Source organism: Drosophila miranda, chromosome XL (assembly GCF_003369915.1).
Source record: "Drosophila miranda strain MSH22 chromosome XL, D.miranda_PacBio2.1, whole genome shotgun sequence".
Lineage (NCBI taxonomy): Eukaryota > Metazoa > Arthropoda > Insecta > Diptera > Drosophilidae > Drosophila > Drosophila miranda.
Genome location: NC_046673.1, coordinates 16,137,284 through 16,279,402, shown reverse-complemented (window position 1 = coordinate 16,279,402; position 142,119 = coordinate 16,137,284). Strand labels below are relative to the sequence as shown.

The window sequence follows — 142,119 nt, the reverse complement described above, 5'->3', positions numbered from 1 at the left end:
TTTTTTCTATTTGTATCTACTCGTAAATATCTTATGCAGCTAGGGCTTTCATTTGGATTTGATGTATTTGCTTTGACACGTTGACATCCCTCTTTGCGGATTGAATAGTATCTGTATCTGTAGCTGTTTCTGTATCTGTGATATCTCGATTCTCTCTCTTTCGAGAGAGACAGAGAGAAAGAAGTACTCCAGCAACTAGTTGCTTTTCTCATACCATGTCTTGCTGGCCTGCTCTGCTCTGCTTTGCTTTGCTTTGCTTGAACCTAAAAATTGTATTACAGGTGTTTAACAGCAAACAATAAAAATGCTTCAAAGCATAAACAAGGTGGCTGTGGGGCTGCTGCCTGATGCCTCGGTGTGTGTGCGAGTGGAAGGGGCGTGGCGGGCATGTCAGCAGCAGCTGCAAATGGCGGGCCATAAAAATGTTTGCCGAGCCAAGGCCACGGCGCTCAAGGCACCCAAGAAGCACAGATGAGAGGCACAAGGTTTTGAAGGGGCCAGGGCAGGGACCAAAGAAACATATTTAAATAAATTCCAATCTCCACACACATTCTAACACATGGGAGAGAGAAAGAGAGATAGAGAGAGAGAGAGAGGGAGAAAGAACGAGGGACCTAACACCCATAAGCGGAGCCAATAAATAATGTTTGCCTGAGAAAAACGTGCAGATACAATTCCCTCAGCCTCTCCTCTCTCTTTTTCTATGCCCTTATGCCACCTGGCCCCACCTGACTATCTGCATTTGTATACATTTTTATTGCCAACAATTTCGTTTTGATAGTTTCAGCAGCAAAAAGCTCACAGTAGACAGAGGGCAGAGGGCAGATGGCAGATGGAGCCCGCAAGAAGCAAGAGGCAGCGCAACGATCCCGCACAAAACTCAAACAAAATGGCGTTGAAAAAACAAATGGCGTCATTTACAGTTGTCGGAGCGAAGGAGGGAAAAGAAAGCAGAGCAAAGCGAGTGCATCTGTGTGTGTCTGTGTGTGTATGCGTGCTTGGTTGGGTGTGAAGCATGAAAACTGCAACAGCGCGTGTTTCCTCATAATTCGGTTATATGCCACACACGCAAACTCGCACACACTCCTACTCGAACTCGTATTCGAGCTCGTAGAAGGAGTCCCGTCGCGGGGTAGCATATTGAGTTTGCTGAATAACGAATGCAATTTGTTTGATTGACTGTTTGATTGAATGCAATTGAATGCAAAGAGCAGCAGCAGCAGGGGCAAACCAACAAGCATCCACAATCCGGCACAAACAGCGACCAGGGCAACGGCATCCGGATGCCGAAGATCATGTATGATCCAAGGATGCTCACATAAGAGAAACGATTAATATGAGAATCGGTATGGCAGGGCACAAGTCCACACAAAATAATTGGTAATTTATCCAAATATCCATTAGCCATCCAATGTCAATAATCTGACTATGGGATATGCTTTTGCTGAAACACGAGTATTTGGAGAGGACTCAAATTAGAAGCCTCCAATATACCAGCAGGTTTTCTTGGAATCCTTTTGCCTGGAAACAATGTATACCTATGTCTATGGTGGATACAGGGTAAAATGCAATTTCAAGCATAAATCAAAAGTTGATCCCGAGGCCTGAGCTACCGAAACTTTGAAGACCTTCCTTCCGATGTGGCCATTTGCAATCAATATCCATAAGGTCCCAGCCCAAACCCAAACCCAGCCCCAATCCCCATCCGTCGCATCCATCCTATGCATCCAATCCGACCATACACCATTCACAACTCACCCTTAGGCCCTTCCAACTTTTCGATAATCGCTCATTTGATTACCGAAGTAGTTCGCTTGAAGTTCGTAATTGAGGTATTTTTCTTTCAAGTTATTTATCTTCATTATCGCTTAATACTTGACCAAACTTGACTCCGAGCAGGGGAGTCAGCCGTGCCGCACGGCGACAAATCCCAAATCCGTGGACAGTAATTAGAGCGGGTCCCAGCTCCGGTCTCGTGGATTCCGTGCAGTGTATTTTGGGGCGAAAGTTGTAAGTGCTGCCATGTCCACTAGTCGACGGACGGTCTTTGTTTTTGTTCCGTTCGCTTTCTTTCACTTTGGCGAACAAGTTTTGCACGGTTTTTTATGTGCTGTGTGCTACTCGTATTCTTTTTTTGGGGTTGGGGCACACAAATCATGGCCAGGACAGTTAGACACAGAGGACACAGTGGAATGGCCATCAACGTCACAGGCGACAATCAAACAACACACGCCACTAAAACCCTCAGTCCAGTGTGTGACAGAGACAGGGGCTGCAAGAAGAGAGCAAGAGAGAAAGAGAGCTACAGAGAGAGAGACACGGCGAAAGGTTCTCCATCACTCGCATTCTCTGCTTGTAAGTAGTAATCAAGGCATGTCGCTGGCCGAGTAGACAAAAGAAAGTCCAAAAGAAAGTTAAAAAGTTATTAAAGTTCAGCCAAACACGATTGGAATATAAACTAGAAATTTGGTAGAGAAGATAGAGACAGAGACAGTTACTGAGGTAGGGAGAGACAGCGAAAGGGAGAGAGAGCGAATTAATGAAATTTTCAACTTTCCACTGGCGCAACATTGATGAATTGCCGTTCAAGTTGATTGGCCAGCGCAGTGTTGGAAAATGCAACGAGAAGAAAAAGGAGAAGCGCCGTGTAAACTATTGGCAACTGTACCTGACCCCCTCCCCCCCCCCAAGCAGAATCAGAAAAAGAGGAAGATGGTTGCCCATCCATGTCTAATGAAGAGCTGGCTAAACTTTAAAGTGTTCTCTGCTATAATTCAATATCCAATCCCCATTGAAAACATACGATTACGAAGTAGAAATGACCCAATGGATTGTTGACCCTGTCCGCATAGAAGACTGGCATAATTGGCTGAACATTTGGGCCATTTAGACCATTCTGATGCGGATTCAGAATCGGACTTGGGCTTGGATTCGTACTCAATTTCAGTTGATTACATTACGTATACACCATATTAATTTCGGATAATGAAATCAGCCCGAATACATCTGGACAACTTTCAAGCAGAGCAAGTGTGGTCGGTTTGTCTTTCGCTGGGAAACGATAGGAAAAATAAAACAAAAACAAAAACTGTTCACATTTGCCAAGCAGAGGGTCTCGGCCACACACTTTTGGGCATTGTCTCTGCGAAAACTTTTCCACATATGCAAATCCTTTACGCAAAGTCCTTGCTTTCTTTGTGTGTCTGTGCTTGGATATAGTTTACTGCTTGTAGAATTTAATTAACAAATGCCACAAATTTATTTGCTTTACCGAACAAGCTTGTCCTGGGCCCCCACCCCTCTCCGCACCCCAGTCTCCGTGCGACGGCAAGCCAGTCAACTGAAAGCCAGCTCTTTATTCTGGGGATAATTTGTGGCAGGCACACTTGTTGAAAGCCCTCTGTGGAGAGAAACTTCAGATTGGGGCCTGCATTTGGAAGGCAGAATTTTCAAGCTGTCAGCGCTGACCGAGATTGCTTCCAAAATATTCCAGAAATGCATTTCCAAAACATTTAACGACACTTGAGCGGGAACCCATGAAGTAAAGACATTCGGACCAATGTATGCCAATGCTGGAACTGATTTCCCATTCGAAGCTTTTTAAGTTGTTATTTTTCCAGACACAGACTCTAATCGATGGATTCTTGAAAAAGTCTATCTTCTGCCATATGTCAAGTGTCCAGTCCCAATATAATGTCTTCTGCAAAACAATATCTTCCATTTCCCCTCAGAGCACACGTTTTCATATTCTTGGCTCCCATCCAATTTCCCATAAGCCTGGGGACTCCTCTCTCTCTCCCTCTCTTCCTGTCATTCTCTCGGTTTATCTCTCTTCTTGTCTCTTTCTCAGTGTCGGAGTACGCAGCTTGGCCGGTACTTCTTAGCAACAATTTGATCCCATCTCCACTGTTCCTTTTTTGGCTGGGCTCAAATTTTTATCGCGCTGCAACGGCCACAAATAAGTACAGTCTCAGAAAGGAACTAGAAGCCACCCCAAATGGGCCGAGAAGTGGTCTGGCTGGGGATAGTGGGGGCAAATGTCCATGCCTGGACAACTACTGACAAAAATTGTGGCCAACCAACGAATAATTTGTTGTTTTCTTTTGTTTAGTTCGATTCGGTTCTTATACACTTCCAGATGGTTGTATGAATTAATTTTACGGCCTTTTCGTAGTAGCAATGCATGGTACTTCTTCACCAAAAGTTGGGCTGAGTGAATCGAAGCATTCGTACAAAGTAATGACATGGAAATGATCATGTGTTAGATCCATTTTTCTCCAAAGATACATATTTCCATGTAGCCCTCTTATATATTTGTATGTACATGAATGATCAGCATATAGTGAAAATCTTGCGTCTGAAGATAATTTATTACTCAGCCAGAAAGGATATTACCGAATTCAAGCAGACTTCAGTTTCATGAATTTTGGTCATTGGATGTATCGCATTTCTAGGGTAGATAAAGATTCGGATAATTTTTTCATAATTTTTTGCGTAACTCTTCGGTTATTGGATTTTTTGTTTGTTTGTGGAGTTGTTGTTTTCGAAGGAAACTGTCCAAGTTTGTTGCAATTGGAGCGGCGAAACAAAGTTGAACCTCACCAGAGCCGCTGGCTCGGCGCCCCTTCAACAAGAGTCTGAGGTCAACAAATGTAATATTGTCTAGGGCTTAGCATGACATGCTCTTGTCGCTGCTGTTCCAGTTGTTGCTGTAGCAATTTTTGTTGCTGTTTTTGTTTGTGTAGTTGTTGCGTTGCTTACAATTTTCGTTGACGTTGCGCTAAACAGCGGAAAAAAGTTACTTTTCGACTTTGGCGCCTCAAAGTTGAAAGTTTTCCCTCATCTTTCGCATTGCATTCGCATTCGCAGTACGGAGCCCACAAAAGTATGCTACAAATACGAATATACATGAAACGAGAGAAGAGAGCAACATGGGACCAACGCTGCAACGTGTTGAAGAGAAGGAACGAGCAGAAAGGCTCGGAAGAATGCTGTTGCCGCAGAGAGAAGGAGCGAAAGAGAGGGACAATGTACGGGTTGGCTGGCATTGAATTGACGCTCATGATTATTCACGCAAAGTGGATTAGAAAATTTTTATGGTTTCGATAAGCCGCAAATTAATTTTTCACCCAGACAGCATCCAACACACTGGCACAGACAGAACGAGACGAAAACCAAGACAGAGAGGGTGAGCGAGGGCGAGAGAAATAAAGATTAAGCTGCAGAATGAGAGTGAGTGTTGGCCTTGGGCGTGGCAGTTATTCAAAGTTACTCCCACTGACAGCATTGGAGCTATGTACAATTACATTCAGCTTGTGTCGGGGCGGGGGGTGGGGGTGAGAAAGAAGGGAAACCCACTAAGAGACAGTGTCTGTGCCTGTGTCTGTGTCTGAAACTCCGAGAGAAAGTTAAATGGGGAAGGCACGGAGGCAGGGCCAAAAGATTTGAACTTATTTCTTGATAAAATTCTAAAGGTAAATACGATCAGATACAAGTAGTAAATATGGGTCTTCTTTACCTTCCTTCCTTCTTTCTTTCTGTAAAAGAAGAGTCTTGTAACCTGGAACCTGGACCTGGATGAGGCTTATTGCATTATGTAGGCCAAAGGAGAAGAGATTTAATGATCTTTGACCGAGAAAACCACAGAAGATTGAAGTATCCAGGTATTCCAAAAGATATAGACTCGTACCAGTAAGAGATCAAATTGGCTGAGCAATCAGTAAATCAAATGATTTTATAATGAACTAGTTTCAGATAAGCATAGCATGGAGAATGCTTCATTTTCGTAGGGAAGCAAAACAAATTGAAGGATCTATGGCAGACAAACAAAATTAGATCATGACTTTGCCCGAAATCCCTACCAAACTTTCCCGGAAAACTGACAGATATGAGAATAGCCAAACTTGAGTCCGCTCGTCCGTATGTCTATCTGGCAGGGAGAATCGAAAGTTTTCAACCGCTCAACTTGCAGTGCTTCCACCGCGATGCCTGCTCAAAGTTGGCCAGGAAGGCGTATGGAGACCTAGAGGCAGTGGAGCCAAAAGCCCTAGGAACATTCACATGTCGAACCAGCAAACAAACAACAAGCTTGTAACCACACTTTTCCAGCAACAGCAAAGGCAACAGCAACAACAACATAGCGTTTCCTTACAACACCTAAACGTTCCATTAAATTTACGTTTTACAGTTTTAAAACACACAAATTACCAGCTACATAAAACCGAAAGAGTTACAAGCCATCGACCCAGGTGTGCTTCAGCATGTTGGTTGGAGTCCAGAGAGTGGGAGGACGGGCTGGCGAGTGGATCGGAGGCTTCGTGTGGCATGGTGGGTGTGGCACAAACAACTTTATTGCAGCAAACTTGCCAAAGTTTTGTATTTGAAAATGATTTGTGCGGCAGTCGGGGGCGGCCTTCTGCGACGGGGACTGGGACTGAGACTGGGTTTGGTAGGTGAAAAGGGATGCGGCACAGGAACGGAAGGGAAAGCACACAGGGGAAGGGTGGAAAAGAGAGGAGGGATGCGTGCGACATGCCGTAAAACTTTTTTTTGCCAGACCTACCAACAACCAAAAACCAGGAACAACAAGAACGAGAACATCAAGAACGAGAATAACAGCAACGAGAACAACAACGAGACAACAGCAACGAGAACAACAACAGCGAGAACAACGCCAGTAACAAATTAAACAAATTGAAACTTTTCTTTTGAGGGTCGAGCATCGGGCGGAATAAAGTATGTGTGGTAGATAGATGGTGGGTCCCGAGATTTTTTAAGCACGACCAGTTCGATGGAGGTGTGGAAGAGGGCGATACATGAGTAAGGCTTAGGGATACCAGCAGGAGCATCAGAAGAAGGCAAGAGTAAGCACAATATCAAAGTGCTAACTGGACGTGGATGTTCCAGTCAATCCTTAATTATCCCAAAGCAACTTTGAAAAGCTTAGTTACTATGACCAAAAATCGCAAACACAAACTGTATGACTGACCAATTCAATGGAGGGCCTCCATAAACAAGATGAGAAGCTAAAAACAGAGGAGCCCCGACAAAGTAGCTCAAATAAATAAAGACAAGGTGAGGAACCATCCGAAAGCACACCCAACCTCGACACACACACACATAGATACCCTCTCAAACAACACACAAGGCGGTGGCAAAGCGATACGGATTCCGGCTGCATTGGTGACCCGCATTAATCACATATGTAAGTCGACCCAAAGCGCAAAGCCCGAAAACCCGACAATAACCAAAATGGCCCCCCAAAGCAGACTCCAAACACACACACACACACACACACACACACAAACACTCACACAGATACGGTTGCAGAGGGCGAGCTCAGATGTCGCACCATTACATCCAATAACAAATCGCAACGAATCGAATTTAAAAGCGAATTACAATCAAATGTATTTAAGCATTAAGCCTACCCCGAAAAAGGGGCAACAAGCAAAAAAAAAAAAAATAAAAAAAATGCGAATCGGTTGAGAGAGTGGCAAAAACTTTAACCTTTCTCCTCCCACAGCACCCAGCCCATAGCCCTCTGTCGCTGCCCATAGTAAACCTCCCTTACCCACACCTATCCTTTCGACACTCAGAGACACCCAATTGACTTTGACAGCAGTGTATCTGTATCTTTCACTGTGTCTGTATCTGTATTTGTATCTTTCTCTGTGTGTGTGTGTGTGGATATTTCTGTGTGTGCGTGTGGCTGTGTTTGTGCCAATTGTTGACTGACTCGATTGAACTTTATAGCGCTGACTGGCGGCTGATGACGGGGCTAAGCGGGAGTCCTTCCCAGAAGAGGAGCGACAGAAGGGGTACAGAAGGGGGGTGTTTGTGTGGGGACGTTTTTATATTGTCCGATGTCGCCGGAAGCCGTAAAATCGCACCAGAGAGGCAGAAAGAGAGACAGAGGGAGTGGGAGAGGTGCCCACCATAGGCCGTTACATGAAAATTGCCCAAAAAAGAAGCGTGGCAGAGAGGTAGGAGGATTTGCAGCCGCAAATCCGACATTGCATTGCCACCAATACGAGTACATACATACACATAAATGTACATATGTACCATGTGCTCGAAAATGAATCCCCTTTCGATGTTTATTGTGGGTTCGTAGTGCAGGCTGGCGTAATCATTACTGAAAGCGAATAAGCCAGAAGCAGGACCTCAAATGAGGCCCCCAACGCACACACACGCATACATTCATACGCACTTTGATTCCGTTCTCAATAGCCATAACCAGCTAATTCCATAATTCCAACATACTTTTGGGGGCTTTAGGGCGTGCTCTTAGAAGTAGGCAATACTTTTTATGGAATTTCACGGAGCATCACTTCACTCCCTCGGGCAATGGCCGGCACCAGCATAGAGTCCGAGATACAGTTCCATTCACCTCTCACTCGGCTCGGGCAAGCCGGAAGCTTGGACACACTCACACACACACACGCACACACCCGACCACTCAGAGAGAGAGAGAGGAAGAGGAAGAGGAACCGCCAGACACATACACAGATACAAACTCTCACTGATATAGGCGACCCACATGAAAACCAATAAATATTGTTCATCCACTCGAATGCTTTTTAACTGAAAATCGTTGAACCCTTTGCCGCAGCCTACAAACACACACAAAAAAAAATATACAGCGCCACACACTCAGCGAAGGAGGAAAAGAACGCTCTATGAGTGGGAGAGGTGAGGGGTCTAGGCCCAGTCAGGACCCCAGATCGATGGATGGCAGCCACAGTCACACCAACAGCAGTAGCCACAGAGGCTTGGGCTGTGGACAGGAGCAAGTTCTGGGTTCTGGCTGCCTGCCTGCCTGCCTGCCAGGCTGCCAGCCAGTCCGGCAAATGCATGAATGAACATTTCAATTTAATGCATTTCTCGCCCATGAAGGATAATTGATACTCGTCGCAGGAGCCCGACAGGCAACCATTGGCGGAACAAATTTGCCAGCAGGTCTGCAGGTCGCGAAACGGTTATGGCAACCGGTACAAAACGGCATCCGACCAACGATTGAGGGAAACTGTTTATGGCAAAAGGTAACGTACCCCAACTAAAGGTACCGAAAATCACTGTAAAATGAATTGCGAATATTTGAAGCCGATGAAACGGTTAGGGTTATACACAACCGGATAGCGGCCACCGTTCAAAACTTTCATATAAATTCTCAAAAACAATCTCAGATCGTTCGCAATCTGGTTGACTCTTTTTCTCTCTCTCTCTCTCTCTGTCTATCTCTCTCTTGCTTTCACGATGTGTCCGAGCTGACACGTTTCTCACATTAGCTGTGTCCCTTGTCCCTTGAATCGGGTGCACGTCCACCACACCCCACTCGCCGTTCAGTTGCCTCCACTTCCTTTGGGAACATAATTAATCACGTGACGAGCACGCCGAAATATTTTCAACTAACATAAAAATGTCGCTGCCAGAAAGAGAGCGATGAGTGAGAAAAAATGATTTTAAAATGCCCTTGATGACAATTTAGCCTGATGCCTGGCAAATAAATTATTGCTGACAGGAGACAGGAGCAGATCGGGGGAATGTCCATAGCCGTGATTTGGACAGAGCTCTGAGGAGTTGAATTGAGTTGAGTGAGTGGAGTGGAGTGGAGTAAAGATAGCTCTCCCTTTCCATGAGAGGTGTTCCGTGTCCCATGTCCCATACCCCCGTTGCCGTTCTGGAGTTTAGTGTGGAGTGCAGCGGCAATTGCATAATAAATGAGCCGCTTCAAAGGGTTCTTCCCCCAGCAGTGGCAAGCAGCAAATAGTTGTAAAATTTATAACCTTATTGTGAATTCCCACTCCCACCCAAAGGAGGTAACCGAGGAGCAGGACGAGAAGAAGGTGAGCCAGCAACGGCAATAATAAATTTTATAAAAGTCATTAATCTTATTGCAGTTGAGTGTTCTGCCCTCTTCTTGCTGGGCCCTGCTCCCTGCTCACTGCTCCCCGCTTCTGATTTCCAAGTTGGCAATAAAACAACGTAATAAGATGTCCCCTGGCCCTGGCCAGCTGTCCCTATGCACAAGGCCCCCAATCCCAATCCCAGCCACAGCCCCAGCCCACAGCCCGTTCCTGGACTGCTTCTGTATCTTGGAAAATCTTTGCCATTGCAATTTGATATATATGTACTATACATATATGCGAGAATGCATGCATCTGGGTCTGGATCTGGATCTGGATCTCTCTGTTTGCACTCAAAGCGTTTTTAATATGGCTTGTTAGTCGAGAATTTTCCGGCATGTGGACTTAGCAGGGCTGGATGTGGATGTGGATATGGGAATGGGTGGTGGGTGGTGGGAGATCTAGGAGGGAGGTGCTCTTGGGACTGGGCCCGGATGTAGGATACAAGTGAGCCGTCAACATGTTTTTGCCTTCCATAAAGTGCAGACGATTCATCAACGTTCAACATTCAACGTTCAACGTTGAGTTCCTGCGTGTCGGCTACTTCTAGAGTACTAGTGGTAGGTGATGGCGATGGCGATGGCATGGAGAAGTTTGCACCAGGAGCAGGAGGAGGACTGCAGGAGGAAGGATTGCATACTTTAGAGCTTATACTTGCATAGAAGGGGACTAAAGTTCGCATAAGTTTGCTGACTGCTGCCGGGGGAATAGTTGTTAGCGAATGCCCTCAACCAGCATTGATTAATTGACTATCAGATTGCGCAGCCATCGATCAAATGGCATTACTTTGATTTTCCTACCGAGCGGTACAACAGTTAGGCACATCTTTCCTCTTGCTGATAGATCACAGCGCTTAGGAATAATAAGGATAATCTTCAAATGTCAAAGCTGTACCCAAAGTTATCAATAGTTGCTACTTTGGATCTGCAGAAACAACATTAAGCAAATGATCGTCATCACAGCTCAGCCCCAAATTCAATAAACGAACTCAATTATAACGATTTAAGCGATTTAAGTGATTTTTGCGATTTAATAGGCGTTAAACTAATCGCCAAATTATCGAATCATTTCGACACAACAACAAATGGTGCAGCCCCAGGTGCACCTGCCCGCCGCCGGGGCCTGCCTGCTGATACGAGTAATAGTTAATTACATACGAATAAATATTACGTGGACAGGTGTGCCACTCCATCTCCAAAATTAGCCACAAATTGTGATAATTTTAGAACGGTCCATTGACATTGCTGATTCACATTTAATTGCCTTTTCTAGCCAACAAAAACCACAAAATGTGTGTAATGCAATCAGGCTGATTAACAAAATTAACAATGTCCTCTTGCCGGGCCCAATGTAGCATTAATTATTTATCGAAATGGTTTTGAATCTGCGACAAATGTTACGAGCATTGCTATATGCTATAAATTCCCATTTTGAGAGAATCACACACAGTCTTACACAGAGTGAGAGGCAGTGGAAGGCAATATAGAGCAAAATCAAAAGCAAAAGCGAGACCGAGAGCAACCCCTGCTCTAATTAACACTTCATTTGCTTGATTTAGCGTGGAAATCCCCCTTATAACCGCCAGACCCCACACCCACCCATGCCCCAACCGTTACCACTCCTCGACCACAACAAGACCAGACCCAAAGATGCCAACTGAAAGAGCTTATCTAATGGATCGAGTGAGACTGAGGGCAGATGTTTAGATGGTTAGATGCTCAGATGGAGAATAGGGGAAATTGGGGAGGACTAGGACCCAGCCAAAGTTGGCAATTGTTTTGCTTTGCCATACACTTTCCCTCGCACCCTTCAGCAACGAATTGAGTTTATGTTTGACTGGAGCGAAATATTTTTGGAACATTTTGCAAGTTTTTATACCCGATAATCAAAATTAGTATAGGGGTATATTAGATTTGTGGTGAAAATGGATGTGTGTAACGTTCAAAAGGAAGCGTTTCCGACTCCATTAAGGATATATATTCTTAATCAACATCAATAGCCGAGTCCATTGAGCCCTGTCTGTCTGTCCGTCCCTATCAGCGCCTAGTGCTCAAAGACTATAAGAGCTAGAGCAACGAAATTTTGTATCCAAACTTCTGTAATATGTCACTATTACACGTATATTTCAAAATTTCGTCCTACCCCCTTCCGCCCCCGCAAAGGACGAAAATCTCTGGCAACAATATTGAAGATACGAGAAAATTGAAAACTCACAATCATAGAAAATTACCATATCTCTCAGATTGGCGATTCTGGACTGGATCGGATTATTATTATAGCCAAAAGTAAGAATTCAGTCGCTACGCAGCGCCTGACGACACGCTCAGACTGATTTTCGGTCTCTCTCGCACGCACTCTTTGTCGTGTCGTGCAATGTTAGCGCCGTCTGGTGGAGGAGAGCCATACTGACTAAGTATCGGGTATAAATGTAGAGTTGCGGTCGCCGCAGCAACTCACAACTTTCCCCCTCGTTAAAGTTTGAATTTAAGAAAAGGAACAAACAAAACAATTCTAGTCATCTCATCACCCCGTTATGGGAGAGTATTTCGGCCACTGTCACATGGCTGCAAACTTTGAATCTTTAACCTTTTTCACGCATTTTATTCGCCTTTTGTGGGACCAGAGCCGGAGGTCCTGGCACCCCTCTCTTAGCATAGTCGAGTTATCAGGACTCATCTCGGCGAACGACGACCGTCAACAGGCCCCAGTTTGGGCCACGCCTGACACTTGAGTGTGAAAATGGTAATCCTTCTTCATTCTTTTCTCATTCTTCTTTTTTTTTCATTTTTCCCCCGAAATGAGGGGGCTGGTATTTCTGTCGCTGGCTAATTGAAAAGCCACAAATCCATTGAATCCATCCATTGAGGAAATCTTTCTTTAGTCTTGGCTCACGGTTTTGCTACAAGTGATTGGTTCAGGGGTAGATACTCGGCTCAGCTATGAGCCAAGAGTTTCGTCATACAATTCTTGTACAATCGACCTTTATTTCTTTGGATGATCAAACACAATGGTCACAGATTACAATTGTGGCCTCAATTATGGCATATCCTACTTATTCTGTGGAGCCCTAGAGACGTGTGCCATTAGAGTGTAAATTCTAGTCTGAGATAGGCTATCACTCCATTAACCTCAATCGTGAGCGACGTGAGTCACGCGATCATCAGCCATAAATCTATGCCATCAGCAGATTATAGCCAATTGAAGACCGAAAGCCGCTTTCCTAATCGAAAATGCACTGCATTCAATTCAATTCAGGCTAAGCCACTCAGGGCGAGCAAATTAAAATGTTGTGGGTCCGTTGGCCTGCAATTGAAATGCATTGAATGCAATTGCCGGGCGAAAGGTGAAAGGTGGCCAGAGGTGGCCAGCTCCGGGAACAAGAGCAGAAGCAGAAGCACAAGCAGCCGCATAGCCAGAAGCCCAACCAACTCAGAAGAAGGACATGCTCCAGGAGCTTAGGCTTTGACTTGGCTTTACTTTACTTTTCCCAGCCCTTGCTGACCTGCTCAGGCCACGCTCCACAGTCTACACTCCCTGCTGAGGTCCCGAGTCCCTCGCTTATAATAAATTGTATGGCGTTTTAGTTGGCCGCACAACTAACTCATAATGCAGCAGGCAATGAAGTGACTTCCAAATGGCCCCGTGGGCAGCCAACAGAACAGCAAAAGGAGCAAAATGAGCATAAGGAGCAGTAGGAGCAGTAAGAGCAGCAGGAGCTTGAGCAACAGCAGCAGGAAGGATAAGGTTTAGACAAAGGCCAGTCGCCAGCAGGAAAATCAGCTTACAAAAGCTCCTTTCAGCCAGCCACGGCCTCCGTCTCCTCCGGCATGGGCATGGGCAATGGGCAATGGGCATTCCCATTCCCCATGCTCCTTTCCGGCGGTAATCTCTGTAAATCACTTGAAGCTGTTGGCCAAATATTAAGTGAGCCAACCTATCGCTGGTCTAACTTGGTCTTCGCTCTGATTTCCACTTGCTCTCTGCCTATTTGGGCATTAGGAATTTGAATTTTAATCTGATTGATGGGATGGCCGGGATGCCAGGGAGATGTATCATCTCCGGGGGGAGGCTCTCGAATGATTTATATTTGAACTATCGCTGCAAAGCTTAGATGGAAACTGATACGAGTACGAGTAACAGTACGAGTCTGTATATATGTATATATGTACGATCTGATGACTTTGGTTGGTTGTTAGATGAGCATTCGGAACCTTTTTTCCGTTCCGTTCAGCGTTATTATTTTGTTGAAGCTGTTGAAATAAGGTTCGTATTGTTTGTGTTTAAGCTTCTATAAATTCAATTTTAAAGATATGGATTTTGTCAAAAACTAAAGGGAAATTGCCCAAAACAATTAAACAAAAATTAATTACCCGTATTCCCAACTTATTGATTTCCTTAATATATTAATGATTGACTGATTGAATTCATATCAGCTCGAAGTAATAGGAAATTAATAGGCACACACGAGTATGTATACATTTTCTGTGGACTTCATTGTACATTCATAGATTTCTCACAATATGGAGGAGATCTCAACGTAAATGCGACAATCGTAGCTTCCAGTCGAAAGAAAATTGAATCGAATCGAAAGAGCCATGCCATGGTAATTGTCTTTGTTCTTCCTCGTTGCTGTTGCTGTTCTCCATACGATTATATGTAGTCTTGAAGAGAGAGTATAACACTTTTAATTGGATGTTTTGTAACATTTGTGTTTTTAATCCCAGTAAAAATACAGTAACATTCGGCATCTCATGGTAATACATTATAGTTTTCAAAAATACCATCCAGCTGCCAGCTTTATTTGCCTAATTCTCACTTATATTTTTGTTCTGCCTCGTGGCCAAACATTTAACCGGTGTATAGAAATGCATATAATTAAAGTTGGGAATGATGCCACTACCTGTTGGCTGTGTCTACTATTCATTTCCCACACATTGTGTTTTTCCTATGTACATTTTGTGCTGCTCTAAAGCGCAGGATATCACCAATGGAATTTAAATGTGGAGTTGATTAATTTGCCACCTTGTGTTATAATAATATTTTAGCCTCCTAAAAGAAGGGAGAGAACTACCCACAGCTCACCTGGGGATCCTCTTAAAGGATCTCCTTCCTTGCTGCCGAATGTTTGACAGCTAAAAGAAACAGGATTCCAAATAATGTATAAAAAGATTGTTAGTCCGGCATGAAATCGGCTTTATCCAAGTGCAACTCGTATATTTCTTCAGCACTCGCTTTCCCTTTTGGGTACTCTCTTTTAATATGCATTAATATGCTTTCTGTTCCCACAATTTATGGACTTGGAAACAAGTAAACCTTTCTGCACTGCCTTCCACAAATACTCGTACGTATATGTAAGTCTATCCAGTGGTTACCCAACCCACAGAGAAGTGCCTTTGAAGCTATCCCCAATGGTATAATGTGCCCCCATCTGACCCACAGTCATCCCGGTGTTATGCTTTATTGCATTAAAATATGTTTGGTATTTTACACTCTTTGCCAGCCGATGTTTGCATAATGATGAAATTTGCCAGGACACTTTATGCCGATTTTTTTGTCTCATGTTCAGCTTTTTGAGCTTCTCGAGAATGTGGAAACTTTTTGGCTGGCTGGCTGGCTGGCTGGCTGGTTCACTGGTGTGTGTTTCTTTCTTTTACGACTGTCGAATGGTTTGTTTATAATAATTTTACGTTTGTGTCGCTCTCGGCAGCCCTGGCAATTACTTAGTTATGTAAAGTAACTCATTTTTGGGGCCGTGGAGTGGCTTGATGGGGACGCCAGCGATGGGGTGCAAACTTGATGGGTTCTTGGGGCTCGACTGCTTTTGCCAGGACTCCTTCTGGCTCTCCATCTGGGCTCTTAAATTATTCACTGGGCGCGTGAAAGTATTTTACATACGCTTTCACTTTACTCTCTCGCTGTCTCTATCTCTGTCTCTCTCTCTGTTAGCCCTGTCTCTGCTGTCTTTCGGTGTGCTTGGGTGTGCTTAAGTGTTGAGTGCACATCGCTTGATGTCACACCGAAAAGTCATTCAATATTTATGTATGTATATTACGCATACGCCAGGGCAACGCCAACACAATCGCCAGCGCCAACGCTTACCATAGTTTCCTCTAGCATTCCCCTGGTTTGTTGCTTTTTTTGTATTTTTTTCTATTTACGATATAGTGCAAATATATGTAGCATTAGGCGGGGATTACCAAACTGGTTGGGAACTTAATTGAAACTGTCCAACGCTCTGGAGTCCTCTGCTCCACTCCCATCTCTGGGGCACATTTAACACTTGCCAAAGCTCCAAAGTCGGCAACACAATTTGTACATTTGCTGATGCAATAAATATTTGAATTTATTACTCAATTATGGCCAGAGCTAGGCCACTCTCACTCTCTAGTCAGTCCCAGTCCCAGTTACAGTCCCAGTCCAGGGCCCTTCCATCCCCTTTTGCCACTTTCAAAAAACAATTTTATAGGCAATTTGCTTCAATTAAACGATTTAATTTATTTTATTAATTTGTTCCAGCACAAACCAAAGAAGCTGAGCAACTTTTCCCAATGCAAACCGAATGCTGCAAATGCGCCAATGCCTCCAAGGACTACTCATCATCGGTGCATGAGCCAAAGGAAGAGAGGGCGCAGGAGCAGGCGCAGGTAGTGGTGTGGTGTGGCAGTAGTGCTTGGAGTGTACTGAAAGAGGGAGACTGGGTAAGCCAAATATTTTAATGGCCAGATTCCCCTTTATTTCAATACCCTTACAAGACAAGATGCCTTTCCATTAATTCGATCCTGAATTCAACTTAAACCAAGATCGAAAGATTGATGAAGCTTTCAGAGGAATGCTTAAGAATATATTTAAATACATATGTAGTTTTTATCTAAGTAATAAATATTACAAATCGAATATACTTTTACATAATCGATATATGCTATCTTTTTGGTCAAGAATCTACAACCTAATCGAAATCATTGCTTAAAGTCGATAGTTACAATATATTTGTAATTAATCTGTATATTTGTAAATAATCTGTACATACAAATTATTACAAGGCCTTACTGCCCTTCGACCATATTTATATATTTTATGCCAATCGATAGTCTATCGTCTTCGGAATTCAGTCCATTCTAATTTTGGCAGCAGGGTATTCAACAGTTCGGTGCAATGGATACCGACTGTCTCCCTAGTTTTCCTTTGTTTGGCCCACTCCCTGGGCTTTGGCTCCCCATCGCTCCAACTGCGACCACGGCTTGCGTTGATTGTTATTTTATTGCCCGCACAGAGAACATCCCTGGGAGCCGAAAGCCAAAATTGTGCTTGCTGCTGTTTTGCGGTTGAAATCTCATTTCGCTGGGTGGACCCCAGCGCCCAGGCTCCCCTGCTCCACTCTGCTCGAAGGCCACAAAATTTTTGCAATTAATGTCTACACAAAAAGTTGCGTTAAATACAATTTCCGATGGCCGAAACAATAATTTGAGGCAATAAAAAAGAGCAAAGAAACTGAGAAACAGAAATCGAGGCAAAAGTTGGTGGAATTCCTCGGTGGTCTGTTGCCTTGGGGCCACAATTGAAGCCATTTTCAGGCATTGTGATTGTGGCATGCAACAATAAAATCAGGAGCAAATTTTCAACATAATAAGCCATGTTTGTAGCAAAGTCAATCAATCATAGGCCGAACAGCCGACTGGGCGTCTGGAAGTGCTACTTGAACCACAGCCGCAGCCACAGTCTTAATCGAAGGTGAAAAGTCAAGACCCGAAGGTGGCATAAATTATGTTTGGCAGCGTGTCATCAAGTTATTAGCCAGCCTAACAGACTGGCTGACTGACGGACCAACTGGATGGCTGAGTACAGGAGGACTGGATGACTGTCTGTTCTGCCAGCCCATATTTGGCATGCTCAGCCCTGGCTTTGCGGCAATTCATTTAAATATGCAAATGAAGGGGCAAGTAATTAAATAAATTAAATGTTTTCGAGCCACAAAACTCATCTCCGCCCAGGCCAACACATCTACATTCCCTCCCCCTCCCAGTCACCCTACCCACCCACGCACCCACGTGCGCATTGCCATTTCCCATTCCCCATTCACTCCGTGTCATGTGCTAATTTTTGCATGTTGATTTAAATTAACATAAATAAACGAACGAGCAAATGAATGCCTGAGTGAGGCACTCGCCTGTGAGGAGGATGTGTTGTGGGAGTAGTTGGAGGAGGTGTGTCCACACCGGACATATGCATATTTAAGCAGACACACACACAGGACATGGTACAGGCCCGGCCATAACCATAACTTGGCTGCATAATAAACAACAAATAATAATAATAATTGCAATTACACTCAAACCCAACAAGTGGGGGCTGGCCTTCAAAGTGCTGTTTTGCTGTTTTGCTGTTTTGTTTGAACTGCCCATTAATCATGTTAATCGCCCAGGAATGCGCACTTCTGACACACAATTGAAGCTTTATGCTCTGGCTTGATTTGATCATTTAAAACCATTTCAGACCATTTCAATTCATTTTCCCATCATCAATGCAAAGAATGTTTCCGTAAATGGATGACTGGTGGACGGAGGAGTATTCAGTCACTTTAAATGATTTCTGTAAATAAGCTTTGTGGCTCGTTTTCCTCCAGGTAACCCCGATTATTGTTAGTATTTGCTGCTGAATTCAGAACTCTCTCGAAGTGGGGGAGTTCAAGTGGCTTTCATTAAGTATTTGGATTCGTTACAGATAACTAGTGACTCTCTCTTGGTCTGTTAACAAAAATTGGGGGCTATTACAGCTCTTGAAAGAATATTCGTGACAACCTGGTGACCCCGACTAAAAACCATAATTGCTGTTAATTATGGATTTTTACTAATAGAGCAAAGATGATAGCCATAAATCTATAATACTGTGGTTCGCAATGACTGATTTTGAAGCATTAAGGAGGCTGCTGTTCATTGCATATGATTGGTGACCCCGTTTTAGCTTGGTGAACCCCAATGGCAAGCATAATTGCTAAGTGCGACCATTGTTTGCATTGTTTTGTGAGCCTGCAAATGTATATTTCTTGTTTGCCGAGCGAGATGGTATTAATTTGTCTCAAACACTCTGATGACATCATCTGGTGGCAGGCAGCAACCGCAATAACAGCTAAACGAAGCTGTCAGTAAGTGTTCCCCCACCTAATTGCCATTTAAGCAGCCCATCTTCCCCAGCTGCCTCTGCCTCTGATTCCGTCGGTCTGTCTCTCTCTCTCTTTCTGTCTCTCTGTCGCTGTCGCTGTCTCTGTCTGTCTGAACCCGCTGTTCGATTAGGGAATGCGATAAGCAGGCAGCAGGTCGAGGACATCCATGGCTATGGCCATGCCACAAGCAGGATTTATGAGTCGACATCGCTCCCACTAAGCAGATTAAATGCTTTGGCGCACAGGCAAGTTGCCAGGGCAACCCTGGATCAGCCGCAATGATAAAAATAGGCAAATCTGCCAGAGCACAAGGACTGATTGCCCATACTACTCGTACCACAACTTACACCCCAAATCCAAGCCCAGGCACACCCAACCTCTTCATCCCAACCAGGTAACGGTCACTGCCTGCTCCAGCTCCAGCTCCAGCTCGAGTTCCAGTTCCATCGTCTGTCGAATCTCTGCGGACTGCGGACTGTGGGCTGTGGGCTGTTGACTGCTGTTGGCTGCTGGCTGTGGGCACAAAAATGTCTGGCTAAAACTTGCGCCTGACATGCGAACAAACAAGTGCCATAAATAAATTTAAATTGCGCCAAAAATCGCACGCTATTATTATTATTTATTATGTAAGCAATTTGCTGGCATTTCTCCACAGGTATACGTATACGCATGTGTGTACGAATGTGTGCTGGCGGGTGAATGTGGGAACAGTAAAAGTTTATCAGAACTTTGTCATAAAGTCAAAGTTCGACAACTTTAAGACCGAGGAATTGGCCAACAATTCCGGCATTTATTTTCAGCAATTTAAAATGGGAGCAGTACCGAAAGTACAAAAATTCAATGGAATAAAGTACTGCCGAAACAGTATTAAATAATTTTGCCCCAGAGCTCTCTGGAATACGAGTATCAGAAAAATTTATACCGCAACATGAAAGAAATTTCGAAAGAAAATGCAAAATACTCACAAATTTCTTGGGAAAACTTCGTTTTTCAGCCCGTATTAAGTCTGGCCGGGATGATGATGACGATGTAAAAAACAAACCACATTAAAGGACTCTAAGCGGTTGGTATCGTATTGATTTTTGTTACTTGGAAATCTGTCGGCTTGCAGTGTGCACGGAAAACATAGCCACAAGAGGTACTTACTTATACGAGAATTAGTAAGAACTTATAATTCAAAACTTACTTGGGTATGTCACAACTGATTTTATTCAGAAATATAGGTTAAGGTTAGGTATACAGAGAACACGCACGCATCAGCATAAGTGGTCGACACACAAGCTGACAAAAAAGAAGATGAGTTTCAGAAGTTGCTGAACGTCACAATGGAAAATGCTAATCAATATCCATTGAACACTACAAATTCCCCAATTTAATTTTGATTTAGCTGCCATAGAACCATAGGAAATATCTTATTTTTCAATTTTGGGCTCAGGTCTGAATTGGGCTATAACTTTCGGGCTATAAAAGCGCTACCCTTGCATATGTATATGTAGGCGGAATCACGATCACGAGTGGGTGATCACGGGTGGGATGCTGACATACTGCAGAGTCTGCAGTTTATTCGGTCTAATAGTTATGTTGCTGTATACAGTGTGTTATATAAACGTCTGTACTTATATATTCTGTTACCTTAAACCTCTACTTTAAACCTTAAACATTACGTTGTTCAGAAAAATGGATAAATTACACAGCGATGATTGGAGATGATCAATGCAATAAAAACGGAATTTCTGTCCTTTCAAGCACAATTTTAACACATCATGTGGTTTCTCTTTTTAAAAATATTTTGTGATACGTTTAGTAATGCAAGTATTCCTCGATTCAGTTGTATTCCTAGGACTGGTATTGTGTTCAAGTCGTGCATTGAATATTCCGTCAGCATTAGTGCAGGTTGGTCTCGAATTTTTTGCACAGAATGTTTAACAGACATGATTCAGTGTCAAAATAAAACACCTCTCAAAGGACTGCATTCAAGAGATACATTTTTAAGACGAAGTTTAAGACAGCATCTTCCCGCTATAAATATCCATTCCGAATCGAGAAAATTGCTTCTTGAAATATGCAATTCTTTGATGAAAAGCAGCTGCTGAACCTCTCGAATCACCAGATATAAGAAAAATCACACAAAATTATAGATAGAGAGTTTTGAAGTCAAGTTTATGGTTGAATTTTATTTCCGTTTTATCATACATACTCGTATGTGTGTGTGTGTATGTATATTGTAGATGCATGGATGCATCACTGTATTCGTACTATTTATAGACAATAAAAATAAGTTTTCTTTAAACATTCAGTAAATGTATATCGGTATGTATAGTATGTATGTCGGTTGTATAATATTACGTTATCATAATTATTTAAATTGTTTTTGTATGATTTCTTTCAACTATCATATAGTACATATACATACATACATGTATAGAATATAAAACTTCTTTAGCTTGATATCTGTAGTTTGTTGTTGGTTTCCATCTGTTCAGAACTGAGCGATCAACGGAAATAAAGTAAATGAGAGTTACGTAAATGCATTAGTCGTATGTACGATACTCGTATATGTACCCGTAAATGTACCAAAACCAAAGCGGCACTCTGCTCGCCCTTGAGAGTTGAGTCCAGGCCTCCAGGAACCATATTTCTTTGGCCATATACTCTGACCCGTACCCGTATGCTAAGTATGGCGATTTGTGCGTTTATTGTTTGATTGATTCGGATTACTTATGGCTAAGCTATTTGGCCCAATTGAGCCCAATTTGGTGTTCGATTAAGTTCCACTTGGGTTGTTTCACTTGATTTGGTTTGGTTTGTTTTGGTTTGGTTTGGTGTTTATTCTTTTTTGTACAGCTAACGATATGTTTTTCGTTTGTACAAAAGAAAACGCTTTCAGATGTCTTTGTTAGGTGAATTGCTATATAATTTCGATATCTGGTTATCCATAGTATATTTGGTGTTTATTCTTCTCTGTAGGTAGTACACGCCATCAAATCTTCTTGATCATCCATAGTATATTTGGTGTTTTTGTTCTTCTCTAGAGTATATTTGGTGTTTTGTTCTTTTACCTATTCTCTCTTTTCTCTTCCATGTCTCAATCACGCCCGCAAGAGAGAGAAATCTCTTTCTGTCTGGCACAGCGAGAAAATAATAACAAATTATTGTTTCAATTCGATATTTAGGACTCAACGAAATGTACCAATTGAAACAGGTTTGAAATAACCAATTGGCATTTTAATTTTGTTTAGTTTATACTCGTATGAAATAAATTATATTCAAATTCGTTCCGATTTCTGTTTCATATTTGGCAACTCAAAAGCTTAAGACTCTCTCTCTCTTTCGCTATCGCTATCTCTGTCGCTTTCACACACACATCACTAGCTATCTCGCTTTCACATTTCGAGAACTCAAGTCATTCCAATAGATTTTTCTAGCTGAATATATCGTGTTATTAATCCACTTTCTAGACTTGAGTTGTCCCGATTCGTGTCCTTCGATATTTCGGTATCTCTATAATACATACAATATACATTCATAGTTCTACAAATAGCTAAGTTTATCGTTTATCATATATCATTTATCGTTATCTATATATATATATATGTATATATCAGCCAGACTCTGGCTCTGACTTTGACCTTTGTTGTGTTACCCCAAAGAGCACACACTCAGCCAAATTATGTATGTAGTTTTTAGGATGTCCCATTTGATGGAGGTTCGCTGCTCGAGAGCACTGCCAGTCGCAGCAGTTCCCCCGGTGCGGAATCGCCAAAGTAAAAATATGAATTTATCGTCAGTTTCAATCATTTCTATCATAGGCACAATGACTGACGGTCTTTCGACAAAAGGTTAAGACAAATGTTAAGAATGGTATACAACTATAAAATTAAAACACAGGAAACGGAAATAGCACAGCGAAGACGCTTCTCTTAGTCTGCGTTTAGTTATCCATATATCATATATCATATATCCATAGTTATCATATAGCATGGCTTTACGAGTAGCCATCGCTTGCTCTGAGATCGCTCTCTCTCTCTCCCTCCATCTGTCTATGGAAGTGCCCAGTGCTCTCTTACCACACCTCGCACTTGCTGGTCGGATTCATGCGCTTGCCGGGCTTGCACTGGAAGACCTCGGCGAACTCCTTCATGTTCGACAGGGTCCCGATCACCCGGAACTGTGAAGGCGAGTGCGGATCCTTCTCCACCTGCAACAGATTCGTCTCCTCTGTAGTGCTCGAGCACCAGACCTAGTCGAAATCGAAATCCAAAGCATTAACAATCATTTTCAGAGATGTGATTATCACAAGGCATTAGGCACCTGGGCAAAGGACACGAAGAAGAGTTGCGAATGCGTCAGATTTAGACCGGGTAGTTTTAGGATGTCCGCCTCCTTTTCGCTCTTAGTCCGCTGGTAGGCGTGGTAGGCTGCCTTGAGGCCACCGTTATCGGCAATGTTTTCACCTGTTTTCATTGGAGGGAATGAACTTTGAAATGATTCCCAAACAAACGGAAATAAAAGAGCTCACCCAGCGTCTGTTTGCCATTCAGGTTGCGTCCGTTTATCTTGTAGCCACTGTACTGGCGGGCAATGCACTCGGATTTCTCGGTGAAGCGCTCGATGCTCTTGGCGTCCCACCAGCGATTGATGTTACCAAACTTATCATACTCTCGGCCCTGGTCGTCGAAGGCGTGTGTCAGCTCGTGGCCCATGACCACGCCCATGGCCCCAAAGTTCAGGCTTTTGGGGTTGTTGATGTCGAAGAAGGGCGTCTGGAGGATACCGGCGGGGAATACGATCTGGTTCTTGGTGGGCGTATAGTAGGCGTTCACCGTCTGCGGGGTCATGCCCCAGTTGGTCTTGTTCACGGGCTGGTCGAGGCGCTTCAGGTTGCTCCTCAGGTTGTAGATGGCCACCTGGAGGTTGTTATCGAAATATGCATTCGCAGTTATGTTCAAGTCGGCGTACTTTCTGTCCAGATCGGCCGGATCGAGGATGTAGTCGGGGAAGCCGATCATGTCGGAGATCTGATCGGCCTTCTCGATGGCCCGCTCGCGGGTCTGCTTATCCACCCATGTGAGGTTCTGCATATTGTGCTTGAAGGCCTCCCGTATCTCGACAATCATCTGCTCGGCCGCCGGCTTCGACTCCCCATGGAAGGCCTGACGCACGAAGATCGCCCCCACAGCAAAGCCGACCACGTTGTTGGTGTCGGAGACGCAGTAGCGCCAGATCTCCTCCCCACCGTCGGATCCCATCAGTGCCTTGCGCACCCCCTTGTAGGCATCCCTAAACGGCTTCGAGAGGCAGCTGGTCAGGGTGCGGACCGCCTGCCAGATGAGATAGTTGTTCAAGGTGCTGCAAATAATGGGGATAATCGGGATTATAGCCAGAATTAATAACATATAAGCCATGTTTGCTCTCACATCTTTCCGTCATCGGTCTGCTGCATTTTCATGATAATATCGGAAAGATTCTTGAGAAACTCGGGGGCATAGACAACGACGACCTCGTCGTCGGTGACCCGTCGATTGACCATCTGCAGGGCATTGTCAAAATGATCCGTCCAGTTGAGGAAGGGGGCCAGCTTGGCCAGCTTCCGTAGCTTCATCGGATGGTACATAGCCTCCTCGTTGCGGCGATCCTCCAGCGGTATGGTGATATTCGCCAGCTTTTTCTCAAAGTTAATGATGCCCAGCATCTGGGCGCGAGCATCGGTCTCGTTGGCCCCCAGAAGGACGCACACCTTGGTCATGTACTCGATATACTCATTCAGAACCTTCCGATGGTTGTCCGTCTTGTTGTTGTAGTAATCGGCTGTGGGCAGGGTCAGGCCGCCCTGATCGATCTGGATGACGTGACGCGAGGAGTTCTTGTCATCCTCCCCGATCGCCCAGCCAAACAAGCAATTGAAGTTGTATCTGTCCGAGAGAGAAAGACATTAAAGGGATAGTCTTCGAGTTTGGTAGTGACTGGAATTAGTTAAACCCACTTGTTGTGCAGTATTTTGAGGGTGTTTCCCATGGTCCAGTTGGACACATTGTAGCCACTCTGGGTTACGTTCCAGCCACCGATCTTAAGGAGGAGATCGTTCATGGGCTTGGAGCCCAGCTTCTCCATGTGCTCATCGGCATCCAGGCAGGACTCATAGTACACTTTGGCTTTCTTCTCGGCCTCCGATTTGAAGGTCGCGGCGGGTTTCTCGAGCACATTGCGGATGATCAACTGATTCATTTGCTCCAGCTTACCGAATGTGCCCCATGTCGACTTACCCTCTGGAATGGGGTTGTTCTTGATCCATTGGTTGCTGGTTGGAGAAAGATCAGGAGCATCAGGGTCTGGGTCTTAAAGGAGAATGCTCTTGTTACCATGCATATCCGTAGAAGTCGTCGCATGGATCTACTGTTACATCGATTGACTTCAGGATCTCGCTCGACGCAAATATGCAGTGCTTGTTCAGGCACGGCACCTCGCTCCCTGATGGGCAATCTGCCAAAGAATGTTTACCATTAGATTCATGATCTCAGGGGACTCGGGGCGATCAGGGGAAACTGTTACCTTTCTTGTGCGGCTGCACGTGTAGAATGTGCTTCGTTTTGTCGCTGTTGCTGTCCGCAAACAGCACGATCAGCAGCGTGAAGATTGTCATCGTCATCGCAAACGTCGTGATGAGCAGCCATTTTTCGGTCTTACTCCTTGAGCGCCAGTTCCAAGTAGCCTGAGAGATCGCGAGAATCATTATCACATGCCTCTACACAGCACATAGAACACAGTACATCCGTCTTGTGTGCTACCCTACACTCTCCCCAATCCAATCTGTCTGTGCGTGTCTGTGTATAGAAGCTGTTTTGTAAACAGAATCCAACAACAACAACAACAACAACAGCACGACGACAGTTCAGATGAGTTCAAACTTGTGTATCCACAGAAGAAATCTCGCGTACTTAAGCCACTTGCGGCTAAATTTTTCCACACACATTGCCGCACGTCCAGTGGTACGACGGGAGAAATGGATGTCGGAATGGATAAGCATTGGATGGGAACCACAACGACGGGAAAATACGCTAACAAGCCGATAGAAATGCCTTGAATGGCTCTCATTTTTTGTTGGACATTCCACCATTATGAGACTTTAGTGTTTTAGTATTTTAGCTAATTTATATTTCAGTTTCAGAAGGAAATTCAAGCCCCTTTTATGTTGCCATTCAAATGCAGAGCAAACCCATTGACAATCCCATATAACCCTGTCAACCCATATGTTAGGGCAAACCAACCCGACAGACCCATACACACAGGGACAGGGACAGGGACAGAGCAGAGCAGAGCGACTTTTCACTGTCAAATGGTAACCTTCAAATGAATGAGAAAAGCGCTCACGTTGGCCTCATTTGCTTCCAGTTTTTTTTAGGTCATTGTCATAAAGAAACAGATAAAGCTAACCGACTTAGTGTCTTGTCTGTGTGTGGGGGGGGAGAAGGAGGGGGTGGTGGTGGAGGGAGTGTGAATTAGGGGTAGGGCAAAAGATACAGATACACAGAGAGTGTGAGGTGAAGGAAGGCAAAACTCACCCGCGCTGTGTGATAGCGTATTTGCATGCCAGTGTGGCCTGTGCCTTCGTTCAGTTGAATGCCGCCAATTGAACTTGAATCATCTTCTGTAAATTCTGTCTGTTTGTAGCGTGTCATCTGGAATGAGATTCGCATTATATTTAGCAATTTGTCCATCCAAATATATGTACAAGTACGTCCATATGGATATATTCCTGGGGATCTATACGAGGAGATACTCGTACCATATGTTGGGCTTGGAGTGGCCCAAAACGTGTGATTCTTTTGTTTTGTTCCGTTCTATCACATGTTTACCCTCGAATATCGGATAAGCTACAGCTAGAGGAAGCAATATGTATCTGTGGATACCAATATATACCTACGTATAAATTCATAAACATTCGCAGAGCTTTTTCGCATGTTCGCTTTTCAGTGTTTTGGCATTCCCAACCCAACGCCGGGTGCTCCCCCATTCATACCTCGGAGATGTTCTGCTCGAGATATTCTTGAGTGTTCTCTGCTTAACCCTTGTGTCATTTGCAATGCAGAACGGCCAACAGATCATTGATAATAGATTATAGATTATTCTCTTTACGATTTGCATACGATTTGATCTAGCTGTTTGGATATCTGGAATATTACTAATTGTTGATCAACGGACCTGAAAAACTGTATTTACAACCTGAAGACGACTTTAAAGATTAAGAAAGTGTTCTTTATATACCATTCCCCAAGCAATTTTTACATGGGTCCTCTTTGTGGTCCGCCATTTAACGATCACCTCTAACTGTAGAAGACTAACTTCGAGTCCTGTTTAACCCCAGTGGCACTTCATGGTATTTGGCTTATGGGAAAGTGGGGGCACGACCTACCGTTCGGCAATCGGTTAGCCACATTTTCAAAAACCAGCAATGTCGGCCCGAACAAACTGAAGAAGCGTTAAGTGTATTTGTTTTGGCTGGATGTCGTTTTATGCGTATCGGGGTTGTATTGTGTGTATTATTGTGTCTTCAATGGGATAATGATAACAGAACGCGGCGCCGATATACGTGGTGTGTTCGTGTTCAGCCCATGACCGTTGGATGCGCACTGAAAGCGCCGAGCGCCGAGCACCGAGCGAACTGCCTGCCGCCTGCCGCACAGGAATGGAACGAACGGAACCACTTTGCTGACGCCACCGCCCCGCCCCGCCCCGGCCCGCCGATGTTTCGGCACTCAAAAGGCCCTGCCCGGCCATCCACCCTTGCCCCCTGCCCCCTGCCACTTGCCACCCCGCCTCGCCCATACTCGTACTCATATATCCAATAGTTTTGCATTGTATACAAATTAATTGACTCGATTGCGGCTGTATGTGTGGCTCCGGCTCTGGCTGTTTGCGCTCATTGGCACCGGAGATGGGGCCAACGTAAAGGCAAAGAGAACCAGGGAAAGAACGCACTCTTAATAATAATATTGTATAGGCACAAGTACGAGGATAAGAAGTGATATGGCTATTGGCGACTTTAAGATACCCGCTGCTCGAGACCAAAGTAGAAAACTACAAGTAGAAAAGATATTATTTATCGTAAAGTATAGATACAAATGGGCCAAAGCAGTGGACTCCTTGTTTCCCTTGGAGAGAGTACACTCTGAGGGTGTCGGCTATAGATACATTTATTCAATTAATGCCAAGAAATACCCAACGAATGTTCGAGTGAGTATTCATTATAAATTATTATTTATGTGCATTTTGGGTCTCTGTTGTTGTCTTCGCAATTGTTTATTTACACACATCAATTGTAACTTTTGGCGGGTAGGCATTCCTAAGCAATTTTCAAAATGAGGGAGCCCGATACGGGTGATAAAAACCCCGATTTGTTGGCCCATAAATGTCGTGGACACATTTATCGCGCTTGTCCCGTCCCATTTAATTGCATTTTGCTGGTCTATCGTCCAGCAGGCGGGCATCTATTATCTATCCTCTATATCTACATATTTGCGATATCTATGTAAATCTGTATCATGACCCCACACTCACACTGAGGCAGATTAAGGACTGCGCATCATATAAACAGGGTGAAACAGGTACGGGGATCACTGGGCCAAAAGGAGCCACAGCAAATGGAATTTTTTTTGGCTCAGATTTCAAATACCATATCAGATGAGTATTCTTTTAACAGAGTGTCTTCTAGCTATCAAATGAAAGCATTTTTTTTTAAGAGTTACTAAACTATTTATTTTATCTATGACAGCTATCGAGGGTAGTCTATTCTAGTAATTGATTATAGCTTTCAATTAAACCATATAGCTGATTAAATTTTTGAATTTGAAGCTGAATTACAGCCCTTTCACATCCAGCATGGCCAGTGAACACTGTGCGCTATGTACACTGTATTGGCTTACAATATAAGGGCAGGGAATTCAATTTATTACCATCAACGCCAGCGCCAACGCCATCACCAGAGCGGACCAGGGCGGAGCGGGGCGGCCTGAAGGAGGTTGCTCCGGGGTGAAGTGAAAACTGTTGCGCAGTTTATTCCTCGTATTTTTTTCACAATTTTCTTTTATTTTCCCTTTTGTTGTACACTCCACCTCCGCACCTCCGCACCACCGCACCACCTCCTGGTGCATGGATTATGGATGCCAGCTATGGCTTTGCCAGCCGTTGCGCTTCCAACGAAATGTAAACACAAAATACATGCATACATACAGACAATGTAGACACACAGATACACAGCTAGACAGCTAAACACATTCATGCAGTGACGGGCATTTGGTGGACAGCGGAATGTAAACAGGCATTAAACGGCATATGCCTAACAAGGACTTCTCGTTGCTCTCGGCCAAAAGTCAAATGGCACTCTCCATAAGCCAGAAATCGAATCTCCACAAACATTCAGATTAAGAGCAAGAGAGAAAGAGAGAGATGGGGGAATTCGGCGAGAGAAATCAACAGGAGCTCTGTGTGGTTTGTAAAAATGTTCGATCACTTAACAGAAATATTTTCTGTTTTCCAGGACAGATTTATTGTAAAGAATAGAATCAACACGAGCTCCATCAGACAAATGTTACACTTTTGTGGATTTCCATTGCTGCTTGAAAGGCCTTATAGCACAGGGAGGGGGCTCTCCTCCGTCAGAGGGCGTACACTCCACGATGAAGAGTGTGTAAGAGAAAGAATATTCCTTCTTCTTCTATTCCTTCTGGCTATGATATTGATTTGATCTGATCCAGATTCGGCAATCTGCTAGATATGGCCAGTTTCTATGCGAAAGGAGCTGTGTGTGATAGTGTGATATCACAGGAGTCTGGATAGTCTCTTATAGTCTCTGAAAACTAGGCGTCAAACAAGACGGACAGACTGTCATGACTGTATCGACTCGACTATTTATCCTGATCAAGAATATACTGTATCCACTTTCGCCACAAACCTAATATGCCATTAGACTCTTCGAGAACCGGGTATAAAAAGCTGTATTTGAAGTGGCCAAAAATGAAGAGTCAGAAGAGGAAAAATGTGCCACTTCTGCCTTCAAAGAAATATTGAATTTCCTAGAAACATTTTCAGCAAAAACTCTTTGGGGTGTCCATTAATACTTGGAAAAAGTTTATCTCTGCAGTTCTTTCGCTGGAAATGGCCGAATCAAGGCAAAATAAATAAATTCTTCTGAAAACGGACCCTTAACCATCGGCCGCACATTTCGGGAAAGCGATAAAGCATCTTTGATGGCGCTCCTAAATGGAATTCGTCGCTATATATAGCACTCAAATGTGTCAAAGGGAGTGGGGCGCCACAGGGAGGCTTCCATTGTGTTGCATGCAGCAGATTCATTAAGCCAAACAGAGCTCGACTCTCGGGTTGCCACGCAACTTGTAAATGTGAAACCAGAGCACCCTTTATCACAATCATCTCTTTCTCTCCATCTCTGCGGCCATCCATCTATCTCCTTCTCTCTCTCGCACTGCACTGCGTCTCCGCCTCTCTCTCTCTCTCTCTCTTTCTCTCTGCCTCTTCTGCACGGGTGTCGCAGCATATGTTAGAAATCAGTCTTGGTTGCGGGTCTTAACTCAATTTATGGTGCAGTGCTTGCAATTTATGTATACCATATACCATTTACCAGGGACCATAACCATAACAACCGTTTCTCTGACTCCTACCGAAGGGGGATGGTGGGGGGGAGGTATGTGTCACTAAGGGTGCAATCTCTGGGGGCGCCTCAAAAGGGGGAGGCGTGGCTTAATCACATTTATTCAACAGCAAAGGCAATTACAGCTTTGAATTGGAGTTCGCGGATGCATTGAAATGGTGAGATTGAGAGACAGAGAGGGACACAGAAATGATGGCCTGCAGCATTGTTGATATCACACAGATACACACACTTAAAGCACTGTAACACACACACACACACACACACACACACACACGCGCACACATACACAAAAAGGGAAACAAAAATACACGAAGAGGCGCACTCTTGGCCTACCTTAGCGCTCATTTTCTTTGTGCGCCTGAAAGAATGCAAGGAAATTGTATCCTGCTTCTTCTTGGACTCGCTTTTCCCTTGCTCCTGCTGCTGCTCCACCTCCACCTCCACCTGCTCTCTTCTCGTTCCGCTTTTGCTGCTGTCCTGCTGTCCTGCTATCCTTCTGGCTCTTCCCGCTTATTTATCGGCTTTTATTTGTCGGAATTCGTCACACTTTGAACGGTGCACAAGAGTTCACTCCAAACTGGCTCGATTTGTGGTCATTTTCTGCTGCATTTTGTTGATTACAGCCAGCACTCGGACGAGCTGGAATCGACAAGCCAAGCCACCAGCAAGCAAACAAACACCCGCAAACACGAAACCAGTCCGCTCCCAACGCTGCGATGGGAAAGAGTATCCACCAACAGAGCAAAAGACCGAAAAAGTACCACAGAAAGCCAGTCCAGGTGGCGCTCGCGCTCGCGTTCGCAATTTGCACCCGAGCTCGAAATCGTAATCGCACTCTCGGCACCACGTCCTGCACCCCCACCCAACACGCGTCCAATGTCAGACAGTGACCCGAGAGGGGAGAGAACGATTCGAAAATACGTCAAAAGGGAAAAACAATAACACAAACGTAGTAAAAACCCAAATCACACACAAACAGAGAGTAGCACGGAGAGAAAAGTATAGAGAGAGAGAGAGAGTTACACATACCCTTAGCTGGATTACAACCCTGGGGGTTGTGTTGCATCAATGCGCAGAGGCTGTGCGCCTGGTGGCAACTCTGTGGCAGCCCAGCGTTGCCACCAAATTGGTTAAGAATACCGTTCGACAAACGCTTCGATCTGTGAGATCTTTTTCTTGGATATTTCATATGAAAGAACTAAGGAGCATGAAGACCAAACTATCCTAACTATTATATTTTTGATTTACCCAAGTTTACTGGTGTTTACTTACTGGTGTTCAAAACCCTATCGTATTAGCCTTAGTCATTCGCTGGCAGTAACTCCCTGGCATTCAGTTCAAACTATTACTATTGCTATTGCTATTGCATTGCTGAATCGTATGTAAATCGTAGGTACAGGCTAGAGAACTGTAATCGAGGCTTAAACCCCATTTGCCTCAATGGAATATAATGAATAAATAAACTTACTCAGTCTGATATTGTCTGATAGTTTCGGATAGCACTAAATGGATAGGCACATATGTATGTATATATTACAATATCGCCCCGACCTAGATACTCGTATGCTCTGGGCCCACAAAAGGCCCAAGTTTACGTCACAAACAGCACCGAGAAAGCAAATAATTTGCACTTGCCCCACGATTGTGCTGGCACTTTTCCCTTTCTTTCTGCCGGCCTAGGTCTAGGCCTTATACCAACAACGCGAATGCATTGTTTGGCTTTTGACTACCGTTTAGCCACTGCTCTTTCCTTGGAATGTGTGAAACATATCTATAGACTACTACTGCATACCTATATGTAAAATGTGGAACCAAGGAGAGACAGTCGAGTTGAATGCGATTCGGGGGATCTTCAAAGGCGTAGTAGCACGTACATATATCGGTTGAGACATTTGCTATTTGTCGTACGACGATCAACATTTTGACAACCCTTTGGCCCTGGCCCCGGGCCCGTGTCGTGCACATCATTCCATTAATGAGCCAACAAATTAACGTGTTCTATACCGGAAAAAAACTCACGCTCAGCCCCAGCCTGCGATTCTCACGTCGCGTTCGACCGCATCAACATTACATTGCATCAATTTGCGTGTTCTGTATTTGAAAATAAATTATATAGCCATTTACATACAAATGTACATATGTATATGTTTGTTTGTATGACTGCTTTGTCGCGTTACCATATTGAACGCAAGAAAGAAGGGATTGAATGAGAATGTTTATTGATATTGTTATTAATGCGAGAGTTCTCCCAGGCATATTATGAAGAGAGTACCACTGCATCAGTATTAGTGCTGGCGATCTATGCCTGAGTCTATGGAAAAGCAAGATCAGCATTAATACCCACAGAATCAGTAAGAGCGGCTCGCTCAAAAGGCGAAGAGGCTAAAGAATGTTTACCATAAACAATAGTTGTTTATGTCACTGAATGTATTAATATATAGTATATAACAGAGTATTACATATGTGCTCTATGGTTTCAATCGTTTAATACCATCTAAATCTTGGAAAATCTTGATTTCAAAAGTGAACTTTTCTTGGATTTGGGCTTAAGGCAAAGTGAATAAGAAATTTAAATACAAAATGTTTAAGCAAACTATCTGGAAACTAGGAAATATTTAGATTTCGCCTCCTATAATACTAATTACTAATATTTATATTGGTGCTTTCGTTTCAAACATTTTAGTCACAAAAACCACAGAATACTACAAAAAAATATTGTACAAATTAAAGCATATTAGATTTACATGCAAAACTATTTACAAATTATTATAATTCCCATTTTGTGGCTGGCTTAATCTTACTTTTTTAAAGGTGATTCCCAAATAGATTTCCGTTCGCTTCCCCTTTGAGTTCATCGTGAACCAGCCGCACCTCGTACACCCTTCCCGTGCTACAGCGCCAAAAAGGGTAATTGAATAAACAATTAAAACAAACAGCAACAACCAGCGATGACTCGCTGTTAAAGCCACAAATACAAAAACATCGCTAACAGTGATCAAGTTATTGTTGCTGTCTGAGAGCCCGGCCTGGGCCTGGGCCTGGGCTCGAAACGAGTTTAAAACCACTGGCAACACTCTGGACGCGATTTAGTTGCAGCCGAGCGCTCAAGCGGTGAACATGTCTGAAACGCGTCTCAATCTTAAGCGGTACATAAGCGGTAGCATTGTGTTCTATCTGGCGCTGGCCGGGCTCCTCGTAGCGGGTGAGTGGGTCGGTGTGGGGTCGATCACCTGATGAGCGGCAGAGCATCATGCACGACAACACGTCAGAGTGCAGGGAAAACAATGGAAAAGTGCACAAAAATAAGCTGCTGGCATGCGATAGATAAACATCTAAATCGCTTGAAAGACTTACAAAAAAAAACATAACCTGTGAAAAGCACGGTGCAAAACGCTAATTTAAAAAATAAACAAAAAGTTCTATATAGATCGCGGTGATATAGCACATAAAACGCACCAAAATTCAATAAAAACAAACAAAAAATACATCAACTATATAATATAGAACAAATATAGATAAAAACAACAAATAAAAAATAATTAAAAAACCAGACAACACTTTCGAAAATGAATAGTTTCTCCGTTTGAATACCCCTCTTCCAGATCGTAACTAAGTGTTTTCTTCTCTTGATTTTTGTTGCAGTGAATGGTCAGACGGGAACATGGAACAATGGAAATGGCGGTGTTGGCGCCTGGTCGAATGCCCAAACGGGCGGAGGCATGCATCCGCCGGGGAGCTTGAGCAGCCAGGACCCGCAGTATAGCTACGGCTATGCGGGCGTCGACTCCCGTGGCACGTATGGCGGAGCGGGTGGCAACGGTGGCTACTATGTGAGCGGCACGGATGAGCACGGACGGCCCTTCTCCTACAACGGGCAGGGACAGCCCGGACAGCCGGGCTACAATATGGGGGGCCGACTCGATCCGGGATATCCCGGCAGCTATGGCTATCGGGGCGGAGCAGCAACGATCACCCATGGCCGTGGTCTCATCTCGCTGGGCGTGGCCGTGACCCTGGCCCTTGGCGCGGCACTGCTGGGCAGGAGATCTTGAGGGGGAGTCTTTGTTGGTTTTATATATTTTTTTTTTGCTTAGCTTCTAAGTTTAATTTATACAAAATTATCGAAACGTGTGAATTGTTCATTAAAAGAGAAAAGTTCAGATCGAGAGACAATAGTGGTTTTTTGTTGTTTTGTTGTTGGTAATTGGGGAAATCAGGCTCCCACAATTAGGTGGAGCCGCCACTTCAGCCCTCCAGCAACAGCAGAGAGGCACACTATAAGCTGTTATGCACCTGAGTTTATCTGTCTATCTGCGAAATACTCATTAGTTACGAGCACCTAAGATTGATCGTTCAAGTTTAGGGCTTGAGAATAAAAATGATGCAATCGAATCAGTTTAAAAATAGTTTTACTTATCAGCATATGGTTCTGACTTTCTTTAAAACGAAAACCAGCAAGAACTGCTTCGAATACGCGTATGTGTTCCATAATAAGATGGATTACGAGTGCCCGGGAGGGGAATCATACAATCATACACCCACTTAAGCCATTCAGCAACTGATGAAAAAAAAACATACTTAAGTTCTTAAGTCATGAAATATGTCAATTAAAAGTAAATTTCATTAATTATTTAACCATTATCACCCTTACAAATTGGTTTCCCCATTTTGCATGCCTTTCCACAGTCCACAAAAAAGAACTATCACTGAAAATCTTTTGCTTTTAGATTTTTGTGTAAATTAACAGCCATACTCGTATGATTATTTTTAGACAGATCTCACAGACACATCTGCGTAGTTTAAGTGACTAACGAGCCCGTTCACGTTCCCGATTCCGATCCCAGTCCGGCCCCCACAAGCTCATCATCGTCATTTGGCACTCCCACATAATTGATATGTTTAGATATGAGAAACGCCCATGTAATTAGCCGCCCCACCCCCCGAATCGTGCCGCCCTCTCGAAAATTAAAATCGAAACAAAGGCAAAAACAAATAACTATATACACATCCACATATGTATATGGAATCGGACGAGAAGACACCTGTTGATAATGCTTTTGGGACAACAACTGAGTGACTGACTCACAGCTGAGAACCCCCAGTGAGCTCATCGACACCCCAAAAGATGATACATATTTACACTCAAAAAACATAGCAAAAAAAACTGAGATCCATTTCATACACTTTTCGAATTTGTATTTGCAAGTGGCGGGTGATCGGTGTACAAGCCCCGTTCAGACTACCAGATACATTCATTTGTCAGCATATACTAATTGGCAGATCTAATATGCAGTGTGTACGACTCGCTGACTGACTTTCTTCCAAATGGGAGGCGGGTGGCGGACGGGGGGCCTGAGATCTGAGCCAGCAATTTGTTCGGCGATTAACTTAATTGTTCTGACGCTTGTCAATGTCAATGTTGGATCACTCTTGATTTCAGTTTCTGTTGTCAGTCCTACGTGCATTCGATGTTTATCAAGCCCACGGGCACTTGGCTGAGACACTACATTGTGTGCAGAAAGCGCCAGCTAATGTTGATCTCATCGAAGAGTGTAATACGTTACGATACAATAAAGGAGTAGGTACATCAAAGTATTCCTTAAACAGGAACAGGGATGGATATTCAAATGTTTTGTTGCCCTCATGTGCGTAGAGCAGCGCAGGTGGAGAGCCCTTTCCTTTGGCCACGAACACTGCTTTGGTCCATCTAGAGTAGCGTACAATTTATTAGTTATAAATATAGAACAATCATCCACATATTTGTAACTCTTTTTAAACTTCCCTCAACTAAAAAAGAATTCCTTTTTTTACTTCTTTACTCCTAAAACTGTCCATTACTCTTGGAATATGCGCAAAAGCATACACTATGCACACATTAGTGGGACCATGATTCGATTGTCGGTAAAAACATATACCTAATCTTTTTACAACTTAAAGCTTTTTTGGAACCACAACCTATAGATAGCGTATCTATCCAACCTGCCCACTTACTCATATGGAACATATGTACATGCCTCATCGTATTTGTATTCAAGTTCCCCTTGGAGTTCAGCCCTGATCTTGGATGACAAATCTCAGAACGCAACTCAAGTTCCTCAAAGGAAGAGTATACATATCATTGAACATGCAACCAAAAACCTTAGTCAAAGCTGAAACTGTATGTGGTTCCATACATAAACTTCACCAATCAGCAAACATGTAAATATATAAATAAATACGTACTCTCCTAGCAGCTAAATATTCAACATTTCAGACCTATGTGATTCGTCTTTCAAAGAATCATTTACATAGAACTATATTCTCTAAAATTAAGTTCTAAAGTTTGTAATTGTTTAAACTATTACCACGTATAATTTTAAAGAAATGGGACTAAAATTGGATGGAAACGGATCTACTTATCTGTCCATTTCGTTTTCTTCTTACGGATTGAACAATATCATAATTGCACACAATTATAGAGCATATTGTAGTCGAAATATTTCCATAAAGATTACTATAATCGTATATCTATTGCTTGGCCGTGTGAAATTGGTTTGGTCTGAATCGAGGACGACAGTGGGCGGCACTGGGAAATGGGGGCTTTAGGGGTATCAGAGACTATCAGAGAGTTAAGAGACCTCGGGTAATTTGCCAAAAAATAAATTTATTTCTCTAGTAATAAACAATAGTTATATTGGTTTTGATTTATTGATCTTGTTTGTTTGTTGTTGCTGTTGTTCTTCTTGTTGTATTTGTTGTTGTTGTTCCACTTATTATGCATTACTTTTGTTCATCTAGCTCTTTTTTTAAAATTAATCTTATTACTGTTAATCTTGTTGCTGTTTTGTTTCCTTTCTTTTTTTTGTCTTTTTTTTTTTGTTGTTTGATCTCCAGTGTTATTTCATAATATAAATGTAAATGGAAATGATGGAAATATGTAGTAGTTTTGCTTAAAGGCAACACATACGAGTACTTACAGACATAAAACTATTAACTAAATACATACATACACATATGGGAAATCATTCGTTAAATGGAAATGTTCAATTTTAAACCATTGATCTAAATAAAGATACATATATTTAATACGATTGATTTCTGACTTTTCTACGAGCTATAATAAATGGCTAACATTTTTCTCCGACAATGAGCAAAAAAAAAATTGTGGTTTTTTTTCGTATTTTTCTTGTTTTTAGAGGCATTTTCTGTGTGAGTGTAACTTTGTTTTGTGCGTGTGGTTGACTGTACTTGGCCTTGAAGAACGCCGCCTCGACACTTCATTCGACAGACACTGCCACTGCCCTCTCGCTACTTATAATACATTCAAATCGGTACTCGTTCGGTTCTCGTTCGGTTGGTTTCCGCTGCTGCTGCCGCTGTTGCTGTTGCTGCTGCTTCTGCTGTTCCTGTCAGCTTCCTGTGGGCTTCCTTCCTATAGAAATATATATATTTTTGTCCCGCAGGAACAAGGCTATATAGCTATCTATATATATATATATGTATATATATGTATAGGTGTGTGTGTATATGTACTGTGTGTGTATATACTATATATGGCATACAAATATAATGTTTGTCTGTTTCTGGTTTCTTTTTTATTGATAATTTAGGCTACAATTTCTTGTTTGGTGTCTGTTTGCTTTTCACTAATTGAATCCCTTCTTCGTCGCTCCCTCGTTCCACTCCTCTGGGTAAATACGTATACGTACGGTATCTAATGGATCAGTTTGTGCTTCTGTTTTGTGTATTCTGTGTATTCGTATTTCGTATCATATGTATGTATGTCTGGCTATGCTCCCTATAATGTGTAGGTGTAGGTCTATATGCGATTCCTATCGGCTGCTCATTCTATTCTCAAGCGTCGCGTCAGCGTCCTTTCGTTCTACTTATTTTCTCCACGCCTCTCTCAATCTCTCTCTTTCTCTCTACATACTGCCACGCCTACTAGCGCCTACAGTTGACTGACTATTAAAAATAGTCCCCGTCAAAAGTCTCTGGGACTTTCTCGTTACCAACGAAATTTAAAAAATAAAAAAACAGAATTGGTTTAAAAAAATAATACATATAATTTATATATATATACATATATCCATAAGATTATACACGTGTGCATAGATATATGGGTGTGTGTGTGTTTGTGCATAAATAAATTTCTTACATTTCGTTAAAAGAATTTTGTGTATTTGGTATAAAACAAATCATATTTAAATATCAACTTAACAACTAAAAACGCTAGGCTTTACAAACTACAATTTTATTAAATTATACTAAATATTACAAGAAAAAAAAGAGTTCTTTATTTTTAAATACAAGTATTTAGTTTATTATTTTTTATATTTATTATGAATAAAATATAAAAATGTGACTTGTTGTTGTTTCTGTTCTTCTTTTTAAGGACTCTTCTTTTCCGAACGAACGAAAAAGAAGGGGAAAATCATTTCATTGAAATCAAATTTCTTTTCAAAATATAATAAACGAAAACAGATATAAAATACATAATCAAAATCTTATTTTTGGGTGTGTGTGTGTGTGTTTTTCATTCGCTTACAAAAACTAACAACAACGAAAAAAAAAATATAGTAAAAAATGGGTGTCAAGTCTTCCACTTTTTCCATAGTCGGGAATCTCATGTCGAAAGGATCTCGGTTGCTTAGTTTATCTGTCTGTGCGCAAAATGTTTTTGCCTGAGCATTGGCTGTACATGGTTCCTATAGATAGGGGGACGTAGTACATGGGGATTGGGCGTAAGAATTTAAATTTTTTGAGTACAAAGTTTGTTCAACGAGAATGTGGGAGAATGTGGGGCACCAAGCGTTTCGATTTTGTGCGAAATCTTTGGCCGTCATATAATGAGAGAGAGTCTAATACGCCTGTTTCACCAGCAGCACATTCCCATAAGCGAACGGCACTGCCATGATACTGTTATTGAGAATTGAAGCTACTCCTTGCTAAAATATCATCATCATCAGAAAGAAGGACACAGTGTTCAAGAAATGTGAACTAAATCACCGAAAAATAAAATAAATACATTTATAAAACTTAATAACAAAAGTATCTGTGCGCGTGTGCGTCTATATGTGAGGGTTGGGGTTGGGGTTGGGCGGGAAGTAAAATAAATAGTTTATGCAATAAAATGTAAGATATTTTTGTTAATGCTCGCTCTAACGCTCTAACGTTCTAAAGTTCATTCCTATACCTCATTCTATAACGCGCGTTTCCTTCCTGCCTTCCTTCCTTTCTTTCTTCCTCTTACATCTTTCACATCCGTTTTTCACATCGTAATTCAAAAGCTTTCGCCTACATTTTGGTCATGTGTGTGTGTGTGTGTGTATATGTCCTGCCCCGACAGAGGTATACATAGTGTATATATATATATATATCTATATACGTGTGTGTGTGTGTGTGGCGTGTGTAATTGGGGCAACATCGGACAGCAATTTCCATATCCGCGATCCGAAACGCACAAACGACAGTTGGATAGGAACAACGAATACAGTCGCAAATGCGGTACGATAATTGCTGCTTAAGCCGATCTTTTCCCCACAGATAGTAGATATCTTTCAACAATGGAGACCCAAAAAAATATCTTTAACAATACTGTAAACTGTAGACTGATCAAAACAATTTCTATCTCTCATCGTTCAATTCTTATGCCTCCTCTGATGCATCATCGTCTGTCTTGGGCCTCTGTCAGGGGCACTCGTCTTCCTCCCAAACACTTCGTTCAAATTTATGCTAATTTTTATTATACCAAAAAACATTTGGTATCCTCGTATCCTGCCATCTCTACTCGTTTCATCGCATCATTGGCTTAGAATGAGGCCTAAGTGTATGCTAAGGATCGATTAGCTAGTGCCAGCCTTGCGCTAGCTGTGGCTAAACGCGGCGAGCGCACTCTTTTGGGGCAGCTTAAGCAGGCGGCGTGTCCGAAACTCGTAGGCACGGCGACAGAACATGACAAGCTCCGGATTCGTGTGCTCCGGCACTGTACGCACTGGATAACAATTGACGATGGCGGTGCTGGTTGCGCTGGCAGTGGCGTTGCCATTGGCGATAGTACTGCACGGCCGACGCGGCACAATGCTGACATCCTCCACATCCTCCTCGGCGGCACGCAGGCGGCGACGATATCTAAATGAACACCAAAGGCGTTTAAATGACTGCACAGAGGGCATTCGGTTTCCCCACACTCACCTGCAGTACTCGCTGAAGGTTAGCACATAGCACTTGTCCTCAATGCAGGCCACCGAGTTGTGATCCCGATGCCGTGAGGCATACACCTCGTCCGGGCAATCGTTGCGCTGCCGGCCCTGATCCGTATGCTCTGGCCGATAGTACCACAGTAGCGACATCATCATCTCCCCTGAAAAAAGGATTACGATCCAGATAAGATTTCGTTTTATAAAAATACATATACTCGTATCTTATCGGTGATTAATAGCCCTGTTCCCCTGGGACACAACAGCCGAAAGTCACTGTACAGATTTCCCATAAGCGAAGATACCTGCGCCACGAGATATTCTGCTTATTTACGATGAATCTGGTTGCAATCGGATCATTAGAATAGCCAAAATATGTCTCTCTATTCCTCTACTTTCCTCTCTCTCTCAAAGAGCACCACCTTTCTCCTCTTCCCAGGGGAAGTGTAAAATTCTCCACTCAAACGATTTACATTCTAATTTTCGAATAAATAAATGCAGTCAGAGCTCTCCCTAGGGCTTCTTACCATCTTCAGGATTCTGCCAGAGATGCGCCACCTTGGCCACATACGGCAGCTCATTGTCCTCGTTAGCCTTGAGCAGGACACAGTCCCGGGTCCTTATGATATCGCCCTCCACATGCCGCATTGCCGGATAGCAGGTGCGCAAAACCAACGGATCATCGCTCTTCAGGGTAGAAGGATACATTTGTTAGATGCGATTCGATTTCAATTAGGATTGAGTGATACACGTGTGTGACTTACATTAAGAAAAACTGCTCCCTGGAAGGCCTTGCCCGCCCACATCCAGCCGTTGTTCCACTTGGGCACCACATTCGCCTTCGTCGCTGGGGGCTGTGTCTCGTCCAGCTCGTAGCTAACTCCCCCCGGTCGATGCTTCTGGCGCTTGCGGTTGCCAAATTTGCAGCGGGATCGCGCGCGCTTCGTGTGCGTCGTGTGTTGGCTTTGGCGTGACGTAGATACAGATGTAGTCGCGGGCGTAGCTGTGGGCATTACTGAGGAGGCAACAGTGGCTGCTGCTGCTGCTGCTGCTGCTGCTGCTGCTGTCGGCACCAGGAACTTGTGTTGCTCCTCGGAATGTTGCTGCTGCTGCTCCAGCTTTTGAGCCTGCAAATCCGCTGTCTGGTACTCATTGTTATTTGTCTCTGTCGATGGAGGAGACGCTGACGCTGACGTAGACGATGCTCCCGCGGCTGCTGTTGAGGTTGTGGCTGCTGTTGCACTCTCCTCCGCTGAGGCTGCTCCTGCTTCAGCTCCTCCTTCTTCCGCTGACGCTGCTGTCACCTTTTTGCCCTTCGCTTTTGCCTTGCTGTTGCCCTGTTTTCTCGACTTCTTTGCCGGGGGCTGCTCTGTGGATGACGGCAGCGGCTTCTTGGTTTCCGACTTGGAGCGCTTCTCAGCCGCCGGCTGGGGTGCCGCATGGGCGGTCAACAAAGGTGAGGGCGCGGCATAGATACCGCCACTCCCCACTTTCCCCTGGACCTGCACCTGACTGCGACAGCTGTTCAGCTCGGGATCACTGAAATACCCCCGACTGTGCGACGTGTCCAGGCCCTCCAGCAGATGGAGGGCGGCAATCTCCTGCTTCCGTGGACGTGCCCGTTTGGGCGATGAGACACTGCCACTGGTTAGATTTTTGAGTTCCTCTTGGCCAGAGAAGCCTGCAGCTGCTGCTGCTGCTGCTTCCCCTGCTGCATCTTCTGCTGCTTCTGCTGTTGCAGCTGCTTCTGCCTCGCTCTGCTGCTGCCGCTCTTGGCGTTGCTGCTTCAACTTCTCGCGCTTCTGGGCCCGGATCCTCTGCTGCTGGCGCTGGGCGAGCAGCAATTGACGCCTCTTGGCATACTTGGCTGGTGCTCGGCCGAGCCGCCGCACAAACGTCCGGCCCGGACACAAATAATTGCGCGGTTCGGCCTGCTTGATCAGGCTCTTGTAGCTGTGGTGCGTCTTCGGGGGTTTGCCTGAGGACGAGGCAAGCAGATTGATGCGCTGCTTGCTGGGTGCTGGGGCCTCTGCTTCTTCTGGTACTTTTAATTCTGGTTGTGTTTCGGGTTCCGGTTCGGGTTCGGATTCCGCTTCTGGCTCCGTTTTGATTGTGGGCTTCAGATCCGGCAATTGGCTGATATGTGGTGTGCTGTTAGCCAGACGTCCGTCATCCTGCTCGATTTTGATTTTGGTCTCTGCTTTGATTTCAGCTTTAAGTACAAAAGGCAACTCTGGTTCTGCTCCTGCTCCCGCCCCCGCTCCCGCTCCTGAATGCTTCTCCTGCTCTAAATCCAGCTGCTGTTTCTTCTCCTCCTGCTCCTGCTGTTGCTTCTGTTGCTGGTGCTCCTGCTGCTTCGGTTGCTGCTGCTGCTTCTGCTGCTGCTGTGCTGCAAACACCATCTCTCTGGCCATGCTCTTGCCAATCCTCGCCTTTCGCTGCACTCCACCAACTCCTGCTCCTGCTTTTGCACCTCCGGCTGGCACTGCGGCTGCTGCTGCTCCTGCTTCTCCTGTTCCTGCTGATTGAAGCGATGGCGGCGGTGGTGTGCTTGAGGTCAGATCATACGCCTCAATGTGCTGTTCCCTGTGACTGTGACCTTTCTCCAGGGTCAGCCCCAGGTCCATTCCCATTCCCATGCCCATGCCCATTCCCATACCCAGAACCAGCTCCATTTCCGTCTCCTGGTCCTGATCCTCCAGCAACTTGTCATCGCTGGCACAGTAGCTTTCGGGCGGCGTGGGCGGTGGCATCACATGCGCCTCGTACTGCATCTTCTGCGCCACCTGGGGATGCGAGGGGTCGCTCTTCAGCTCCGTCTTGACCAGCATCTGGCATTGCGTTCCCATATTGTTGGTCGTCGCTGTGGCAACGGCCACGGCTGTTGCCGTCTGCGTTTCTGTGTTTGTTGCGGCTGTGGCACGTGTGCTCTCTGCTGTTGCACGCATCTCCTCCGTGTTGGTTGCTGCTGTGGCACGCATCTCCTCCGTATTGGTGGCTGCTGTGGCACGCATCTCCGCTGTGTTGGTCTCCTCCGTGTTTGTTGCTGCTGTTGCACGCGTGTTTGTTGCTAATGCCTCAGTGTTGCTGTTGCTGTTGCTGTTGCAGGCGTAGCTTTCGCTGCTACTGCTACTGCTGTTGTTGCTGCTGTTGTTCATGTTGTTTTTGGTGGCATTTTTCACTGGGCCTCTACTGGTATTCAACGATGTTGCTGTCGCTGCTGCTGTTGTGGCAGCGGGGCTCGGGCTGCTGCTGCTGCTGCTGTTCATAGAACCCTGCAACATAGTGCTGCAGCTGCTGCTGCTGGCTGTCTTGCTGTTGCTGCTGCTGCTGCTGATGTTGTTGTTGCTGCTGCTGCTGTTGCTGTTGTTCTGTTGGCTGATGTTGTTGCTGCTGATGTTGCTACCAATATGAGGCCCAGTATGGACGTTTTTTGGACACGATTGTTGCATTGGACACGGACACTGCGGCGGATACTCTGCAAAAGGAGGAGAGACACACATATTAGAAAGGACCTCAACGGAAGGATGTTCTCCTGGGACTGGGACTCTGCCTATGAACCATACTTTTCCTTACCCATATACGGTCCCTGGAGGCCGCGTGTATAGCACTGTCCGGCGGCACTCCCTGCTCCTCCCGGACTGTAGCCGGCGTAATAGCTCGGGGGCCCCGGATAGTGCTCCAGGTGTGGCGGCTGGTGAGCCTGCTGCTGTTGCAACTGTTGCTGCTGCAACTGTTGCTGTTGCAACTGTTGTTGTTGCTGCTGATGTTGCTGCTGCTGATGCTGCTGCTGCTGCTGGTGGTGGTGATGCGCAGGCACCAGTTGACTCCCTGCCGGACCCACTCCCACTCCTCCCACAGATGTGCCCTGCTGCTGCTGTTGTTGTTGCTGCTGCTGCTGCTGCGGACTGGTCGCTTGGGAGGCTGCTTGCGGCGGTGGCGGCGGCTGCTGCTGCTCGTACAGCTCCGGGTGTGTTGGCGGATGCGGTGGCCCTGCGTGCTGGTAGTACGGATAGCGTCGATAGGCGCCTGGCGGCGGTGGCGGCTGATGAACCCCGGGATGGTGGCCCGGCGGCGGCGGACCCGTTTGGTAGACCTTGCTGGTAAAGTAGGGCTGATAGGCGGGCGGCGAGTAGCACATGACCTCGCCCGGATACGGCGAATAGTAGTTTGGCGGATAGGCCGTCGTATAGTGCATCTGAGCCGCGTGCATTGAGCGGGAATACGGCACGCCCGGATGGCCGGCAGCCGCTGCGGCAGCGGCTGCCACGGCACTGGCCGGATACGGCTGAGGTTGCGGTGGTTGCTGCTGCTGCTGCTGATGCTGGTGTTGCAGGAGATGTTGCGGCTGTGGCTGGTGCGGCTGATGCTGCGACTGGGATGCCGCTGCTGCTGCTGCCGCCGCCGCTGCTGCTGCTGCCGCTGCTGCTTGCTCAGCTGCCTCGGCTGCCTGCTGCTGCTGCAACTGCAATTGCTGCAGCTGAGTGGGTGAGCCGGAGCCCGACTCCTCTTCCTGCAGCTTCTTAAGCGACTGCTGCTGAAGCAGATGATGCTGCTGCTGCTGCTGCTGTTGCTGTTGCTGCGACGGTGGTGGCGGTGGTCCGCCGGCAATCACATGGGGCGAGATCAGCGGTCCAGCCGGCTGATAGTAGCCTGAAAGAAGCAGAGGAACGGAAAGGAATCTGGTTAGAGCATCATCTGTGGCTGATTGTGGTGGATCTGTGGTGCAAGTCGAAGCAGAGGTGCAATTGCAATTGTGAAATGTGGCAACAATGCATAAAGTGAAAGTTGGCCAGGCCAAAAATAAAAAAATAAAAAAAACAAACAAACAAAACAAAACAAAAAAGACCCAAACCAAAACCAAAACCAAAAAAAAAAAAAAACCAGTTAAGCGGCTCCATCCAGCCAGCAGCTGGTCGTGCAACAATCCCCCAGTATCCCTCCCTGGTCTGCCCCTTGGGGGAGGGGGGTGCAGGCACCCCTCTTCCTCGCCCCATCACCTTTTTCCCCCCCAGTCCAAAGCAGCTCCCCGCTGAATGTTTTACCTCTTCCCAGCATGTGGGCCGCATACAAAATGTCGCGAAAATGATGCGCCGCATGCTGTTGCAGAAATGTGAACGATTCGGCTATGTTGGCGGCCAAAACAGCGGCCGCTGTTGCATCTTCCTGTGGCCCCTGTCCAGGTCCAGGTCCAAGTCCAGGTCCAGTTCCAGTTCCTCCCGCTCCCATTCCCCCCGTTCCAGTTCCGGCTGCAGCTCCTTCGGCCGGACCCTGCATCATGGCAAAGACAGAAGCTGCCGGCGACAGCGAGGAGGAAGAGGAGGCCGACGAAAGGTTGGAGCGTTCTGTTTCACAGGTGCCGCTGCTGCTGGTGCTGCCCACGCTGGAGCAGCGCTGGTGCTGATGCTGCTGTTGCAGTTGCAGCTGCAGATAATGCGGCCTCTGTGAATGTTGCAAGTGCTGGTAGTGTTGCTGCTGCTGCTGCGGCGTTGCAATGTGAAGCGTTTTGAGGAAATCTCCAGAGAGGGACAGTCCCAGTGGCGGCGGTGCTGCTGCTGTTGTTGCAGTTGCGACTGTTGCTGGCTTTTTTGTTGTCTCTTTTAGGCGCATTTTTGGACCGACCTCTTAAGACTCTTTTCCAGCTTGTTCCTTCCTGCCTTCCTTCCTTCCTTCCTTTCGCTTTCGTTTTTCTTTTGTTTAATTGTATTTTTTGGTTTCGTATACAAAATATATATATACATATATAGATGTATATATATTTTTTATGGTTTTCTTTAAAACTACTTCTATTGCTTTATGTTTGATTCCTTCTTTGTTTCTTGCTTGTTGTATAATTATTTGCTTTTGCTTCTTGTATATAGGCCTTTGTATATAATAATATTCTTGTATATAGGGTATACTGTCTGTATGTATATGTACTTTGTATATAGTATATGTATATATGTATTTGTATCTTGTATATGTATGCATATATGTCAACAAGGAAGTTTCATTGTTAAGGCAACAGTTTATGTTTTTTTTTTTTTTAATTTAATGTTCTTTCTCTCTCTCTTTCTCTTTTTCCCTTTTCATTCGTTTTCCATTTGCATTTCCTTTTTCCTGGGTTTTTTTTTTAATTATTATTTTTTTTTTTTTGATTTTTGTAGATTTTTCAAAAGTTTTTTACAAAAGTTTCTGCATTTCAATAGCTGAAAGACACAAGAAATTCGTTTAGTACACACACACAGATACACCACAACACACACACACACACACACACTCCCGTTAGTGTACGATTTGATGCGTTTCTCGGAACACCTTTTTTCCTATAAAACGCGCGATTTGAGTCGACTTTTAAGGACGATTTTTAATGCCGTTTTCGTTGGATTTTTCCGCGCGAATTTTCAAAATTGGTTGTTTTTTCAGCAATTTTCTTTTTTCCAGCTTGCATTGGGTTTTTCGATTTCCTCACAAATCCCTTAAGATTTTGTTTTATTTCATTTATTTTTTTAATTTATTTGGCATTTTTAAAACTTGCACAAATTTATTATTTTCTGTTGTTCTCGTTTTATTTTCTCCGTTATTTGCAAATCAAAGGGGGCGGGGGCGGAAGCGGGGGCAGCGGGTGCATATTCGTATGCAGGTGCAAGAAGAATAGAAGTGTCGTGTCAGCGGGGGGTCGCACGGGGCGTAGTGTCTGAGAATTGACATATCACAGAGGTAGCAGCCAGTAGCACAAATCGACGCCTGGGGGCGACACCTAGTCAGGGGGGGTGGGCTGGGGTGGGGGTAGCAGCAACCGCAACGAACAGCTGTTTAAGTCATGGGCACACATGCTCCCTCTCTCTCTCTCACCGCAGTCCCACTTAAAGTCCTTTCCACACTCTCACTCACAGTTCCACCCCACGACAGAAGGCTCTGTCACATGCCAAGGTAAATCAAATCGAAGGTAAGGCACCCTTGCACTTTTGGGTAGATTGAAGAGAGGCCGAGAGAGAGATACAATACAGGCGGTACCTTCGGTTAGAGATACCTTGCCCTACCGCACTCTCCATCACACTCCCACGCAAACCATAAACCTCTCCCACTTCCAATCCATACTCCTCCTCCCACGCCAACTCACTCTCTCATTCCCTAATTGTCTGCCTGTCGTCGCCTGCTCTCGGACCGAGTGCGTGCGTACGTTCGGAAGAATCGAGAAGCCGAAAAGCCAAACGACAACAAACGAAACGAAGCCACCAACAAAAACAATACCAACGAAGTTTCAGCGTGTGAAAATCGACGCCAATGGTGACTGAGAAGCCAACGGCAACGGCAACTTCGCCAGCGACAGCGACAGAGGCATCGGCATCGGCACGTAGCACTTTCTGGCAGTGACGTCACACAAGCATGATTGGTGGAGGAGGCAAAGAGGGCCATGGAAGACGATAATGATTTGGTTAATGATTATGATAAGCGGATAAATGGCGTTTGTTCTTCTTCCAGGTGGAAAGAAGGGAACGGAATGGAATGGAATGGGAGTTTAGCCCATTATATTTACTTCTCTGGGAGAGGGAACGGAACGCTATTCAACGTTAAGGAGAATGGAAACGGGTGCCCAATCTTCTTTATTGAAGAACAGCCGAGCAATTTCGAAGATGCTCTGGGAGATGGAGAAAGAGAGAGCACAAGAAAGAGATAGAAGTAGAGATAGTGTAATCAGACAAGGTTGCTTCCTAGGATGCATTCCTAGAGAGCGCTCCAGCCACAAGACCCACAAGGCAACAGATAAATTGTTTTAGAAATGCGTATATTCGGAATTCCCGTCATAGGGGACAGGTCCGGAGACCTTCGTAATCTCAAAAAAACAAAAAACCCGTGTCCAAGGAACAGGGACGCCGGAAACCTTTGGTAAATGGAGTCCATTTTCTAGATGAGAGAATGCTGGAGAGCAAACGAGCGAGAGACTTGTGGGTGTCCGTGTGAATGCTAGCGAGTGCCATGGCACGTGCAGCTCTTCGTGTTGTTCGTGTTGCACGTGTACATATGATGTATCTTTGTGTGGATACGTTTGTACTTTTTTATGTCAATCGCCTGTCAAATGCAATACGAAATTGTGTAAAATAAACACAAACGAGAACAACACGATTCGAGCCGGCGACAATTCGTCAATGGTTGCACTTGACCTACACACACACATAAATAGAGAAAGAGAGAGAGGGAGAGGGAGAGAGAGTAGTTGAATGCTTCGAGTGGGAGAGCATGCCCGCCCTTGTGTCTGCCTGTCTGTCATTCTGCCTTTGTCACTCAACAAAAAGCCAGTGCAAAACGGCATTAGGTATAGAGTCAAAGGCATAAAGGAGGAGTGAGTAAAGTCGGGTCGGAGGAAGCCGTAAATACGCTGAATACAGTCTGTCTCTTTCCTGTCGGGGTTCTGGCATTTCCAACCAACCCGCGGAAAGATATCCGCCCAGAAACGATGACATCCAATGAACCTTATTTGAGAAGAAATATATTCTTGAGACTAGAGAGAGCTTGGTGTCGGAGCGTCATGCGGCAGTGCTCCTCGGTCGGTGGCTTTTCCAAGATGTCCGCCCAGAAAAGCTGACCTCCAATGAAGTTTTTTATTTATGAAAAATAAAGAGAGCTTGGTCTCGGAGCGTCATGCGGCAGTGCTCCTCGGTCGGTTGGCTAGCTGTCGCCTATATAGTTCTATGTGTATTACTATTATTCCAAAGTCAGACCGTCAATTTGAACGTATATCAAAGGGAAGGGAATGGAATAAGTGTAGAAACTTTCGAGTACTTTCGAGACAGTCTCATTTCGTTCTCATTTAGGTGATCTTGATCTTCCATTTGGGTCCATCGTTCATTCGTCCGTTCGGTGATTGCTTATCGATTATAATATCGAGACTGGAAGTCAACAGACTTCCACGGTATGTAATATGATGTCTCATTTGAAGAGATTCTTCTCTATAATTCCACATGTAGCTATCCGATTATATCTTTACACATATTAGAAGTACTTTATCGATAATTTATCGAACTCTTTTTCGAATCTATAAATCAATTTAGTTTCTACTCAATTTTCTACTTTTCTTTGTTGATATTCAGCATTTTCTGCCTTTTCATTTCCTGCTTCCTCTCTGTGTGTGTCTCTCTCTCTCTCTCTCTCTCTCTCTCTCCCTCATTGGGTTTCTCTCTGTCTATACATGTCTTTTCCACAGCATTATTACCTTCTTGGCTCTTACCACTTAGTTAACGCTAATCGGCCGCTTATGAATCACGTGAGAATTACACAAAAATGTGATAAAAGCAAAACACTTTGGGGCGGCACCACAAGGCACACACATGAATGTGAGACACCTTTTACAGCACTCTCTCTCCTTCCCTCTCTCTCTCTCTCTCTTTTCCCCCGCCCCTTGCCGTTCCTAGAGAGTGCCTCCCTTGGTATCCCTTGGTATCCCCTGTCACGGCATCTTTTGGGATCGTGGTTCGGGCAATTAGCGGGGAAACGCTTGCAATTAAGGGACCGGTGCCAGGCCCACAACGTCATCGTCATCGTCATCATCATTTTTGTGGCATAACCAACTAAGTGAATAATTACGCATCATTAAGTGCACGCAACATGTGCCACGCCCCCAAGACAAAACGCCCACCACAGCACCTGCTACTGCTACTGCTGCAACGATCGGGGGGCATGCAACCAAATAAGAAGAACATAAGAAAAACACCCGGAATCCTGAATAGCCCCAGATACCGATTCGCGCTTTCCTCGATAAAACCGAAAGAAAACAAAAACAAAAAACCAACATAAAACGAAGCAACTTTCACCTTTCTCCAATCGAGAGACAAGCCAAGGAATTTATGAATCCATCGAACAAAGAGATAGTATAGCATCCATATACTTATTTCATTTTATCTTCCACTTAAAACAGATATTTCTACATGTATTTCAGGTGAAAGGTGAACAGCAGGAGACAGCGGAGACAGGACCCATCTAAACAGATTTATATGCCAAATGGTTCGGATTACATCCTCTAAATGGCTGTACGAACAGTGAGCCCCAAGATCCCCAGATCCCGAGAGAACAGGGATCGACAGACAAGACAAAATCGAGGCTAAGGCTATGGCAAAGAGAAAGAATCAACTTCGAAGCCATCAAATACTATAATTAATGCCTAAGCTTAAGTCTTAGCCTCCCTTTTGTGGCACTTCCCATAAGCGAAAGGAAACCTCGGTTCCGCGGCCTTTTGTGGGCCTTTCGGTAAATGAAACAGCTTTCGCATAAGCGAAAGGAAACCGACGAACAGAGAAGCCCATAAGCCAGCCAGTGGGTCATACAGACTCATTCGATGCGAAAAATCGCCCCAAAGGGATGCTGGTATTTTAACGATAACAAAATCGATCGATACATTGATAAGAGAATTTGAAAACTCCAATTTTTAGATCGTAAAAATTGTAATAATACGACATTTAGTAAACAATATAATACGAGTCCTTCGAAAACAATCCAATCCGTAGAACATATGTATACATATATCCACAGGTATCTTCTCTAAGGTTCCTCTTTCTCTGTCCATCTTTTGTGTGGTTTTTCCTGGAGGACGGAACTGAGTGGCGTGCAGCCAAGAGTAAAAGTCAAATATTGTAATTATGCAAAATACATAATTTACTTTTGGAACTAACAGCTGAACAAAAAAAAAGAAAAGAAAAGAAAAGAATGAAGAGTGGCAAGTGGCAGGCAGAGCAGCCGCATAAATGATATTGAAATTGCCGGCAAAAGATAAGGAAACAGCAGGCTGTCATGGGGCAGAGACAGAGACAGGGGCGTTACCCCTAATGCCGCTCAAGAAAACTGAAATAAAATTCAATTAAATTGCCCGTCCGTCCGCTCGCTCCTGCCCGCAACGCTCTGACGGACAGGCCAAGAGCCAGAGACAGAGCCAGAGCCATGGCCAACAACAGGTAACAAAAAAAAAAAACAGAGGCAACAACAGGTAAGAGCAAAAGACAACCACCGGAGGAACGTAGAAAACAATATTTTGCGGTTTTGTTTTGGCACCTGCCACAAAAGCCACAAAAGATCCACAGAGTGTGAGCGAGCGAGAGATGTGGCAGGAGCTGGGGGCACACGAGGAGTCAGCTGTTCCGCATCGACATGTGCAACACAATTCCGTTTTCTGGGATTCAAAAACCGATCTCTGCCGAGAGGAGAGAACGAACCAGCAAAGTGGAACAACAACTGCCGGCTGCCGCTGCCGCTGCCTCATCCCGGCCCGATGCAGGAGCAAGTGGGCGTGTCCTTGTTCATTATTCACTCTAGAGTACACAGCGGATCTGTGAGTGGAGTGGAGTGGAGTGGGGAGTGTCGTCTCGTGTCGCGTCGCGTCGGGGGATCTCGGACACATTGCGCACTTCCTGGGTTCGTCTCAGGTTTCGGGGGCACCCCTCAAAGGGTAGCCGATGCAGAGGGTGACCATGAATATGGTGTACACTCACGAGTACGCTCGTTTGTGGAATGTAGACCTAAAAGGTGTGGATACGAATGTGAATCCATCCAAAAGATATGTGAAATGCTTGGTTTGAATCATTAATTTTAAACACTCATGAATATATTGAGTGTATATGTGAATGAATGCATGAACATGCTCATGAATAACTATGAATACACACACGTGAATAGAGTGGCAGCTCTGCCGAATGCTCTACAGAAAATATCACCAAAGAACAGGAGTTTTATATACGAGAATGAATGAAATTTGTGAATAAATGCGAGTAGGCACACAGAACCCACAGAGAGGGATGATATGTACAGTGAATGCACTCGTCTCGTTAATTGAATCAATGAGTCGAACAAGAGATTCATTGCAAATGAAGAATGAATGCACTTTTCGGAATGCGGTATGGAATGGTATAGAATGAATGGCTTACAAGTGCATTTATGAGTAAAGTGAATGACTTGCGAATGAATACATTCAGATAATTACAACAACGAGCAACACACGTATAGAAAACAGAAACAACGAATAGTAGTTGAAAACATTGAGAGATTCAGAGAAGACGAAGAAGAAAAATGAGATGAACAAAATACTCACACTTCTCTCTCTCTCTTTCTCTCTCACACTCTCTCTCTTCCTCTCACACTCTCTCTCTGACCCTCTCTTGCCCACTGTTTATTTCTCTCTCCCACAAATCTCTTCTCAGCCCCTGCTCTCTTTGGCTGTTTCTCGGCGTCAAAAGTCGCTTCAAAATATCACCAGGTCGCGTTTTTTGCGCGTTTTTTCCAACTGCTCTTTTTTTATTTATTTATTTTTGTTTAGTTTTTGGGTTGTTTTTTTGTATTTTTTGATTTTAGTTAAAGTTGGTTTTCCATTTGCGCTAGTTTTTGGCAAATATCAGGTAAATGTATGCGTGTGCGCGCGTTTTTTATCGCCACTTTGGGTGTCTATGTGTGTGTGTGTGTGCGCGCGCGTTTTTTATTATCTCGTTTTGCCATATTCTTTTGTTGTTGTTGTTTGTTTTACGACTTGATATTTATTCATTAGCTTTGCTGCCTAGTTTTTACGTTTAACTTTTCGAAACTCGAAAAAAGAGCGACGTCCAGAAAACGCGCGCTTTGCTCAGAAGTCGCGTCGCTAGCTGTCGCTGGCGAAGGAGACCTCTGCCAATCAAATTAACACATTTCAATTAGCATTTTTGCATAACCCAGAGACACCCAGAGACGCCCAGAGACATTCAGAGACACACACACACACACACACACACAATGTACGGAGGCACGGATAAATCGAGGGGAACGACAGATGAAATCTGATATGCAAATTTGCATATGAAACCCAATTGGAAATGTCTCTGCCACACAGTCCGCACAGGCACATAATGAGACAGATCTGTTGCCCTCCGTTCGATTCACTCAGACATTCGAAATCGTTTCAGATTCGAGTTCGGGAAATCGGAGTTTGGTGGGAAGAAAACCTCTCGGCGAACCGAATTCTGATCCCCTGCGGAATCCTATAGTATTGTATGAAACCCCTTTCAATATCTTGGAAATGGTTCTGGCCTAAGATACGTTTTCGATTTTGGGTCTCGGGAACACACACTTTGGATCTTTATAGATCTTAGATGGTGCTACATCGTCATGGATAAGATTGTTCCGAATGAAATGATGAACATAACATTCCATCAACGAAGTCTTAGAAGCAGTCTTTCAGCGGCAGTATCTGATCCATTGGCTTTCATCTATACATCTTTCTTGCTCTAAAGATACAAGCTACAAGAATCACATATCTTTAGATAGAAACACTTGCATTGAATGGTCCTTGTTGAAAAAACTTCCCCTAAGCGAAAGGCCCCTAACAATTCGAAGGGATTTCTGTGAGACAAGCCACGAATCTGTTCTACTCCGTTCTCTTTGGGCTGGGAACAGCTGACTAAATAACTTCAACTATCTTCTCTCTCCCACAACAAAAACTATATTTTTTTTTCTTTAGAAAGATTAACGAAAAGCCGCAATAAGAAAAGAATCCACATAGGATTGTATTCTTTAGGTCTAAAAAACAGAGAATTTGTAGCCTTTGGAAATCTATTTTTGTGGTTTTTGTTTTTGTTTTGGAGGTTCTGTTCTTGTGTTGTTGGTTTAGCTGTTGATTGTTTGTTTATTTGAATTGCAAGTGTCAAAGTCTCGCCAGACGACACAGACATGCCAGACCCGAGGAGTAAACAGACGAGGTATCTGGAGTGCCTATAGCTAGGAGGAGAACCAGGAATCTATCAGATACTAGATACAATTAGATCTGATTTAGATTGAATATATGTTTCAGAACTGTAGGAAACGAGGCAAAGCACATCTCAGGCGTATCTCTCTCTCTATCGCAGTACTTAAGCGACGGCACTGTACCAAATTTCCCTTAAGCGAAAGGACACAAAGCTCAAACGTATCTTGGAAGATCTCAGATCATTCTTTTTTTGATGGGGAGTACAAGAACAAAGGGAAATTACTTACACAACCAGAAGATTTCTTGTGGAATTTGGGGATTCCACTTCCACCCTCTCTCTTCACTCTGTCTCCCTTGAAGCAAAGATTTCTCTCTGCTAGGGCACCTCCTCCCCGTTTAATATTTGATCGTCTAATTTTGAAGTTTTTTGAGTGGATAAACCAATGGAATTCACACTTGAAGCGAGTTATTCGAAATGGACTTTCTATCAATGAGGAATCCAAATACAAATACAAATAAAGCAAAGGCAAAACAAAAACACAAATAAAAATGGGCACAACAACAACAAAATGAAGAGTAGTGAAGTCGAAACATGTTTCGACCAAAAGCCACATTTTGAATGACTTCCGGTTTTTGGGGTCTCTCGGTATCTGGTCTCTCGGTCTCTGGTGTTGGTGGTGGTGGTGGTGGTGGTGTCCCACTGAGTGACGGACGACCGAGTGAGTGAGTGCCAGAGGGACAGAGGGACAGAGAGACTGAATGACTGAATTACGAAGCGACTAAGGGAATGATATACTAAGCGACAGAAGAGACAGAAAAACTCAACGACAGGGAGACGGATAGGCTGGAAGACTGAGCGACGGAGAGACTGAGAGACGGAGAGACTGAAAGACTGAGAGACGGATAGACGGATAGGCTGAAAGACTGAGCGACGGAGAGACTGAGAGACGGATAGGCTGAAAGACTGAGAGACGGATAGACTGAAAGACTGAGCGACGGATAGACTGAAATACTGAGGGAATGACGGAATGATAGACTGACAGATGGAGCAATACTGAGACCAAGGAGCGATTGATGGAGGAGTGGCTGAAGAGCGATACGAAGGGTCAGACGATATAGACACAGAGCCACAGGGAAAAAGGGGGAGAGAGAAGTAAGCCAACGGATAGAAGAGTTTTCTAGAAAGAACTATAGAATAGAGAACGATAGTGAGAGCCACTGGGAAATGGAGAGACCAAGGTAGAGTGATCTACAGAGAACTAAGAGACTCTCTGTCTCTTCTCTTTCTCTCTCTCTCTCTCTAGATTCGAATGTAGAATTCCTTGTGGGTTGAAATGATTGCATTTCAATGGATCACTGGTGACGGTGACGGTGGCGGGGGAGTAGCTCGAAGCGTTGCAGGGGACTACAGCTGTGGCAGGCTTGGGGGGGAAGGGGAAAGGGGTCTGGAATTAACATACGACGAACGTTTACGTTTGTACATACACCGACCGACTAGTAGTATGCGATAAAGCGTGGACTTTTATAACAAGCGAAGCTCTTGACGACGACGACGACGACGGCGACGACGACGGCGATGGCGACGCTTTGCTATGCGAAGGTCACGGCAGACGGTGACGGGCGACAAGAAAAGCCCGGCCGGCCGTCCACCGCCCTCTCAAAAGTAAACGATAAGAAAGGCAAGGAAAGAGAGGGAAGAAGAGAGAGTGTGAGAGAGGGAGAGGGAGAGAAACAGACCAGAGCGGAAGACTTTGAGCCGTGTGTGGGCGGAAAATTAATAGGCGATTGGGGAAGTGAAAGAAGAAGAGCCGGAAGAAGCACAAGAACAGAAAGCAAAAGAAGAAGACTAACAAGGGGAAGAAGAACAAGCAGAGGAAAGAGAAGAAGAAGCACAGACCAAAAAACCAAAAGTCAAAGAAAAATCAAATAAAATCAGAGGATAAACGAAAACGAATATTCCGCAGAAAATCATATTTTCCTAGAAGTTTCGGTATTCCCAAGTGAGTGACAGATGACTTTTTGAATTTCCCGCCAATTTCCACAGGCATCTGTCAGTTGGAACCACTTCATCATTAAACTTACTCGTTATTCACAGTGGAATTTAAGGGAAGAAAGTGACGTTCATTTGGCCAAGGCCAAGGCTTTTAAAGGCTGTATAATACTGAGGAAACTCGAACCTCCTGGACACTCAGTTGAGGTCTCTATATTGAAAGACTTTCAAAGCCCATCACATCAATGGACACATCAATGGGCAGGTGGCGGCTCAGTGGTTCTATTCTGAACGATCACTTGGGTATGAGAAGGCTTCGTATAAGAATTGTATATATTCAAAGGCAGGTTTCATGCTTCGGGCAGGGACTGGAGGGTCCTGGAAACTAGTATCAAATCAGGCATTATGCCAGCTAAAACCGATATCAGCCTCAAGCCTCTAGCATAGCTACCAATTAACCATTTAACATGGAATATCGATTGATTGTGTTTTTAAAATTGTAAAAATTAATCAATCATCAATTTTGGAAATCGATTGTAAGCATATTTTATTTATTTATAATTCATTTAAAATAGTAATAAATAAAATAGATCAATCGCAATTAAAAGAAACATTTTCTTAAGTAGCTCAAGCTTGATTGAATACAAAGTGTGAATGAATATGAATAATGCATTCCACTACTCGAAAGTGAATAGTGTATTGCCCCGTAATGGCCAATACTCCTCGATGTACGACTAAGCGAAAAAAACTTCATAAAATAATAATTCTAAAAATCCAGAAAAAAAAACTCGCGAAAATACAAAACTATTCATTAAAAAAAACACCTCATCAAAATCAAACCAGAATCCACAAAGAATGCGGTTCGCATTACACAATTGATGAATGAATGGATGAATGCACTCACATGCACATTCAATCAAGTGGTTTGAATTGTATGAATAATGTTCCCATAACAAAGATGATACATTGACCAAAAAAAAAAAGAAGAACAGAACGTAGATTCTCTCCTTCTCTCTCCCTCTCTCTTTATGGAAGTGTGCCACAGCTCCTCCTCTGTCCCTCTGTCTCTCATTCCCTCCTTTCGATTCATTCATTCTGTCTGGATGTCTGAGTGTCTGGGTGTCTGAGTGTATGACATTCAATTGCGCAGCAACAACAGTTAATTGCATTTACAGAATATTGTTGCCACAGTTATGTCGATCCCCTAGACACTGCACCAGGGAGAGGCGGGAGAGGGAGAGGGAGGGCTACCCCCACCCCTTCCTATCTACCGTGCAACAGTTCGTTTAACGATCGCCACAGAGAGACTCATGTTTATTTATGAGTAGTTTGCCAATCGATTCGTATCCACACAGCCACTCCGCTCCACTCACTCCACTCCGCTCCACTCAGACAAAACGACTGCTTGAATCGTTGCCAATATCGTGGTTCGGTGCCCGTGCGCGGTGCTGCAGAAATGCAAATTTTTATATACATACATATTTTTTGTCTCTCGGACCATAATATTCTCCGTTCCCATAGATGGTGGGCCTAGGGGCAGTGCCAAAACGGAGCCACAACAGACACAAATGCCATGCCCCCTCAAGGACATTTCAAAGTGCGTCGCAATCTAAACAAGTTCCCCTCCTCCACTCCCCGTGTCCCTCTAGGTCCCTCTCTCTCTCTCGCCCTTCAGCAGTGTGTGGAAGGTAGGGGATGGGTTCGAAGACAACAAACCCTTAAGAAAACTTTGACATGAGAGAGAAAGAGAGAGGGAAAGGGAAAAAATCTCATTCAAAAGCGACAAGGAGATACTCTCACTTCTTTTGCTTTTCCCATAAGTGAAAGGACACTAGTGGAACGAAGGATTTTTGGGATTTTCAATGAACTAGTTCCGAAGAGCCAAATATTTGGGTTTTTACAGGAATTTATGTATAGAAATACTATTTTTGGGTGGGAATTTAGTATTTCTCCGAAAATCGCAAGCCAATAGTTACGTTTTTGTCGAGGCGTATCTCCCGTACTGTGGAACGAAAGCCAAATTCGAGTAATATTCAGATCCCAAACGATGGTTAAAAGAGGGAGGTATTTAAACATGTACTACATTGAATATTTCACCAGATAAACATGGAATTTAGTTCAAAAATATAGATCGTTTTGCAAAAAGTCTATAGAATATGTACAATTAATATCTTCAAATATTTCCCTTATGCTTATGGAGGATATCTTTCTATATACTTCTGCTGTGTTCTCTCTCTCTCTCTCTCTCTTTGTAACTCTGGTTATAATAATGATGATCTTAACGATGATGATATCAACCGAAAGCAATGTGTGTCATGAGATCATCTGCTACCCCTTCGCCTGCCGCTACATTTTCCACTTCTCTCTTTCTCTCTCTAAAGAACCAGAGAAATGAGAGCAACAGAAGAATTAAACTGGAGAGCAGGTAGGCAGGAGAGGGACAAGCAACAACAGCAGCAGCAGCAAAAGGATAAACAAGCAGCCGAAGGATGAGGACGAACTGTTGCTTCCTTCGGCGGCCATGTGCATGCGTGTGCGTGTCCTTACGTGTCCCTGTGCACGTCCTGAGCGCGTGCACAAGCCATAAAAGAGTGTGTGTGTGTGTGTGTGTGAGTGACTGGCAACAGCCGCCGCTTCTTATTGACATTGAAACCGCCGACGGCGTGGCCGTCTCCGTCTCCGTTGCCGTCGCCGTCTGTCTTTCAGCCGTTGCCCCTTTCCCCTACTTCTCCTTCTCCTTCTCCTGCTCCTTCTCCTTCTCCTGCTGTTGTTGGGTAACACCCGGCGCAGATGCTATGTGTATAAAAAGTGCAGAGGAATTACAGTTCCAAAAGGAACAACAGGATCAAGGAGCGTACTTTTCTACCGGTACTTAGAGATCTAAACAAAAAACACACACACATACAGCCACAGACACAGAGGAACAGAAGACCCAGAGAAAACCAAGAGGAGTAGGAGAGTAGAGGAACAGAAGGCCAACGAAAGACCAAGACCAAGGAGTAGGAGACCAAGTACAAGGCAAACGACTACGAAGGACTTCTGGTGTGGTGTGGTGTGAGGGGGAAAGGATCTGCATAAGTAGATATACCAACTGTTCCGCCACTCATCCGCTAAGCGGCAACAACAGTTCAGAGACAAGGCTGCCATGGGATTAATTCGCTGCACAAATTACCCATAAGCAAACGGCCACCAAAAAAACATATCAATATTGCAGAAAAACACAGATTTATGGCCGCAATAAAATCTTTTAGATATCTCTAATAGAATATTGTACTGCTAGGAAAACCATCTATGAAGTGTGTGGATATGTGTCCCCCGGATAGTATAACCATTGATTCGACCTTTTTTGGGTGCTTAAACACTTCAAGGAGTGCCTTTCACAGTTTTCTAACAGATCTTCCACAAATTTCCATCATTCTTTTGGTATAAAGTTGGTTCCTCTTCGATAATAAATTTCAACAGAATTTCATGGGAATCAAAAAATTGATTACGAATGAAATGTAAACGACACGCTCAACAACCAGACCGACGACACTCTCGTTCTCGTTCTGGAAAACCCCTTTACGATATCGCAACCGTTCCAGAAATATGATATCTTTCGTCTTCGAATAAACATTCTACGAATGTTGTCGCAAATTTCAAGCGAAAACAGCAGCGCGAATCGTAATTCCAGGCGCAATGAGAAATTATAATACCTTTAATCCATTCGCTGATCAAACAAAAACGTTAATACCTTTATAAATAAACAAATTTCTGTGTTGTTTTGGTCCAAGATATGGTAGGGGGATTGGGGGGACTCCAACTACAAGTAAAACACACACAAGACAACAAACTGTAATTACAGTCAGCCGAAAAAAGTCAAATATGAGCGATACATATAGAAATATGTATATATTCGACTATCTGGATACCTTTTACGGGGTTGATGGGAGATTTAACAGGTTTCCCATAATAATAAGAAGGAAATATTGCTAGAAGGGCTGTTCTTTTTGGTCGATAGTTATCCACCCCCTACTATGCGATGAATTTAACCAAGTGGCTTATCTTTTGTAGCTCTTAGAGATCCTTCGTTTAGCATCTCAATATAAGGATATTCCGTTTCATAGAAACCAATATACCCCCCTCTCTATTTGGACTAACTGAAGGGGGTATCAAAAATTCAAGCGAATTGCCGAATGGAAATTTTGTGGCACGCAAACTTGTTGCTCTCCCTCTCCCTCTCTTTTTCTATCTCTATATATATATGTACATCCTATCCCTATCTCTGCTTGCGTGTGTGTACGTGGAGTGGCTTACATTTATGATATTTTAATCATTAATTATTTATTTATTTGGTTATTTATTTTGGTGGGGGTTTTTTTTTAGCAATGCATTTTCTTCTGCCGCGCACTTTTCTCGACACAAAAAACAACAACAAGACAGAGAAAAACAAGCAAACAAAAAATGTGATTTTATTGCGAATTTTTGCGTTTTCTTTGGCTTTTGTTTTTGTTTGTATATTTGTTTTATTTTTGTTTTTTTCACGTCACCAGCGACAAAAAACGCGCGCGTATGTGCTTCCGTCGCGTATGTATGTGTGTGTGTGTGTGTTAGTCGCTTTTTGAGGCACTTTATGTGTCTGCTGTCCGTCTGTCTGTGTGTGTGTGTGCGCCAGAGACGGGGCGTATGAGCAATGCCACTTTTTGTTTTTGTCTCAAGCAAACGCACTGCGCAAAAAAATAACAAAACAAAACACAGAATCAAACACACGACAACAACAACAGAAAAGCTTTACATTTAACGCCGTTGCTGGTGTTTCGCGGCTGCTGTGTCTACAACAACAACGACAACAACGACGACGACGACGACGACGTTGAAATGCGTGTTTTTCCTCTTCTAACGCGCGCGCGGTTTCCGCCAATGCGTTTCACGCGTTGTAAGCGATTCGACAGGTAGAGCAGCACTGAAACAAACGGTAGCCACTCCAAGCGAGCGACAAAACGAAACGAAACGAAGCGAGCCGAGCCGAGCCACACAGCCGACTCGGCTGAGAGAGAGAGAGCCGAAGCATAAAGAGCGCTAAAGAGAAACTTCGACTGTTTTCTGTTACTCTGTGCTCTTCCATTTGTTGTTGTTGTTGTTGTTGTTGTTGCTGCCTGGTGTCTGCTGTAAATGCTTTTACATTCGCGTGCATTGCGTTTTGTGTGTTTGCTTTTGCATTTTCTGTTGCCTGTAGTTGTTGCGGGCAACACTTGTCGTTTTTGGTCATTATGCAACAACAACGACGTCGACGACGACGGCTGAAGACAGACAGCGAAGTAGACAAAAACGAAGACGAAGACACGGCCAGAGATACACGAAGTGTTCAAGCTGCTCTCTGATTGGTAGAAGGATGTCCGACACGAGCAGGCACGAACCGGAACGAGTCTCTGGTCGTCTCTCACTCTTACACACCCTCCCACCCCCGCCGTGACTTTCATCGAGCGTTGGTCAAGTCAAACCGAGACCGAGAGCGAGAGAGACAGAAGGAAGAAAGTCGCTTGCCAGGAGAGTGGCCAAAATGTCATCGGGGGAGCCATCAACACATCCACATCGTCATCGGCGTCAAGAGGCGCTTTTGATCGGAATAAATTTGAATCGAGTTATCCAGAGACCCAGAAAAAGGAGGGCCACGAGTGGCAGGAACAATTTCCAGGAGCAACGAGCGTGAAGGCAAACTTAATTGATAAATGATTTTCCACACATATTTTTTCCCAGTAAAATTATGAGTCTTGTCAAAGGAGAAATCCTTACACATTGGAACCCATGTGGGACTCAATCTTCTATTCTTTCTTCCGACTAAGAATTAGCCTGTATCCACAAAATTTCAACCAAATGGTGGGTTCAAAGAGGTCTTAAAATGATGCACTTCCCCGTAATAGATTTCATTTGGGGTTTTTTTACTCGATTATCAACCCACATGATTTACAGACAATCTCTAAACTATATGGATTTCATCTCTATCCCTCTCTTTCTCTCTCTCTCTCTCTGTGAAACAAAACAGTCGCAAAAAGCGACAGCAATCTGCTGATAAGAATTTTTTTGAATTCAATTCCCTTCCCTTGTGATCTGTTTATTTGCGCTTTTGCGAGCATTTCTTTTCCATTTTTTTTATACACATATGTACATTATTTATAGGAAAAAACATCGGTTTTTGGTTGGCATTCCATTCCATTCCAGTTGCTATTTTTTTTTTTTTATAAAGATAAAACTGCGTTTATTATTGTTTTTGTTATTTTTTTCCAACGAAATCTGTTTGCCATTGTTTTTTGTGTGTGTTTTCTTTTCTTTCCTTTTTTTGCACAAACGTTGGGGCGCATTCTATGGATAAGATAAGAGGCCCGGCCCCATAGAAATGGAAGAGAGAACCCCATTTAGGCGATCCACAAAACTGAAACCGTAAAAGAGTGTGGATGGGGGTGGGGGTGGCGGTAGGGTGTCCAAAAGTCCCGTTGATAATTATTATTATTATGGTTCTTTTTTTGTTTGTTGTGAGTCATTCGAGTTCATTCAATGAATCATTCACATAGCGAAGGAGAACCAAAAAAAAAACAGGGACTGACTGCATCTGAAAGATGCAGATACATTTTTATCTCAACCCATTAAGGGCAGAGACCAGGCGAGCAGGAGAAAGTTGTTTTTCTTGTGGAGAGTGGAGAAAACTCCACAGCCAGACAGAAAGACAGAAAGAGAGAGAGAGAGATGGTGTAAAAGAGATGGCCAGCTGATGTTTAATTTGTTTTCTATGTTTTCCATGGATTTGTGGAAGTTGTTTGCCGTTGCGCCAAAAAAAAAATGTATCATGCTCTTGACCATCATCATTATCATGGTCATTATTATCCATTGTTGGCCAACTTGTTTTGGCTCCACTCTCCTCTCCTCTCGCTCTCCTACTCTTTCATCGAGTCTTTCTCCCAATCCTTGTGCGGCTCTATCTCTGGTTTCTAGTTCTTGAGTGGTTCCTGTCTTCGATCTTTCCTCAGCTCCTTTTGCTCCTTCAGTGGGTCCCTTCATTAGCTCCTTCCTGCGGCTCTTTCTTTCACTTGCTTTTCCTTAATCGAACTCTCTTTTTGAGATCTTTTCCTGGCCATTTCCCATTGAATTTTCCTCTCAATATTTATCTTTAGCGGGCTTTCCTTGTATCTACTTTTTATTCGGAATATTTAGTGTTCCTTTCCCTATATCTTCTTTCTTCTCTCAGTTCTTGTCTGGGTATTGGATTTTTATAGTCTTCTCAGGGAAATATTTTTTTTCTTTTCTTATTTCGTTTGGCTTTCCATCGGGCTTCTTGCTTTTCTTCCCATCTCTTTCTATTTCCTTCCTCCTTTTCTTTTTCTGGCTTTTGCTGTCGATCTGTCTCTGGCTGTCCATTCTCTTGCCCTGGTTCTAGCTTTGATTCTCTCCCTGTCCCTCTGTCTCTCGCTCTCTCTTTACTCTTCTTCTGGCAATTTGGCGAATTTTTTGGACATTTTGGCAAAGCGTGAGAGCTATTTTGTTGTTGTTGTTGCTTGGCATCCAAAAGAGCGACACAATCGGAACGGAAACGGAGATGGAAATGGAAATGGACACACACGATGACAGTCCATTGCCTGAGAGTGTGGGAGCGAAGGCGGGGTAGGGGTCGAGAGAGAGAGAGAGAGAAGTGGATCTGCACGTCGGGGTTTGGCGGGGGGTATAATGAAGTCGAAATGGTCACGCTTACCCGCACATGGGATGGAAAATTATAATGACCAAAGCAGCGACAGAGACAAGAAAAAAGAAGGAAAATTTGCCACACAGAGGAGCGACAGACGGAGAAGAGCGAAGAAGAGAAGACGCGGCAGCGGATGGACGTGAGAACGAAACGAAACGAGCCTCCTCCCAGAGGGGGAGCCCCTCCCCTCCCCACCCCTCCCGACCCACTTGTACAAAAGGGACTTCCCAGAGAATTTTCGGACTCGTCCAACCATGCAAATGAGACCAAAACGAAGATCAGCTGAACCAGAGAGAGGAAAGATAGAGATAGAAACACAAACAGAAACAGAGAGATAGAGGAAACAGTGAGGAAACAGTGAGGAAAGATGTGGAGAGAGAGAGAGACAGAGAGAGAGAGAGAGAGAGAGAGGAACGGAACGTAGCCCACCGATCGAGCGATACGATAATGAAACCCGAAGTACCCTGAAAATACAACTGGAAACTGGAACCGGATCAGATCCAATAATAACCGATCCATTACGAACCTCAACACTTCTGAAGCTAGAAAAAACAAAAAGTGTCCCTTCTGTGATCGTGTACTCTTCATTGCAATACCGATATATATCGTGGGATATGGGTATCGGCAAGGCCTCTACTTCGTTGGGTGGGGCGCCAGTTGAGTGAATATAGATGTTCAGGGCCAACCCATCGGGACTAGCGACTTCCTAGAAGAGCCTCAACGCCATAACGATTGTAATTTGCATTTTTAAGCTTCGCACTGCACTTGAGCCTACCATCATCAGCATCAGTTGCCCTTCTACCCACGAAAGGGTCTCCCTCTCTCTCTCTCTGTCACATCCTGATCCAGACAGCAGCTGTGTTGACCAGTCGACAACCTTGACACAAATGCACACGCCAAAAGCCACAGGGCCACAGACCAGAGAGCTCTCTGACCATCAGATCCCATCAGAGTCAGAGACAGAGACCAGAGACCAGCACCAGAGAGACGTGAGATGAGGGCAGGCCCACAATCAAGGGCAAAGTGGGCGTGATGCAACAACAGGAACAGAAACAGCAGAAGCAGCAACGATGAGTGTTGCTACCTGAACTCATTTCCCTAATAGAACAATTATCGACGCCTACGGGGGCCTCATGAGAGCCATGAGCCATGAGCCATGGGGTTGGGATGGGATGGGATAAGAGATGAGAATGCAAACGGCTGGCCAGGTGATGATTATAATGATGATGATGATGATTGTGCTGCTGGCTTGTAATGATGATGATTATTATGGTAATAGCTCAAGTTGAAGGTGAAAGAATGGGCGTGCAGGAATTGCCAGCCACCAGACAAACAATCCTTGAAAACGTATCACTCACAGAATAATTTTATTTCATTTCCAGATACATACATATATTCCATGGATTCATGGATTCTGCATTGATACTTACAGCTGCTACGATGATCCAATTCAATTAGGATTGGGATAAAGGTTTCAGAAGATCTATAGGATCCATCCAAGAGACCATCGATGAATGGGTTTTCGACCAGAAGAAAACAATTTTAATTATTCTTAAATATTTTTTTGGAATCCACATAATTCAACCCAAAGTATAATCCCAATCGAATCCCAATTCCTATCATTCTTTACCACGACTCGATCCACGATCGCCTCGTGAGATTTATCGCGCGCTAAATGAGGAAACGCGGCTTATCGAAGCTTAGAAGCTCTAGAGATTTCCCAAAACAAAAAGTCCTTTGGATTCCAGAATGTCCAGCATTGGCATCCTACGTCCTTCTACGAGGCGGATTTTCGCAGAGGGCAGAGTACAGCCGATGAACGCCTTTGACTTTCAGTGGCTGCCAGAAAGGGCCATTCAAGGGCACCGTCGCGGACATTCACTAAAAACTGCATCTCACAGCTAAAAATGTAGATTTCGGAGTCACAAGGGGCCTGGGGTTTTGAGAAATATCACTCACGCTCGTAGATGTACTAGTCTTTATCCGATATATTATCAGAATGGGTGTTCACACTTGCACAATGATGAAAGCTAACAAGTGGACAGAAAACATGCCATATAGAAGTGTTTGGGCGATGGTAAGGACAGACCAGACAGACCCCAAAGGGAACCATAAAGAACCCCTGGGTAATGCCAGTCTAAGGCCTGAGAAACGGGGCAACATTTCATGAATCCAAGTTGCGGAATTCCCAATCAATTATTTCCCAATATATCCAGCATTTGACGATGGAAATCGCTGCCTATTCGTCTGCCGCAAGCAGCGCAACGATAGTTCACGATAGGCAGAACAGGGTTGCACTAATCGGAAAATCGAAGGCACAGTGGTTACAAATAAAGGGAGCAGCGATTGAAATTGGGTAGCAGCTTAGGATGGAGACATCTGAAGCCCCCAGGAAGGGAGATCACATTTAAAGAAGAGCTAGTAATGGCAGGATCCCCGCGTCACTAGAGTGACCAGTCTTTGACGTTTTCTCCGACTCGAAGTCCAAACATTTTATAGATTATATTATACATAATTTTAAGTTCTTAAGTTTTTCTATTACTCTTAAGATTGGTATGGTATTTATTTTCATTTGTATAATTCAAGTAGTGGCAGGCAGGCAGGATCTGGTCCATTAGTCATAGGGACTTGGATGGCTCTAACTCGATTTACCCCCTAAGAGCACTCATCCATCTCCGTCCACACGTGTGGCTTGCTCCTTGACCTCCGTCATTCGCTTGAAAATCCACATTGCGCCGCCGAACAAGACAATGAACGCCGTAATGAATATGTAGAGGGGCGTGTGAGGCATAAAGCATAGTGGCTGGTGGGGGCATGGGGCATGGGGCATGGATAGGCGAAACAGGCACCAGAGACAAAGTGCAAGAGCGCATTAAACGGGTTTTGCAAATAAGCGACAAGGACGCGTCGTACAACGAAAGGGAGGAACACACACACACACACACACACACACACACACACTCACAGACAGACTGAAAATAAAGGAAAAATACATGCAGAAGAGGCGGAAAGGGCCGTTTCAGTCAACGATGTGTTTTTTAAAAATGTCAAGGCTTCGCTTCGTTTTTTTCTTTCTTTTTTTTGGGAAAGGTGAGGGGGGGGGGGGGTCACCCTGGCAACCAGCACAATTCCCGGCACAACCCTATTTTGGCAAAGCCAACAAATCCATAAGCCAACCCAGTCATCAAGGGCAATTCAGTTAACAGAACAATGGCCAGAGCCCAGAGCCAGGACGATGTGCTAAAACGTTGACAACAGCGTGGGGGCTGTTGGCTTTCAAGGACAATGCAAGATCTCAAGTGATTCCATTCTTAAACTCCGGTTACTAGATATTGTGCCATGACTAAAAAACGTATTTAGATACCGCTTAGATCATATGCATTTCACCAACCAGCGACACAAGTTACCATAAGTGAGCGGCCACACAGATTCCCCTATATATAGCGATATATTTCAGACATATGCTCTTTATTTTTGAGAGTGGCTCTGTCGCTTTTCGTATAACCTTGAGGCGTCTTCATCCTCATCTACATTTGCTTTTGTTCTGCATCTGTATTTTCGCTGATTCCTCTGTGCGGCGGCTCTGCGTGTCAAATCGGATCAGACTTTGTACACAGGCACAGGTATGGGCAGAATGGATCTTCCATCCCAAGAACAACAGCCTCAAAAGCAGAAACTTCTATGATGAAACGAACATCGAATCGGATCACTATTTTATACAGAAATCCTTTGTAACAAATACATGTTTCTAATTTGATGTTTATTTAATGAGTGAAAACCTTCAAAAATGGAAAACAAAGATTTTTAGTCAAGTGTAAACGGAGGCTTTTGGCTTTTCTTTTGATTTTATCTCTGTAGATTTTCTGCACTTCTAATGCTCGCAAATGGCCTGCTTATTGGAGACATCTTCGACAGAGAAACAGGGAATCGGAGTAATATTTCCACAACCGAAAACAGAGTTTGCATCCATCTTTAGGCGTTTGTTGACTTGTGGGGAATAATTGATTCGCTGTGCAAATTTCCCATAAGGAAACAGACTCTCATTCGATATGAATGGCACAAGGGGTTTTTATTGGGAGTTTCGTTTGCGTTTTTCAAATATTTACTTAGATCGTAATTTCCGATTTACTTTCAAAAACGCACAAAAAAAATTAATAAAAATAAATAAATAAATAATACAAAAAAAAGCTGCTTCCATTTTGGAAACGTTTGCAAACGAAAAAAAAAACAATGGATCACTTATTTCGAAACTTTACCAAGAAACAATTTACTTTATGCTTTTTTTAAATTATGAATTAATTTTTCGTTTACAGGGCAACAAAAATTAACAATTTGGTGGGTCACAGCTGTCACCAGCTGTTTATCGATTGGTTATCGCTGCGCGTAACAGACCCAATTGTGCGCTTAACAGGACATGAGAAGATGAGAGGAGCAGCTAAATATTCTAGCCGGAGCTTCCCCGTATATGATACAACCAATAGATGTACAGCTGTTTGAATGCTTAAAGACAGGAAAATCAGCTTTTATGTCAATTGTCAACGTGGCATGCAATAACATTCCGAATTTTATGCAATTCATGTCTGTTTTGACAACCGTTTTGCATGTTGAAATTCCATAGAAAATCATGTAGTAAAATTGTGCCCCGACTTCTAAGAAATCTACAAAGTATAGATGTTTTTTGATGATGGGGTACATGCAGAATTCCATTCCCTTAGCTCATCTATAGATTCGCATGAAAAACATTAAGTAGATGATTAATATTGTTTGTTTTTTTTTCTTAGTTCGACTTCTGTGTGGGCTCTTATCTCATAAAACCCAACGAAATTGTTTACGTTGAAGAAATCTACAAGGAATGCATAAATGTATTGAATCCCAAGTTTCCGCTCTAAAATATTATATTTATTGAAGGTTTTCCGTTGAATTTCAGTGGAGTTGCAATGAATTTGATATGCCAGATCCACGAACAAGCGTTAATAATTCACGCCCATAATCCAACAGGTGGAGGAGGCTGGAGGCGGATACAGGCGGAGCAACAGGATACTGTTTCGAAAATCGAAATGTGCGTGTGCAATAAAATTGCATTTTTCGGAAGACCGCTAAAGCTCTACTCGTTCTCGCACCAAGGTCCATGCCGACCTAATTGAGGTTGGAAAATGGCTGTGGATGCAGCTGTGAGCTCTGCCTGTGTGTCCAAAGGTCAGCAGCTCTCCGGCTCTTCGGCTCTGGAGCCATGGGGGAGGTTGATCCGGCAGTCAAGTGAGGCCAAAATACCATCAGGACCTGAAACTGTGATGACAGGATGCCTGTGGCATGCGCATGCAGGCAGGAATTGTGGCAACGGGCACCCCCCCTTCCCGATGCAAATTCGATTTCGTTGCCCTGCCCGGCTGTTGCCTGGCCTTGTGCAGGATATTGAATCCTAGTTGGATTGCTGTGGTTTATCGTCCCCCAAATTGCAATTCAATTCGATTTCACTCTTCGATTCTCCTGCCTTTCACGTTTCGAGTGGCTGGGAAGGAATCATTCACAGTGATTACTGTGATTCACACCACACCAAACATATCCATTCATCCATTTATCCATTTAAATGGCATGTCTCTCTCTGTCTGGCATTTAAGTGGAGTATCCATAAGAATGAATGGATGGATAATTGCCTGTCTGCTGCGTGCTGTTTCTCAATCGTCATCTATTGATGTAACTAGCGATGAATGCAATTATTGCAGGTCTATCAAAATGGTACTGGGTACTGGGTACTGAGACCATTAACTTATTAGCAAGCAACAAATCATTTGTGTCTCTTCGTTTTGGACAACACATTCCAAGTAGCGACTGATCCTCCTATATTTATCCCATCAGTCTTTAAAAATTCCATGGGTTCCCCTTCATCAGAAGTACTTTTGGTCGCGCGTGACTTTGTCTGATTTTCCTGTTTTTAAGCAGCACAATATTCCTCGAAAATATCGTATAATTTTCCCAAAGATTTGCCAAATATTTATAAATACTATTTAAAGCATTTTTCTTGTCGAAACATCGCTCCGAATATCGAATGAGACATTTCTTTGGTTGTTCTTTTGGATTTCGCATTCGATATCTACAACTATATATTGTATTCTGTATTGAAACACAAGTATTTATATGTTTTAATTGGACTTTCATTATCTCATTAGGTGAATTATTCTTTCATATAAGGGATACCATGTGCTTTCTTTTGTGGTTCTGTGTGCAAGAGTTCAAAAGACATGACACAGGTCGTGTTATCTTTGGAGATGGGGTCTTTGGCGGTGGGCGTTGCACCAGAAGGTGTGCGTCATGCCTAAATGTATGTATGTATGTTTGTCAGAATCTTCCAGATGTCTTCCTTCCCATTCGCATCCCTCTGCCACTCCCTGTTCCTCCTCTCCTCCACCCATCTGTCAGCTGCCCCACAACTTTTCTTCTCCTCCTTTGCTCTTACACATGACGATTTCGTGGGTATATATATGTATGTATTCATATGCCTATTCATGATTCACAATGGATCTCTCGTGCGAATGGGGGAACCCCTTTGAAAGATAGGGGCAGACCAACAAAATGCATTTCCATTTAAACAAAAAAATCGACTCCATCAAAATTCCAGTACCATTAGCCTCTGGTCTTCTGCTGGGTTTAGCCGTTCGTTTATGGGAAAGAAGAACGATGGATCTTCAAGGGTATCAAAAGCTTCGCTGCTGGCCCTCGGCAGCATCCTGCCTCTCTTTCTTGTTTTTTTTTGTGCCGTGCTGTGCTGCTTTTGTTGCATGTGTGTCACGTTGAGTTATTTTCAACGCGAATTTTCGAATTTATTTGTCGAACATTGGCCGAACGTCTGATGCGGGGGTAGCGACAGGGTGGGGAAACAGTGAGAGAGTGGAGTTCCCTCAATATGCATGCCCCCGCTCCGCTTGCTTGTTGTTTCTCTCTCTCTCTCTCTCTCTAGGTCTCATTTTTTGTGCTCATTCATTTTCTGCTTTGGTTTTTTTTTTTTGGACATTGCCAACGATGGCATTTTTGTGGCCTAAATTTCATGGCAACAAAAATGCACAAGAGGGCAGAGCGAGTGGTGCAGGGGGGCAGGGCGAGTGGTGCAGGGGGGCAGGGAGTCCAGGGGGGGGGACTGACTGCAATGTGTCAACGGGATTTTCCTCTTCAAAATGTTTACATTTTTCACTTTGATGTAACTCTCCTTCTCCCTCCCCCTCTCCCGCTCTCCATCTCCCTCTCTATGTCGCCTCTCGCCTTGTACGAGTATCTTCCTGGTTCTCTCGCTCTCTCTCTGCTCTATGGCACCTTTCTCTTACCTCCTCCAACTCATGGCATTGTGCCATGTTCTTGTTCTCCCCCCTCCCCCTCTGTTTCTCTTTCAGGCTCCTCTCATTACCGTTTGATAGCTGATAAGAGTTGCCAACAAGAAACTAAAAACAAAAAAAAAACTGACCAAAAATAAGTGGAACGACAGTGCAACAGAGAGAATGCAAGAGAGAGAGTGTGGGGGGGGAGGAGGGAGAGAAACACTTTTTGTGCAAGCTCACACACGCATTCACACACTCACACATACATACATGCCTGCTTAGAAACACCGTTAAACGATGACGGCAAGAACAAGCAAAAAGCCGTTGCTAAAACTCTGCCCAACGCGACGTCGACAGCGGCAGCGGCAGCAGCGGCTGCAGCGACAGCAGCAACGACTCAACTTCCAATAAGAAGAAGAAGAAGAAGCGAAAGACAAGCATCGGTGGCCCGATGCATTTGATACCCTAGCAAAAACCTCTGTCGAAGAGGACAGATGTCATTTCGGAGAAAAAAAATCTGCGATTGAGGAGCCGAATATCTTTCAAAAATATTATTAAACAAACTAAAATCAAATTTAAAAATAGACAATAAGTTGTTTTATTTACAACTGTACAGAAAATGGCCTTCAGAAGCAAGTTCTTGAAACAATTACCTATATTAAAAATCGAATTTTTACATTATATGATAGAGCAATGAATCCTTATACTTCCGATAAACTAATAACAGGAAACCTCATGGAGTGACCAAATATTTGATCGAAATCATCATGCCCTCTTTTTGCCGCGGTACTGGCAGCAGCAGAGACAGAAGCAGCCGAGCAGCAGCAAGAAAATTGTTCAAGAAAATTCTTATAAGAAATTAGCAAAAACGATGACGACAGCAGCAGCAGCAGCAGGCAGGCAGGCAACGGCAGCGACAACAACGATACGATGCAATGCGATTTTGCCGTTAGCTTTTTTCCCCATTTTTTTTGCTTTTTTTTTTAGCGTCGCAAAGCTCAAGAACTGGCTGCCTGATAATGGAAAGAGAGAGGCAGCGAGAGAGAAACAGTACAAAAAAGAGAGCAGTTGAGAGCAGCGCAAAGTCAAAGAGAGCGCTCATGGAGAGCAGAAAAGGCAAGCAAGGCGCGACTTGCAGTGAGAAAGAAGCAGCAATCGCGGCAGAGGGAGAGGGAGAGGCAGAACAGCAGCCCAAAGGAGAAAGACAATTGCAACAGAAGCAAGGCAGCGGCAGCCAGGCGACAAAAATGTCAAAAGATGATTTGGCGAGCAATGATTAAATGTGTATTGGAGGATGAAAGTTCACAGCTTAAACACTTTTAAAAGCATTTTAAACAATTAGGTTCCCCAGATTGTACATTTATTAAGATAATGTAGGCGTTTTAGGGGGTCCAAAAACAGAGGTAGACACGGCCCTATCAGTTTTTTGCCACTAAAACAGGGAATCTATCAGCTAGCTTTTTGATTACGAAATCTAATGAAAAGTCTCATAGTCCAAGACCCTCTTAGGCTTGTGACCACTTTGCAGGCAACCAGTTTTTCGCCTGTGCAAGAGTGCACGAAGAAGAGCATTCCTCAGACTCTCAGCCGGATGATAGTTCTCTAGCCTTTTTTCTCTCTTGCTGCCTAACGAAACAAACGAGACAGAGAGGGAGAGAGAGAGAATCAGTGAACGACAACAAAACACAATAATGCAGAGACAAAAAACAAGAGGCAGCGCTGCAGCAGCGCGGAAAGGGAGGCAGCAGTGGCCTGTCAGAAGATGGAAAAAAAAAAGAAAAAAAATTAAAAAAAATTATTGCGTTGTTCATAAATCAGTTGCAATTAAAATTAACTGGGGGAAAAAATGCAAGGCTAATTAGATTTGTGGACGAAGCCGGACCGTGCCTCCAAACCGGACACTGGCCGGCCACGATGCTGCGGGCTGCGGCCTGGGGCCTGGGGCCTGGACTGCTGTTAAACGATGCCTTTTATAGCGTCGATATTTCGCTGATCGAAACCCACATTATTTCAGAAAAATCTCTAAAAAGCGTCGGCTGAAAACGCATCGTGTAAGCGGCGGCAGCAGCGTCTCCGTCGCAGCTGACAGGCCGGGCCGGTAGGTAGCCGGCACGCGATTCGCTCTCTCTCTCTCTCTCTCCTGCAGGGCGTGGATTGCATTCGAGCTATTATTATTAACATTATTATTATTATTGCATTCCGTCACATATTCCACACACACACACAGAAAAATAACACAAAACATTTTACATTCACTGTTGTAATGTTTTTTGTATAATTTCTTTTTTTTCAGAACACGCGCGAGCAAAGTTGACGTCTTTTGTTTAATAACAACAATAGAGCCGGGGTGGGGTTTTCCGACTGGGTAGATTGACAATAAATTGCCAGTTTGTTGCTGTTGCAGCCACAAAACGGACGGGCAGGAGCGGCAAGGGATAGCATAAACGAAACACGCGCTTTTCCCCACAATACGTATACGTATACGTCACGTTGTGTCTCGCGCCTTTCACATTACGTATACGCCCTGTGGCATCGCCACCATTCACATTGCGTATTCGGCTTGCGGCAGCAGCACGTTGCTGCCACCGCTTCAAATCATCAGCTTCCAGCTCCAACTCCTTGTTTCTGCCACTTCTCTTCTAACCCCACAAAACACGAGCGACTCTCGAGAGGCATCGTTGCCGTGTCCGACGACGTCTAAATGCGCACTAAAACATTTTTCCCGAGAAAAACACACGGTCCATGAAGACCAGAAGAGCCGGCACAAAACGGAATGGGATAAAAAAAAAATCAAATAAAATGGCAAATGCCAAAATCCTTTTTTTTTTTTTTTTGCCAGACTCTGCCGCGGCGCCTGACGTTGGTAACAGAGACGCAGCAGCCCAAGACAGTCGACAGTCGTTCTCTCTCTCTCTCTCTGTGTGTGTGTGTGTGTAGGTGTTCGCCGTTAGCAGCAGCAGCACGGATGAACGAACGTCAAATAGAACATGTGCTAATGAATTATCAACTGTCAGCAGAGTTTCCACGGAACAGCAGCGTGCAAAGTGCAAACACTCACGCGGACATGAATGAAGGAGAGGAAAAGGAATGAGGAACGAGGAGCGAGTAGTGGAGGAACAAGATGTGAATGGAAGCGACAGAGACAGAGACAGAAAGAGAGAGAGGGAGAGGGAGAGGGTGGATAGCCTACTTATGTAGCATGCACATGGCTGGCAAAAGCAATGGCTTTCAATCGACGATGATCCCAGAATGAATGCAAAAGATAATGAATAAGTGGGTTCACACACACAAACACACACACACATTCATTGAATGACCCATCCGATTCAGGATATTTTCAGAGTAATCTCTGTGAATCTGTCACGCACACTGCATGCACGTCTGAATTTTGTTTTTGCATTCTCGGCCATTAGCGGGCATTCCCTTTTTGCGAGGCAGTTGAGAGCAAGGACTTGATTTAAATCATGGAAAAGATGGAAATTTAGATGCATCTTTCCACATCTAATCTCTCCGTCCTGCAGCAGCGCCCCTCGGTCGCTTCGGGGTTCAACAAATTGCCAAAGCACACCGTGAACTTTGTTTCAAAGATCTTAATCCGTATGACATTCACTCGCTGTACAAATTTCCCAATAAACAAGTAACATGACAAGTTCTATAGGTATCGGTTAATTATAACCAATAAAAGACGTGTTCTATCGCTTAAGTGACATCAAATGATTTAATTTAATGGCCAAGTAAAGCAAATTGCGGATCAAATCAATGTGAATCGATATTCCGAGCGAAAACCCCACCAAAAACACAGCCATCGACAGACAGAAGGCAGCAGAGAGCGCATTCTCCAAATCATTTCATTTCACATTCCCATCTCTCATCGCTTGTCATCTCATCTCATCTTATTCCTATGCTCCATGCCCCATAATAACGTCTCCGCTTGTCTGCCCCTTCTTCCAGTTGCAAGAGCATACAAAATATGTTGCCTGCTTTTAGGCGCATAAACGCAACTTCTTTTTTCTACGTAATATGCATTTCCCTGCATCTGTGTGAGTGCCACACTGTGTCTGTGTATGTGTGTTTGTGTGGAAAGGTAAATGACATCAATGGAGGTTGGCTGGCTCCTCTAGGCCGATGCCGCTGCCGCTGCCCCTGCCTCCTGTCTACGGCTGGGGAGGACTTTCTCTCTCCCTCTCTTTCTCTCTGGTGTTTACTTTTTGCTTGCATTTTGGTCTTCGTTTCCGTTTTGCTGCTTGCCTGCTTACAGTTTCCGGCATTTGGCCAACACAAACACAAACGTAGGCGACAGCAAGGCTTATTCTGCGCGCGCCTAACTATATGCAATGATTTTTTTCCTTCTCCTTGTTGCTCCCAGAACAAACCGCAAAAGGCTAAAGATGAAGGATGAAGGATGAAAGATGCTGGCCGGAAGGAAGGCACGAAGGCAAGCAGTAAGCCACCAAGCCATCGGGCAGGCAGGCCCCTGTCTAATAACTAATCTCGACCCAAAATCCCGTTCCACCCGAGACCCCTTCAAATTTTGAATGCAATTTTAGACGGCAAAACTTTTCAAAAACTATACACATACACATGTACGTAATTTGCCTTCCATTGTTTGACGATAGGAGAAATCAATGAGAATTTGTTTTTGTTGCTGGAGAAACAAACTTTTTGGGGAACGAGAAGTGCTCGTTAAGAGAGAGAGAGCGAGAGAGAGACAGAGAATTTGTTGGCCCCCTGCCAATGGAATATGAAATATGGAAATTTATCCCCAATTGAGTTTCGGGGCACAAAAGTTTTTTTTTTGGGCGATCCTCTTGAAAATGCACTGGGGCAACTTATCGATTATTCGATTGCCATGTTTCGACAACAACTCAACGAAGAAGTTTGAAAGAGAGATTGGATTGCATTAAATGTAGGGATGGGGACAAAACAAAGAGATTCCCCGGACATCTCGATTGTTAGTGTGGAAAATACACACGATTTCTACTTTTTATCGAAATATCGATAATTCTCGTTTATCGTTTTTCAGCTCGAATTTATTATATATATTTATTTTAGAGATTTTTTGCCTTTGCATATGAAAGTTATCGAAAAATCGATAGTTATCGATAACAATAAATTATTCAAGAAAAACGTAACATTCAGTGAACTAGTTTAAGGCATACATTTAAAGAGATTTTAATTCCCATTCATCGTTTAACAATCGCTGTATCGATAAATCATCTGTAGCACTAGAAAACCAAATGTATTCCCCTGTTTATGGTAGGTTTACATAGTTAGGAATACCCATCTTCGATTGTATTGGATGTAAAATATATATACAGTGGGGAGCAAATGTGAGTACATACTCATAGTCACTGACTTTAGCCTCCCATAACAGGCAAACGAATAAAGCCAAAGAAACCAAATTTGTTCCCCATATAAATACTTGTATTCTTAACAAATAAACAATAATTACAAGAACGAGTAAAAATGTTTCAAAGAATGAAAAGTAAAAAACCAAAAGAACTCGCATGTACTCGGTTTTGCACTTTTTCATAAAAATTAAAGTAAATCATAATATTAACATTTTGCGCATAGACCCATATTAGATATTACTTTTTTAATACGGTTTGGAATGTTCTCTATCAAATTCCCAAAAATATCTTTTGAAATAGGATTGCACTCCGTATCTATACATCCCCAGAGATCGCCTTGCTTAGATGGCGCTGATTCGTAGTGCTCAAGCCGTCGTTTCACGATTGACAGTAGGTTTTCAATCGGATTAAGGTCGGTTCTTTGAGATAACCACTCCAGCAATTTAAAATTTTGATTAACCAGTCATTCTCGAAAAATTTTCGCAATTTGCTTCGGATTCCTGTCTTGTAAACAAGTTAGTTAAATTCAGGATAAATACATTTCTCCGGAAAATTAAGAAGTTAGGCTTGTAGAAGTTGTAAATAGTCCTCTCTGAACTGAATAACATAAATTTTTTGTAGAGGACCAACGTGCTACCATGTAAAGCAACTTCAGACCATTATATTTAAATATTTCATTTTATTCCTTATTACTATGGTCTGAAGTTGCTTTATATTTCAATATTTCATATTATTCCTTATTACTATGGTCTGAAGTTGCTTTACATGGTAGCAGGATCGTATTATTATTATAGCCAGCATCAAGAAAACAATTTCATTTTTTCTCGCCCTGTCTCTCTCTAACACACACGTAGCATAGGCGGCTTTGCTTAGAGTAAAACATTAGCGCCAAGATCTCAGAGACTACAAAAGCTAGAGCAACCAAATTTGGTATCCACACTCCTTATATATCGGACCGAGACGAGTTTGTTTCAAAATTTCGCCACACCCCCTTCCGCCCCCGCAAAGGATGAAAATCTGGGGATATTCACAAATCTCAGAGACTATTAAGGCTAGAGTAACCAAATTTGGTATCCGCACTCCTGTTAGATCTCACTTTAAAACGTATATCTCAAAATTTCGCCCCACCCCCTTCCGCCCCCACAAAGAACGAAAATCTGTTGCATCCACAATATTGCAGATTCAAGAAAACTAAAAACGCAGAATCATAGATAATGATCATATATATCAGATTGCTGAATCTGGATCAGATCAGATCATTTTTATAGCCAATAGGAACAAATCAATTTGCAGTGGCTACGCAGCCCCCGACGTCACGCTCAGACTGATTTTCTGTCTCTCTCGCACGCACTCCTTGTCGTGTCGTTTAATATTAGCGGCGTCTGCCGGAGGAGAGCCATACTGACTTAGTATCGGGTATAACTGTAGAGTTGCGGTCTCCGCAGCAACTCACAACGTTCCCCCTCGTTTTTCATTATTTTGTACACATTTTTCAACGAAAATTGGTCTAATATTGGGTATAAATTAATCATATATGTATATTAAATAATATGACCCTCAGTTCTTACTTTGTGGAACTATTGCATAATTGATCTGCAAATCGACATAAATCGACCACATAATCTGCGAGGAAAGGGGGGAAACGACTGAGAGAGAGAGAAGTCATGCCACAGTTAAAAGCTGCTTTAGCCATCATTCAACGTTAACGCGCGAATGGGAAATGCAAACGCAAACAGCTGATTTACCGGCAATAACCAAATTCAGAGACGAGTCGAATTCGTTCCACAGGGGGTTCAAACCTTCAAGGCAATCCCAGAAGGCTGTGTGCCGTGCGTGAATCCCTCAACGAGTGCCAACCAAATAGAATATTTCGACTGACGCAAAAACGTCAAACAGGTATTAGAATGAACGTCGCCACCAGAAAAGCCACAGCGCCAAAGGGACACAAAGCCAAGTGAGTAACGGACTGAGGAGCAGGGCAAAGGAGTAACGAGACTCCTCCCCTAAACCACAGAAAGCTACATTTGTCGCCGTCCGGACAGATGGGCGATCGGTTGCAGGCGAGCTCTCGCGGGGTCTGGCGGAACTTTGTTCCGGCCAGCACTAGCAGCAGTCCCGGGAGTCTGGGGGATCTGCCGTACGACAATCCCGCACACTTTCCGCCCCTGGAGGAGCCACGGCACGCATCGAAGCGGCGGCAGCAGTCCAAATCGTCGTCGGGCACCGGGGAGCAGCCTCCATTGGCACGAACCCTGCAGCCCCATTGGGTGCGTATGAAGGACATGATTTGGCAGGACAGCGTCACCAGCAACAGCAAAAGCAGCAGCAAGCCACCCGTGCCGCACCAGGAGGCGGCAACGGCCACGGCAACAGAAAGAGCGCTAGATGAGAATGAATTTGAGACGGCGCCCAAGCCCGTGACCACTCAGACGGCCCGAGTGCTCGCCAGAAAGGGACCCTTTGGGGCCTCGTCCGCGAGGAGCGAGAGGGCACCGCTGAATGCCCGCTGCATGAATCTGGTGTTCGAGAGCTTCGGCATGATCGGGATCTCCACGCAGGCGGACGATCCGCAGGTGACCGTCAAGCGGTCGCCGAAATTCCGGCTGACATCGGAGCAAAAGCAGCGACTGCACGATGCCATCGAGGAGGAGGCGAATGGGCGGGTGCTGGATGCCCTCGAAAGGGTCATACAGGAGATACGCGACGAAATCGATGAGATGTCCCACCACATGATGTCGGAGATGTCCGCGGGGAGCGAGGAGTCATCGGAGCCGCCTTCGGGCATCTTCGATCACTCAATGTGGACCGGGTGCACCTCAACGCCGAACAACAAGCCGGCAAACGGGTGCAGCTCCCCGAAGATTCGCAGCTTCGCGAACAACAATTTTAAGGACACTTATGACCACAGCTGGACGACACGTCCGCACACCATCAGGACCAAGTCTCACGGCGCCTGGAATGCCAAGGAAAGCGACTCCGATGCGCCGAAGGCATCGTCCAACGCAGGAGGAGCCCGATCCGTGGGTGGCTATCCGGGTGTGAGTGATCGCTACATTTTGGACTTTCGTCAGCCGCCATTCCCGCGCCCTTCCCGGCACTAATACGATCCATAAAATGTACTTAAATTCTCAACGTTTTTGATCAGCAAACTGTCTCAAATAAAATGTTGTCGGAGGGCCCAATGCTCTCAAGGATATCCCTATCCCTGTCCTTCCCTCCCTGCCCCCCTACCACACACTAAAGGCCGGGCTTCTTGCATTCGTTCGCGTAAGCCACTGAATGTTTGGGGTTTCCCTTTTTCAGCCGTGGCCAAAACATATCGCCGAAGAAAGTGAAAAGGCAGGCAGACAGCTTACGAAAAATGGCAACAAAAAATGAGGGAATGGTGGGGCACAAAAAAGTGACTTGTCAGCGCCCGCCAATTGTTTGGCAGTGGCAGAAAACGTTTCGTTTTCGAGTATTACCAAACAAAAACGGGACAGAGGCCACTCCACAGAGCAGAGGAGATGCCATCGTATAACCGAAATAGTATTTTGAGGGCATTGATTAGGCGTAGAAGAAGTGATGATAGCCAGCTGAATTATGGCCAAAATATAATAGATTAAAGACTGCATTGAAAGGCAAAGAAAACTCAACAAAAGTTCTGCAAAGATTGATATTTTTATACCCGATACTCAAAATGAGTATTGGGGTATATTAGATTTGTGGTAAAAGTGGATGTGTGTAACGTCCAGAAGGAATCGTTTCCGACCCCATAAAGTATATATATTCTTGATCAGCATCAATAGCCGAGTCGATTGAGCCCTGTCTGTCTGTCTGTCTGTCTGTCCGTCCGTCCGTCCGTCCGTCCGTCCGTCCGTCTGTCCGTCCCTCAAAGACTATAAGAGCTAGAGCAACGATGTTTTGAATCCAGACTTCTGTGATATGTCACAAAAATATTTTAAAACTTCGCCCCGCCCTCTTCCGCCCCCACAAAGGACGAAAATCTGTGGCATCCACAATTTTAAAGATATGAGAAAACCAAAAACGTAGAATTGTAGAGAATGACCATATCTTTAAGACTGCGGAATCTGAATTGGATCGTATTATTATTATAGCCAGCATCAAGAAAACAATTTCATTTTTTCTCGTTCTGTCTCTCTCTAACACACACGTAGCATAGGCGGCTTTGCTTAGAGTAAAACATTAGCGCCAAGATCTCAGAGACTACAAAAGCTAGAGCAACCAAATTTGGTATCCACACTCCTAATATATCGGACCGAGACGAGTTTGTTTCAAAATTTCGCCACACCCCCTTCCGCCTCCGCAAAGGACGAAAATCTGGGGATATTCAAAAATCTCAGAGACTATTAAGGCTAGAGTAACCAAACTTGGTATCCGCACTCCTGTTAGATCTCACTATAAAACGTATATCTCAAAATTTCGCCCCACCCCCTTCCGCCCCCACAAAGGACGAAAATCTGTTGCATCCAGCCAAAAGGAACAAATCAATTTGCACTGGCTACGCAGCACCCGACGTCACGCTCAGACTGATTTTCTGTCTCTCTCGCACGCACTCCTTGTCGTGTCGTTTAATATTAGCGGCGTCTGCCGGAGGAGAGCCATACTGACTTAGTATCGGGTATAACTGTAGAGTTGCGGTCTCCGCAGCAACTCACAACGTTCCCCCTCGTTCGAATTCAATTTTTTCATTGATATGTATCGATATGCATCCCCCCGATAGGACCAATAAAATGTGAGACTTACCGCTGGGATCGTGATGATGAGGTGGCCCCTGCTGCTGGCTGTGGTGCTGATGATGATGGTGCGGATTCGGGGCACAGAAGGCACTCGACCCGCCGCCTATTGTCGGTGGTGGCACAATACCCGACGGCGGCGGGGGATAGGCACTGGCCCGGTACGAGGGCGGCGGCGATCCCACATCGCATCGATCGGGTGGCACTGGCACGGCCACAGGCACTGGTACCGGCACTGGCACCGGCACGGGCACTGGCAGTGGCGCCCCAGGCGGCGGTGGCCCATAGTGTGGCACCTGGGGCGGCGGTGGTCCTCCGTAGTGATGCGGCGGAGGTGGCGGCGGCGGACCGTGGCCGTACTCGGCCGCCTGCTGGTAGTGATGGGCGTGCGCCGCATGGGCGGCATACTGGTGCTGGTGGTGCATGTGCAGCATGCCGCCGGCTCCTCCAGGGCCCAGTTGGTGGGCATGGTATGCAGCGGCTGCTGCGGCCGCTGCTGCAGCGGCGGCATATGAGGGTGGCGGCGGGCCATGATGCTCGGGCACGGCATGCTCCGTGTGTAGTCCCAGATCGGGGGCATGGTACATCCCGGCGCTCAGATGTTCGCCAGGCAGCAGGACATGCGGTGCTGCCGGTTGAATGGGCAGCGGCGGCGAGCTATGAGCTGTAATGGAGGCGGTAAATGAAGGTTATTCCGGTTTAAGGCTGCACAAATTTCCCATAAACGAATGGACACGAATATTTTGACGAGTTACGGATAAAAAGATATTTGAAAAGACTTTTCTAAAAGACTTATTTTACGCCAAATCCGAGGCCATATTTTAATATGAATCCAGTGGGATTTTAGTAGATTTTACTTCCTTCGAAAATGCACAACAAATATCGATAAGAAACTTCCAATATTCCCTACTATTATGTGGCACAAATACAACCAATGGAACCAGGAATATAGTGCTTTTTTCGCAACAGAAAATCAGCTGTTTTTAAGTGCCAGTCACGTGTGAACGTGGAATGAAACATCTGCATGGGTGAGTGTCTTTTCCTTCATTTGAGGGCTATGTGTTTTGTAATCTTTTGAGGACTCCGCGTAGGAATGAAAATGGGCTTGGGTTTGTGGGTCGGTTGAATGGATATCTGGGGGGTAATCACCACTACTCACCCTCGCTGAGGCCAGAGCTGGCGCCGGGCGGCAGCATGCTGGAGAGCGCACTCAATGGCGTATACGATTTCGGTGGCTCGACGGAGCCGGGCCGCAGGACACGCTCCTCGGTGACGCTGGACTGGACACGATATTGCATTTTGCAGTAGGCCTCTTGGGCCGCACCATTGCTGGCATTCACATAGACGCCCGTGATGGTCACATCGGTGTCCTGGACAATCACAACGCTGGAGGAGGTCGGTCGGCTGCAGTCCTTGGCATCCTTGGTGCTGCTCGAGTCACGGTAGCCGCCGCCGGTGGTCGTGCTGCCGGTGGTTGTCGTCGCGTCCGTGTTCGTCTCCTTGGTCTCCTTCGAGTACTTGGAGTCGTTGCTCTCCTCGATGAGGATGTGACTGCTCGGCGGCACCTTGTCCTTGAGGGATGATTCCCTTAGTTCTCTCTCGCGTTCTCTTTCGCGCTCCCTTTCGCGCTCCCTCTCCCGCAGGGATTCCTTGGTCTCCTTTGGCTCCTTCTTGATGTGCATCTCCGTTTTGATCGGCATCATCTTGGTGGATTGCTGGACGACTGCCTGCATCTCCAGCTCGTCGTAGCTCTCGAAGCTGCTGCAATCACTGGCCAGATTCTTGTCCAGATGACGCTCCACCTCGTAGGTGGCCGCCACGATGGCGCTGGCATTCAGGCTGGCCATTCGCTTTCTGGCCAGGATCCCCTTGTAGTCGCCAATTAGCTCCTCGGTGAACGGTGTCTTTCGTTTCTTCGGCACTTGCTTCGGCGGTGGCTTCGGTTTCTCTGGCCTCTTGGCATCTGCATCGCTGCCACTTGGAGCCGCCGCCGCTGCCGCTGCCGCCGCCGCCGCTGCTGCTGCCGCCTTCTTTGGTGGCGGCTTCTTTTGGAGCTTCTTTTTCTTGGGTTGCGGCAGGGCCGGCAGCTGCATTTCATCCCCCTCGCTATCGCTATCGAACTCCCAGTGCTTGCCCACGCCCCTGCCGCCGGGCACGTACCGCAGCTCCCGTCGGGGCTCAATCTCTTTCGGCGGTGGTGGTGCTGGTGGCGTTGACGGTGTCGACGAGGACTCTTTGTCCTTGTCCTTGTCCTTGTCCTCTCCATGGCGCGGCGACTCCTTGTGGTTGTTGTCGTCATCGCTGCCATCCAATGTCCGTATCCGTGGCGGCTGTTGTGTTGCCTTCGAGAGCCCCAGCTCGTGGGCGGTCCGCGATTCATTCTCGTAGAGGCACTGCACCTTCGCCAGGGCATTGAGGGAAGCCATGCGATGACGCTTGGGGCCGCTGTAGGCGCTCAGCTTCCTCTCGTCCTCGGAATCGCTGCTCTCCGCAGAGCTATCGCTCGCGGGGCTATGGTTGGCAGCGGCTGCGGCTGCTGCCGCTGCTTGTGCGGCCTTCGACGCTGTGGGTTTCTTCTTTCCGGGCGGTGCCTTAGGCGAGGGTGACGAGGATGTGGCCAGCTTGCGTTTGGCCTGCTTTTTGGATGTGGCTGTGGCACTGGTCTTGGAGGCGGCCGCAGCACTGATCTTGGAGGCGGCTGCGGCACTGATCTTGGAGGCGGCCGCAGCACTGATCTTGGAGGCGCCTGCGGCACTGATCTTGGAGGTGGTTGTGGTTGTGGCTGCTACTAGTTCGGACTGTGCTTCTGCTGTGGATGCTGATGGCTCTTCCACTTGCTTATCTTTCTCTTTATCCACCTCCTTCTCCTCCCCTTCCTCCTCCTTGATCAGCTCTTCTGCCTTTAGCTTAGCCTCCTTTTCCTCCTGCTCTTCCTGCTTCTCCTCCTGGTCTTCATTCGGTTTCTCCTTGGGCTGCTTCAGCGGCTTGTTGTCCTCTTCGGAGAATTCCCGCAGCTGCTTCAGCGCTGGCAGCACCATCTTGATGGGCTCCTCGTCCTCGGAGCCCGACTTGAAGTCGTAAATATCCTTGGCACCCGCTCCGCCGTGGCCCCACGAAGGCATTGCCTTCTGGTTAGCCCCGCCTGCACCCTGCTGCTGCTGCTGCTGTTGCAGGCGAACCTTTGATCCCGCCGAGGTTTTTGTGTACTTGATTTTCGGCCGCTGTTTTGCTGCTGCTGGCGGTCCAGGACTCTCCACGGGCGTGGGTGTCGCTATGGGCGTTGCTGTTGGTGTGGGCGTGGGTGTGGGTGTGGGTGTGGGTGTGGGAGTGGGCGTGGGTGTGGGCGTGGCAGTTGGCGTTCGATTTGGCGTCGGTGTCCGTGTCCTTGTCGTGGCTGTGGCCGTGCCCACAATCTCCTCCAGCTCCATTTGCACGGGCTCCGTATTAGAGTCGGGCAGGCGCTGGGACGACGGATTCGACGCCTTCTTCGTGGCCTTGAGCACCTTTGCCGGGGGAGGTTTCGGGTGCTGCTCTGGTGCTATCGGGGCTGCTGCTGTCGCTCCTTTCTTGGCTGGCATCTTGCCCTGTTTTGTGGCAGGTGCAACAGAAGGAGCAGCCGCAGCAGCTGCTGGCGTCGTGGCTGGAACTGCTGTGGCCGCAGTCACTGTCTCCACTTTTGTCTTCTTTGCGCTCGTATGCGTTGCCTTTTTGGATCCTTTCGATCCTTGAGATTCCTTGGCATCTGTGGCACCATCGATGGTGGAGTCTGGTTCTGTTTTGGTCTCCGGCTTTGGCTTCTCCTTGCTGTCCTTCTCCTTCTCCGGGGAGGGACGCGGCGGCCGCTTCACGGGCATCGTTTTGCCCGGATTGAGGCTGGCTATCACCTTGACAGCGGCTGCCCGCGACTTGGTCTTGACGTTCTCCGAAATGGAGGACTTGGAGATGGAGCCCACGTTCAGGGGCCCCTCACCGCCGGGCAGGAGATTGTCGAATCCATGGATCTTGATGTCCAGACTCTTGAGCATCTTGTTGATGGCCCGCGCCTTGCCATCCTCCTGCCGCTCCTCGGGCGAGAGCTTGGGCGTTGTTTGGGCGCTCGACTTGGAGCCACTGCTGGTGCTGCTCTCTGTGGTTGGTGCTCCTCCTCCTCCTCCTCCTTGTGCTCCTGCTGAAGGATCCTTTGTCTGCCTCTTACCCGATGCTGATGCTGACGCTGACTTCTTTTCCTCCGGCTCCTCTGTGGAAGCTTTCGCTTGTTTTCCCACCCGCTTCTTCCCCGTCGTTCCGGACGCACTTGACGCTGGGGCAGATGTTGTTGCTGCTGCTGCCGCTGCTGCTGCTGCTGCCGTTGCCGTTGAGCGTTGGACCCGCTCGGCGACGCTGGAACGCTTCTTCGAGACCATCTCGTGGGGCTGCAACGAGAGCGAAAGGGCATAAATAAAGGGCGGGACACACAACAAGTCGATGTATACCGACTATGGGCATACCCTCTAAATTTCATTTATTCTGGACTACCTTTTCCCTTCTTTATTCGGACAGGCAGAACGAAGGGGTACAGGGTACAAAAAAAGAGGAGCATAGGGGGAGAGGATGATTCTGCTTCACACACACACACACACACACATTCTCCCTCTTTTTTCTCTCGTTTATTTAGTTCAAGTGTCCGCACGTGACAAACAAAACGGGAATTCTAGCTAGAATGTTCCTCGAATGGAGGGGAACTCCTCTCTCCCCCTCTCTCTCTCTCACTCTTTTAAAAATAAAGATAAAGAAGATTCCTCCCCTGAAGGGGGCAACGCGTTTGGAAGCAAGGGAATCCTCATAATTCGTATTGAAAAACTAGAAGCACACTTTGAAAAGTCCACTTGGAGTCGGGCAGGCGCTGGGACCGAGTTCGAGAACATTCTATTCCATGAAACGGTTAACGGTTAACAGTCAAACGGTACAATGCTTACCTTTCTCACTCTGGCTTGCTCGCACTCACTGGGCCGCTATGGCGACTGCGGCGGCAACGACGACGACGACGACGTTGACTTCGACGTCGATGGCCGCTGCTCTGCTGCTGCTGCTCAGCCACGCAACGGCACTCCTGGGCATCGGCAATGGATCTGGATACCGTTGAACGATACCCATTTGGCGCTTCAATCGGGAAGTCGGTTAACCCGCTTCCCCAAACCCACACACGGAAATATTTAAATGCGCTTTTTACAAACTTTTTTCGCTGTTTGTTTGTTGGTTTTTATTTGTTTGTTTGTTTGAATTTGTTTTCACCTTTTTGTTGTTATTGCACTTTTTGTTGCATTTTGTTTGATTTCCACAGCGGCCTACAATATGTGTACAAGTGAGTACGTTGTTTTGTGTGTGTGTGCAAATAAACATTAACGTAAACAATTTGATTTCGTCACAAAAATTATGCACAACGCACACAGCCGCACGTACGCGAACGCTGACACACACACACGCGCAGAAGGAAATCCCATTCACACAGGCACACACACTGAAAGAGAAAACCCATTCGAACGACACACACATGCATACATGCACATGGACAAGGTATATTCAATTTGAATGAAAGGCAATTCCCGTTCCCTCTCACTCTCTCTCTCTCTTTCTGTCTTTCTCTGAATCTAAATAAATTATGCTACTTAACAGAGGCCGCACTTTCGGAGTGACTTAACTATTTAGCCAGTGTTTTTAGCTTTTCCACTTAAACAAGTTTTGGCTCTCGCTCTTTTCTGCTGGCTTACTCTCCAATTAATGTACCTTGCCTAAGCACACACACACACACACTCCGTCCCACAAACAGGGCGCGTTTTCCCCCAAAAACGTTCATTTACACAATTTTTGTTGTTGTAATTTCCAGTTATTTTCTCTTCTCTCCACTTTTCATACAGTAACGGAGGCTACCACAGCCCCTCTGTCATCCATCCCCCTCCAAAAGCAAGCAACACCATAGAGGCTGGGCCTCCCTCCCTCTCGCACATACACACCCACAAACACACACGCGCCCGCACCCCCCTCTGTCAACAGTCAAAAAGAAAACGCTTTGGCGTGCCACACACAAAATGATGCAAACATTTTCCCAATTGGCATTCGATTAAGCCAAAAATGAGATTGTAAATGCGAATACGAGCGCCACCAACGCCACGAGTCATCAATGCCGCTTGTCCCTTACATTTGTAATCTTCAGAATCGGCTATAATATCCGCGCGAACACGCACTCGATAAACAAATCACAAGAAAAAAAAATAAATAAACCAGCCAGTGTGACCGCGGATTTATGTACCGTCTGACCCTCAGAAATATACCGAAATACAGTCTCATTTTCAAAATATACCGTAAAACTTAGCCCACCTAACCCCCCTCTATATGAACAGCTGAACAACTTGAGTTCCACCGCGGAAAATTATACTGTTTTGCAAATTCTTGCTGTATATCCATCCTAACCTTTCCAAGATATCTGTACTGCGCTAAAATACTTCAAGTTTCAGTATAAACACGACAATGTGTGCGTCGTTCTCTGTCCATGATTGGATCACATATTCCTCGATTTTGATATTCGGTTAAACTTCACTCGCTGACTCTGACCCGCAGCCGTGAGCACGTTTCATCCGATTGATCAATATCCTACTAGATTGGTTTAATTTTAGGACTTTTTTCATTGGGTGGGTTATGAAATAAGGTTTAAATAAAACCGGTCAACCAAAATGTTAATATTGTACACTAGAACTACACGGTAACTACACATTTGCTACATATCAACTACATATTTATGGATTCTGATTATGTACAAATGTCTGTACGTCTGACGGCTGCTATTCTCTTTTTGTAACTCCTTTTGCTGTTCCTCTTATTCTCTGCTGTTATCTGCTGTTCATCTGCTATTGATCTGAACTTGATCTGCTGTTACTGCTGTTGCTCTTCTGTTACTCTACTGATTGTCTCGTTCTGCTGTTGATCTGCTGTTAATCTGCCGCTGATCTGCTACAGATCTGCTGTTGTTGCTGTTACGCTGCTGCTTATCTGCTGTAACTTTGGTGCTATAGCTGTTGCTTTGCTGTTACGCTGCTGCTGATCTGCTGTTACTCTGCTGTTTGTCTGGTTCTGCTGTTTTTCTGCTGTTACTCTACTGTTTGTCTGGCTCTACTGTTTATCTGCTGTTGCTCTGCTGTTGACTGCCGTTACGCTGCTGCTGATCTGCTGTTACTCTGGTGTTTGTCTGGCTCTACTGTTTATCTACTGTTACCCTGCTACTGATCTGCTGTTGACTGCTGTTACGCTGCTGCTGATCTGCAGTTACTCTGATTTTACTGCTGTTGCTGTGCTGTTACGCTGCTGCTGATCTGCTGTTTCTCTCGTTCTGCTGTTTATCTGCTGTTACTCGCAGCTGATCTGCTGTTTACACATTTATTCAAAAGTGAACAAGCAAAATAACCGCCATAGACCCAATCATGGAGTGGCATTAATCAATAGTTAAAGAAATGCTGGTGTTGGTCTCTACCTCGGGATCCCTAGCCCATGCCCAAGCCCAAGCCCGATTCCAAGAGTGTAAATATGCCATTCGCGGGCATTCCCTTTGGCAGCATTTGCTTGTGCGTCTCGAGCGGCTCTGTTAAATCTACAGAATGTAACGATTGACGGTTAACATCATTTTGTTTAGATATGTAGGTTTATATAGCATAACTACTCATAAAAAAAAGGACAAAATGCACTGGTTACAACAGTATTTGAACTTGTCAGGTTGCAGCATCTCTGGCTCTAGTCCCATTCGCTTCTTGACCAAACGACACGAGTACGGAGCACCTTCTCGATGGACGCCAGCAAGGCAGTGTCCTCTTCGAAGGCCTCTTTGAAGCCATCGGCCACCTCACGGATGACCATCAGCGTCTCGCAGTACAGATTGGATCCCTGCTTATCGAACAGATCCACATCCCCATCCTCTCCCAGGGATCCGTGCTCCTGGACGGGTGTCTCCTGCGCCATCAGCAGGAACGGCTCCACAATGATATTAAATAGGCGCAGCAAAAAGCCGCTGTCGCTGCCGTATCTTTCAAGGCTGGCAATGAAATGCCTTAGGAACTCTGTAAACATTACGTTGGCGAGAATCTTCTTGGGCTCCGACTGCGGGTGCAGTCTTTGCCGCAACATCTGGTCAGCCATCACGGCCGCATCGTTGCGCAGTCCCTCGTCATCGTCCACCAGCAGGAGGAGCACCAGGCGCGCAAAGCGGCCGAGGATCTCCACATCGCCTAGGCAGAGCTGCTGTCCGATTTCGCTGCCAATACGCTCGCACAGACCGATGGCCTTGTGCCGCAGATAGACCGGCTGTGTGGCATAGCTTAGGATCTGTGCGTACTCCAGGAGGAGTACCCAGATGGGCTGCGACAGCTCCGCCTGGCGGTCCATCAGCCGCTTGATGGCTAGCACCAGGCCAAAGTGGACGTGAGCGGCGCTGTTCTCCAGCCCGAGCTCCAGCAGTTGTCCCAAGTCAATTATGGGATCGATGGGAAGCAGCAGCTGTAGGATCCCAATGCGGCCGGCGAGCTGCAGGCTCCAGCATTTGGGCGGACCCTGCTGGCCCCATTCGTACATCCGGCGGAGGCAGACGTGCACCGACGGGGACGAGGCGATGCCCCGGGCCAGCTCCCGACGCTGGTCGGGTGTGAGGGCCTTGTGGTAGCGCACAATGTCGCTGGAGAAGCTCAAAACCTTGACGTCCCCGGCATTGACCAGATCGAAATGCAGCGGCGGCAGGTCCTGCAGGACCACGTACAGCAACAGCTCGCCGTTCAGCTCCTCGATCGCCATGGGCAACGGCATTGGTCCGCTGAAATTGCACAGATCCTCGACAATGTGGTTCATGGCGGCCCCACGACTGTGGTCCAGTCGGTGCAGGTGGAGCCCAAAGATCTGAAAGATCTTCGGCGAGAGGCGCTCCTTTTGGCAGCGGCTGTAGATCCGCCCAGGCGTCAGCTGGTACACCTGCCGTAGCTCGACCATCACCTCCTCGTCCACCTGTCCTGGCGCCACATCCTCCAGTATGGCCACCAGCACCTCCAGCATCCCATTGAACAGAAAGACGCTCCGGTCGAGCAGATCGACAGTCACTTGTGGCAATGTCTTCAGCATCATTCTGACCAGATTCGGGCGGCTCCAGCGCAGGCGTCGGTACAGCTCCAGCATGAGCAACTCCTGGCCATGGATCCGGTTGTGCCTCAGGATTGGAACATCTTTAAAGGCATCCCTTTGCGAGGGCGGGGCCTGCGAAAACAAAGATGGAGAAAAATCAGAAGCAATTCTATCTCTTGGGAGGAATTTTGGGGATCTGTAGGATCTGACCAGAAGGAATACCTAAAGAATACAGAGTCGCGATTCAGTATGGGTATTACGGAGATATAGGAACACGCGATCTGATCGAATAGAGGATTTCTCATTACGAGAAATATTCAGCGTTTTAGAAGCAATTATTCTGGGGATATATGTATATCGGAGGCAGCAATCCATTTGTAATCGATTTTTTATCGTCAATCGTTATTAATCGATTGATACAAATTTTGTTGAAGAGAGGAATTATGAGAAGATCGATATCGATAGGTTAAAGATAAGGAAATTATTAATAATCGATATATATCGATCTAATCAGTTTAGAATACCAAGAATAACCATCAATGATTGTTAATCGATAATTATCGCTCGCTTAAAAATAGAATTTGCAATGGAAATCATTTGAAGTCCTTGAGAAATCAGAAGGAACGCCGTAATCATGAGAGATTTATGAGCAAACAGAAGGAGAAGGTAGAAGGGGGAGCAGAAAATGTAGGATAATCGCCAATGAAACACACTTACGTTTAATCGTCCATGCAGCACCATCATTTGCACTAGGATGTGCCTCATCCGGACAAAGGCATCCCGGTCGTCCACAAAAATGCCAACCACCGCCGCGGCCTTCTCGCGGGTCAACACATCCGCACAGAGGCTGATCTTCAGCAGATCCGGCACAAAATTGCTGAGCTGCAAAGAGCGAAAATGTAGAGTCGAGTGAACGTTCAGTAGTGGAGATGGGGCCTCACCTTCAGTGTGGACTCGGCGCCCTCCAGCGACGAGGGATAGAGGCGACTGAGCAGCATCAGCATGCTCTGCAAGTGGATCTTCTGTACGCCGTGCAGCGCCCTGGGCCCGAGGGCGGCCTTGGCCAGGCCCTTGCTGAAGTAATTGTACAGCTCCGGATAGCGTGTGAAGAATATGCGTCCCGTCATCCGATTGCGTACGTGCAGCTCGCCAGCGTCATCGCGCGGCCGCTCTACACCGAAGACACGGACGACGAGCGTGGCCAGCAGCAGGCTGGCACTGTTCTGCTCCGCCCAGTCGGTGGCCAGCAGACCGTCCAGCGTGCAGATGATGCCGCGCGCCACAAACTCTCCCACCAGATCGGCCAGCTCGCTGCTGCGGAAGAGGGCTCGCATTATGTTGAGCGCATGGCAGCGTGCAGCGCCTCCTGCTGCTCCAGCAGCACTGTCGCCACGTGGCGTCTCGCACACCTTCAGCAGACGGTTCATGCAGCGATGCAGGGTGTTGTGGGTGCCCAGCTTCAACTCCGAGCAGACGAGGGCCTGCAGCATGTAGGGTATGCCGGCACTGCGACGCGTGGGGCACAGACGAGACTGCTGCTGCTGCTGCTGCTCTCCCTGGATCATGTCAAGAGCCTCGCTCACCCAGGCGGCTGGCAATTGATTGAGCGCGGCCGCATCGCTGTGCCAGAAGCGGCGGCAGAGCATGCTGAAGCCCACATACGCCTGCTCGAAGGCGCCGCGATGCTTAATCTCGGCCAGAAGCAACAGGAAATGATCTCCAATGGCTGTTAGCTGACTGCCGCTCAGCAGATACGTGTGATCGTCCTTTTCGGCCTGCTCCTGCTCGAGCGGCGAGCGCTCCACTAGACCGCCCAGTATGTTGGACACCTCCTTGATGCTACGCCAAGCACAGAGCAGCACCATCTGCGGTGTGGTTTGAATCTGGCGCAAGGCCTCGGCATCCAGGCGCCGCCTTAGGACATTGGCCACCTGTTGGTCCGTCTCCTGGTCACTGGCCTCCGGCAGGTAGCCCTCGGGCGCCACACTGCTCACCACCGGCAGCACCACCTTGCTAATGGCCATGCACACGTCGACCAGCTCCTGCACATACTGCCGCCAGAGGGGCTCCCTGGCCAGCTCCTCCATGGCTAGCAGCTCGACGAGGTGGCGACTGGCCAGCAGCAGGCCATACATGGGACTCAATTTGGCCCCCTCTGCGAGATTTGTGGTGGCCAGGGCCAGGGCCTCGCGCAGCGGTTGCAGGCACCACTGCAGGGCCGCATAGATTCGCGGCTGATAGCGCACCCCACCCTCGGGTAGGGGTACGGCCGGTACCAGCTGCGTCTCCACCTCCTGGGCCTGGCAATGCACTTGCAGGAGATAGGCGCCCGTCAGCGAGTCGGGCGGACGCAACGACTGCAGCAGCTCCATCACTCTGTCCGGTACGATGCGCGAGCATGGCTGCAGCTTGATCAGCAGCTGGGCGGCCACCAGTTTGTTGTGCTCGTAGCTGTCCCACAGGCATGCCTCGACGCGCTCCGCCTGACTGGCGGTCAGTATATCGCCCATGGGCATGTCCAGGCGGCTGCACAAGAGCGTACAGCTCTGGAGGAGTCGCAGCGAGAGCCAGCGGCGTCCATAGTTGGCCGAATGAAAGAGATTGTCGGCCAGCAGGGCCATCAGACTGCGAAGATAGGCCATTTGATCGGCTCCTGTGGCGCTGGGACGCTTTCTGTGCTCCGCCAGGCAGAGTTCGATGCGTCGTACCACCTTCAGCATGTGGCCAAAGCCCAGCTGTCGTATATGGGCGCTGGGATTGTTAATGTTGTGCTTCAGATAGAAGCCAATAATCGCACGCTCCTCGGCGCTGACCGGCTCACTGGGCCGTGCGGCCGCACCCACAAAGCGCAAGGTAAGCAGCCGCAGATGATCGTCCTGCCCGACTAAGGCCTCTCGCAGCCTCTGGCTGTGCTCCACGAGCAGGACCTGCCGCAGTTCGCTGGACTCTTCGTTGCGTGCGCTCAAGATGGCCGTCAGGGTGGTGCTAAAGGGTACGGACGTGTCGGGCTGCAGCCAAATGTGGCGCAGCGTTTGCGGCTCCTCTTTGACGGCCTGTGTGATCAGCCCCTCGATGGCCGAGAGCCGCTTCGTGTTGTCCTGGGTGGCCTCCAGCAGTAGGTCCAGCCACTGCTCGCGCCAATCCTCGAAAGACTGCTCCTTGCGCGAGGCCACCATCATGGCTGTGTGAGAGGGGGAAATGAATGAGAGAGGGGAGTTGTGTGGGCAGAGAAATTGATTTGCTCACCTCTGAAGAGCGAATCGACGGCATTATCCACGCCCAAGTACTTGGGAAATACGCTACCAAACAGGCTGGGGCAATGCCTGATGGCCTCGCGTGCCCCCTGAACGCCGACAAGTTTCTCCACTGCCAGACAGCCGGCGGCCAGGCTGCCGCCATCCTCGAATCGCACATAGACCTCTTCGAAGAGCCCCGCCAGCCCGCAGGCCTGGCCATGCTGCAGGATCTGCATGAAGATGCCGCCGCACATGTGACGCACCGAGTCCGTGGCACTGCAAATGTTGGCCAAGGCGAAGCGCTGCATCGCATAGAGGATCCGCTCGTAGCCCTGACGCTGCGGACCAGCCGAAAGATGAGCCACTGGCGCACCCAGACTCTTGGAATAGCCATGGAAATGCTTGGCCATGTAAACGAGAACATTGTTGACACTCCCCTCGTGCGCCGTGAGGTCCATCAGGCGATCCACTATGTCCGCCGCACGGCTGCCATATCGCTGATAGTCCTCGGGCAGCAGGACGTTCAGGGCTGCCGCCTGGATGGGCAGGTACTCGATTGGCATGGCCTTGGACCATTTGTCCAGATAATCCTCGAAACGATCAAAGAATCGGGTATTTTTGCCAATCACTAGGCCGGCAATCGAGCGCACATCCCACGGGGTATCACTGTGACGAGCCACCTTCTCGGCCACCACTTGAACTGGCAGCAGGGACTCCCCGCCCACCAACTGGTCGCCCCACTCGGACAGCACGCCCACATGGAAGCGCAGCACATTCTGCACAAACAGATACAGTTCGTTGAGCCGCGTGGGCGATAGCTCCAGGACAGCGCTATTACTGCAGGGACAGAGGAGCAGATTCGTAGCAGATTGAAGCCAAAGCTAAGCCGGGACCCAGCTGGGACTCACCTGATGTCCAGCCAATAGCGTTCCAGGGCCATGCTCAAGAGCGGCAAAAAGCTATGCAGCTCATGGCCGAGGGCCTCCCGGCCATAGGCGAAATTCTGCAGACACGCACTGGCCGACACAAACACATCGTTCACCTGGTCATGGGTCAGCGGCTGAGGCGGCTCTGTGGCCGAAACTGTGCCCGCCATTTCGCGCAGGGCCTCACGCAGTGCGGCCACCAGTTGTGGCTTGGTGTGCTGTGGCTGGCCCACCTGTTTGGCCAGAGCCTGGTCGGAGAAGAGCCTGCCAGCGGAAAGGGAAAGAGGGATTAGTTCATGGTTCGTTTCTTTCTGGTTTAATTCGTACTTGATCAACTGATTGCGCACAGAGTGCTTGAGGGGACTGGCAAAGAGCACACTGGCCAGAAACTGTTCCACGGCCAGACGACGATCCTCCTGTTCCTGTTCCTGCTCCTGCTCCTCCTGCTGGGGCTGCTGCACGTGGGATCCATGGAACAATGTCCGAATGACGTTCACCTGCTCTGCACTACTGGAGGCCGTCGAAAACTGCTGCACAAAGCTGTGGGGCGCTGGAACAGACCAAACTCTGGCATGTGACAAGTATGGAGACGGCTGATGCGGCGGTGGCTACTCACATGCCTTCCACTTGTTGGGCACCGGCACGAGGGCGTCGCGCAACTCCGCGAAACGCTTGGGATGGGCGCACAACTTAATTGCGGCTACGCGTAAACTTAAATCGTTCATGGTTCTTTCTGCTTTTCAGAAAATATAAGAGGAACACGGTTAAACCTCTAATTAAATCAAAAACACGCCGGGAGCAACAGCTCCCTGTTGCTTGGCAGCACCACACCACTGTAAATAAACTGTTTAAGTTGCAAAATATTCCTCGGTTTTGATATTCGGTTTAATATTACTAGCTAGCTAGAACCCTCAGCTCTCAACCTACAATTTTATCCGATTGATTAATTAATTTCCTACAAGAATGGTTAGCTTTAAGTTCTCATCTGTATTGGATTGTATGTAAAATAAGGTTTAACCAAAAACGGTCAACAACAATTAAAACTAAATTAAGTTCTTTACATGGGAACTACAACACAACTACACATTTGCCACATATTAACTACATTTTTATGTTATCACCAAATGCGTCACCTGAAGGGGAAATGTGTAAGTTTCAAAAATTTTAGCCGTTTTTTTTAATATAAGCTCTATGGAAAAACCTCCGCTATCCACATTAAACATGCCCTTTTCCGAAATTTATGAAAAATTGAAATTTTGATAGCAAACTATCAGGAATTTGATGCTGGTTACGAATTAGTATTCGATGTGGCCTGGGACATGGCTCTTACTGGTATTTATATACAATTTCTACATTAGGGCATTGGGCAAGAGGGGAGTCAAAACGCGTCTTAACAAATACTGAAAGGTACTAGAAAATACCAGGAAAAGTATAATTGCGATCCCGATACCGATCTCGAAATACTACGTTTCTGTTTAGCTCGCTAATAGTTGATTATAAATTATATAAATATTATATATGTTTTCTATATAACGAATTTATTACCAGAACACTTCAATTCTATATTCTGCCAAAACGAATTTTCCGTTTAACGAATATCCCTTGAGATTCGCTATGTGGAAGTTCGACTGTATCCCCTGTCCTTGTCCCCTTTTTTCGGGTGAAACATATGCGGCAAAAATACCTCCTTCACCAAAAAATACCAAATGAACCGTTACAGTCAACAGTGCTGCCAATCGAACGCAATAGCAGAGAGAGGGAAGCACTGTTGCCCTTCCTCCAACAATAGCGTGGCAAAGGTATGGCAAGCAGAGGGAGTAGATGGATTAAAGGAGGAATTTTTAAAGGATGGGTAAATCTTACAGATACCACGGAAACCCTGAGTGTGGTGGGAATCGGATGGGCAGGGATATGCAGGGCAGAAAGCGTAAGCGTACGTAAACGACAGCACCACGTGACTCCTGTCTGGAGTTGCGTCAATCTATGAGTCGAAACACATAATCAGCCATGTGCCGAGTCCTGGAAGCAACGAGTACGTGAAGGGTGGGTTTTAAGACCAAAAAATTAATGCGTAAATAGAGATTCGACTGTTATGGTTGTTCTTACAGTAAACAAAAAATTAATGCGTAAATAGAGATTCGACTGTTATGGTTGTTCTTACAGTAAACAAAATTTTTTTTATTAAATAGATTACAAAACATAATTTGGACACTTCAGGGGTATTTTAGGGGGGGGGTGGTGGCTGGGTGACTATATGAAAGAACTCTCGTTGGCATTCCCATTGGAGGCAGCAAACTGCACCAACGCCTTGATGCGTCGCAATAGTGAATCATTGAAGCCCTTGCACTTGACCGTATACTCTTCACTGGCGACGATCAGCTCCGAGCAGAAGGTCTCGTTAAAGGTGGAGATGAGATGCTGCTTCAGCTGGAGGATCTCATCGGCGGTGGCATGAAGCACGGAGACGCTGCCGTTGCCGCTGGAACTCTCCAGATTGCTCTCGTTGATGGCACTGCGATTCTCGCTGGCAAATATCACCGCATTACGCATATAAAAGTCCAGATGGATCCACAGCAAATACAGATTCTGTTCGGCTATAAAGACGGCCTGCATCAGTTCGTTGCGCTTCTCCTTGTGCCGCTGGCTGAGCTCCACGTAGCTATCTTTACCTGCAAAAATGGGCGGTGGGCAGTGTGAGCCAATGTTTGGGACCAGGGACCAGGGACCAGGGACGTGTACTTACCGCTCGGGCCGAAGCAGATGTTGGGCAGCGAGGAGCGCTGCTCCAGCAGGTTGTCGGCATACGACTTCTGCGAAAGGTAGTAGCCCACGGAGCCCTTCAGCTGTTCGATGATTGTGTGCATAATGGCCGTCAGCTTCTTGCCGTCTGTCCTGCCAGTCCTACAGAATGCCAAAAGATAGAGAACGTGTGCCTTTGGTGGATTATTCAAGCAGAAATCAGAAAAGCCAGTCCCTTACAGTGGTGTAACATCATTGACTATCGTCGTTAGGAGAAACTTGGAGGTGGTGCTGTCGCGGACATGACTGGTCACCGCGTGGCGGCAATAGAGCGACAGATTGGCGGCAATGTCCAGGAAATACTTGACGTAACGACTCTTCTGGCTCTCGGGCAGGGACTCCACCTCCTCCTGCTGGAGTATCTGGCAAATGGTGTCCTCGGTCACAGTGAAACGGCCAAAGACCACGATCATCAGCTGCTGCAGGCGATTCAGGCGATTCAAGAACTCCAGATCGCGCTCCTGCACGTAGCTAGCAGCCATATTGGTGCACAGTTCGGGCGTGGAGGTGCGCGAGAACAGATTCGTGATCGACGCCAGCTGCTGCAGGTGCCCCAGGTCCATCAGGGGCGTGGCCGTGCGCAGCATCGTTTCGACCATGTCGATGTGGGCGAACAGAAAGTTGAGCACCTGGTGGGCGGCCGAATCGTTCTGCGGTCCCAGGGAGCTGACAATGCCATCGCAAAGGGCCAGGGCCGGCTGCAGGATGGAATGGAAACGCTTAGACGTGCTCGGCAGAAAGCCCTCCGGATCTTTTCGCAACTGGTTGGCCTTCAGGTCCGGCTGCAGGTCGTACACCCGCATATTGGACAGGACGCCCAGGGCTCCTTCGGCGAGCAACATGCGGGCACCCGTCTGCGACAGGCGCGTGAGGAAGGCCAAACGGGCCTCGTAAACGTACAACTGCCGCAGATTGTCCGGCACCGGTTGCAGGATCGCGCTCAGGGCATCGTCCGATTCTGCGATGTTGTTCAGCAGGTGCTTCAGGTAGCCGCGCGACACCACAAATTCGGTGAGCGTGCTCACCGCATCCAGTTCAGAGATCATCTCCAGGCAGGACAGCGCCAGCATGCGGCAAACATCGTGTCCGGTCACCGCGTCGTGGCAGATCGAATCAATCAGCTTCTCCCCATAGACCCCGATCACCTCCGCGGCCATCTCCTTGAGCCGGTCCTTATCCTCGTGCCGCTGATCGGTGACGGCCTTTTGCGATTTCTCCACGCGCGAGGCAATGCTGTCGAGAGGAATCCAGAAGTAGAATGATAAAGGGTGCTGCTAGGGGGGCACGCGAGGGCTTACCTTTCATGAAAGTCCACCTCCTCTTCGGTGCGCAGACGCTTCACGATCCGCAGGCAATTGAGCAAAGCCGTATAGAGATTGATGCGCAGATTTTGCGACTTGACGCCGCTCACCATGATCCACTCGACGATGCGTTTCAGGATGAAGCGCAGATTGCTCGTGCTGCCCGTCATTGTGACGCTGAGGTTCGACTGCGAATGGGCGTGCGAATATGAAAGGGAAAGCGGCCCGTTGACCAGGCTGTTGTCGCCGTTTTGGGCGGCGGCCACATCGCTATCATCGCTGGTCCGCTGATCCTCCAGCTGGTAATAGCAGATGCGCAGATTGGCCAGCAGCAGCAGGATCGTTTCGGTGATCTGTATGGAGATCTCGATTAGCGGCTGCACGGGCTCCACCTTCAGCAGCATCTTCTCGATGATATCAATGATGTACTGACGCCTCAGGGCCGGCGGCAGCAGGGCCTCGGGCATGCTGCTGAACAGTATCTGCACCAGCTGGCACCACGCATTCACAAACCTCAGCGTGGCGACGCGCTGTGTCCGCACGCGGTTCACCTCGATGGCGTACTGCAGCAGCACGGTGATCTCCCCACTGATGGCCTTCCGCTGGCCCGTGGCAATGGTGCTCTGCACCGTACGCAGCTCTTCGTGCAGGACGTCGTGGAGTTTGCGAATATTTATCATCAGGTATGGCTCAGAGGCAGTGGCAGTTCCGCTCTTACTGCCGCTGCCTGGACTCGGTCGGGGGCGGGCTTCGCACTCCTTGAGCACCGTTTTCGTCAGCACCGGATCGAAGAACTCCAGGTGCGGCTGGGGCGCCGTGGCATTCACCTCGAACACCAGACATTCCAGCAAACGATTCGCATGCAATCCTTGGGTCTTATCGGGCATCGCGGGTATCTTAACGGCCGCCGCGACGGGGCCCAGGTCCAGGCCATAGAAGCTAGCGGAGGCTGTGCCACTCAGTATATCGTTGTTGAGGTCCTGCGGCATGCCGGGATTCGCACGCTGCCCATCCGACTGGCCGCCCAGCAGGAGTATGTCGCACAACAGATTGTAGCGCGTCATCTGGCCATGATTGGCCGCCAGGCGCACCTCGACCGCCACACAATTGAGCAAATGGCTCATGGCGTGCAGCATAGAATCCTCGCGGTGGCGACGAAACGGCATGGCGCTCAGATGGCGCAGCAGGAAGTCATTGCAGGTCAAGCGGAAGAAGCGCAGGATGATCTCCGAAGTCCGACGATTGGCGCACAGGCCGTGGAACAGCTGATAGACTCCCTGCACCAGATGGGCCGTATGGGGGCAGTATTTCTCCTGGCTGTGCCGTTGGCTCTACTCGAATGGGATTAGAAAGAGAGACAAACATAAGTCCATCGATGTGAAGGAGATACAGAGAGAGAGAGAGAGAGAGAGAGAGAGAGAGAGAGAGAGAGAGAGAGAGAGAGGGGGAGTACAAACCTCGAGATACTTTTCCAGGACCAAAACCAAGGAATGCACACAACAGCACTGCATTTCAATGCCGACCTGCTGCTTATCCCTGGCCATAAAGTCCCTGAGGATATCGATGCCCAGCAAAAAGTAAACGAAATTCGGCGGCGCTTGACACAGATTGAGTCCAAAGAGCTCGACCACAGCCTCTTTGATCTGCAGATCAATGCCGACGGACATCTTCCCATTGAGGGCCACCACTTCGTAGCATGGGCCCAAGGTCGTGTCTCCGTCCTCGGGACCGCTGATGTCCGCCTCCGATTCATCCTCGTCGACGGCCACACTCGGCGGCTGATGTCCTCCGTGGTGGAGCATATCGTCCATGGCCTGATAGTCGTTGAGCACAATCGAATCGAGGAGCTCTTCGTTCTGTTGGGCCAAACGGGCGTCCATTTCCAGGCACTCGACAAATCCCTGGCGCACCTCGAGCTTCTCGTTGCTGCCGAGGGCATACATATTGAGGATCTGTGAGGGGACATTCGGCAGCATGGTCACCGCGCTCAGTATCTTGATGGCCGCCAGCGAGTGCCGCGGCAGCCAATTGTTATAGGTCACAAACTTAATGATTTTCACCACGTAATCGGGTCGTCGGGTGCGCGGATTGATGTCCAACAGCATGCGGTTCAGTCCCGACAGCAGAATGGGACTATTGGCGGACGAGTGGGCCTCGAAGAAGGCATTCTGTTTGGCCACCGCCACCTCGAGCAGCAGTAGGGCGTACAGGGCGCACTCCTCCAGCTGTTCCTTGCCCCGAAAGCGCTTGTACTCGTCCAGCCGCTCGCGGGCATCCTCGATGATGCGCAACAGGAGCTGCAATAGATGCGATTTCACCTGCAGCTGCAACATCACATGGTAGCCCGGATACGGCTGCTCCTCGCGCAATTCCATAAAATCGCTGGCCTTCGGCCGGTACGTGGCCAGCAGATAGAATAAGAGCTTCAATCCCTTTGCGGCCACCTCCCACATTTCGCTGGGGTCCTTGTACGAGCGACTGTAGACCCTGAGGATTATGGAGTTCATCAGGAAATTGAAATACGGATCGTAGCCAGGTTGCCGCGGGCCGGCGCCCAAGCTCCTGGGCATATGGGTGGTCATCAGTGTGTGGAGCAGCTGGAGAACGCCGCTACTCAAGTTGTACGACTCGAGACGGCTCTCGTTCTGCTCGATCTCCTCGGCCAGGCTGCACGGGCTCTGTCCGGCCGCTGCCGTCGTCACCACCAGCGTGGGTATTATCTGCGAGTCCTCCAGCTGGAACCAAATGGCACGCGCCGTCTCCCTGGACTTGGCCAAGGCCGCCAGCGTAAACATGATCTCTGCCTTGAGGGCCAGCGGTGTGGCACACGCCACCAATCCCAGCAGCACCTGTGGCGCCTGCCAGCTGGTCTGATCGCACATCATCACCCGGGACACGCGATCGTGCTCGGCCACCGCGCGCATGATCCCCATCACAGCCACCAGATGCTCCGTTTCTCGCTGAGTTATGTTCCGGGGCTGCGGGGCTCGCCGCGTGAAAAGATCGCCATTGGAGGCACTGCCCGGGGCCGTATCGCTGAAGGCATCCGTGCGCATGTTGCTGCAAAGGGAACGAGGCCGAATTAAAAGCACAATCTAAACCAATCCACGCCCTCCCCACTCACCTGTAGTAGCTGGACAATGCCTGAAAGAAGTGGTCCCAGCCCATCGAAAAGCTCGAGGAGCCCGATGGCGTGTTCTTGAGCAGATTGAAGGCACTGCGGGCCGACAGCTCTGTGCGCGTGAGGCCCGTGATCATCTTCAGGTACGACTTGAACAGCGTCTGTGGCAGGAGTTCGCTGGCCAAGGATATAAACTTGAATAGGGACACAGTCCGGGAGCTCTTCATGGCATAGAGGCCGGCATTGTTGCCGCTGCCGCCGCCGCTGCCGGCTGATGTGGCCGTGTCGCTGACCCCCCAATACTCGTTGCAGTGGGTGTGGTTGGCCCGTCGATCGCCGTAGAGACGGGACACGCACAGCATTAGCAGCTCGAAGTTTGCGTCCAGATTTGGTGGCGGCTCGAGGCCTTCATTCAGGAAACTAATCACCGTGCGCGCGGACTCGTCCGCCCGGTTGCGCAGCTCGGCCACTTTGGCATGCATGAAATCAATGAAATCGGTGATCAGTAGATGCGCCCGTCGATAAATGAACTCCGTGCTGCCAAAAGAGAAAGAGAGGAGGGCATCAGAGGGGGGGTCAAGCCTCAAGCATTGACTCTTACTCACTTGTAAATCATTTCATTCTCCAGCAACTGACGGTAGATGAAACCAAAGACATTGGAGGCCAGTGCCTCATCCATTAGCTGCTCATCGCGTGGTATCACCGCAATGGCGGCCGCCTGCATCTGGCTGGGCGCATGCCGCAGGCTGGCCAGGGCCAGGGCAAAGCTGTACTTGATGATGGCATCGAGGCGCGGCGTCTGCCATTTGGCCTGGTCGTACAAGGCCTCGTGGAAGCTCTTGGCAAACTCTGGATCCCATATGATGGGCAACCGGCCCGTGTACGGATTAACCGCATCCGAGCTGAGTAGCAGGGACGTATCATAGGAGTACAGCAGAGCCATCAGCATAATGACTGTCACATCATCGATATTGCCGCCTGCATTGTCGCTGGATTTGCATGCCGCGAGCATTTTCATCAGACGTATGGCATTGCCGCGGGGCAGGCCACGTTGGGCCGAATAGTTGAAGAGGCTCATGGCCACAGCCTGGCGGATTTCCTCGTACAAGGCCAGCACTTGATTCTGATGCTTTGTGGAGCCAAAGGCGCGATTTTTGGTCAGCATAAGGTTCTGTCAACAGAGGGGGAAAACTGAATGTTACTAAAGCCCAGTGGTTGTGAGAGAGGGTCCAGTAGATCGTTTACCTCCTTGACCACATCCATTTCGGCGAGTATATCCAGCAGGCGGGACAACAAATTCGATTCCTCCGTCAGATTCTGCACATAATTATTCACCAACGAAAGGAACTGCAGACAAAACAACAAAAAGAAAACGCCATTAGCTTTTACTTAGTGCTGGCCAGGAGCTAGCTCTCTTCCTACCTCTCTGGGCAGATCTGTCACCCAGGACACGCCACTGATCGTCTGCATCATATCGCGCAGGGCACAGGCCATGGACTTGCGGCCATCATAGTAGAGCAAAACGGCAACCAGGCCACGGGGCAGCCCCGGATGATGCATCTGCTGACGCTGGGCCGTGTACAGCAGCTCCACGGCGATCAGCTCATCCAGATCGAACATGTCCGACAATATGATGGCCTCATCGATCAAGTCCTGAGACAGTATCAGCTTGTGGCCCTGGGCGCCCACTGGTATGCCTTCCGTGAGTCCGGCCCTTATCTGACTGCGGCTTTTCTCATTCTTGGGCTGCAGGGAAACGAAGCACAGAAAAAGTGTCAGTGGCATAGACTATGTGGGGGAGCGGAGCCTTACCGGGTTGCGTAGAAAATTGGTAAAGTTATGTTTGTTCTTCTTGAGGCACTGCTCCAGATCGCCAATGAGTTCTTTTGGATGGGCAATCGCCTGCTGCAGTGTGCCATAAAGATGCTTGCATGGCGTCCACATGTCCTCGGTCATGCCTTTGAAACACGAAAAATACACACAAAATACGTTTAAATATAATGTAGCACATTACTTAGGATGTCTCCCTACACATACCATCCATTTTTAATTTGTTTTCTATTTAATAAACCGAACTGAAACAACAGATAAAAATAAAAACGCGGTTTTTGTTGGAATCGGCGGCAGTGTCACTGCCGGCATTTATCGGCCTGAAGCGCGGTCTTATCGATAAAATATAGCCCGTCTGACCCTCAGAAATATACCAAAATATACCGTCTCATTTCCAAAATATACTGACGAATTGTTCAAGTTCCCTCCTTATTCATCGTCTTTGATATTTCATCGAATATTAATAGCCAGATAGGACCCTCAGCTCTGCCCACATTATTTTGGTATGAGTATTAAGTGAGTATGGAATGTCAGTTCATATTTTACATGCTGTTGGAATTTGAAGACTGTTGCTTGTCAACCGGAGTATGGGCATTTGTATACCCTATACTCAAGCTGTTTAAAAACAGTAAATTAATAATGACCTTGTCATGGATTGAATTGTTTTTGACCTGTCCATACATGCAATTAGTTGGTCTCTAGCCTATTCTTGGTCTCTGTAAGAAGAGACTGACAAGTTTCTGTACACATTGAAGACAGATGATATCTTTGTTTCCTAGGGTATGCAGAATTTTGGCCATTGTTGCAGGGAATTGTTCGGATGAAAAATTCCTCCAAGTGCGAGGATTTCCCACCACAAAGTAGAGAGAAAATCCCAAAAAAAAAAAACAGCAAGTGCCACGAAACTTGAGCCCCAAATAGAAATTGTTTGAAAATGAATGAGCAGCAAGGATTTAAATGCAATCCATTGGAATAAATGACGCACGGAAGTACGATTTGAGAAAGCGAATATTCGAAAAACCGACGTATGGACGTTTCTATACCCTTTTTTATTAGTTTGAATCGGCAGATCTTGCGCCGGTTTGTGTCACTCGAACAGAGTGACCATCGAAATCACTTGATGCACTGCAATGCACCCCTGGCTTTTGTCAGGCTTTCTGTCTTAGCCAAATGCGGTCACACCCCATACACAACTGCAGTGCCGCGCGGGGCGGGGCGTTTTTCGTGAAAATTTACGCACGAAATTTTCCGTAGTTTTTCCCCCAAAAATAGTACACCATTTGTTTATTTTGTTTTGTTTTTTCTGTTCAATTGCACACACGACTGAAGGATCAAGTTAAATAGAAGAAGTAGTGTACGCGACAGCTTATATGAAAATGCAGTGCAATTGTGTTTAAGGAAATCCCGTTCGCATGGCTGGAAAGTGTTTAACAAAATTATAGCCAAACAAAATGCAGCAGCAGAAGCAGCAACAAACAGGCTGACTAACGCCGCAAAAAGAAGGAATAGAAAATAAATCACATACTAACGCGTGGAAAAGGGAGTAGGAAAACACAGTCGGATAAAGAGGAGTAGTACCAGGAAAACACATGCAAGAAGAGTAGCATAGCAGGAGGAAACACTCTGGGAAAACGGAGTAGTAAAAGGAACACACTTCACACATACAAATACTCGTTGGAAAAAAGAGGAGCCCAAGGAGGAAAAGCCAAGAAAGAGGCAACAAAACACAAACGCAACTTGCAATTGGAATTGATATTCGAAATTGGAGTGGGAAGTGGAAAAGGAGTGGGAAGTGCAAGTGTTGTGGGAAGTCGGAAAAGGAGTGTAGGATTGAGGAGTGGAGCGAGACGTAGGAAAAGGAGTGTGAGGGGAAGTGTATTGTGCAATTGGGCAACATATCCAACAATAAGAGTGTGTTTGCCAGAGCGAGATAGAGCCAGAGAATTGCATGTGTGTGCATGTGTGGGTGTAGTTGTTGTCTCTCCCCAGTGCATAAACTGTGCTCGTGCTCGTGCTCCATTCGGCTTCTTCGCCCACGCACTTACCCGAAGCGAAGTGATAGAGAGAGAGAGAGAGGGAGCAAGAGGAAGGCCCAGGAAGAGCGGGTTTTAAGAAACAAGAAACTGCATCAAAAGCGAAATGCAAATCGAGCCGACCAACGGTTAACGCGACTCAAATTTGCTTAAATTACGACGAATAAGTGTAAAACAAAACGAAGAAACCTGCTTCTCCTTTTCAATTGCATTTCTTCAAAAATTTGTGTGCAATATAAAAAAAAACTCCAGCGATCGCACAAAAGGCGCACACTGAGAGACCAGAGCAGAGTAACCAGAGAGTGACACAGAGAGAGAGAGAGAGATAGAGAGCAGTGACAGCAGACAAAGAGAGCACACTCGCTCGCTTTTACAGCTGCAGTGCCCTGCTCGTAGTCCTACATACAATACCACCCGCGCCCCCGACCGACCCCACTCCCTTCTTCTGGTAATATGGATTTTGGCGGTCTGGCAGCACAACAACAACTATTACAGCAACATTTACTACAACAACAACAGTTACATCTGCAACAACAGCAACAAAATCTTGAGGACACAACAACAATAAGCAATGTAAGTATCGTATCTCTTTCTGTCTCACTTGAACACACGCTCAATGCATATGCGTGCATGAGTGTGCGTGTTATGTCTCTCTTTTCATTTCTTTTATACTTCATAAATCGCTCCCACACGCACACACGCACGAACAAAAACAACAAGAAAAGCACAATGCATCGCTCTTAATGCTGTTGCTGCGCTGCCCACTACTAGTGCCTGCTGTCTTTTGTGCAGTTTATTGGTTTTCTTATTAGATTTCTGTGACGCTGACGTTGGCAGCGACAGCATTTGTGTGTGTGAGTGTGTGTGTGTGGGCGGACTGTGTGAAAAAGGAGTTTTAAAAAAAGTTCGTGGGGAGAGGGGGCTGACATAGGTAATTGAAAATATTCCCAGTTTAGTGTTGTAAAAGGTACAGAGATTTTTTGGGAAAAGAAAATGAGTCAACGCTGAACAGTCCAATCAGAATGAAAGAGACGCCGATGATTAATCTCTGGGCCATCTGCGCTGGCTGGTGATGCTGCTCAGCTCTTCTTTGCTGCCAAGAACAAGAAAGTGCCGACACATTAATTGCGGTACTAACTTTTGTGTTTCCCCTCATTACTTTCACCATGCATAAATTCTTAAGAGAGGGGGCGCTGAAGGAGAAAGGCAGAAGAGAAAGAAAGAAATTAAATTGTTTATTCAAGTCCAGCAGCAAAAGCAGCAGCGTAGCAGAAACATCGCAGTTGTTGCTTCCTCCTTTGTTTCTGCCGAAGCAGCAGCAGCCAGCCAGAGGTCGCTGTCGTCGTCGCTCTTCCTGCGTCTTTCTTTTCGTTTACTTTCTGGCATACCCTTACCGCACTGACACTCTTCGGTACATAAAGTACTCCAAATCGGGTCTCGTTTAATTGATTTATGCCGCAATTTGAGAAAAAGTCAAAAGAGATGTATCGAAAAACGATTCACAGCAATTATTGTAACTTTGTTTATACAAAAATTAAACATTTTAATAGCATATCGACTCAAGGAAATATATACTATATATCCTAAGAGTATAAATTGTGCCTACAGCTTTCTTTTCACATCTTTAGGGTGTTCACTATTCGCTATCGCCCATCAAAATGGATACTCTTTAGTTTTTGTTTTCTTTTGCCTTTTGCTACGTGACTGCAATAAAATTTAACTGCAATTACGTGCTGCCTGCACACACACACACACGCGCATACTTGGTTTTGAGGGATTCCTGAATTCTGAATGCGGCATGCGGCATGCAGCAATGCGCGATGCTGTTCTGTCCAACTGTAGGCTGCTGCCCTCCCAGCAGGACATGCGGCCTGTCCCTCTATGTGCGTGTCTAATTTGTTTAATTGCGCTGATTGTGCGAAAAAAAAACAGCCAAAATTCTGAAAAAGTTCAAGTCACTGCCTCCTGGGCCTTTTGCCAACCTCTCTAGAGCCCTGGCCAGTCCAGTCCTGTGCAAGGCATAATAAACACAAGGTAGGGCAGTGCGAGAGATTAGCCTCTGAATTAGCTTACAACATAAAAATGGCATGATTTCGGATGGGCCACAAAAACAGAGTAAACTTAATTTATTATAAATATTCTTAAGCATTAAACTACTTTGACAAAAAGGTATGAATTAATCAGAAATATACTCTGGAGTGCGTAAAGAAACATTTCCTTCCATTAAATACACCTTGGCCCTGCCTGCAACCGCCGGACCACTGAGTAGTCTTCCCAATATTTTTTTTTTGCAACTGCAATTGAAAAAAATCAGCAAAAAATGCTAATAAAAATGAATGATACTTTTTATTTCGAGTTAAATTAAATTTTATACACTCGCATTTATTTATTTATGTACGATTAATATGTTTATAAAAATAGAATCTAAATTTTGAGAAATTAATTTGAGCTCTAGTTTAAATACTTCCTAAAAAGCGTTAGAAAAATAAAAAAAAATCCCTTCCCGCTGTTTAAGCTGGAAAAAAGCTAGATCTTACAGGAAAAAGGCTGAGTTGGCATCACTGCGGTCCAACGAGCCAGCACGTTCGTTCAAAGTGAGCAGCGCTCTCGGATTTACAGTTCGAATTCGGCCGACGCGCGCACAAGACGACAGCAACAGCAGCAGCGGAGAGGCGCAGCAAACGAAAAACGGGACCGCAAAGATAAAAAAAAACTGTGTAAAAAGAGCGCGCGCGGAAATTGAAATTCACAATTATTTGAGTTTATTTTTCGTTGTCGGTTTTTATTTTTTGATTTTGCGTTACGTTTTAAGCTCGTTTTGTCTTTTTTTGCTGTGTGTGCTGTTGTTGCGTCGTTTATTAAGTTCCTTGCAACAACATAACTGTTGTGTACATACATACATATTGTATGTGTATATAGAAGTGAAGCATTTGTGGGGTAAATGAAGCAATAATTAAAAGTGCCTTTTGTTAATTGAGAAAAGTGGAAGAAGTGGATAAAAGGGAGCAGAGAGCAGAAGCAACAGCGGGACGTAAACGATCGAAGTGGTAAGAGGAATAACAGACACAAATACCACCGTCCAGCTGGCCCACACCATACACACCAACACTCCCCCGCCCCCCCTTTGCTGGAAAGCACTGTTTTTTGACGAGAATAAAACGCAAAGCTAGTGCCGGCAGAGACAGCGGCCGAGTGGAGGAGATTTGTTTGTTTTTGCTTTTGGCAGTTAATGTTAATGCGTTTTCGGTTTTGTTTTTGCCTCGGGAATGGTGGGGTGCTGTGCCGCATCTGCATCGACAGAAGTTTATTTGCTTTAATGTTCAATCGAAATGCGGGAGGGGAAGGAACGGAAAGTGATAAAGGGAAGAAGCGTATGGCGGGCTGTGAGGGGAATCAGCTTTTATTACTGTTTACTTGGTCTTCAGTTTCTGTGCCTTATCTTTCCTTATACCACAGACTCCTTCGTAGTACATATGTAGTAGTAGTAGTTTTTTTTGTTTTCCTCCATTCAGCATTTTCGTTTCCACTGTCCCCCACCCGTCTGCTGGTTTGCTGTTATTTTGGCTCTTTGCCGGCTAATACGGCGACTCGTATGTGCGTCATCATCCGGCTGCACCCACCCCCCGTCACTCTCCCACCCGCATCGCTGACTCGACTAAAACTTTGTGACTCCTTTGGCCGATGATGTCGGTCGGGGTCCTTTTCCCACTGCTTTTAATTGCTTCTGCACGTTCGTCAAATATTTGCTCAACTCTTTTTAATTACATTGCCACTATACACACACACACGAACGAACAGCATACGCACATTTGTACCATTTACCCTTTCACACGCACCCACACACGTACACACGAACACACGCGGAACAGTTTGTAATTGCAGATCTGTCATACTGTCTCACTCCAACACTCGCTGCGATTGCTGGTGGTGGGGGAGGGGGGACTACTGCGTTCGTTCGTGCATTTTGCACAGTGTGACTAAGAAGGAAATTCGTGGAAACTGCAGTGATTGATCTAACGGATACCGGAAATATTGTAAATCGAGAACTAGACTCCGTCTCCCGTGGTCAAAACAAAACAAACAAAAAATAAAAGTGAAAAGCTTGCGCTAGACACCGCACAATGGGTGATATACTGAATTCTGAAAATTAAAAACTAGATTGGGTGCATTGGTTGGAAATATTGTATGTCAGTGGTCTACAAAAAATCACAAAAAACCACTTGACCAAGAAGTGTACCCATGGAAATAGATTCTGTGTTGCAATTAAATATATGTATATGTGTGTACATACATATATGTATGTAGTACATCGCTTGCCCTACACATTTTTTGTTTCGTAAATCTCTGCATACGCAATCGGTGGCAATCAAAATCATTTTTGTTTTTCGCCCACACAAGGCCATGACACGATCCACTGTGCTTTGTGTCGAGCGGCATTTTGCCGGCAGCAGAGCAGAACAGAACAGCGTAGCAGAGCCGAGCAGAATCAATGCAGCGCAGCTTCCTCCCCCGACACACACATACAGACATTTTAGCACAGCTTTGACGTCGCTGCCGGTGTGCATTATTGAAGCTGAGTTGAGTTCTTGCGGTTCTTCTTTTTTTTTTTTTTTTTTTTTTTTTCGTTGTCCACGTTCTTGGTGTTTTTGCTATAAATTTTATGATTCTCTTATTACACGCTTTGGTGCCTTTGATTGTGCTTTGCTTTGCTTATTTCTTTTTTGTCCCTTTTTACATGTGAGCAGCACTGTTTGCTGGAAGTGGCGTAGTGCTGCTGCTGCTGCTGTTGTTGTAGCTGTAAATATTTTATTATCGCTTGTTTCCGTTTAGGAACCGAAAATGGAGGAAAAATAATGTACGACGCACACACACACGCACAGGCATACATATATACATACACTTTTACAACATGCATACGCGTGTACATATTTAAAATTCTTTTGTCGCCATATTCATTTCGAAATTATGTACTTGGGGGCCTTGTTGCTTCACACGACTCGTCGCGACGCTCCGCTCCGTTTCGCTCTGACGCCCCCTCCCCTCGCTCGCACTCCCTCGTTGCGTTTCCCTGTGCGTTCAATCATTCACTCTCTCGTTTCGTTTCTCCCTCTCGTTGGGCTCCCCATGTCAATTTATGCTGCTGCTATCTGTCTATCGGCTGAACGGTTCTTTGCTTCTCTTTCCCCTTATTCCATTATGTTGTCCGCTCTCTCGGCTCTCGGTTGACCCTGTGCATTATTTTTGAGCGGAATGCTGTTGTGGGAGCGAAGGGGGGCACATATTGATACTCCTGTAATCGGTCAGTACTTGACTCTAGGATGGATGTTACTCTTCAAAGATCATTCCAGTGAGGGTATGCAGCTGTAGGGTATCTGTGATTCGGTAGCCAGGGGTCTCTCTTTCTTGCCATTGGAGCTTCCTCTTTCTTGTGGGTCGTCGGGTCGCGTCTTCTCGTCTTCGTTTCAAAATTAGCGCAAAATAGTTGTATTTCGATCGTATTTTTAGTTGTGGTTTTTGTTGCCCTCTTTTATGCCATGACTTTCCCTTCCATATTCTCACTCTCTCTCCTTGCGCTATCGCCCGCGGATCGTCTTGTGGCGTGTCCCCTGTGGGCGTCTGTTACAATTTGTAAATTATATTTAAACACGAGCCGCTGCCATTGCCTGCGGTTCGGATTCGGATTTGGCTTTGGATTGGCGGTGGGATCGGATCGGTTCGGAGAGGAGAGGAACGGAACGGATCAGTTTCGAGAGCAGACCAGGGTCTATTCGGATGTGGTAGAAACGGGAGAGTACCCCCTCTCTCTCTCTCCCTCTCCCTCTGTCTGGCTGTCTGTCTCTGTGTTACCAAGTGGGCGTGCAGTGACCCAATTTTGCTAATAGATTGCATTTTGCCACACACTTGCAGACACACACACACACACACACACATAGAACACATGGATGCACATACATAACATACAAGAAAATGAATTCGGGATGAACTGTGGGCCGAGAACAGGCAAATGTCTTTTGGGTCGCACTTTAAATTAGTTTTCCCTGTTTTCAGTTTGATTTCCATTCAAACGTTCCAAGGTTCCGGTACCATTTGCATTTCCGTTTCATTTCATTCTAATATTCAGTGGCAAATTACACGTAACTGTTTCATTGCCACTGCGTTCCAGGTTCAGTTCTCATTTACACCACACACTGAAAATGATGCCATGCGCGGATTTCATTCCCATTCCGTTCCCCCAGCCACTCAATATTTTTTTTTGCTAATTGAAGCCGCAATAAACTTTTCAACAATTTAAATGTTGCACAAACACACACACACACACATTAGTGGTGCAGATATATATATGTACTGATGTATATAGACTAGATATTTAATATAATTTATAGACGGTATTTAGCAGCCACATTTTGTTGTTCCGCATTCCATTCCTAATTGATTTCGTTTATACGAAACGATCTGTTCCAGAACGGACGGGAACGGAATCTTGTGTGGGTTGTTTCCATACCCAATTCCATTTCCATTCCAAAATGGAATTTCGCTTCCAATTAGCTGAATTATCGTTTCTATAATTATAGTGCAATATTGTTTATAGAACAAACGGCGGAATTAGCATTTGGCAGCTACTTTCCTTTTCCCTTTCCCTTTATTTCCATTCCCAAAAGTATTCCTCCCCCCCTCCCCAAAACCATATACCAACCCGAAGGGAACCCCTTTTACATTACATTTTTTTCTTTTTCTTTTGATTGAGCGGCAATAAAAAATTTGTCAAAAGGGGGAGAACGACATGGTAGAGGGGGAGGAGGATGGGGCGGAGAAATAGTAGCGTACGGGGAGCGTGTAATCATATGTTTTGATGATTTATAATGGGAACCCAAAAGAAAATATATAAATGGGAAAAGAGAAAAATGTATAACAAATGCTCGAATGCGGGACCCAAAGAAAAACCCAAAAGACTGCCTGCTGCACTGCCAGGGGCAGCAACAAGTGATTGATGTCGTCGAAACAGAAGCAGGGTTAAGCAGGGTTAAGCAGTCCCTCCAGGCCAAACGATCTCACGGCCTGCAACCCCTAAAAGACGCACACCAGAGCCAAAAAAGGAAGAGAATGTCTCAAGTTACCAGCCCTGCACTGAGAGAAATCAATGGGTAGCAAGAGATGAGAGAAAGCTTTGGCTAGCAACCAATGTAACAATAATGGAGTGGAAAAGTGGCATTGGAACCGTGGCTTTCGAAGTGAACGGAACGTTAGGGAATGGAAATATAGATGTGCCCCCAGATGGCATGAAACTGAATAAAAAGTAATGGAATGGATGGAGTGGAACGGTGGTGAGCGGTGCGAATGGTGGAATGCTGGCCTTCTGCCGAATGGAACATAATGGATTTGGTTTTCTCTCAGTGTACGCACACTGCTCTTGTCGCGTAGCCTGCAGCACTGGAATAGTCTGTCAAGGGACCACGCCCATAAGGGTCACAACCACCGCTGACGGATGGTGGGAGATTGAGAGAGGATATACTTGAAAATGCATCTGTTCGCATGACACGACAAGAAACCGAATGGCCAGAAAGAGAGAGAGAGAGGGGAGACGAGACGAGGCTGTCGCTTATCTTGATCTCATAATCAGCCGAGTGGTGGAGTGCAGGGGAGAGGGGAGAAACGTGTGTGAGTCAGCGACAGAGTCAGAGGGGAGGACGAATGAACGTCATTAACCATTTTTAGTTCTCCTTCTCCTCCGTCTCCTTCTCCATATCTGTCTTTGTCTTCCCTGTCTCCTTCCCCTGCCGTTTCTCTCTCTTTGCATTGTGTTTGAAAAACAGGCGGCGGCAGGTGCAATTTTAACCCCGAAACCCCGAAAAAATAAGAAGATCTCGGATCTCCGATTTATTGTTCGAGAGGCAGCTGCTCCGGAGGACACGACACGCGTCAGTTGCCGCATTGCACGCGCGCCTCCCGAGAGCGAGAGAGAGAGAGGGAGAGGGAGAGGGAGAGGGAGCGAAGTATAAAGGAGGAGGAGGATACCAGATTTCCTTTCTCGCAAGGGTTCTTAAGGGTTTCGCTCTGTCTTAAAGTACGGAACAGATGTTTTTTCTTTTAGGGGACGCATCGCTCGCGCGTGTGTGGATTTAATGAGTTTTTCTACTCCTTTCTCCTCCTTTCTGCTTCCTTGATGGATTTTCGATGAGTTTCGGTCTCGAGCAATATCCATGAAGGGTTTTCAAACGGATAAGGATTAAGGAGATGATCAAAAAATCTTTATAAGCCATCCCATCTGAGAATCGGAGAGAAATGGCGAGATATATCCCCTCTTTACGAGTAGAATAGAATTAATAGAAATTCACTTTAATTTAAACACAATTCAAATGTACATATAGAAAAGTCCTTTGATTACGGCTCATCAAAATAATAAAATAACTTCTTAATATCAAAATATTTGATTTAATTATAAATATATTGATTTCCTGATATGAAATATATATATATTTTTAAATATAAACAAGCGAAGAACCCAACAAGATACCAGCGTAGCCTGGTACCAGAATACACCCAGTCGACCTGCCCAACAGGATGTTCTAAGAGGACCTCTACCCTAGAAACCTGCGCAGATAATTGAACCAAATAATATCCCCCTACAAATTCTTCGACCTTGATAGCACACATTTTTTCCTATTTTTATTTATTTATATTTTTTTTCTATTTATATTTTTTTAATTTGTTTTTTTTTGGTTTTTTTTTGTTTTTTTTTTTAAATTTGTTTTTTAAATTAATTTTTTTATTTTAATTTTTTTTTATTATTTTTTTAAATCATCATAATTTTTCCTGTGACTCCAGCAAGCAACAAATTGTATTATTATTTTAAAATCAAATACATATACTAAAAAAAAAAAAAGTTAAATATTTTTCTTTTTACACTCTCGGTGGAAAGCGATTGGTATACATTTTAAAATTCTAGATACATAAATATAGTATGTACCGAATAGATTTCGGTTGAGTACTCCCTTCCGCTGCACTGCACTGACCCCCGACTCTTGCCTTGAACTCCGAACTTGTTTAAATGTGGTGCTTGCTGGCGTGTAGCGCCTCCTCCTCACACACCAATTAGGCTGCTTAACGAACCACAGACCGAAAAAAAAAGCAAACCAGAAACTACAGAAGACCAAAACTCGACTTCTTTGAAGGCCCCCATGGAAATGGTGGATGAAACATGTGTACTTATGGATGGTTGTATGTTATATGAATACTCATGAGCATTATAAATTCTGTATAACCAAAATTTGCAACATTTTTACGAGCGTTGGGGGGGGGGGGGGTCGGCGGACATTCGCAAAAGGAGCGGGACGGCGGGACCCTCTCTATAAGGCAGGCCCTCCTCCTCGTGCGTGTGTTTGGGGATCATTAAAAGTTAAATTTAATGAATTAATTTAGTTGATTGTTCTTTTCTGTTGTTGTTGCGGTTGCTTCTCTTTTGGCGAAAAACCATTTTGTTGGCCATTCTTGTGGTGGCTTTTCTCGTGGGGGAAGGATACCCTGTAAACGCTCTATGGCCACAGATAGAGGGTATATTGTGTGTTCATCGATTGGGCTAAATCTCAAGCCATATAAAAATGTGTACAGAATGGGCAAAAGACGTCAACAAGAATGGGAATTCGGGTTCTGCCCGAAATGTAGAACCCGTGGAGGGACTTCCTTTTTCCTTCCCTTTTGTCCTTTTTTTTAGGGATTTGTAGAGGAATACATAAATTTCCTGGATGATCGAGCCCCACGAAACTGATCGCTTGCCACCATCCGAGTAGAGGGTATCCCCTGGTTGATCACTCACCCAGTACTTCGTTCCGAGACTCTTTCCCACTTTATTCATGATTTTTGGGTATCATTCGAGTCGCAACACTCCCGCTCGAAGGCCAACTTTGTATTTTCTCATTTCCTTGTTTTTTGTGTTTTTTTTTTTTTGGGCGTTGCGTTTGTTGTTTTTATTAATTGACGACGGAAGTGGCTGTAAATGTCCACAAACATGAAAATATATTCATAATGCTTTTTCGAGGGCACAGACCCGGACCCAGACCCAGGCCCACTCCCATTTTCCATTTCTTGCCCTCTCGCCCCCCTCCCCCTCCCCCTCTCTCCACACAGGTGCAAGTGATGACGTCGTTCGCGCTTCACTTTTAGTTAATTGTTGGGAATATTATGATTATTATAATAAAGTAGAGTAGAGTAGAGTGGAGTAAAGTAAAAGTAATTACACTTAAAGCTTTCAACCATTACCCTCATACCCATGCCCCTTGCCATGACCATCTTCATAGCCGTAGTCGTAGCCGTAGCCGTTTCCGTAGCCATGACTATACGGAAAATCCCGCTGGGGAATGGTACCGGAACATGCAACATTTTGTTGAGTAGGTCATGTCATGGGGAGTGCTTTCCTAATTGTTACCTTACAACTAAATGTACATAATACAGCAGAGCAGAGCAGAGCACAGCACAGCAGCAGTTCCATTAACACAGGAACATACATATGTACATGTGTACACATTCACATGCACATACACATACATATGACGTTCACGTGTGACTGGCATTTGAAAAACAAAAAGTAGGAAACTACTTATATAATAAATAATAATAATAAAGTAATAAATAATAATACAAATTATAAAAATAATGATATAAATTTAAAAAATGATAAAAAAATATAAAATAAATTAAAATAATATAAAAAAAATAAAAATAAAAAAAATACAAATACAAAAATAATAAAAAATAAAAAAATAACAGTAATAATAATAATATCAACAATAATACAAAAAATAATAATCATAGAACAAAAAATAATAATACAAAAACAAATAATAGTAATAAAAACGAGGGGGAACGTTGTGAGTTGCTGCGGAGACCGCAACTCTACAGTTATACCCGATACTAAGTCAGTATGGCTCTCCTCCGGCAGACGCTGCTAATATTAAACGACACGACAAGGAGTGCGTGCGAGAGAGACAGAAAATCAGTCTGAGCGTGACGTCGGGTGCTGCGTAGCCAGTGCAAATTGATTTGTTCCTTTTGGCTATAAAAATGATCTGATCTGATCCAGATTCAGCAATCTGATATATATGATCATTATCTATGATTCTGCGTTTTTAGTTTTCTCGTGTCGTCGAAATTGTTGATGCCACAGATTTTCGCCCTTTGTGGGGGCGGAAGTGGGCGGGTCAAAGTTTTGAAATATTTTTGTAGCAGTGACATATCACAGAAGTCTGGATCCAAAACATCGTTGCTCTCGCTCTTATAGTCTTTGAGCACTAGGCGCTGAAGGGGACGGACAGACGGACGGACGGACAGACGGACAGACAGACAGACAGACAGGGCTCAATCGACTCGGCTATTGATGCTGATCAAGAATATATATACTTTATGGGGTCGGAAACGATTCCTTTTGGACGTTACACACATCCACTTTTACCACAAATCTAATATACCCCAATACTCATTTTGAGTATCGGGTATAAAAATAATAAAAAAGTAATACATAATAATACAAATTAAAAAAGCAAAAAAAATATAATAAATTACAAAAATAATCATAATAATTACTACTATACTACTATAATTAATACAAAAAGTAATAATATTAATAATAAATATAATATTAATACTAATATTAACAATAATATTTATAAAAATAATAATACAAAAAAAAAAATAACAACAATAATACAAATATAAATAATAATAATAATCGTATATAATCAATTAATTAATTTGGTTCATTTAATATTGCCGCGAACATATTTCCTATCGCATATAATATTCTATTCATTTCAAATCGTTCATAACGAATTTTTCCGTTCGCTTATGGGAAATTTATACAGCAAATCAATATAAGTCGGGCCTTATGCTCTTTCAAAACAAAATTCGACCATGATTGGGCCAGGTCCAAAGCCAGCTACTGTGTGTGGCAGGAAGCTCCATGGCCCCATGGCCCCATAGCCGCATGGCCTTTGTCTCATTCGCTTTCAAGTGGAACTGGAACTGGAATGAAGCCATACGAAGTGAGGCTTTAATTCCGTTTGAATTCTTTGTATAGCATAGCAGCTTTCTGGCTCTACAATTATCGTCGTTGGTCTGAGGTTATAATTGGTTTATCATGGAAATCATGTTTCTATATTGATCTAGCATTGATCTGTCCCGTTCCCCTCTCGCCCCGTCCCATGTGTGTTTTTCAAGGTGAGCCAAAGAAAACCGATACGCGGTCTGGAGATTATTGAACTGCAGCAGCAGCAGAGGGAGGAGACTTTACCTATTACACACAGACCTTGAATAGTCTTGAACAAATACACTCGGAGAAAAAAAACGTACACCAATCGATTTTCTCCATGAGTGCAGGAGATTCAAAAAAATGAAAATTGTTTTTATTTAAATATGAAAATATTTGATATGCGCATATTTCATAACTAGAATAAATATATTTTTATTAAATTTCCTAAAAAAACAAATATATTTTATTTATTTTAATAATTAAAAAATTTAAAAACAATTTTTTTGTTTAAACCAAAAATGAATTATATTAATTTGACACCACTCTAATTTTTCAATTTAAATTTAATATTTAATATGCCATTTTTAAAAACATTTTTTTTTTTGAACCAAAAATTAATTCTATTCATTTTACACCACTCTTATTTTTCAATTTAAATTTAGTTTTTAGTATGCCATTTTTAAAAACAATTTTTTTTAAACCAAAAATGAATTCTATTCATTTTACACCACTCTTATTTTTCAATTTAAATTGAATTTTTAATATGCAATTTTTAAAAACAATTTTTTTTTAACCAAAAATGAATTCTATTAATTTTAAACCTCTTATTTTTTATTTTAAATTTAGTTTTTAATATGCCATTTTTAAAAACAATTTTTTTTAAACCCAAAAATGAATTCTATTATTTTGACACCACTCTTATTTTTCAATTTAAATTGAATTTTTAATATGCCGTTTTTCTCCGAGTGTACTAATAGTTTTTCTTTGCTTTGCCTTTTGTTGTTGTTGTTGTTGAAAGTGCATCTGCATCTGCATCTGCATCTCTCTTTCTCCTCTCTGTTTGTGTTGGCACTTTGTTGCAAGAAGGAGCCGCCGCGTAGCGACCCACAGAGTGGACACACGATGTGTGTCTCTCTCTGCCCCACTCTCTGTAGTGCTGGACCTATGCAAATATTTACAACAAATGAATATTGAATGCTGTGCGCGTTTCTGGGGGGTCTACGACTCTCTCTTCCTCTCTCAATTAGAATTTATTTTGTGTAGATGCAACTGTCATTGAACTTTGGGCGAGAGAGCAGAGAGAGAGATCTCTGCTCAGACACGCACCATCCCCAAAATCTGCCCCTGCCCCTGCCCTTCATTCGGATTGTGATGATGGGTCCGTACTTTGAGTGTCTTTTATTTTGTCTGTCTGTCTGTCTGTCACTCAAGTGCCAATTACCCCCAAAAAACAACAAAAATAAAAAACCAAAGCAATAATAAACCCCAATAATAAAAACCTTTTTCACAGCCCACCCCCCCTGCCCCCAATCCAATGAGTCATTCAACGGAGCGTTGAAAAGCCCATTAGAGACCGTGGAGACTCGTAACCAGATGCAGATGCAGATGCAGATGCAGATGCTCTCATATTTACTCCGTTTGCATCGTAAATCGTTCAACTATAGCCACAGAAAGGCTTTGCATGGTCTTTGCTTTCGGGAAGGTAATCCCATCGATTAGAAGAGTGTCTCTGATGGATTCAAGTGTTGGAAGGCAGGAAAGGATTGTTGTTGAAAGGATACTCGAAAAGTGACAGTGAATGTCAAAAACAACATGCATTGCGTGTGCCTGACACCGCTGCACAGTGCTGCCAATGCTCTCGAAGGAGGGGAGCTCCTTTGGAGATCACTCCAGCCTTGGATGATGAGTATCTCTATTGTATATGGAAAATAGAGTGCTACTGTATCTACCGTCTGTCGGGTGGCCGCGACTTGCAATAGTTTTTATCGGTTTTTTTGTGGGGTACCTCGTACCGTTAGGGTTTTTTCTTTTCACTTTAACCGCGATGATGCATGGCGTTTTCTTCTTGTCACAGTTTATTGATGGTTTTTCCTCTCTCTATTCTGCCTATCTTCCACTCTTTGTTTCCCTGTCGCTTCTCTGTTGTTTCTGGACGATTGCCAGAGTCTCTCCGTCTCTGTGCCCCTCCCTTTGATCTGTCAGCGACTTCTTTGTCGCTTTAGTACGTGACTTGTGCCTTGGAAAATTACTTAACACTTGCTACTGCTGCAGGGCCCCCCGAGAGCCGCCCCAAAGCCGATAAAAAAAATAATATATATATATAAGCTGTCGCAACTATCAGCAATGCCATTGCGGGGCTTATTATGGCATGGGGATCGGCTTTTGATTGTCGACAAAACAACAACCACAACAGCATTGGCCATTTTTTGCTGCTGCCAAACGGAAATGTGTAACGTGTTTGGATTCCAGCTGATGGAGCTTGAGGGGGAGGGGTGGAAAGGGGGTCGCGCACAGCTGCAGCAGCAATTGGCGGCAATCGGTAATCGGTAATCGCGTGCGGCCTGGTACAACGGACGCACATCTGTGGCACGTACCACACACACACACACACATACGAAAACCAGAAGGCAGCAAAAATGAGCGAATGAGCGGTGATTGTGATTACATTTTTGCACTTTAGACACTCCCGGAGATACCCTGGAAATCATACATAATCATTTTATGGATTCCATCAATGAAACGGAGTGGGGGGCTCTGTCCGTATTGCTCTACTCCGCCAGAGAGCGCACACATTGCACGACGAAGATTGTGTGTGGAAGAGAGAGAGAGCGGCTTTAATTGTAGTCCGATCTGATTCTGATTCGGCGGTCATTTTCTATGATTCTGCGGCTTTAGCTTCGTCCTTTGTGGGGGGCTAAAGGGCTCGGGGTATCACAGACTATCTAGCTCTTATAGACTCTGAGAACTAGGCGTCAAAAGCGGAGTGGGAGTGGGAGTGGAAAGTAGAGATATCTTTCATTCTCCAGCTCCCGTTGCTACCCTGCTTATCCCCTCTCCAATCTCGCACCGGAAGTACCTCTGTCCCGCTCAGACACCCTTGAACATGCACCTCGTGGATCGGTTATTTCCGCTTGGCTCGATTCCATTTATTGATCCATCGTTTCCTTTTGCATTTGCAGATAAACCTCAGGGGAATCTTGGTTGGCGGCAGTGCCGGCGGCGGAGGAGGAGCGACGACAGGCACTGGCTGTGCTGGTGGCGGGGATTGTGGAGTTGGTGGTGTAGTTGTAGGCGGCGCTGGTGCTGGCACTGGCGGCGTCAAACTGCGAAAGAACAGCGACCGTCCCCTAACGAAGACGACGACGACGACGACGACGGAGGAGGAGGCTGCCACCAGGCAACAGTCGCAGTCGCACACGTACCGCATCTCCATGGCCAACCTGGAGGACACACAGGAGTCCGAACTGGATCAGATATTGGGGGAGCTGAGCTTGCTGGAGGCGCAGATAAGCTATGGCGAGGCATCGTTTCTGCCTGGCGCTGGATCAGCATCGGGAACGGGAATGGGAACGGGAACAGGCGCATCGATTGCAGGACATGCTCCTGGAGGAGGAGGAGGAGTAGCCGCCGCCACAGTGATGATGCCCCCCTCCATTATGTCCTCGGCCGCCTCATCGCGCTCCCATTCGCGCACAAACAGCAGCATCTCTGCGGATGTGAGCACCTGCTCGTCATCGGGCATATCCGAGGGTGGTGCGGGGCCATTGGGTGGATCTACTGGATCGGGTGGATCCATCGCCTCCTCGGTGATGGCTGGCGGCATGATGATGATGCCTCATCAGCCGCCCACAAACATAACCATGGGCATCACGCTGGGCGTGGTCACGCACCGAGAGCCACGCACCGAATCGCCGGACAATGATTCGGCCTTCAGCGATACCGTTTCGCTGCTGTCCAGCGAGTCATCGGCCTCGTCCAACACCTCCATGCAGCAGCAACAGCTGCAACAGCAGCAGCAGCAACAACAGCAGCAGCAACAACAGCAGCAACAACAACAGTTGCAACAGCAGCAGCTGGTGGCCCAGAAGCGGCAGGGAAGCGGCGGCAACAGCAGCTCAAAGGCGGCCAAAATCCAGCTGGCGCTGCACAAACTAGAGAGCGCCTCCATACGACGGCTCTTTGTGAAGGCCTTCACGGTGGACGGGGCCTCCAAGTCGCTGCTGGTAGATGAGCGGATGGTCTGCGGTCATGTCACACGGCTCCTGGCCGACAAGAACCACGTCCAGATGCAGCCAAATTGGGCGCTGGTCGAGCACCTGGGAGACTTGCAAATGGGTAAGTGAATCTCCATCCATGTTCTGGTCCTCACTAATCCTCACTCCCTCCTCCCAGAACGCCTTTTCGAGGATCACGAGCTGCTGGTGGACAATCTGATGGCCTGGAACTCAGACGCCGGCAATCGTGTGCTCTTCCAGCAGCGCCAGGACAAGGTGGCTCTATTCTCGCGGCCCGAAGTGTATCTGCCGGGGCCACAGATGGCGCCCGGGTGCCAGCACGACGACCAGACACGGCACATGCTGCTCGATGAGTTCTTTGAGACGCATGCCGCCCAGCTGCAGCTGGACGGGCCGCTCTACATGAAGGCGGACCCCAAGAAGGGCTGGAAGCGGTACCATTTCGTGCTGCGCTCCTCGGGCCTCTACTATTTTCCGAAGGAGAAGACCAAGAACACCAGGGACCTCGCCTGTCTCACCCTCTTCAGCGGCCACAATGTGTACACGGGTCTGGGGTGGCGCAAGAAATGGAAGTCCCCAACGGACTACACCTTTGGCTTCAAGTCCGCCGTCGACTCGTCGCTGGGCAAGTCTTGTCGCTCGCTGAAAATGCTCTGCGCCGAGGATCTGCAGACGCTGGACCGCTGGCTGACCGCCATCAGGATCTGTAAATATGGCAAACAGCTGTGGCACAACCACAAGCTCCTCATCGAGGACCTCTGCATGGGGGACGGCGTCTCGCAATCGAGCTTCGCCTCGGCCTCGATGCGCAGCAGCGAGTCCATATCGAGCATCTCCTCGGCGGTGCCCTCGCAATGCGGCAGCGTCTCCTCGGCGATCAGCAGCATGTCCATGTCGAACTCCTCGAACAGCGGCCGCACCTCGCGCGCCTCCAGCTCCAGCTCGAGCGGATGCCTGTCGGACGACAACAATGGCTTCGATTCGGAGTTTACGACCGGCACCATCAAGCGGAAGCCCTCGATGAAGCCCAATCTGCCGCTCACCACGATGACGCGCCAGCTGAAGGAGGTCGGAGAGATCACCATCTGCGAGAGCGGCGGCGGTGGCCTGGGTGGTGGGGGCGGGTGTGCCGGTGAGGCCAGCTCTCCGGAGCGCAGTGGCACCCTGACGCGACGCCACAGTCGTCGGAAGTCGCAGGAGAGCAACGGAAGCGGCACCCTCAAGCGACGGCCCGTTGTAGTCCCGTCATCGGTGACTGTCAAGCAGCAGCAGCAGCAGCAGGAGCAGGGCAGTGCCTCGTCGACATCGTCGAGCAGCAACTCAACGCCGACGCCAACGCCCAGCATTTGCGCTGCCAAGGCGCTGCCACTGCCACTGCCGCTGCCGCTGCCGCCACCAACCACATTGAATCTCGGCGATGCCTCATCCAGCGATGCCTCACTGATGTGTTCGTCCACTCTATCGCTCGATTCGCTGCCACCGCCGCCGCCGCCGCTGTCGGCGCACGGTCTGGACGGTGCCGACGACCAGGACGTGTATGGATCGCAGTTGTCGTTGGCATCGTTGCCGCCACCGCCGCCGCCCGAGGATGTGATGGTGATGCATGCCATGGCCTATGCATCCGCCGGACCAGCGCCGCCACAGGGACAGGTGTCTAGCCCTACCACGCCCACGCCCACGTCCACGCAGCAGGGAATGATGATGCCCATGATGGGTATGGGAATGGGAATGGGAATGGGAATCATGCCCAACAGCAACGGATCCCTGCCGCCGGCAGTGCCGGCCAAGCCGATCAAGCCGGCGGTGAAGCAGGCCTCCCTAAAGGCAGCGCCACCGTACAAGGCGCCGCCCGACTACGTGGGACCGCAGAGCGGGATCGGTTTAGGACCTCCGCCTGCACTGCCGCCACCCGCGCCCCAGAAGAAGGTCTCCTTTGCCGACTCGCCGGTGCTGCTGCGGCGAAAGATGTGCTCCCCGGAGCCGGTGCTGCCGCAGCGATCGCCCAGCACCACGCTCAGTACGGGATCTGGATCTGGATCGGGGTCGGCGTACCAGCAGTACGCGCCCGGACCGATGCTGCCGCCGCGCACAGATCTGGCGCGTCTCTCGGCCCAGAGCAATGGCAGCGGCAGCGGCAGCTGCTGCGAGGTGACATCGCCCAAGCGGCTGCAGGAGTCCGCCTCGAATCCGCCGCGTGACTTTCTCAAGGATCTGCAGCGGGTGATGCGCAAAAAGTGGCAGGTGGCACAAAAGTGCAAGCTAGAGCCGGCCACAACGCCGCACGAGGTGCTGGGCTTCAGGGACTTTAGCAACGAGGATCTGCTGGCCGCCCACAATCTCAATTCGGGGGCCAACTCCTCGCACTATTATCGCGAGACGGCGAATGTCAGCCACTGGGTGCGGGAGCACTACGAGTACGCGCACAATGCCCTCTACGAGAATGTGCACGCCCAGACGAATGGATCGGGCGTTGGGGGGGCATCGAATCTAGGTCCAGGTGGAATGGCCACAGACGGTGCTGCAGCTGTTGCGGCTGCTGGCGGCATGCCAGCGCCAGTGGTGGCACCGCCAGGGATGGGTGTGCCACCTAAGAAGCGTCCACCGCCGCCGCCACCCAAGCGGAGCGACAAAACGCACCTGACGACCAATCGAGTGTAGGAGTGTGGTGTGATCCTGCCATCCAGCAGGCGCCGTTGCTGCTGCAGGATGCAGTAGGATGGGAGCAAAGTAGAGTAGAGAGTGAGTACCCTTTGAGGCCATTCGGCGACTGAAACTAATCTCTTCCTTCGCTTCCCCTTCTAGCATCGGATCGGTTCGGATCGGAAACACCTTTTTCTTTGTTGTACTTGAAACCAGAAGAGAGAATCAAATGCGAATACAAATACAAATTCCTATTTAAGTCTTAGGCGGAAACAATGGAATGTGTCCCTAGAAACGATCCACACACACACACACACACACACACACACACACACACTAACTATAGATACTATATATATATATATATATCCTGCGAGTATATGGCGTATATGTATCTGCTAATTCTCTTACACAAGTATTATGTATATCGAAAGGGAGCGAAACGCAGGATCTTACATCTTAAATCTTAAATAACTCGAATGCGCCGATTCATTTTAGGAAATATACATATATTTTTAAGCTAAATTTTAGATTGTAAAAAAAGCGATAAAGGTGTAATATGTATATTTTTTTTGTGTAAACGATAGTGCATTATCTTTAAAAAAAAAAAGAAACGAAAATCGATGTAGATCTAATTAGCGTCTGAGATAAGTGTAAAATGTTTTTATATACTATTATGCCTGTTTAAGATTTTGTATTTATTATTTTATTTTATTATTTTTTTTTCAGTTTTTTTTTTAAATTTTTTATTTGCAAGCGCATCAAATGCGTGGCTCAGGCCGAAGAAAATGGGAAATCGAACCGTATAAATCGGAAGCCCTACAATACAATGCGTATTATATGACTATATAGATCTATATATATTTAATGTAAATTTGTTTGAACTCAAAATTCCCCCAAAAACAATTGTACGCGTTTCCCCTCAAGAATCGAGTAACTAAAACTATAGTATAGTATTTCCTTTGGCCCTTTAGAGTCTATAGAATCCAAAAATCATTAACAAAAATGGAAATACTTGATGTAAGTGAATTTCCTCATGACAGTTGACCTTTAAACGCAGAAATCGTCATTCAATGAGTGAATATTTCTATGAATCCCTTAAGAATCCATAGTCCTATATGGATTGTACTTATTTTGAATCAAATCTTCAGATCAGAGAGAAACCCCTTCGAATGGAGGATATATATATATGAAATATATAGTATATTGCGCATTGGTATGGGTAAATCCAACTAGTTTTTAATGAAAACGCATCGCATTGAGCGTCGTCTATATAGAGTTATTTCTGTACACAAATCAAATATTGTATTTCATCTAGTACTTGTAATTGTAATTGTAATAATATAATGTATTAATTAATTAATTGATTATTGTTTTCCTAGAATATTCTGATTTTTAAACATTTTGTAAGGCGCGTTCCTAATGGTTCAATATCATATACATATGTATATATATATATATATATATATGTGTATGTGTATATGTATTTTATATATGTATGTGTGTGTTGTATTTGTTCATATACAATTTAAGGGGGTGGGGGGGAGATAGATATATGTATAGGGTTTTTTTGTGTTATCCCCGAAGTGCAGTAATCAAAAGAAATCAAACAAAAGAATCCCCAGCAGAGATCCAATCAACAGTAATCAAAACTCGCCAATCGATTATCGATAGCTGTAGTCAATTGCCACCTATCGATCTCCTATCGATTGTAGCCGCCAGATAATGTTTTTCAGAGTTGTTTTTTTTTTGTAGTAACTTGATTGCCATTTTTTGTGTTGTTTTGTCGGCGAAAGCCATCTATAAAGATATGTGTTGTAGGTACGATGGAAATCGATATATGCATAAGTACAGTGCGGCACACAGCTATAAAGATCAGAGAGGGCATCCCCCTACCACACACACGCGGCTCTTGGGTTCCCATTAACGAAAGCATTAGCCTAGACGATGATTAAGAGTTTGCATTTGAATTTCCTATCCTATGCAGAACTAAATGGTATTATGCATATAGAGCTCTACGGATTACTACGATATATACCTACCTATACTTAAAACTAAAGGAAATGCCAATTTTTTAAGCTTGATATTTATACGAACATACGAATATATGAAGATATTTTTTAGAAACTATACGCCATATGTATATATACAAAATATGCATATATATATATATGTGGTGGGAACACAAGGATGTGCCATAGGCGCCGTCGTCGTGAATGTTTTTTGCTAAATAAATGTACTAAAAACCGAAATTAGAGCGTAAGAAACAGAAATCAAAGCTAAAAGAATATTTATAAATATATATGATAGGGGTACTAGATATATATATATATATATAGCGATTAAAGGCAAAGGAATGTGGAATCTAGAAACCTACACGAAAAAAAAAGCTTCAACTAAAAGCATTTTAACATGCATTTTCATTTGCCATTTTGTTTTGTACTTTACTTGTTTTCCCTTTACCCTTTTGCCTTTTGCCTTTGTTTTGTGCTTAAATAAAAATCAATTTTAATGTTAAACAAGAAGAACGGAAGGGAAATTAGGTAAATAAGACGCGTGGGAAGGCAGAGAGCAGAATCCTAACTAAAATATCTACTAAGAAAATCAAACAAAACTCAAACTGCAAGCAAACAAACAAACAACAACACACTCGACTACAACACACACAGAAAAACAAAAAACTCATAAATACGATTATTGTAACGCCGCAAAAAACCAAAACAAAAAAAACATTCAAACATCATTCATATATGTATGCATTAACTACAAATTTACAACAACAAAATAACTACCATTCAAGCAAACAAAATAATAATTAACAAATACTGAATGTAAAACAAAACAAAAACAAACAAAAGAGAAGGAAATGAAAAGCCCAAGAAATTCTTTGCAGGTCTATTATATAGTGAACAATGTTGCCATTTGATACGATTTTTTCCCCACAAAAAACCACACACACATTTGATATATATATATATATATTACAATATATACCTTATATTCCGAAACCGAAAGGGAATTTTTTGTAATTTTGATAGAAACATTCAAAACATATAAAAAAAAGTAAAACAAAACAAACAAAAACAAAAAGATAAGAACTGTGCGAGGGGAAATCGAGTGTTACGAGAACTATAAGAAATAAATGCGAGAAATGCCTAAGAAAAATCGAAACAAAAAATCAAAGTTTATTCTATATTCTATATCCTATATCCTATATACATACACAAATGTATGGTAAGAATTGTAGATGGGTCCAAAGTAAAATTGACTTCTGAATATGGTTGCAATGGGGCGCTGACTGACGATTAAATCAATCTTGTAAACACACTGACTTTAGTCCTACGTATGAAGTCCAGGAAGCCACAGATCTCAGAAAACGAATGTCCCTTAATGGAATGTCGAATGTTTCGAATTCGAAGTCGGGGCTAAGAACATCCGAAGACCTCACAAGTGGCTCTCACGGACAGGAGTCAGCAAGGGGCACTGTGCCATCGGAGTGCGCGTGCGCCACACCATGACATCTGTGGCTGTCCTGCACTTCTGGGAAGGTGTCTTTTAAGCGTCAGTGGGCTCGCGTGGTCTAGCTGAATCAATTCCACAAAATATTAAACATGTCAGAGCGCATTTATAGACCAAAAAAAAAGAGTCTTTGGTGATATTTAAACGGGAAATACATTTTAAGTGTTGCTTTGGAGGTTCTTTGGTCTACGTTAAGCAAAGTCTCAAAAGATGGAAAACTGGATGGAAAATAACGAACCATCTGTTGCCACCTTGATGGAAATATTCGTCTTTGTAGCTGGTGGCATCATTGCTGTAGGGGCATCATCGATTGTGGCACTTGAAGCAGAGGCCACGGTTGGTGGATCTGCAGCCTGGATTGTAAAAGGATGTTTGTAATTGGGATTCGTTGTAATAGAGGACTACATATTCATATTTCCTGCATGCTTACCGGGTAAAACAGCCTTTTAATAATTCCATTGAATAAATTGAACATTTTATTGTGCTTGCTTTTTGCTTACTGAAGTGAGCGTTTGGGTTACGCTTGGGATGAGAGGTACATTGGTTTCAAAGGCTCCTTAGTTTTAGATGATACATCTGTCAGATATATGGAACTCGTAGGCGAAAGCGATCTAGTGATCCAGCCAAAATTTACACCAATTTGCATCAAATGTGATGGATTCTGTAAAATTGAATTGAAATTGAAGCTCCAGACAGCGGGTTGTCCAGAATATCTTCCAAGATATGGAAGGGTAATGGGGAGGATCAAACCCTTTCCAAGTCCATATGTGGGCGAACTATGCATGGCATGGGATCTAATGAAGCGAAATGGCGAGGCGATAATGAGAGGTCTACGCACCTTTGCCTGGGGCAAGGAAGACTTCCTGTTGCCCTTTGCCTCGACGTTCCCCCTCTCCTCCTCTACCACTCCCACTCTCGCACCCGCTCCATCAATTTGGCAACCAGACAGACCCGTAAATCATATTACTGCGGCATCGTCTTGTGGACCTTACGCCAATTGAACTTTTGCACGTCTGCAGTTCCCACAAGCAGGGGGGGTATCTGCATATGTATGCGTGCGTGTGTGTGTGTGTGTGGCAACCCTTACGGCCCGCAAGTGTTGCCCCATTCCCGGTCCACGGCCAGCTATAATATTTATTTGCCTATGTACACGCACGACGGTGTCGCTTCAAGGATGTGCGTGGCAGGAGGCAAATGAAGGGGGAATGTTTTGGCCACTCTAAGGATGGATGGGGCAGGGCCGTGGGTCGTGGGACGTGCCAACATATGCAGCCAAATGTGGCGATGGCTTCATGTACATGCACCGCACGCTTTTGGGGTCTCCTCGGCCATACACCCATCCCTTCACCCAATCGCAGCGCACAGTGGAGCAAAAAGTGGATTAATTAACTCAAAAGTAAAGATTCATATGTACTATTTCTTGGCCATGGGCAATCGATTCAGAAACGGAGTTAATACTGCTGTTAAGTGATCGATTTTTGACCCTAGAAAGCTTTAGGAATCGAGTATTTACAAAAACATGTGTATGTGTGTACCTGCCATAGGAAATATAGGACCTTAAAGGTCAGTATTTTATGCCCAGTACTCAAGGAATACATGGGTACATCTTGATCAGCATTCAGAGACTAGAAGAGCTAGAGTAAACAGATTTTGTGTGCGTACTCCTGGGATATCATGCGGCGAACAAAGTGCATACATATATACTTACCAACCCTCCGAAATTGAGAAGATATGTACCAGAAAAGCGTTAAAGAATAAACCTATCTGCCTGATGGCAGAAAAGCAATTAGGTCGAATCAAATTTATAGCCCGAAAGAACTGTTAAGGCCCACCTGTTGCCTGGCTCTTTGAACACCTGGCACTCGAACACCACTGATGATAGAGCAAAGGGGATGCATTCGCAAAAGTATGTTTTAAAGGCCCACCAAATTTTGAAGATACATGAATATCTAGCTAGTATATAGTACCGGGTACCGGTTCCTTTCCGGTTCTTTTTTGTTCAACATTTAATTAGGTATATTTTCCATTTTGTATAATACTTCTCTTCCTACAACAAGGGGCATCTTTTTGGCATCTTCGTTTTCTGCAGTTCCACTGTGACCACACACACCCGTCCAGGGTATCCTTGCGAATGTTCGCATTTGAATGGATGGTCAGGCAGTGTCAGTGGCAGTGCCAGGCACAAGCGTTGGACCAGCATCACCGGGAAACACCGAGGCATTGCCGGCAGAGCAGCGGCGTCGACATCGGCTTCAGTCGCAATACTTTTTAGTTTCCGTTTGGGTGTGATGGGGGGGGGGGGGGGGGGGGGGGGGGGGGTGTTGGAGCACGCACTGGCTGGCCACTGGCCAAGCAGCATTATGAGGAAGAAGAAGAGCAGAAGAACAGAAAAGGGTTGCTCTGTGTGTGTGTGCTCGTGGGGGATGGGGGTATGGGGGCTTGCTTGGCAGGCATTTTATTTATGCTGCGTGGCCGTTTCTTTGCGACCTTCTCCTCTTTCCTCACCATCTATCTTTCAACCCCACCCCCCCATAGCTGCCTCTCGCTCTTTTGTTGTGCCTTTTTAAATTGGCAAGTGCCAGCGGGCGGATCAGCACCACCAACACCCACCCATCCAACCGTCCACCGCCCCCCAGCCGCTGGTGGCCTGCTCATCAACGGTGCTGGGACCCTTTAACCCGTAACCCGTAACCCGTAACCCGTTCGTGCGTTTTGGTGTCCAGCCTCCGCCCTCCTACCCCTTTATTTTCGGGTGGTTCGGGGGGTTGGTCCAGTAGGTGGGCTTAATTTAAGCGGGTTTTATTTTTTCTCAATTCCTCTCTCTCTCTCTCTCTCTCTTTCTCCCTGTCTATCTCTTTCTCGCTCTCTAGGTCGCTCTCCTTTTTACATGCTTTTTCGTTTTGGTTTTTTTCTGTGTTTTTTATTTGATTTTGCTTTGTATTTTCACGTTTTTTTTTTTTTCTGGTCGGTCACTAAGGGGGTGGCTTTTGTTGTGTGTGTGTGGGTGTATGGGTGTGCGAGTGCGTGTGTGTGTGAATCTCGTTATGTTGTCTTTTGTTTGAAATGTCCGCTGCAGCAGCATCACTGCCGCGTCGCCGTCGCCGTCGACGTTCGCTGCCACTGCTGTAACTCTTTTCCTTTCTTTTCTCTTCGTTTTATTTATTTTTTATCCTTTTTATACCCGGTAATCAAAAGTAATATGGGGGTATATTCGGTTTGTGGTGACAGTGGATGTCACCCATTACAAGTGTTATTCAGTCCTCTTTCGCCCTCAAAAAGGACTAATTTACGAGAAAACCAAAAACTTAGAATCGTAGAGAATGACCAAAAACTCTTTTTCGTGCAGTGTGCGATCTCCGGCGGAGGCGAGCGCGATAAAACGGCTGGTGCTGGTGTTAGAGTAGAAAAAAAAGAAACAGATGGAAAACAATATTTATAGAAAAACGGAAACGGATAAAATCTAGGAACTAAAAATATTCCAAACGTTTCGATCGATTTTTGTATAAATTTCATTAAAAAAATATAAGCTCATATATGGTATAGGGTATCCAGTAGAGCCGCGGCCCTTGACGCGGATCACAGCGTACCCTCTCGTTTTATGTAATGTATTTATGTTGTTGTTGCTGTTGCTGTTGTTGTTGTCTTTGTCTAAGTTAAACAATTTTAATTGAATTTTTAACAAAAATAGGGGAAACCATTTATCCCAGCCAAGCGAATAGAAAAGGTTTCGCACCGGGAAGGGGGGGAAAACTGAGGCAAAGAAAACATGGACAAGAGTACGGGAAAAAGTAACGAAAAAAACGCTTGCATACTTTTTGGGGCGGCTAATTAGATATTTGTAGTAAGAATCCATATGCAGATCGGTTAGGGTGTACAGAGAAATTCGGAATAAAATCAACCAATATTCTGTTGTTGTTAAAAAAAACATTAAAAAAGGTATGGAAATGTCTTGGCTAATAATAGTAAAGATTTACCAATTGCTGACCAAATCTGAGTCTATTCAAATATAAATATTTACGAGCTTTTAATCCCCTGCTTGCTTTATCTGGGAACAGTTTCGGGTGGCTCTTTGATATATTTGACACTTTAGAAACCTCTAATTGATATTTCTTGATAGCTTTCCCTAGATTCAATGGAATTCAACATAAAATGTATCTTTTATCTGTGACAAAAAAAGGTTTGAACCTCAAAACTACTATTGATTTATTTTGAACAACATGAATAAGCAAATTTCTATATTGTCCACTAATTGGCGAGCAGTTTCTAATGGTACAATTGCTTTCAATCCACTGCTTGCTTAAGCTGAAAACAGTTTTGGTTGACTCTTTGATCCATTGGACACTTAAAGCTGCTCGAAATGGTCTTTGTAGATCAGATTCCCTAGACTGAATGGAATTCAAAACAAGATTCATCTTCCATCTGTGACAAATTAAGATTTTAACTCCAAAAACTACTACTGATATATTTTAAAACAAATTAATTAGGGTTTTGGCCTCTTGATGCTTCATTTGCTTTATTCGAGGAAAGTTTCTCTTTGACAATTAGGGCTGCTCTCCGCCATTTCTACATTACGAGCTTACGAGTTCAATATAAATGAAGTTGCATATGTTTTTTTTGTTTTGCTGTGCTGTGTGATCCCTTTTGCCTTCATGGAAAGCCTAATGGTGCTCTTGCCACCTTCCCCAAAACCCGACTGATTGGGATTCATTGCCATGACAAATGATGCAAATTTAATTGGGCAAAAGCATCAGCTTCGGAATCAGCTTCAGCTCTCCTTCAGGTCTCCTGCTGAGGCCCCAAGATGGTCAGAGAAATGTGAGCGAAATTGGGAATTGAGGCAAATGTCCTTTGATATTTAATATGTTTAAATATGCGAAGCCTTTTCAGGCGTGTCAGCAAAAAAGGGACCCAACTGGACACTCACAAAGATGCATATGTACATATCCATGTATGTGTGAGTGTGTATATATACGTTGATATAGTGGAAAACATCAGGAAAAGTCCAAAGCGAAATTCATTCAAACGAAACGAAATGAAACGAATTCAATTGACGAAGACGACGCCGACGACGACGACGAGACCGAGAATAATGCCAATGAAGAGTAAAGTAGATCGATAGATAGCCCACTCACGCATACACACGCACACACACACACACACACAACCACTTATGTATGACCATCATGTGTGACCAGGAGAGGGGCAAGGGTAAGGGTAAGGGTAAGGGTAAGGGTAAGGGGTCCGACGGGGTTGACTAGAGATCGTAATGCAAACTGTCAGAATGCGTAACTCAATTTACAATTTTCCCTTTTCCGCTTTCTTCCTCGCAACAAAAGAAAGTCGCCCATTGGCGGTAAGGGACCTAGGGTAGGGGGTCAGGCTGAATTAAAAGAAAATGGAAAATGCTAAAAAAAGACACAGAGTGACAGAGAGGGAGAGAGAGAGAGAGAGTATGGAAAGCCATAGGACATAGTAGCACAGAGGAAGAGAGCCCAGAAAGCATCCAACTGGACGACGTCCAGGTCCTTTGGCACAGGGTTGAGCTCTCGCCGGCTGTCTCTCTCTGGCCCCTGATAAAGACACCCAAGTGTGCGTGTGGCATGTGGCAGGCGAGCGGGGAAGGGCCGCTTTTTGCAGCGGATGGGTGGATGCGGTGTGTGGGTGGCTTGGTCAACTCTGGACAGGCTTTTTGTTTCGCACGAATCCTTTCGCCAGCAACACAAAAAACGAAGCGAACACAAAAAATACGTAAGCGAAAGCGAAAGTGAACAAAAATGTAACAGAATACGGGGCTGTTAAGGGGGGGGGGGGGGGGGCACGGGGGAAACGGAGTGTGTGCAAAAAATGAAAATGGAAAGTGCTATACACACAAGGTACAGTGCTGCTTGACCAATGCCACTGGCAAAATGTGGGAAGGAAGCATTTCCGATCTTATAAGGTATATATTTTCTTGATCAGCAGCAAAAGTCATATCGCTAGAGACTCTACGAGCCAGGGATACTCCTCGGATAGCACACTGAAACAGGTGGGACGACGTCCACCCACACCCCAAGAAAACCCAAACGAGGAATCATAAAGAATGATCATAGATCAAACGAACCTGTAATGTTCGCTATTTGAACACCTGGCTTTCGAACAAAATGGATGCCAGGCGATGGTGGCTGCGATCGGCCTGCCGAGGCAACATATTCATTTGCAATCGGGGCCTTTAGTTCACTTGGCAGAGTGTTCACTGTATGAGAGCCACACTCCCACACGCGCACGCCGCACAAGATTCGTTTGGACAATTGGCCATGGCCAACATAACCATAACCCCTTGCAATCCTTCCCTGAGCAACCCTTCCCCTTCTGCACATTTGCCCAACCCCCTCCTGACCATTTCCCTGTCCCTTTTTTTCTCTTCTTTTTTTTTTTGGCGATGTTTGCCAAGCGTGCAGAAAAGCTGACCAGCACAAAAAAAAGAAGAAGAACGGAAAAACGAAAGAAGGAAAATAAAGGGAAAAATGAGGGGAGGGGGTTGGGGAGGGGGAGGAGGACAGCAGCAGGAGCTGGAGCAAACTCACCAAATTATATAGAAAATATACAAACACACATAAAAAACGAGCCAAAATCTCTGAGAAAAGCAAAAGAGAACCAGGGGGCAGGGGGCAGGGGGCAGGGGGCAGGAGTGGACGAGCAGAGCGGTGTGGAGTGGTGTGGGCGGGGGGTGGAAAGTGAAAGTGCCCAAAAGGGTTACCAGAAATTGCGTCGGCGAAAAAAGCCGAAAAAAGGCGGACAGGAGCAGTGGAGGAGAAGGAGTGAAAGGGAGAGAGAGAGAGAGCAAAAGCAGCAAAGAAATGTAAAGAAAATTACAAAATCACCCCCTTTGGCCAGGCTTACATGCTTACAGTTATTACCATGATAAGGTGGACAGATTGTCCAGAGGCAGCAGCAGCAGGAGGAGAAGGAGGGTTGGGTGGTGGCATGCATCTGGCACTGGTGCTGGCCCTGGCCCTGGCCCTGGCCCTTGCCGCTCCATGGGCCATGGGCTTATCTGCCTTGTCCGGAAATGAGTTGTGCCAAAAGCGCAAGTTGCAAGTTTATGACTAGATCCGGAAAAGGAGAGCCAACAGCAGATACACAGAAGAAGGGTTAGGAGCAGGAACATCAGGAGCAAGGTGCAGGGATAGGCACAGGATCAGGGACAGGAGCTTAGCATACGGGCGAGAGGTTAGACACAGATTTGTAACATTTCTAGTTGCGTTTCACGCGATAAACTCTCAAAGGAAAAGAAAGGAAAGGAGTTTAACTCATGAAATATTATTTAAAAATGTTCATGACATCTGATTTTATATTAACAGATCAGAGGTACGCTTAGAGTTAAGGGATTGAGTGCCATATCTATTAAGAGGACTGTCATAGGACTATCACATCCACAGGTTCTGAAGCCAAGAAATGGTCAAATGTCGAGCACAAAAAATATTAATACAGGGCTTATAAAGAATCCAACTACTTAATTGCAGAATCCAAATCACAGCCAAGCTCCAATCATACATCCATATTATGCATGTGCGTTGCACATATTTCAGATATGGGGCTCAAGGCTCTGTCCCACTGCTGCCACTCTCTATGTGGATTGTTGGTCAATCATATGCGGGAAAGGAAATCAAAAGCAGAGCCTCTACCGAGCTTCTCCGCTGCTTGTCTTGACCAAAGAGCGACGTCCACGTTGGCGTCAGCGTCGCCGTTCGCTTCAGCGTCAGCGTTGGACAGCAGCGAAATGAAAAATTACATAAAAACCAAATTTATACATACACATGCAGGCATGTACCTCGTTGGTATCTCTGTCCGTGTCCGTGTCGGTGTCGGTGTCGGTGTCGTGCATGCATATACATGTCTGTCGAAAAAGAAATAAACGGACACAAAAAAAATAGAAGGAAATCTTCCCTTAACTTTTCATTTCCAATGTTATGTAGTTGACAGTCCAGACGCCCCCTTTGGCGGGCGGCCTTTTCCTCGTTTTTCTCTTTTTTTTTTTTTGTTTTTTAAGTAGGAAATTGTGTCCAAGCTTCGCTTGCTCTCGTTTGCTCACTCCTCACTCCTGTCCTGTGTCCTGTCTCTGTCTCTTATCAAATGATTTTCTTTTTGGAAACTTTCGCTGCCCGTCAAAGGCGGACAAGGACAAGACAACCCTTTTAGTCCTGCCAAACAGGGCGGCTGCTGTAGAAAGAGAGAGAGAGAGTGGGAGTGGGAGTGGGAGAGAGCGATTTGATTGCCGGGCAGAACCCAATGCTAATGTCGCCCGGAAAAAAAATTGAGCCGTGATTTTGCATTTGCTTTCGATTTTGCTTTCTTTCTGATGCAAAACTTTAACCCAAATTTCAACGTCCGCTGTGGGAACTAAGTCACTGGGTCTCTGCCTTAAAATATCCTTAAAAAAGAGGCAAAAAAACTATAGGCAGACATGTGTGTGTGTGTGTTTGGTCATAAATTAAACATGCAGCTCGCAAAAGTATGCTACGGATTTGGATTGAGAATGGGCTTGGGCTTGGGCTTGGGATTGGGATCTCTGTCGAATGCGCTGAGGCGTGCAAATGCCAAAGTTACCAGAAAAAAGCCACCAACAAGAAATCAGGCTATGCCACGGGCCCCGAAGCCTTGGATACCCTTGCAGTTGCATCGTTTCAACGGCATTGCCCACCAAAGACTTAGTTTTCAATATGGAATGTGCTCAGGAAATTTCAAGATTTATATTCCAATTGATATATACAAAAATAAGGGAAATATACACCAAACTGATAGATGGATAGCAACACTTTTGATAAACATTGTAATACCCTCTGCGAGGGTATGCACACCTCCACCCCCTCATAAAGGAAGGATGGCAACACCCTCCACCTCCGTTGTGGCCATCCCCCATTTGTTTGTCTGTGGTCGCACAACTTGAAAACTACTTTGCATAAGACAAAATGCTGTAAGCACACAGAACACACACACCCATGACCAGAAGTTAGCCAAACTATTCGTAAACATATATACGAGGTGGATGCCATATAGAGCCAACCGCCCCACCCCCCCCGGCCAGCCTAACTGACCCCAACCCTTCAGGCAGACAAACAAGAACTCGCCTTGATTATAAATTTCAACTTAATTACAAAAACAGAGTTTAATCCTTTCAAACTGTGTCGCTGACTTGGCCATTATATACAAAACATGCTCATCAGCATATACGACATGCATACATACATACATAATATACATGGAAATTGGATGGGAAGTGCGTACGTGTGTGTGTGTGTGTGTGTGTTGGCAAACTACAAAGGACGCTTACTAATTTATGGGCAGCCAAACTATCCGCTCCACTATCAAACACAAGGCAAACGCCCGAGGCGGACAGGACAGTGGGACCAGAGAGATTGGGATTTAATTGCTGATGGTTGATATACGGGTGTAGTACTGGCATCGAATCAGACAGTCTTGGATAGGACTGAAGATGGACCCAGGACAGTCTTGGATTGGACTGAAGATCGCAGGAAAAGCAGATCCCAAAATATATGCAGGTACGTAGATACCTATCTGCTCTCCAAGAAGAGCATCTTCTGAAATATGTCCTTCAAGATCATGGAATTGCGCTGCTCTGAATATGTTACCACACGGTGGCTGCCTCAAGTATTGCTCGTGGCTGAGTAAAATGGAAAATTGGACTACAAACAACTTGCGCATAAGTTTGCTTACCTAAACACAAACATGCATAGCCTCACATAGCACAGCACAGCACACCACAGCACAGACACTCTTTCACACACACACACACACACACACATACATATGCATAGTTTTTGAATTGAGAATCTCAAGTCGAGTGTGGCATACAATCAGGCGTCTCTGGCTATATATCTGTGATGTTTATGTGGAGAAAGTTAGGACATTGGACACACACACACACACAAATACCCACCTGCCTTATATAAGCCAACAGCCACTCATCCCCCAGGCACACACACACACAGCCACACACACGCATAGCTAAACCAATTTCCACAGAGAACATTTTAAATTTCCGAACACACGAAACGGACGAAAATTTGCGAATGCCAAACGGAAGGCGGGACGCCATACCCAATCTCCACCCATAACACACACACACACGCACACACGCACACGCACACCCATGCATATGGGCATCAACTTAACTTACAATAAAAGCCATTGCCCAGCCTCCCCCTGCCAGTGCGGCCTATCTTTATCTCTTTCTTTCTCTGTGGATGTCCTGGACCAGGCTGTCCTTCCCCCCCAGGGCCGTTCCTGTTCCCATGCCTGTTCAAACGAGTATACCCTTGCAGAGGGTATACTGGCAGCAGGCAAAAGGAGCAGGATCTTAGACGTAGCCTTGAGTACGTCTCATCTGGGACTGGGTTCACGGTGCACCGAAGGATTTCCAGGGAGAAAGGAAGAAATGTTCAGGAAATGCTTCTGGTTCTGGATTGATTACGATTTGTGTTTGATTTGAACAGCCTACTCTGCACCTATGAAAATATTTCAAAACTGAGATATTCCAATGACAAATTTCGATTGCTCTTATTTGAGCGAAATAAGGGTATCTAAAGCCTCGACTTTATTCTTTGTTTCTTTTCCTTGTTGTTTTTGTTGTTGTTTTACTCGTATGTAAAGTGCGTAAGTTGTGCCTTAAGTCTGGGGACCAGAAGCAGAACCAGAGCCAGATCCAGAATCAAGGCCAGGAACAGGAACAGGGACAGTCCCAAAGCCCAAGTGGAGAGGGTATGTGGTGATGGTACGGTGGGTTTTCTGCACTATTTTACATACGTAATGCGAACTTCATGGGCCGAGAGCTCATAAGCGCCGTTGGCCAAAAGCTTTGGAAATTAGCGTTGCTTCTACGGACCACAGGGTGGCAGGAGGCTGGAGGTGGGAGGCGGGAGGCCGTAGTCAGGTTCCGGATGAGCGCAGTGGTGGCTTTAGGCGGGAGTGGGTTTGGTAGCATGTGTGGCACATGTGGTTGGGTGTGGGTGGTTGTGCCAATCATCGGGGCACCGGATCAGGCCATCAAAACATATCACGTTTTACCTTGACGAACACGAATCGAATTTCGAGTATTTTAGTGGAAAATAACCAGCACGAACGGGGTTTGCCGAAGAGAGAGAGAGCCGAAGAGTCAACCAGAAGTCTCCGAGATCAGAGAATCATTCTGTTTTAGATCCTAAGAAGGGATACGTAATGAAATGAAAGCCCAAACTCGTCGTGTATAAAAGTGTAAGTCATTTTTGTATAAAATTTTGTTCACAAATCGACAAAAATGTTGTACAAATGTTCGTATAATTGTAATTAAAGCTCAGATTTTGAAATGCGTCTACTTCCAAAATCGTACACTGCGGAATTTACTCATCTTCGTGGTTCTGTAGTTTTCTGTAGTTAATTGCTGTGATCTTGCTGTCAAAAGAGGAGTCGTCTCTCCATCTTATAGAACATTTTGGGCTATCTTGATGTGTTTTGAAAAGATTAAAAGTTGGCCCCCTTCGGCTTTGTGCGTGGGTCAGGTCTGCGAACGGGCTCGGAATCGCGAGCACTGTAGTGGCGAGCGTGTGGCATCGGGAGCTTTGAATTGGCAATGCCCAGCTGTTGGTCCTCCAGAATTTGGGGCATCGGGTCGTTTAATTGTGGCATCTGGATTCTGGTCGGCGAAGGTTGTATGGCCGTGAATATGCTGCTTGGGGGTTCGGACTCGGGAACGCCTCCGTAGATCCTCGTTGTGTTTGGGACCTGGTGATTGTTGTGATTCTGGTGGCTGTGAAGATTGTGATGATTTTGGCTATTGTAATGATTGTTGAAGCGCTGACCGTCGTGGAAGCGACTGTGCTCTCCTATAGCGTGGAACTTAGCCGGGCCGCTGGATGCTGAGGCAGCCTTCACGTGAGCCCATGGCGTGCACCCGAGGACCACTGATGGATGCAGCTGTCGATGGGCCCGCGAAGTCGAACGTTGGGACTTGCGTTGTGGGCCACGTGATGTATTCCGTGGTGGAGCACGTGTTTGGGCTCGTGATTGACTACGTGGTAAAGAGCCAACGGGAGGCCAAGTTTGCGGGCCCACCGAAGTCGATGAGCTTGCTTGGTGGGCCCCTGTTGGCTGGGCACTGGCGGAAGATCCACCGGATGTGTTGCGTGCTGAAGCTCCAATCGGTGGCCATTGGCTGGGCTCTTGGTACATCAACGGTTGGGCCACAGTTCCAAATGGAGCTTTGAATGGAGCTGCAGCTCCTTCGGTGACATTTTGACACCATGGGGCGCTTGCTTTTCCATCCACTGCAGTACTTTGTGGAGGCGATTGTTCCTCAGCCTCCTCTGGAGATCCATTAGGAGTGGGCACGGGAGTCGTTGCTGCAGATGACGGTCCTTGAAGGGTTGCTTGTGAAGATCCTTGAGACCCTGGGGATTCTGGAATAGTCGCTAGTCGTGCAGTGTTGAGAGATCCTTGCATGAGTCCCTCTGGAGATCCTTGCATGAGTCCCTCTGGAGATCCTTGCATGAGTCCCTCTGGAGATCCTTGGACATCGCCCTGAGAAAACTCAAATGGAGATCCCTGGGGCCCTAAGGGGGGGGAGGAAAATAGAGACCCATGTAGAGCTGGTGGCAGGCCCCATGTTCGTCGGCCACTAGCTGTCGAAGATCCACTTATAGACCATAGGGAAGATCCGTCAACAGTAACTGACGACGATGCTGGCAGACCACCAGATGAAGAGTCTGGTACAGATCCTGATAGAAGAGACCCTGGAGGCGATCCTCTCATAAAAAGATGCATTAGATTACTTTGTGCACTAAAGCGCGAACCTTTTTTGAAACCGTCGAATGGGTCGTAGGCAGGTCCCGGACTCATGGCCCGATACTGTACGTTGTTCGGGGCCGTAGGCCGATACGGATTCTGGCCAATATCCTGATTCTGGTCCTGGTGCTTATTCTGCTTCGGATGGTCCTTCTGGTCTTGTTTCTGATCCTGATTTTGGGCCTTGGCCTCGGCTTCGGCCTGGGCCTGGGCCTGGTTCGAATTCTGGGCCATCCATTCATAAATGGCCTTGTAACGCACTTCGAGCAGCTCACAAAATTTGCGCTCGGCCACCAGGTGCTGGCCGATAATCTCCTGCTGAAAGAGCTGGCGCTGCATGTGGGTGGGCAGCGCGTCTCTGATGTACTGAGCTATTTTGCAGCTCCTCTGCTGGATGGTCACCAGATCGTTGTAGAGAATCTCGTTCGTGTACTCCAGTGGTGCCTCAGCGGACTGCGGATCGGGGCTGGCAAAGTTAAATGGCACCTCCTCCTCCTCCTCCTCCTCGGGTACTGGCGGCATTCCGAAAACGTCGGAGGCTCGGGGCTGCTGCCAGTTTGGCTGTGCCGCCTTCCCCTCGTATATCGTCTGCATCGGTCGCACCAAGAGCGGCGTCTGTTTTGCATCCTGGTTCCAGGCTGCTTCTGCTGTGGCATTATGTGGTGCCTGGTATATGGGGCCAGCCTGCTCGCTGCTGGACGATGAGCGCTGCTTCTGGTTTTCATCGCCCAAGTTGGGGCGGCTTGGGTCCGCCACGGGCGGCACGAATGTTATTTTACTAGCTTTGAAGTATGTCTGATAGGGGTTTCCCCACTCCGGTGCGAAACTGTTCGG

General features: G+C 45.9%; 9 protein-coding genes across 14 annotated transcripts in view; 3 read left to right on the top strand and 6 right to left on the bottom strand.

Annotated features, from left to right (window-relative positions):
* Positions 1–21,219: 21,219 nt before the first annotated feature.
* Positions 21,220–31,608, bottom strand: LOC108164852 (neprilysin-3). 2 transcript variants are annotated; one of them, XM_017300780.2, is made up of 9 exons: positions 27,476–27,709; positions 26,625–26,741; positions 25,615–25,774; positions 25,425–25,545; positions 25,049–25,363; positions 24,483–24,977; positions 23,585–24,414; positions 23,377–23,519; positions 21,220–23,305 (listed from the first exon to the last, which is right to left on the bottom strand). In XM_017300780.2, exons 1-9 carry the CDS (start codon positions 27,497–27,499, stop codon positions 23,129–23,131), a joined length of 2,382 nt encoding a protein of 793 aa, XP_017156269.1. In that variant the 5' UTR covers positions 27,500–27,709; the 3' UTR covers positions 21,220–23,128. The 2 variants fall into 2 exon arrangements, with proteins under 2 accessions (XP_017156269.1, XP_017156270.1); XM_017300781.2 differs by lacking the exon at positions 27,476–27,709 and adding an exon at positions 31,067–31,608 and having other exon boundaries at positions 23,129–23,305.
* Positions 31,609–33,812: 2,204 nt separating this feature from the next.
* Positions 33,813–34,901, top strand: LOC108150750 (glycine-rich cell wall structural protein). Its single transcript, XM_017279047.2, has 2 exons — positions 33,813–33,935; positions 34,376–34,901. The coding sequence occupies exons 1-2, from the start codon at positions 33,851–33,853 to the stop codon at positions 34,783–34,785; spliced, it is 495 nt and encodes a 164-aa protein (XP_017134536.1). The 5' UTR covers positions 33,813–33,850; the 3' UTR covers positions 34,786–34,901.
* Positions 34,902–40,435: 5,534 nt separating this feature from the next.
* On the bottom strand, positions 40,436–86,957 carry LOC108158260 (AF4/FMR2 family member 4). 2 transcript variants are annotated; one of them, XM_033388934.1, is made up of 8 exons: positions 86,637–86,957; positions 82,841–86,093; positions 81,692–82,345; positions 44,488–45,564; positions 41,676–44,389; positions 41,439–41,598; positions 40,907–41,075; positions 40,436–40,843 (listed from the first exon to the last, which is right to left on the bottom strand). In XM_033388934.1, exons 2-8 carry the CDS (start codon positions 86,082–86,084, stop codon positions 40,579–40,581), a joined length of 8,283 nt encoding a protein of 2,760 aa, XP_033244825.1. In that variant the 5' UTR covers positions 86,085–86,093; positions 86,637–86,957; the 3' UTR covers positions 40,436–40,578. The 2 variants fall into 2 exon arrangements, with proteins under 2 accessions (XP_033244825.1, XP_033244843.1); XM_033388952.1 differs by lacking the exons at positions 81,692–82,345; positions 82,841–86,093; positions 86,637–86,957 and adding an exon at positions 45,957–46,623.
* Positions 53,198–66,817, bottom strand: LOC108158271. Its single transcript, XM_033389024.1, has 2 exons — positions 61,351–66,817; positions 53,198–53,249 (listed from the first exon to the last, which is right to left on the bottom strand). Exon 1 carries the CDS (start codon positions 64,873–64,875, stop codon positions 63,829–63,831), a length of 1,047 nt encoding a protein of 348 aa, XP_033244915.1. The 5' UTR covers positions 64,876–66,817; the 3' UTR covers positions 53,198–53,249; positions 61,351–63,828.
* Positions 78,607–80,141, top strand: LOC117187096. The gene is made up of 2 exons (XM_033388997.1): positions 78,607–78,899; positions 78,960–80,141. Exons 1-2 carry the CDS (start codon positions 78,850–78,852, stop codon positions 80,044–80,046), a joined length of 1,137 nt encoding a protein of 378 aa, XP_033244888.1. The 5' UTR covers positions 78,607–78,849; the 3' UTR covers positions 80,047–80,141.
* A 2,374-nt stretch (positions 86,958–89,331) lies between the features above and the next one.
* Positions 89,332–96,282, bottom strand: LOC108164656 (thyroid adenoma-associated protein homolog). 2 transcript variants are annotated; one of them, XM_017300508.2, is made up of 8 exons: positions 96,106–96,282; positions 95,589–95,705; positions 95,300–95,522; positions 94,955–95,236; positions 94,057–94,883; positions 91,752–93,991; positions 91,528–91,692; positions 89,332–90,942 (listed from the first exon to the last, which is right to left on the bottom strand). In XM_017300508.2, the coding sequence occupies exons 2-8, from the start codon at positions 95,695–95,697 to the stop codon at positions 89,440–89,442; spliced, it is 5,349 nt and encodes a 1,782-aa protein (XP_017155997.1). In that variant the 5' UTR covers positions 95,698–95,705; positions 96,106–96,282; the 3' UTR covers positions 89,332–89,439. The 2 variants fall into 2 exon arrangements, with proteins under 2 accessions (XP_017155997.1, XP_033247662.1); XM_033391771.1 differs by lacking the exon at positions 96,106–96,282 and having other exon boundaries at positions 95,589–96,043.
* Positions 96,283–97,117: 835 nt separating this feature from the next.
* Positions 97,118–129,007, bottom strand: LOC108154078 (nuclear pore complex protein Nup205). 2 transcript variants are annotated; one of them, XM_017284189.2, is made up of 12 exons: positions 128,900–129,007; positions 128,708–128,822; positions 104,006–104,151; positions 103,616–103,939; positions 103,439–103,540; positions 102,799–103,364; positions 102,197–102,730; positions 100,530–102,132; positions 99,070–100,403; positions 97,952–99,004; positions 97,716–97,873; positions 97,118–97,641 (listed from the first exon to the last, which is right to left on the bottom strand). In XM_017284189.2, the coding sequence occupies exons 1-12, from the start codon at positions 128,942–128,944 to the stop codon at positions 97,223–97,225; spliced, it is 6,399 nt and encodes a 2,132-aa protein (XP_017139678.1). In that variant the 5' UTR covers positions 128,945–129,007; the 3' UTR covers positions 97,118–97,222. The 2 variants fall into 2 exon arrangements, with proteins under 2 accessions (XP_017139678.1, XP_017139686.1); XM_017284197.2 differs by lacking the exons at positions 128,708–128,822; positions 128,900–129,007 and adding an exon at positions 104,231–104,350.
* Positions 105,193–126,313, top strand: LOC108154090 (ras-associated and pleckstrin homology domains-containing protein 1). Its single transcript, XM_017284205.2, has 4 exons — positions 105,193–106,629; positions 121,255–122,410; positions 122,468–125,049; positions 125,113–126,313. The coding sequence occupies exons 1-3, from the start codon at positions 106,510–106,512 to the stop codon at positions 124,966–124,968; spliced, it is 3,777 nt and encodes a 1,258-aa protein (XP_017139694.1). The 5' UTR covers positions 105,193–106,509; the 3' UTR covers positions 124,969–125,049; positions 125,113–126,313.
* Positions 129,008–139,705: 10,698 nt separating the features above from the next.
* Positions 139,706–142,119, bottom strand: part of LOC108164854 — a 2,865-nt gene continuing 451 nt past the window's right edge. Inside the window, exons 2-4 of one of the 2 annotated variants that reach the window (XM_017300784.2) lie at positions 141,294–142,119; positions 140,304–141,233; positions 140,020–140,251 (exon numbers count right to left, since the gene is read on the bottom strand). The exon at positions 141,294–142,119 is cut by the window's right edge and continues 154 nt beyond it. In XM_017300784.2, coding sequence (XP_017156273.1) covers positions 140,118–140,251; positions 140,304–141,233; positions 141,294–142,119 — 1,890 coding nt within the window. In that variant the 3' untranslated portion in view covers positions 140,020–140,117. Of the gene's footprint in view, positions 141,234–141,293 lie in introns of both variants that reach the window. The other variant, XM_017300783.2, reaches the window with a different exon arrangement.

Coding starts and splice junctions, on each gene's coding strand:
- LOC108164656 (XM_017300508.2), bottom strand. CDS start 95,697: ATGAACGATTTAAGTTTACGCGTAGCCGCAATTAAGTTGTGCGCCCAT. Junction 94,884..94,954: donor CGCTATTGGCTGGACATCAG/GTGAGTCCCAGC, acceptor CTGTCCCTGCAG/TAATAGCGCTGTCCTGGAGC. Junction 90,943..91,527: donor TGCTGCATGGACGATTAAAC/GTAAGTGTGTTT, acceptor TTGTTTTCGCAG/GCCCCGCCCTCGCAAAGGGA.
- LOC108150750 (XM_017279047.2), top strand. CDS start 33,851: ATGTCTGAAACGCGTCTCAATCTTAAGCGGTACATAAGCGGTAGCATT. Junction 33,936..34,375: donor GGCCGGGCTCCTCGTAGCGG/GTGAGTGGGTCG, acceptor TTTTTGTTGCAG/TGAATGGTCAGACGGGAACA.
- LOC108158271 (XM_033389024.1), bottom strand. CDS start 64,875: ATGAAGAGTACACGATCACAGAAGGGACACTTTTTGTTTTTTCTAGCT.
- LOC108154078 (XM_017284189.2), bottom strand. CDS start 128,944: ATGTTCAATTTATTCAATGGAATTATTAAAAGGCTGTTTTACCCG. Junction 104,152..128,707: donor CATCAAGGTGGCAACAGATG/GTTCGTTATTTT, acceptor CGTGTTTCAAAG/GCATGACCGAGGACATGTGG. Junction 102,731..102,798: donor GAGAATGAAATGATTTACAA/GTGAGTAAGAGT, acceptor CTCTTTTGGCAG/CACGGAGTTCATTTATCGAC.
- LOC108154090 (XM_017284205.2), top strand. CDS start 106,510: ATGGATTTTGGCGGTCTGGCAGCACAACAACAACTATTACAGCAACAT. Junction 106,630..121,254: donor ACACAACAACAATAAGCAAT/GTAAGTATCGTA, acceptor TTGCATTTGCAG/ATAAACCTCAGGGGAATCTT. Junction 122,411..122,467: donor CCTGGGAGACTTGCAAATGG/GTAAGTGAATCT, acceptor CCCTCCTCCCAG/AACGCCTTTTCGAGGATCAC.
- LOC117187096 (XM_033388997.1), top strand. CDS start 78,850: ATGAACGTCGCCACCAGAAAAGCCACAGCGCCAAAGGGACACAAAGCC. Junction 78,900..78,959: donor CCAAAGGGACACAAAGCCAA/GTGAGTAACGGA, acceptor CCTAAACCACAG/AAAGCTACATTTGTCGCCGT.
- LOC108164852 (XM_017300780.2), bottom strand. CDS start 27,499: ATGTGGCTAACCGATTGCCGAACG. Junction 24,978..25,048: donor CTCAAAATACTGCACAACAA/GTGGGTTTAACT, acceptor TCTCTCGGACAG/ATACAACTTCAATTGCTTGT. Junction 23,306..23,376: donor TCTTCGTGTCCTTTGCCCAG/GTGCCTAATGCC, acceptor GATTTCGACTAG/GTCTGGTGCTCGAGCACTAC.
- LOC108158260 (XM_033388934.1), bottom strand. CDS start 86,084: ATGGTCTCGAAGAAGCGTTCCAGCGTCGCCGAGCGGGTCCAACGCTCA. Junction 44,390..44,487: donor CCTCCAGGGACCGTATATGG/GTAAGGAAAAGT, acceptor CTCCTTTTGCAG/AGTATCCGCCGCAGTGTCCG. Junction 40,844..40,906: donor ACCTTCAGCGAGTACTGCAG/GTGAGTGTGGGG, acceptor GTGTTCATTTAG/ATATCGTCGCCGCCTGCGTG.